At 36.0% G+C, this 142,699-nt stretch overlaps 13 protein-coding genes across 45 annotated transcripts; 7 read left to right on the top strand and 6 right to left on the bottom strand.

Annotated features, from left to right (window-relative positions):
• Nucleotides 1–5,769: 5,769 nt before the first annotated feature.
• Nucleotides 5,770–7,983, top strand: LOC140838484 (uncharacterized). The gene is made up of 2 exons (XM_073204835.1): nucleotides 5,770–6,019; nucleotides 6,701–7,983. Exon 2 carries the CDS (start codon nucleotides 6,703–6,705, stop codon nucleotides 7,534–7,536), a length of 834 nt encoding a protein of 277 aa, XP_073060936.1. The 5' UTR covers nucleotides 5,770–6,019; nucleotides 6,701–6,702; the 3' UTR covers nucleotides 7,537–7,983.
• A 2,088-nt stretch (nucleotides 7,984–10,071) lies between these two features.
• LOC140838483 (UBP1-associated protein 2C-like) lies at nucleotides 10,072–27,898 on the top strand. 16 transcript variants are annotated; one of them, XR_012119597.1, is made up of 6 exons: nucleotides 10,072–11,626; nucleotides 25,314–25,452; nucleotides 25,532–25,678; nucleotides 25,897–26,137; nucleotides 26,912–27,172; nucleotides 27,265–27,898. XR_012119597.1 is itself a non-coding variant. In XM_073204832.1 (2 exons), the coding sequence occupies exon 1, from the start codon at nucleotides 10,189–10,191 to the stop codon at nucleotides 11,623–11,625; it is 1,437 nt and encodes a 478-aa protein (XP_073060933.1). In that variant the 5' UTR covers nucleotides 10,072–10,188; the 3' UTR covers nucleotide 11,626; nucleotides 22,529–22,951. The 16 variants fall into 16 exon arrangements, 4 of the variants coding, with proteins under 4 accessions (XP_073060933.1, XP_073060932.1, XP_073060934.1 ...); XR_012119596.1 differs by having other exon boundaries at nucleotides 25,825–26,137; XR_012119595.1 differs by having other exon boundaries at nucleotides 25,809–26,137.
• LOC140838482 (transcription factor GTE4-like) lies at nucleotides 27,519–32,145 on the bottom strand. 5 transcript variants are annotated; one of them, XM_073204828.1, is made up of 5 exons: nucleotides 29,451–32,145; nucleotides 29,289–29,334; nucleotides 29,072–29,179; nucleotides 28,542–28,619; nucleotides 27,519–28,064 (listed from the first exon to the last, which is right to left on the bottom strand). In XM_073204828.1, the coding sequence occupies exons 1-4, from the start codon at nucleotides 31,662–31,664 to the stop codon at nucleotides 28,558–28,560; spliced, it is 2,430 nt and encodes an 809-aa protein (XP_073060929.1). In that variant the 5' UTR covers nucleotides 31,665–32,145; the 3' UTR covers nucleotides 27,519–28,064; nucleotides 28,542–28,557. The 5 variants fall into 5 exon arrangements, 3 of the variants coding, with proteins under 3 accessions (XP_073060929.1, XP_073060927.1, XP_073060928.1); XM_073204826.1 differs by having other exon boundaries at nucleotides 29,072–29,185; nucleotides 29,451–32,144; XM_073204827.1 differs by having other exon boundaries at nucleotides 27,519–28,046; nucleotides 29,072–29,185; nucleotides 29,451–32,144.
• A 3,811-nt stretch (nucleotides 32,146–35,956) lies between these two features.
• On the bottom strand, nucleotides 35,957–38,652 carry LOC140838481 (putative late blight resistance protein homolog R1A-3). The gene has a single exon (XM_073204825.1). The coding sequence runs from the start codon at nucleotides 38,624–38,626 to the stop codon at nucleotides 36,038–36,040; it is 2,589 nt and encodes an 862-aa protein (XP_073060926.1). The 5' UTR covers nucleotides 38,627–38,652; the 3' UTR covers nucleotides 35,957–36,037.
• Nucleotides 38,653–53,079: 14,427 nt separating this feature from the next.
• Nucleotides 53,080–55,586, top strand: LOC140838480 (transcription factor TCP4-like). Its single transcript, XM_073204824.1, has 2 exons — nucleotides 53,080–55,161; nucleotides 55,263–55,586. Exon 1 carries the CDS (start codon nucleotides 53,827–53,829, stop codon nucleotides 55,114–55,116), a length of 1,290 nt encoding a protein of 429 aa, XP_073060925.1. The 5' UTR covers nucleotides 53,080–53,826; the 3' UTR covers nucleotides 55,117–55,161; nucleotides 55,263–55,586.
• Nucleotides 55,587–56,728: 1,142 nt separating this feature from the next.
• LOC140837699 (sodium/calcium exchanger NCL2-like) lies at nucleotides 56,729–69,968 on the bottom strand. The gene is made up of 9 exons (XM_073203811.1): nucleotides 69,551–69,968; nucleotides 59,266–59,478; nucleotides 58,986–59,170; nucleotides 58,665–58,810; nucleotides 58,241–58,505; nucleotides 58,012–58,157; nucleotides 57,660–57,915; nucleotides 57,303–57,590; nucleotides 56,729–57,183 (listed from the first exon to the last, which is right to left on the bottom strand). Exons 1-9 carry the CDS (start codon nucleotides 69,939–69,941, stop codon nucleotides 56,926–56,928), a joined length of 2,148 nt encoding a protein of 715 aa, XP_073059912.1. The 5' UTR covers nucleotides 69,942–69,968; the 3' UTR covers nucleotides 56,729–56,925.
• An 8,141-nt stretch (nucleotides 69,969–78,109) lies between these two features.
• LOC140838479 (ras-related protein Rab11B-like) lies at nucleotides 78,110–80,016 on the top strand. The gene is made up of 2 exons (XM_073204823.1): nucleotides 78,110–78,471; nucleotides 79,275–80,016. The coding sequence occupies exons 1-2, from the start codon at nucleotides 78,248–78,250 to the stop codon at nucleotides 79,705–79,707; spliced, it is 657 nt and encodes a 218-aa protein (XP_073060924.1). The 5' UTR covers nucleotides 78,110–78,247; the 3' UTR covers nucleotides 79,708–80,016.
• Nucleotides 80,017–80,261: 245 nt separating this feature from the next.
• On the bottom strand, nucleotides 80,262–85,708 carry LOC140838477 (probable E3 ubiquitin-protein ligase ZFP1). 10 transcript variants are annotated; one of them, XM_073204816.1, is made up of 8 exons: nucleotides 85,455–85,708; nucleotides 85,261–85,328; nucleotides 83,271–83,460; nucleotides 82,237–83,106; nucleotides 81,737–82,131; nucleotides 81,431–81,535; nucleotides 81,177–81,344; nucleotides 80,262–80,635 (listed from the first exon to the last, which is right to left on the bottom strand). In XM_073204816.1, exons 4-8 carry the CDS (start codon nucleotides 83,090–83,092, stop codon nucleotides 80,489–80,491), a joined length of 1,671 nt encoding a protein of 556 aa, XP_073060917.1. In that variant the 5' UTR covers nucleotides 83,093–83,106; nucleotides 83,271–83,460; nucleotides 85,261–85,328; nucleotides 85,455–85,708; the 3' UTR covers nucleotides 80,262–80,488. The 10 variants fall into 10 exon arrangements, with proteins under 10 accessions (XP_073060917.1, XP_073060915.1, XP_073060916.1 ...); XM_073204814.1 differs by having other exon boundaries at nucleotides 85,296–85,328; XM_073204815.1 differs by having other exon boundaries at nucleotides 83,271–83,455; nucleotides 85,296–85,328.
• A 9,449-nt stretch (nucleotides 85,709–95,157) lies between these two features.
• LOC140838476 (transcription elongation factor 1 homolog) lies at nucleotides 95,158–97,163 on the top strand. 3 transcript variants are annotated; one of them, XM_073204809.1, is made up of 5 exons: nucleotides 95,158–95,296; nucleotides 95,927–96,066; nucleotides 96,458–96,528; nucleotides 96,810–96,831; nucleotides 96,916–97,163. In XM_073204809.1, the coding sequence occupies exons 2-5, from the start codon at nucleotides 95,954–95,956 to the stop codon at nucleotides 97,004–97,006; spliced, it is 297 nt and encodes a 98-aa protein (XP_073060910.1). In that variant the 5' UTR covers nucleotides 95,158–95,296; nucleotides 95,927–95,953; the 3' UTR covers nucleotides 97,007–97,163. The 3 variants fall into 3 exon arrangements, with proteins under 3 accessions (XP_073060910.1, XP_073060911.1, XP_073060912.1); XM_073204810.1 differs by lacking the exon at nucleotides 95,158–95,296 and adding an exon at nucleotides 95,316–95,541 and having other exon boundaries at nucleotides 95,921–96,066; XM_073204811.1 differs by lacking the exons at nucleotides 95,158–95,296; nucleotides 96,810–96,831 and having other exon boundaries at nucleotides 95,568–96,066; nucleotides 96,894–97,163.
• A 431-nt stretch (nucleotides 97,164–97,594) lies between these two features.
• LOC140838475 (protein SAWADEE HOMEODOMAIN HOMOLOG 2) lies at nucleotides 97,595–101,707 on the top strand. 2 transcript variants are annotated; one of them, XM_073204808.1, is made up of 10 exons: nucleotides 97,595–97,796; nucleotides 98,616–98,701; nucleotides 98,777–98,822; nucleotides 98,897–99,053; nucleotides 99,164–99,214; nucleotides 99,723–99,798; nucleotides 99,933–99,984; nucleotides 100,555–100,698; nucleotides 100,817–100,936; nucleotides 101,159–101,707. In XM_073204808.1, exons 1-10 carry the CDS (start codon nucleotides 97,743–97,745, stop codon nucleotides 101,519–101,521), a joined length of 1,149 nt encoding a protein of 382 aa, XP_073060909.1. In that variant the 5' UTR covers nucleotides 97,595–97,742; the 3' UTR covers nucleotides 101,522–101,707. The 2 variants fall into 2 exon arrangements, with proteins under 2 accessions (XP_073060909.1, XP_073060908.1); XM_073204807.1 differs by having other exon boundaries at nucleotides 99,720–99,798.
• Nucleotides 101,708–107,903: 6,196 nt separating this feature from the next.
• Nucleotides 107,904–109,814, bottom strand: LOC140838474 (xyloglucan endotransglucosylase protein 6-like). Its single transcript, XM_073204805.1, has 4 exons — nucleotides 109,564–109,814; nucleotides 109,268–109,368; nucleotides 108,624–108,817; nucleotides 107,904–108,426 (listed from the first exon to the last, which is right to left on the bottom strand). Exons 1-4 carry the CDS (start codon nucleotides 109,718–109,720, stop codon nucleotides 108,006–108,008), a joined length of 873 nt encoding a protein of 290 aa, XP_073060906.1. The 5' UTR covers nucleotides 109,721–109,814; the 3' UTR covers nucleotides 107,904–108,005.
• Nucleotides 109,815–113,640: 3,826 nt separating this feature from the next.
• On the bottom strand, nucleotides 113,641–117,128 carry LOC140838473 (BTB/POZ domain-containing protein At3g22104-like). Of its 2 annotated transcripts, none has more exons than XM_073204803.1 (3): nucleotides 116,660–117,128; nucleotides 114,571–115,680; nucleotides 113,641–114,345 (listed from the first exon to the last, which is right to left on the bottom strand). In XM_073204803.1, exons 1-3 carry the CDS (start codon nucleotides 116,720–116,722, stop codon nucleotides 113,878–113,880), a joined length of 1,641 nt encoding a protein of 546 aa, XP_073060904.1. In that variant the 5' UTR covers nucleotides 116,723–117,128; the 3' UTR covers nucleotides 113,641–113,877. The 2 variants fall into 2 exon arrangements, with proteins under 2 accessions (XP_073060904.1, XP_073060905.1); XM_073204804.1 differs by having other exon boundaries at nucleotides 116,766–117,127.
• A 10,830-nt stretch (nucleotides 117,129–127,958) lies between these two features.
• On the top strand, nucleotides 127,959–141,929 carry LOC140838472 (histone-lysine N-methyltransferase ATXR3-like). Its single transcript, XM_073204802.1, is given in 25 exon segments — nucleotides 127,959–128,224; nucleotides 128,397–130,721; nucleotides 131,019–131,075; nucleotides 131,673–132,091; nucleotides 132,093–132,208; nucleotides 132,210–132,814; nucleotides 133,139–133,289; nucleotides 133,291–133,501; nucleotides 133,645–134,157; nucleotides 134,268–134,368; nucleotides 134,668–134,989; nucleotides 134,991–135,725; nucleotides 135,835–135,906; nucleotides 137,235–137,345; nucleotides 138,499–138,599; nucleotides 139,229–139,328; nucleotides 139,400–139,495; nucleotides 139,691–139,858; nucleotides 139,940–140,065; nucleotides 140,145–140,198; nucleotides 140,359–140,606; nucleotides 140,683–140,791; nucleotides 140,887–141,186; nucleotides 141,365–141,385; nucleotides 141,387–141,929. Coding segments are annotated over 24 exon segments (7,089 nt in total). The 5' UTR covers nucleotides 127,959–128,224; nucleotides 128,397–128,524; the 3' UTR covers nucleotides 141,543–141,929.
• The last annotated feature ends 770 nt before the right edge of the window (nucleotides 141,930–142,699 follow it).

Below are 142,699 nucleotides of genomic sequence, written 5' to 3'. Positions count from 1 at the left end.
TAATTCTTCCTCTTTCGTAATTTTTATTCATGCGTGTCTATATTTTTTTATACTACATAGTTATTGGATATATTTATAAAATAAATGGTTTATTAAATAATACGATAGTATGATCCCTTGGCATGATATAATAACTATTTAGGCTAGGCATAGTTTGGTACATATGATAAGATAAGCATGTGATATATAATATAAGGATAAGTTAAGGATAAATAAGATGTAGGATATTATATTTAATGTTTGGTATGATTTTAATAAGAATGATTAAATTTATATATTAGATTATAATGACAAAATTAACCTTATCATAATAAATTTTGTAATTTCAAAGTTGTTGTTTGAATTCATATTTTTTATTTGTTCATACGCCGAAAGTGCTTGCATGATTTATTTATTTTTACCTAATTTTTATATATTATATAATATGATAATTGAGCCCTTGATTTGTGAGTCAAGTCAAATATCAATTTTTAATGTTAATCGGGTGATACTAATAATTTTATTAAGATTTATAAAAATTATTTATATAATTATCTCGAATTCATTTATATAATTATCATATTATATAATATATAAAAATAAATAAAAATATTTATTTGATTTTAATTCTACGTACTAGCATAAATTTATAAAAATCACTTATAAATTGACGGTAATTAAGTCATTTGTAGTGTATTTTATCCTTAAATAAAAATTATCACACCTAATAGAAAGGATATTTTATCCTTCTAAAAAATTATTTATCAAGGGCCCATGATATTATCATGAGCTTTTTAAAAATGTACCAAACATGTGATAAGGAGGATTATTTATCCATCCCTCCCTTATCCTATATATCAAAGTATGCCTTAGTTTATTGTAGAATTTCTTTTAATACGCCACATTAATAATTATATATATAAAAAAAATCAGTGATCCACAATAATAGTTTGCCAGGTTAACAAAATGTAGCACGTCAGATACATTTTTTTTTTTTTACCAAAAATGAGACAAACTCGATGATAATACATTTTTTCGGAGCAAACTCAAAATTTCATATGAGATCGTTATCAGATCGTCTCATGATTTAATTTTATCGACGGATCTCATGTTCGACCAAACTCATGAAAAATATCACTTTTCATTTTATATATGAAACGGATCGACTCATCTCACATGATACTCACGGGAAATCTAGGGTCCGATCCCAATGAGCGTCACTAGTTCAGACGTGGGCTTTAAGATGACCCTGAGCCTGAAATCAAGAAAAAGACCGTTAAGAGGGGGCCAGGAGGGTGTCCTGGCGTAGTCCCTCCGACGCTCAAGTCAGTGACTGAGGATATATGGGGGGAGCAGCTAAGGGTGCTGCTGAAAACAATATAATGAATCCCCCAACTGAACACTCAAACCTGTTATTTATAGGAGAATACCTGGGCCCTTGGTGGGCCTGTCTTCCATTTGGGCTAGGGCCCTTGGTGGGCCTGTCTTCCCCTTTGGGCTAGAGATGAGCCAGGGGTAGTGGGCTCATCCATGGGCTATCACCAGTCTCCCCCTCCCGAGTCGAACTGAATCGCAGGTTCGAAGTTCGATTAGTTGTGCTGTCCCCGAGTTACCGGGTGCGAGTTGTGCATGTTTTTCCAGCCGTTCGTCAGTCCCCAAAAATTTGGAAACAAATCGAGTCACTTTCTCGTTTTGAAGGGCTAAGTCTGTGTTGGGCTCCCCTGTCAATAGTCATTTATTCTCTACTTTATTCACATCCCTCCAACATAATATTATAAACACCCTTTACTCAGCACTTCGCCATCACTCGCGCCACCATCTCACTCCATCTCGCCTATCTGCCGCCTTGCCTAGCAGTGCGCCTGTCTCGCCACGCCAGACACCGTCTAGCTTCACCATCTCCCTGCACGAGTGCGAGCCCTCGCCCGCGCGCGTCATCGCCCAGCGTCGCCACCTCCCCGCGCCTAGGCACGCACACCCTCGCCCAACGCACTGCCATCGCCCCTCCTCACGCTCGCCTACCTCCCGGTCGCCCACAGCAGCTTCGTCTTGCCTCTCGCACGCCTCGCCTGTCCTGCTCTCGCCCATGCCCAGCCGTCTCGCCCCTTCGCCCGAGCACTCGCATCACCCTCGCCCCTTTCGCCTCTCACCCTTCTCGCCGAGCACAGCTCTCACCCGCCCCTGCCTTCTCCTCGCCTCGCCCCTTTCGCCCGCCCACAGCAGCCTCGCCCCTCCTGCTCTCGCCCATGCCCAGCCGTCTCGCCCCTTCGCCCGAGCACTCGCCTCTCACCCTTCTCGCCGAACACAGCTCTCGCCCGCCCCTGCCGACACTAACCCCTTCGCCTCTCAACCAAGGCCCATCTCCTTTATTTTTCTCGGCTGAGCCCCTAGCAGTCTCGCCCACTCCAATGCTCGCTCATCCGCTGCTCCCCCAACAACTTTCGTTATCGACTAACCAAAAAAAAATATTTTTCCTCCCAAACTCTGCTCCTCTGCTAGGCGATGCCTTAGCAGGAAAATTTAATTCTCCTCCTCCACTCTGCTCCTCTGCTAGGCGACGCCATAGCAGGAAAATAACAATTCACCACCTCCACCCTCTAACTCCTCTGCTAAGCCAGGCCTTAGCAGGAAAATAAAAACTCAACATCTCCACCCTCTAACACCTCTGCTAGGTGATGTCATAGCAGGAAGATAAAATTCAACGCGCCCACCTTCTAACTCCTCTGTCAAGCCGGGCCTTAGCAGGAAAATAAAATTCAACGCGCCCACCTTCTAACTCCTCTGCTAGGCGATGCCTTAGCAGGAAAATAAAATTCAACGCGCCCACCCTCTAACTCCTCTGCCAAGCCGGGCCTTAGCAGGAAAATAAAATTCAACGCGCCCACCTTCTAACTCCTCTGCTAGGCGATGCCTTAGCAGGAAAATAAAATTTTTCTTCTACACGCTGCTCCTCTACTAGGCGATGCCTTAGTAGGAAAATAAAATTTCTCCCAGCCCAACTTTGCTCCTCTACTAGGCACAGCCTAAGTAGGAAAATTAAATTTTTCTTCTACACGCTGCTCCTCTACTAGGCGATGCCTTAGTAGGAAAATAAAACTTCTCTCATCATCACAATACAACAACGTCCATGAACTTAATATAAGAACTTGGCTTTATTAAATATCAACTGATAATGTAAGACAAATTCAAGAACGAAATACATCAAAAATAAAGTCAAGTTTAATATTCTCTACGGTGGTAAGCATTCTCAGGCCTCTTTTAGAGCTTTACCCAGAGTTTCCATCAGTAGCACCCCCCGAGATCATATGAATCATTCCTCTCGTAGGGTGGTTATCTTCATCCATTCCCCTCCTCGGTTCGACGGGTCCCTGAGGAACATCTTGACCTCGACCTTCCCCTCTCTGCTCCCCGACCCTCTGATTTATCCATGGAGGGCCTTGACCACGTCTAGGGGACGAGCGAGACCTCTGTCGACTCCTGGATGAGGATCATTCTCGTCTATCCCGCGAAGGCAATCTAGCACTGCTCTTAGCCCTTCGCGACTTCTCCCACCTCTCCTCGGGCTCCCTCACCTCCGTCATCTCGTCACGACTCCTATCCAGAGGAACATGGATGAGAATTGTCTTCTGTCCCTAGCTTTAATCTCCTCTCTTTCCCCTGCGCCCCTCTTCCTTCCTCTTCTCTCCGCTCCCTCCACTCCACTCCTCCCAGGTCGCTGCTCCATTCTCTTATGCCGCTGGGCATCTTCAAGATTTATATATTTCTCAGCTCGAGCCAACAGATCATCATAGCTCGACGGAGGCTTCTTGACCAGCGACTTGAAAAACTCCCCTCCCCTCAGTCCTTGTGTGAAGGCACTTATCATGATGTCAGGGGTAGCCGCTGGTATTTCCAACGCTGCACTATTGAAAAGCTGGACAAATTCTCGCAAAGTCTCATTCTCTTGTTGTTTCATCACAAACAGGCTCAAATAATTTTTCTGGTATCTCTTGCTGCTAGCAAATCGGTGCAAGAAGGCAGCTGATAAATCCTCGAAAGAGCGTATGGAGTTGGGCGGCAAGGAATTAAACCATTGCTGGGCTGACCTCACCAAAGTGCCCAGAAACACCCTGCACTTGACTCCATCTGAATACTGATGCAACAGAGATGTGTTCTCAAACCTCCCCAAGTGTTCTTCGGGGTCCGTATGTCCATCATATTCTTCAACGTTTGACTGTCGGAAATTTGGAGGAAGCCCCTCTTCCAAAATGGCGAGGGAAAAAGGACTTCCCTTCTTGGGGGCTGCAGCCCTGTTTCCCAATTGCTGCCTCAGCGTCCGTATCTCCCTCCACATCTCTTCCATCTCCGGATTCTCCTCACTTGGGCGGGGTCGCGTCTCCTCCACCCTACTCTGACTTTCCTCCACATTCTCCTCTCGCTCCTGACGAGCGGCCTGATCTTCTGCAAACATAGACTCCTGATTCCTTTTCATGGCCTCATCCACTGTCCGAGTGATAAAGTGGCCCAACTGCTCCAGGGTCAAGTTCCCCACCTTTTCATTGGGACGGGGTTGCTCGACCCTTGTCTCGTGAAGGGGCTGCTCGGTTCTTGTCTCTTGACGAGGTTGCTCCTGTCTCGTCTCAAGATGCGGTTGTTCCTGTATTGTCTCAGCACGAGATGGTTCAGGTCCCCTCCGAGGACGTGATGATGCTGAGGTAGCTCTTCCACTCCCTCTCTTACCTACCATATCTACGTCTCAACTCAAGTTTCCCACAGACGGCGCCAAGTGATACTCACGGGAAATCTAGGGTCCGATCCCAACGAGCGTCACTAGTTCAGACGTGGGCTTTAAGATGACCCTGAGCCTGAAATCAAGAAAAAGACCGTTAAGAGGGGGCCAGGAGGGTGTCCTGCCGTAGTCCCTCCGACGCTCAAGTCAGTGACTGAGGATATATGGGGGGAGCAGCTAAGGGTGCTGCTGAAAACAATATAATGAATCCCCCAACTGAACACTCAAACCTGTTATTTATAGGAGAATACCTGGGCCCTTGGTGGGCCTGTCTTCCATTTGGGCTAGGGCCCTTGGTGGGCCTGTCTTCCCCTTTGGGCTAGAGATGAGCCAGGGGTAGTGGGCTCATCCATGGGCTATCATCACATATATAAATCCGCAAGATCGTCTCACAAGATACCTACTCATTTTTAAATGTTATTTTTAAAGTCGGGCCATACAAAATATTAGTCTATTTAATTATCGAGTTTAATTAAAATTTAATATAATATATACAGATTTTTTTGCTAAAATTAGTAATTTCACACCAAAAATTATATGTTATAAAAGAAAATACTTATCAATATTAATGTATTTACGTTAAAAATTAATTTCAAACCTTTTGAATTCTTATTAAAATTCAAATTGTAATCTGAGTATTTTTGAAAATATAGAATATATTTAAATAGACAAAAGCTTGTGTGAGACGGTCTCACGGGTCGTATTTTGTGATACAGAAATCTTATTGGGTCATCCATGAAAAAATATTACTTTTTATGCTAAGAGTTTTATTTATTATTGTGGATATCGTTAGAGTTGACTCGTCGTCTCACAAGAGACCTACTCATATAAATATTTACATCGATTTTGTTTAACGGATTTCTTTGGATTTGTAAATTGAATTTGTTTTTTAATTATATGTTTCATTCAATCAATTTATTTAATTTTTTTTTAGTAATGATTCAGATACTTATATTTATTAATTTTAATAATTAATTGCATAATAACGAGATGGTGAGATACTAACAAGAAAAAACAAAGTACAAATTAGGGGGAGGGAATGGTCCGAATGGAAGAGCGACGGTAGTATGGGGAAGAAGGAGAAGCAAGTTGGGCCGAATCGGGCCGTTTTCGACCCAATTTCAAGCCCGAAGGGCTGTTCAGGCCCATTCTCGACCAAGATCGGCCCGCCGCGAAGATCCAGCTCCCATCGACTAGGGTTTTAGTACCTCACCGATCACAAATTCAAGCATTCGCTAGGCATTCAACTCCAACAGACGGCAAAGGCTCCATGTGAGTACCTTTTTATATGTTTCAGTTTTAATCTTTTGAAAATGTGCTCAAAACATGGTGACATATTAATCGATGAATTTTGGAAGTGGAGTAGTTGGGTCCAGAAGGCCTGGTGATTTGTTGTAGCTTGATTTACGTTTTGTACCTTTTTATGTAAAAAAAAATTAGTATTGGTGTTATGATTATTTAACATTGTTCCCGTTTTGGTGATACTATTGTGAAATCTCGGAAGTTTTTGCAATTTTTCGGACAGAAAATTGATGATGAAGTGCAGCAAGTGTGCGGAGTTGAGGAAAAGGAGACATATATACCGTTTTTACTTTGTGGACTTTTGCTTTGTTCCCCCGGAATTTAGACCAACGCCGGCTCCACTTAAAACATTAAAACTTAATATTTTAGATTTGAAAAAATTTATCCCCGGCCCCCATTCAATTTGAAATTTACAGAGCTAAGGGAGTGATAGAGGATAGCTGAATATTGAACTTGGTGATTTATCTATCTGAGAAATTAACTTGTTCGCACAAAAAAAAAACTGATGATGAGTTTTTCATTCTGATACCTATCTGTTTTGAATTAGCATGTATTTAAATTCTTATGTGGTATTATTTCCAATTAGACTTTTATCAATCTTGCTCTGGATATAAATTTTAAATGTCAATTTCTTGGATGCTATGGCCGTAGAGATGGAAGTTGCAAACAGTGAAACTGATCTGGAGATCAACTATAATTCTGAAGCGAGCACGGGTGACAAACAAAAAAGAGAAGGAAAGTCAAGATCTAAAGTTTGGGAACATTTCACGAAGCTTATCAAGGAGGATGGGAGAAGTGATAAATGTCAGTGCAATCACTGTCAGAAGATATTTTCTTGTTCCAGCAGAAGCGGGACGACCCATCTCCTCCGGCACATAGCAGATGGAATATGCCCTGTCTTAAACAAAGAAAAGGGCAGAACATTACCGATAACTAGTTATCTAAGAGGTGGCATAGAGCAAAAAACAAGCCATTTACATTGGAAGTTTGATCAAGGACTTGGCCAATCCTCGATCCCACAATGCCTGGCTGTTGAAATTGAACCATTAGCAGGAAGGCTGTTTGGTCCCGAATATCAGTCTCTTAAAACGGTCGAAGATGATTATGATGGTCAAGAACCATTAACTTCACAAGTAAAACTTCCCCTTCAATCTGCATTAAAATCTCATCCTGATGGAGAGGCATGGATGAAGGAACTCCGAAGATGTGTTACTAAACTCGTCGAACTCATGAATGGAAGAATTCCTGTATCCCTTCAGGCATTGGCTGTTGCCACTCCGGATTACTCAATATCTACTGCCCTGAAGAGTTTGAATGAAATGGAAGATATCCCTCAGTCTAGTGAGATGTATTTGGATGCTATCGAGATTTTACAGGATTCCGAGGAAAGAGAGTGCTTTGTTTGTTTGCCCCCTGAACCACGCAGAAGATGGCTGCAAAGGATGTTGCATCGTCGGCATCCCTTGCGATATAATTCTAATAAATGATGGTGCTGTGACGAGCTCCGTACGGGGAATAGAGATGCAAAACAGGTTAAGTATGGGCTGTTGTTCAACTATGGACACCATTTTTCATACGTGTTGCAGGGAGGATGGCTTCACAGCTAGCACAGTGGCTGACCATCAATAAGAAAGACAGAATAAAGCTCGCAAACAGATTCATTAGGGCCACTTGTTGGTAATAACTCCTGGTCTTTTAAACTCAATTTGTTTAAAATGAAGCATGTAAACATCATGACAATTATTGACACTGATTATTTGTCGAAAATACTTTAAACTTCATCATGTGTTTTGTTTGGCCAAATCTTCCATCCCATGGTTGAGATTCGTAGGTTATACTTGATCTCTCTCTGCTATCTTTCCATGTTAAAATCAAGTTCGATTGGATCCCTTTCATTCTGTTAGAACCCACTAGAGAAATGAAGTGTTTGTGTTTTATGTCTGTCCTGAGAGTCTGAGAAAAGTGACCCAGGGCGCAGTTTGATGGGGGTTGTTTGCACATTCCTTGTGCTTCGTACAATTTGTAGGTAGCAGAATACATACATTGAAAGGTTTTTATCTATTAACGCAGCGTTTGGTTGGGCGGATTAAATGTGATAGATTATTTTATCACACCTAATCTTGTGTTTGGTACGATTTTTATTGAACCAGCTCAATCATTCCTATGAGTGATTAGGTGGTATTACGTGTGATAAAATAATATCTCTTTCTTCCATAAGATTATTATTCCCTCCTCTATCCCTACTCTCTTTCTAATTTTACCCTTTTTCCTTCTCCGCTATTGAACCACCTCGGCTGTCGGACCGCCGCCGGACATATGCCGGACTGCACCGCACAGCCGTCGCCGGACCTTCGTCGGAACGCCATCGCCTCCGTCGGACCGTCGACTCACCGCCGTCGTCGGACAGACGCCGTCGCCGCCACGTTGACTGCCGGATCCGCCGCGGGACCACTGTCGGACCGCCGCCGTCGGAGTGGTGGAAGAAAAAAAAAGAGGAAGGACAATTTTCATCAAAAATTTCAAAATTATCCTACACTTAAAAATCTTATCAAACATACTACCATATATTACATATCTACGACAATCAGTTTCTTTATCATTTACATACTAATCATTAGTTTAATTCCTAATCTTAGATTCATAATATTTAGAATTGAATAATTTTATTCTATTGTAATATGATAAATATGAAAGTATAATTATGAATTTTTTGTTATGATGAACACGATTTAATATATTTTAATTTATTATAATAATTTTTGTTGAAGTAATTTTGATAATTTATTAATTTTTAAACATTTTTTATCACATAATAACTAACAAAAAATCATTTAATTTGAAGCGGATTCAACTCAGATTGGATCTGTCAAATCTCGATACACAAAGAACAGGTCTGGGGTTAGACAAATCCGCTTCAAACGTACCTCGTTGTCATCCTCCATAGGAATACATAACGTGTATGTGCACTTCTTTTAATAAAATTTCATCTCATTGACAGTGAGCGATAACTACCATATATGCGTAAGATGTAAAAGTTCTCAGTTAATATATTAATTATTAATATAATAAAAATTTGTATGAGATTTTATCGGAATTAGGAATTGATCGTAATGTTAAAGAAATATTATTATTGGTGATGCATTTTCAAAATTATGTAGATGGTTAGAAATATACAAATACGAAAATTTTTGCTATTGCTACAATGCAATACCAATGACAAACTCTGGCTAAACATTATGTTTTGCGAGGCTACAAACTAATCTGGTGACACAGTCGCATGTATCGATGTATCTAATAATATTTTATAAATTTTTTTTGTTTTTTTTTTTTCTTTTGAGTTTAGATTTAAAAAAAATATATATATATCGAGCTTGAATGTGAACTCTATATTAAGTTTTTGAATGATTTATTATTGAATTTTTAAGTTTAGTCAAAATTTTAATTTAAGTATGAATCGAGTTAACACATCTCATAAGAAAAAGAGTTGGTCTATTGTGAGACGGTCTCACGAATCTTTATCTGTGAGACGTGTCAACCATACCGATATTCATAATAAAAAGTAATATTCTTAGTATAAAAAGTAATAATTTTTCATGAATGACTCAAATAAAAGATCTGTCTCATAAAAGACGATATATAAAACCGTATCACATAAATTTTTATCACATATTCTTCGTCATTATCCCCGAGTTTATATACTCCATCCTCTCAGCCAAAGATATTTTAATATACATGTAAAATTATTGACAATATAAAATGTATATAATATACAAAACATAACATTTCTTGTACATTATTTATTTATTGAATGTGTCTCATATGAGACCATCTCACAGATCTTAATCTGTGAGATGAGTCAACCCTACCCATATTCACAATAAAGAGTAATACTCTTAAGCATAAAAAGTAATATTTTTTCATGAATGACCCAAATAAAAAATTCGTCTCACACATACGACCGATGAAACTGTCTCACATAAATTTTTGCCATATTTATTTATTAAACATGGTGATAACATTGGACACCGATAAAAGTGAGCCCACAGAGGCAAAGCCTCAGTGAAACACAGCGGCGCAACCGTCTAAATATTCGGGCCACCGCTCAGCTTCACCAAAGATTAGGGTTTTCTTCGTGCGAAATGGACCCAATTAAGAAGCGCAAAATCGATGACAACGGTATCGTAGGGGCGGATGCCGACTCCTTCAGCCCTCTCATGCTTACCCTCGACGATGCCCGCAAAATGCTTGAGCCCTTCACACACGAGGTTTTGTTGGAAATTGTCCAAAAAGCCGTACTCCGCCACCCTGACGTTCTTGATGCCGTGCGATCCATCGCTGACCGCGACACCACCCAGCGCAAGCTCTTCATCCGCGGCCTCGGCTGGGAAACCACCACTGAAAAGCTCCGCTCCCTCTTCTCATCCTATGGAGAGTTGGATGAGGCTGTGGTTATCCTCGACAAGGTCACCGGTAAGTCAAAAGGATATGGTTTTGTCACTTTTAAACACATTGATGGAGCAATGATGGCTTTGAAGGAACCTAGTAAGAAAATAGATGGTAGGATGACTGTTACGCAGCTTGCGGCTGCTGGCAATCCCGCCAGCGGAGGTCCGGGAATGGCTGGCGGTGTTGGAGGAATGATTAGTCCAGCAGATGTCTCTACGAGGAAGATTTATGTGGCCAATGTGCCATATGACATGATGGCTGAGAGACTTCTTCAACATTTTTCCATGTACGGGGAGATTGAGGAGGGCCCTTTGGGCTACGATAAGCTGACAGGGAAGTCCAAGGGATTTGCTTTGTTTGTTTATAAAACTGCTGATGCTGCTAAGGCATCTTTGGTGGATCCGATAAAGAATATTGATGGGCATCAGTTAAATTGTAAACTGGCTATTGATGGGAAAAGAGGGAAGCCCTCTGGGGTTGGGGTTCCGGGGCCCATGGGAGTGCAGGGAGTTAATCAGGGGAATGGAAACGGAATTGGGGCCACTGTTCCGGGTGGCCAATACGGTGGAGCTGGTGGACAATATGGTGGTTTTTCAAGTGGGTTGAGCATAGGTGCAGTGGGTCCTGGTTCTTCGGCTGTTGGAGCTCAAGCTGCAGGGTCAAATTTGGGAGGGGGTGGTGGGTTTGTGTCTGGGCTTGGTGGGGCTTATCCTGGTGGCTCTCATTTTGGCGGACCTGCTGGAGCTGGGTATGGTGGATTGGAAGGTGCTGGTGCGGGGTTGGGTGGTACTGGTGCTGCATTAGTTGGGCCTGGAAGTGGATATGGTGGTTCTGGAGCCAGATTGGGTGGTGTAGGCTCTGGATTGGGTAGTGCCGGTGGCGGAAATGGTGGAGCTTCTGGTGGATTTGTTGGTGCAGGCGGAGCAATGGGTGGTGCGGGTCGAGGGTCATCCTTGTATGGTTTACCTCCTGGCTCTGGTGGGACGGGTTCTGGAGATTATCTGCAGAGTGCACATTACAGCTTGTCTTCCAGTGGATATCAAAGCCAACAGAATCAGCCAGCAGGAACATCTTCAGGACCTAGAGCTCCTCCTGGAGGAGTCTACCAGGGGATGCACCCTTACTATTGAGGTAATTGCCCTTTTTTATTTTTGTATGTTTTAGTTGATATAGTTTTTCCGACTCGTTTGCCTGAGCATGCTGCTACTATGTGATTCATAGACTTTCGGTTTGGCCGCTCTTCTTGATTTATTTACGTTTTGTTGCTTTTGGGCCTTTGCAGTTATACGATTGAAATGTTTTCTAACTGATTGTGTTAATCCTTGACGATTTTTTTGGTGTTCTGAAATTTTTTTTATTTGCATGTGGGTGCTACTCTTTTCTTTCAGACCTTTTATTTTCTGGATTCCCAATTGAAGTGTCGCTTTGTTTTACATTAAATGCTCTAGATATGATTTTGGCATCTATAATTGCCATGTATCTTGCTGTGTAGAGCTGTGAAAGGCATAAATATTAATTCTGGTTTTTTATTTGTGGTTGTGTTTCTTCAGAATTGCAATTTTATGTCTAAATGAAAATTTGAGTGCTTGCTTTTGTTTCTTGTTGCCTGCCTTTTCAACTTGCTGCATATCAATGCTATTTTTTCTGTGGTTTAATTCCTTTATCATTGCAATGTATCTGCTAGACCAACATTGTGCTAGAGCTGTTGATTCATTGTTTTCCTTGCTTCTGTCCTTCCAATTGTGTTATTTAGCTACATCTAATTTTTTCTAGGTGTTGCATTATTGAGATTAACATTTTCTTGTACATTTATGAATGAGTGGATGGAACCATAATTTTTTTTTATAAGAAACGATATTTTATTGATGATATGATAAGAGTTAATTACAGCAGTGGACTACTGGTCCACTATCAACAGAAAGTACATAATATCAATGTTTTATCAATGATACACATAAGCACGATCTCTCAATATATCTGAGATCGACACGTTCTTACATTCATCATGAGTACCGATCCACATAGTAACTTTGATTTTGATTTTATCCCAGTACTGTTTTGTATTGTCTTCTGTATCCTAAAAAATTCTTCGATTTCTTTCTAGACATACTGTCCAGCACATGCCTTGAACCACCACTTGCCAAAAAGTTCTTCCCCTCTTACCCATTAGTTGTCCTAAATCTATAGCATCGTTGATTTAGGCACCACCTAAACCAATTCCAGTTCTTTCAAAGCTCTAGCCCACAAGCCGCTCGTGAATGCACAATGAACTAGCATATGATCCCGTGTTTCCGATTCATTCCTACACAACACACATCAATTGGGGGCTCATAGCAATCAAGGGCTACTTTTTTTTCATCATCTCTGAGGTCGGCAGCTTACTTTAAATCGTAGTCAACGAGAATACTTGAATATTTGTTGGAACCCGAACCTTCAGATAACATGGAAATAAGGAAAAACAGGGAAACGACTTTGGGGAAAAAAAGACTAAAATAAAGATTTTATTGAGGAAAGACCAGAAGGATCTCCACTCCACACTCTATAGTCATCTACTCCTTCAACCAACCTAGTCCTATCTAACAAACCTAATAACTCAGTCAACTGTAAAAAGCTCCTCATCTCTCATGGCCCTTCTAAAATGCAAATCCCATGATTGGGTAGACGATGAATTGTGAAATTGAACAAAGTGTGATATAAGCAAATTGTGAACTACATAGAACTGAAATAAGGGTGGAAAAAGTTTTTTAAAGGAGAAACCCCCCAACCACCTATCTTACCAAAATCTAGCCTTGTTATGTCCTCTAATCTTAATCGTAACTAATTGTTGAAGTCGAGTATAGTCGGGAAATAAACTTCCATGGGCATCTCGAGAATACTATTAAGTAATTTGAAGTTTTATGACCTGATAAAAGTTAAGTATAAAACTTGGCCTTTAGATCTTTAAATTTTTTCCATGTATTTAATTATTATATATTGAAGAAACTCGTACCTTAGCACCTAATTTGATGTGTAGCCTCGTTGAGCAGTGGTAAAGCATTTTCCGTCTAGAGATGGGTGTTAAATACTGAATATTTTGTTAATTGAGATGTTTGTCTATAGAGTTGCTGCACTTTCTTTGTACCCATGGCATGTTCATTTCTTTTGATTGGTAGGCGCCTCTTGGTGTTGATCATATCTCTTTCTACATGCTGTCTCATAGAAGTACTATTGTCTGATTTTTGTTTGAAGAATGTGAAATAAGCACTCTTCTTATGGGAACTGTTTTAGCAATTGGCTAGTGTTTTTCAAATGTTAACTTTAAAAGAAGTTATCAAACTGCTGAGAGGTATGGTCTACTGTTCTATTCTTGGCAAATTTTTTTTGGATGTTATCATTAAACAAGGAGGATAGAACTAACAGGATGTGACACTTTTGAGCTATGTATGCATTTCTGTTATTTTCCCAGCGAATTTTTCATGATAAAGATTAGATGTTAGGCAGTTGTATCTATTTGTCTATTCTTTTCATCCTTGGCACATATGGGGCTTGCTGCATCGATACTGTTGTCCAATACTTGATTCTTTACCTGATTGAAAGTGAATGCCCTTATAAAGTATGAGATCATGGTTTTTAGGGCCGCAAGGTGCACCGGGGTGGCACAAGGGCCCTGGAGCCTAAGGTGCAAATTGCTTACTGAAGCAAAGCGCACATTTTTTTAAAATATATATATATATATATATATATATATATGTTAGAATAAATATATTAAAATTTGCATCCATGAAATATGAAAATTCACGATTCCATGTGCTTGGAATAAATTAATATGCAGAAAATAATACCTAAAAAATATCATACTTGGTTATTTTGAGCCTGCACTGCTTACTGTCTTCTGCTTCCTATTCGTTCCTGTTCAGAGCTCTCTTCCCGCTGTCATTTGCTTCTTATTTGTTCCTCTCTTCTTTTGATCATGCGTTGGGTTGCTAGGATTTGGGTTTGGGCTTGGGCTTTTTGTTTTAAAAAAAATTCACTCAGGCGCGCTCTAAGCATTCTTGGGTAAACTTGCGCGTTTGTGCTCGCCTTAGTGAATCGCTGTGCTTGGGATGACCTTAGGCGCAGGGGCCTCTCCTGGGTGAGAGGCACTCGCCTGTGACAAATTATGCGTCAGATATTCAAAATTGTGTTTGATACTCGATATGTTACTGATTTTTGTATTTGGAATAGTTTCCTCTTCATTGGAAATGTCCAGTCATTACACACTGTTGATGTCATCCAAGTGATTATGGATGGACATCTGCATGTATTTTTACTTGCTGTATCCAATCATAAACTCGGTAGACCTTGTTTTATTAAAATTCTTGTAGTGGCAGAAAAAAATGCAAACAAGATATTACTACTTTGGACAGCTACTTAGCTGCAGTTTCCAAAACATAAAAAAATGGGCCATCATGTTATATCACCATCTTTCTGAAAAAGCAAACAAGATGTTACTAATATGGACAGCTACTTGGCTGCAGTTTCCAAAACATAAAAAGAATGTTACATAATTTTATATCACTATCTTTCTTATTTCAGACGTGCTCATATCAGCTAGAGAATCTTGTTCCTTTTATCTGGTGACTTGGACCTTTATTTCACAATTTCCTAGAGAACAACTAAATCATGCCAATTATTAAACAACAATATAGTCTCAGCCTCTCAGGTGTTTATTTCCAGGCCTGAAACAATTATTGTTTACCTTTCGTCCATTTTTTGGCTTGCTTTTTCCTTTTGGTACATTTCTATATAGTTTTTTTGTAAAATTCTTGTGCAAATCTAATTTTGAAAATGATGAAACAAGCCATTTTTCTCTATTTTTGGTTTGGAAGTGATTTGGCTATTTATTGTTTTACTTGTTCTCTTTGTTAGCCTGAAATCTATTTTACCTTGTAAAATGTGGAATGATTTTCTGTTGTGATGGATGTTTGATTCAGGTTAATGACCAGCTTGTTGGCGCAGTTGCCTTAATGGTTCTGGTGATTTCATGCGGACAATGTGAACTCTGGCTTGATGATTTTGATTTGCTGTGTATTTGGTGTCTTCTTCACTTCATCTACGCTTTTGATGTGGTTCTTTCTGATTTCTCCTAGTTATTTTAAATTAGTGTACTTGTCTGGAAATTTAATAGCCCAAAAAAAGGAGAAAGGACAAAAAGATAGTGTGCGGTGTCTCTCTTTAAGAGGAGCCCACAATACATTAGCATTTTCATGTATTAAAATAACATCCTCTTTGTTCGTCTTTTTCTTTGTTGTTTTCTCTTCTGCTTCTCTCTCATGGTTATTTACAGTTGTCTATGCTTTTAATATGATGCAGTTAATCATAAATTTTTTGTTTAATATTTATAACTTGAAAGGCAAAAGTCAATCTTCCAAAACCAAGAGTTTTGAGGTCTTTGGTGTAACTTCCACTTAAAGGTTTTGGGATTTAGGGGTTTTAGTTATTTGTGAATTTTGCACCTGATTAGCAAACCCAACGGTGTTACAATTAGGTTTTATAATTCTTGTATACTTGCACTTGGCACTTCTATTGATTCAATTGAAAAAAAGTAGTATGATATGTATTCTCTTTGCACATTTTATAGTGTCTCTCTGTACATGAAACAGAGCCATATTGTTTTAACTCTTCGCTGATTTATTTTTTTCCCCTTAGTATACACCTGTTTTCCGCCCTTTTCGGGGTGAGGAGCGCTTTAGACTGGCAGGATCTCGGAATGGAAAATGATTCTGATACCAAGATTTGGCTTTAGTTAGAATGTCCTTCTGCTATCATCTTCAATTTTTTTCAGTTGGTTCCAACAAATTGTTCGGAAGTTATATTGATTCAATTGAAATAAAGCAGTATGATGTGTATTCTCTTTGCATCATTTTATAGTCTCTCTGTACATGCAACACAGCCATATTGTTCTAACTCTTTTAGGAGCGCTTTAGGTTGGCAGGCTCTTAATATGGAAAATGATTATGGTACCAAAATTTGGCTTTTAGTTAGAATGTCATTCCGCTATCATCTTCAATTTCTTTAGTGTCGGTTCCAACTTCCAAGTGTTCGGAAATTCGTGCATGTAGAGCAGAATACACTTCAGAACAATGTGCATACCAGTTGAATCTCATACGATTGGTGAGACTAACGTTGGTTTTTCAATCAAAAGAAAAAATTGATGCCATGTGGTTGTGCTTTCAAAAATAATTTATTCAAAATTTTGAAATGGTTAATGAAAGTGGTTTTCGCAATTATGTTCGGTAAAAAGATCATGGGAAGATGTGATGTTTGGTATTTGAAAGTGATCTTGGAAGTCGGTAAGATAAATAGCCTAAGATTGACACGTGGAGATCATTGTACTCAATTGCTTGCAGCTTAGATTCCTTGGATTGGTGGTTATAGGCTAGGGGGTGAAATATTTTTGCTCGGATTTTTGAGTAAGGGCTGAATTTTTGTTTTTGGTTTATCAATGTAATTTTGTTGTATATATGATATTTGCTTCTTTCAAGCTTTTATTATAAATAGTTGTGATATTTATCAAGTATTGAACTTTTAACTCCTTGATTAGGGTCAAAAGTGGTCCTTGATTAAATATTAATAAAACGGAGCCTATTTACTAGAAAATGGTTGTATCATATAATTATATGCCAGAATTCTCTTGATAAGTTTGATACCTTAGATTTATTATTATTATTTCCTTGACAATCTTGCAGCTGTAGCTGTGTGTTTATTACTGAATTTTTATGTATGGATCATGTTGCTTTCCGCATTTTATATTTTAATTGCAACGTGGAATTTTTTTGCTGTGTTGTGTTTGAGTTTTTATTCCGTTTTTATTAGTTCTCATTTGTGGTGAGGAGATGAGGTGATGCAATGCTTGATAACTTTTGTACTTTTGTAATGTGTTTTCGTCTCTATTTGGAACTTTATGATAATTCCTAGTGTAAAAGCTATACTTGTTACTAGCCATAAATTATATTAAATGCTTATCTATTAAAGCACAAGGTATACTAAGGCACACCGGTCTCCTAAGCTCCGTGTAAGGTGAGGCATACACGGGTAAAATATAGGCATATAAAGGTTTTAGACATGATAAGCTAGAAGTTTGATATTTGATGGAAATTTTGTTTGATGTTATAATTATGTAGTATGTGATATACAAACTATTAAACAACAAACAAATGTTATTTAGTTTATAAGCCAAAACGAACTACTATTTGATCTTAACGTTCACGATCACCATGAATGTGCCTGAAGAATGTCTTGAGCTTCTCAGGAAGACCAAGGCACATGCACCGCGATGTTGAAACAGGCACGAGCTTTCAATTAACATGGTTTCATGCTCTTGCAACAACCATTAATCATTAGAAAAAGCCTTTGCCTTCGCTATTCTAAATAACAAGTAGGCGTCATACTTACTGTTAAAATAATTGCGAAGATATATAATAACAAGAATTGTGTTTTTTCAAGAAGCACAAGTTCTTAATTTAATAATAATACGTAATGATGTCGAGTGGTAATTGGTGCTAACACAGACAGTGTTTCCAAAAATGCAGCAATGAAGTTAAATAATATTTTCGTACCTGCAACTTTCACCATTGAAATAACTGATGAGGAATCTCATGTATGGATACTTGTTCAATTAGGTTCATGTACCATAGCCTTACTCTAATTTAAAGGGCATTCATCATTTGAGACTTTTGGATTGATAATATACAATATGAGGTCTAATTTGTATTATTTTTTGCCCTCATTTTAAGTGACAGTTGACTGTTTACTTCAATTTCCAGTATATTGGCTCCTGGTTATAATGTTTTATCGCCTGTCTTTTGCTGTTCAAGAAGGAAAAACTTGAATTTTGTTATTTACATTGGGAGGGGTTCTCAAAAGTCTCGACGGTAATGGAAAATGGTGTTTTGACGTATAAAATTTGGCTTGGCACATATTACAATCGTCTCTCTGATAGGTCCTTGAATTATGTGGAGTGTAAAGTGTCAATATTCTTGAATTTTAGAGTGGATATCTTGGTACTTGGTTGTATTCAGATAGCTTGTCCAATTACTTGCTGATGAGTGTGGATATTTTATGTTATGGTAAATTTGGTGGGAGTGTTGTAATCGATATAAAACTCGGATTATAATTCTGGTCTATTTTTGTTCCGAATCTCACACCCAGAAGTGGTTCGGTGATTGATCGAATATGTTGCCTAGTTTCATGATGATACCACCATCTAAGCTATATTTACCAGCTTTTGGCTTTTTGATTGTCGTTTAAGAGAGAGTTCATCAAAATTTGTGGAAGGCTTATTTTGAAGGAGAAGTCCAACATGCTACATGCCTAGTCGGTCATCAGATGGGAATGATTGTGATTACTGGATAGAACGGTTGTGTTGCTATGTCACCCCTGAAAGTTACCTTGTGGTTTTGTTAGGTTGTTTACGGAGTGATAAACCATAGTTCTCGAGATGTAGCATTTGTGTGGTGTAATGGCTGGTGGTCATAGCTGTAGCAACACTCAGTTTAACGCACGTTTGGAATTCCTCGAAACGGGTTTAGAACTTTAGTTATAGTTTGAGGTGTTGTGTTTGGCAAGGATTGCTTCCCCAAATCTTGAAAGTTTCTTGTCACCTTTTTGGGGATTAAAGCACTGATTCATGAAAGGTCGTAGTTACAATGTAAACATGTCACTTGAGTTCTAAGATTTGATATGATTGGTTACAACTTTGGAGTAATGGCGTTCCATCAGTACTGATTGTGATGGGCAATAAATTCAGCATGGATAGTGTAATTGTGCTCTTTGGTTTCGTGTAGACGCTGCACTTAAAAGATTAGATTTGAATTTTAGAATCACTTAATTTAGCTGTTTTGAAAGATTGGAATTTGATAGTATGTATCATGGTGACTGATACTACAAGTTTTTATCATAGGCTGGTAAATTGTCATCTCTAACCTTTGGCCTATTATTTATTATTCGTTAGGTTGATAAAAAGACCTTCCCTTGTAAAATCTTGGAAGGTTCAATTGATTGTAGGCTTTTTTGTTATTGTTTTATATAGACATACTCCACATTACCAGATTTTGGAACAAGAAATTATATTATAGTAATAATTCTCCCTGGTGCAACTCGCTTTCAGCTTTTTGAAAACGTGACGTAGTGATTTGGTTGACATGAAAATTAACTCATGCGGTGCTCTTACAACTGGAATATTTTACCTTACTTTATGGAGCACTGTCTTATGAGAAGATTAAAGGTCTAAATTTAACCACATATATACGTGGTCCACCAATTCGTATGCGGGGTCCACCAAATTTTTTAAAATCAACGGTCTAGATCTTGTGGGGCACTGCCCCACAGGTCGCATCGACCGAACCCTTACAACTTAACCGTGATTAAATATCGCATACTTTTCATTTAAGATGGAAAATCGCCTTCCAACATTTTGATTATTTGAAAATGATCATATGGGTTTCGAGTAAAGAAATTTTTCGAACCAAAGTTAAAGTCGTGCAACGCATATGTTATTATACACGTGCCTAGTGGATTAACGTGAAATGGTAATAATTTCCGATGGCATCTATGATTTTGCATTAAATATGTGAATCAGATAATAAAAAATATAGCAATTAAATTGAATAGTAATGAAAATAATGGAATAAATCTGTTTTTTTTTTCTTTTCAAATTAATATGTGAAGTAATACCATTAAACTACAATGATTTTTACATCATATTTTTTCCTAAGAGGTAACATTCTGTAATATATATTTTTCGAAACTTTTGAAAGAATGTCAAAAGGGTGATTTTATTACACATTCAGTTACAATAATATGGAAGAATCTGAATGTTACAGATACCTTCTATTTTCTTTGAAATGCATATAATATTATACGGTATGTCAAATTTAAACCTTTATTAATCGTTAACTTTGATGAAATAAATTACGTTTGTTTGTATTTTACTAATTTGAAATTTGAGAAGGTGACCATGTGATAATGAGTATGCGTAAGAGAGGATTTTTTTTATTAATATAGTCATCTCTATATTTTATGTATAATATTGAGTCAGATCAAATATTGTCTTTAGAATCTCCAAAATATCTCTATTTTTTTGGACTCGTTGTTTATTTTATTTTTATTTAGAAAGTCTAAAAAACTTAATAAAAATCATAAAATTTTAATATTTGAATTATAATTTCAAATGTTTTTAAACAAATGTACTTATTTAAAAAAATCGATTGAACATGCATGTAATTCATGCACATCGGGCTAGTGAAAATTCATATGTGGAATAATAATAATCGGCGAGTTCATTTTTCCTTGTCAAATGGAATCAAAGAGGCGCCTGTGGTGTGGTGCACTAGCTTTCTTACGATATTTTTCATGTGGGTTTTTTAGTATCTTGCATCATTTGACTTGGTACAGTCATTTCTATCAAGACGTCTACCGCGAGATAACATCATCTGATTCTTATGAATTTTTCTTACATTTGATGGCTTGACTCACGTGTCAACGTCGCATTGATGATTGTTTTGCCGATATCCATCAAAATATAGATTTGATTAAAAAAAATATCTTAGATTTAATTGATTATCATTTATTGGATGTTGCTATATTTGGGGAGTATGATGATAGTAGCGAAACTAAAAGTTTCCTGCTTTCTGTTCAGATGGTTGCTCCGGGTTGTTATTCATGTTCTGTCGTCTTGTTGTTATTATTTTTAACATGTCTTTTCCTATGGATTTGAAGCATAAAAGGTAAATCCCGGGTTGGGTACATATGCCACCAGTTTGAATCCATTAGCCAGGAGATTGATGCACAAGGTGTTGCCTTCATTTTCTTTTTCTCTCAAGGCATTGAGCTTCTGCTTGAGTAATGTGAGAGTGATAGTAAAAGAATATGTGAATTTGGGCAGCAACGCCTACTTAACCATGAAGGGTTTCGGTTGCATAAGATAGATGATGGTTATTTTTTGTGTGGAGGGCATAAATCGTTAATCACTGAAATAGAAGATCCTTGAATTGCTATTTTGACCTTTTCACATAGTATCTATGCCAACTTAAGTTTGAATTTACTGATTGTCTCTTCAAGTACTTACAAGAAGTCAAAACTAGAGGTCTTATTTGCATTTGATTATGTGATGACATTCATTGTGAGAGTAGATTCTGTTTTACAGCTCTGAAATGCTGAAAGGCAGCATTTGAAAAAACAAAAAACAAAAAAAAATTGGGGGATAGAGAGAAGAAACAGATGCCTCGACTTTGAAACATTGAAACAGTGCTCTATCTTTGTGCACAATAGTCCTGTAAAAGGATTGCATACAAACTTTCATTACATGTATTAGGAACCCCAGGTAGCACCAGTGAATGCAATCAGCAAAGTTCTTTGGATCAGATCTCTGTTCTCTGGTCAAGAGTTTCCCTTTCCTTTCGCAAAAAACGGTAGTATGTCAACCTTTCTAAATTCTGACAACTGTGTATTGTTTAACACTCGTACTTTTAACATTTAGCTGACTTATAAAATCTTGTAATGTTCACATAATGTCAAGACTTGATCCCGTTCCCCGGTATGATCTTTCTGTGGGATGTGTCTCGTTGAAGCAGTTTACGTCTGTTCCAGGCTTCTATTCCCATCTCCTGCGCATGAATTTAATTTGTAACATTTTTTTGTTTGATGTAATTTAATGTTTATAATTGCCATTCTGCCGTTATGTTACTGTACTTAATCGCCAAAAATTATACGATGGAGAAAAACTTACCACAAATGTGTCAGAGACATTGTCTCAAAGAAGATCTTCTGAGTTACAGGATTAATATTGGTTTCGATCCAATTTGCCCATTTTTCCAGTGCCAATCTGTATGCGGTGGTAAAGTTGAATTCATGGAGCTTGTCAGTTGATCCATACCTGTAAAACAAGTGCTAAATCATGGAGAACCATCTTGAGGCAGTATCAAGACTGTATATATCGTTTTCAATCCCAGATATTTGCAGGTCATGAAACAGTGAAATGTAAGAGCTGAAATTCTTATGTTGCGATGATCACAGGTTTGTACATCCACCAAACGTAACTCTCGAAGATCAAAATGTCAACTCCACTCCACTCTTTGCTATGCTTAGCCACTGAATCCAGCTTCACCACAATCGTTTCGATACAGTGTGATTTGTTGCATGGTCTGATATGGATTCTATTATGAAGGGTGCCCAGTAGTACTCAATGGATGCATTGAAATGTTGAAATTTGGTTTGCAGTTTGAAATAAGAGTGTACTTCAAACTAAAGTGAATCTCCGAGACACATGCACTGACACAAGCATGTAAACGACAGCCATGCATTTAGGGTGGAGTGAGATTAGGGTTCAATTGAAACTAGCGGCTCGCTTCGGCTTGTTCTGAAAAACTTAGATGTATTTATGAAATGATTGATTTCTGATTTTTATTAAATTACTCTTCCTAGCAAGATTTATAATCTTCCTCGCAAGATTTAGAAAAAATAATCAGTTTCGACGACTTATTAAAGACTTGAGATGTGCACTTTCGTCACTTCAGTCTGTTTTGCTGGAACTTCAGCAACCCATGCATTTGAGTTGAGTCCACGCATGTGACTAACCATGCAACCGACTAACACAACTTTTTACAGTACACAACTCGAGCTCGACTCCACTTCTTATAGTATGTGGGGTGGGAGTAAAAACGTCTGGTAATTATATGTACTTTGGATGTTTGACTAGAAAAGATTTGGGAAGACAAATGAGTACCTCGACTTCGAAAACTTTCCTTGAAGGTACCCTTTGTAGAGATCTCTTTCCATCAGAAGGAATTGCAGATTTGTACCAAACCAACCATGGACTCGAACATCCCTCGTTATATTGCATCTCCCACAAACACAAGTCTTTTGTCCCTCAACATCTCCATTAACTTCAAGCCATCAAATCTGGTCATATTGTCGAACAAAATCTCATTTAATAGTTGTATAAAGTCACCAATAATCTGATATTTCGTGCACTCGTGTTTGTAAGTTTCCCTTGGCAAATTGCAGGCATTTGGCTGCCACCTCCGATTCTGATACAAAGACTCGGGCCTTCCATTTTTTACACAAGTAGTTTGTTTTACCAGAAAGGGGCATTTCTCTTCTCCATAAAGAGGATAACTTGCATTGTCCTAGACCCACCTACCTTCAAATACGTTGCATCCATCTTCAATCATTTCTTCATCAGAAACTTCAATGGGAATTCTAGCTGTTTTATAATCTCTTCACCCAAGATTGTTCCTTAAACCATCCAAGACAACTCAGACCGCCCCTAGTGTGAGGACTGGCACCAATGCTAGCCGGAAGATGGGTTGGAGCCGCCTGTCTCATCATGGTCAGAGTTCCAGTGGAGGAGGGCAGTGTAAATGATGGTGGTTTTGGGATGTTAATGTTTCTCTAGTATTAAATTTATGTTACCTTGGCTTTCAAGCTTCCATATTGTACATAACTTGCAACTACTGGTTGGTGAGTGCAAAAGGTTTGGTGCATGTAAGTTTTAACAAAATTGATCCAAAGTTCATTCTTTTCCCTTTGCTTGTAAAAATATTGAATTCGATAACGATAGATTCATGTCTTTTTGAAATATTTCCTTAATTTAACTTCATTCATTATTAATCGAAAAAGTCATAACCAAAACCAAATTATTTATAATTATTTGATCATATATATTATTATTATGATTAAGTCTCTTGTGAGTCTCACGATTTTTATCTGTGAGACGAGTCAACTTTATCAATATTCACAATAAAAGTAATTATCTTAGTATAAAAAGTAATATTTTTTTTGTAGATGACCTAAATAAAATATTTGATTCATGAAATTGATTCGTGAGATAATATCACAAAAGTTTTTGAGTATTATTATTATTATTATTATTATGTGATGTAAATATAAATCGATCAGCCGTATTCCACGACGAATAACCGTTTCCCCCATGACATAATATAAATCAATCAACTGGGATTTCTCCGGAGGAATTCCAGCTCCATATCAGGTACTTCTCTCTACCTATCGCGGCGCGCTTCCATTGAAGGGAGCCACCGGCGGGAAGCGGGATTGACCAGCCGCTTCAGTACTCATGGAGTTGAATCTTCCCCAGGCGTCGTAGCTGACACCAGATCGAAGGTCTCACGCGCTTTCTTTGTTTTTCATTTTTATAACTTTTTCCCTATTTCGGTGTTGAATTCTTTTTATTTCAATAATTTACGTGATTGTTTGGTGTTTAACTAGGGTTTTGACGTTTTTATTCGTGTTTGTATCTCTAGTTCGATTCGATGGTTTTGGATTTATGTTTTATGATTTTAGTTTTATCTGAAAATGAGGCTGTCGTCCCCTCAATTAGTTTATGTGCAGTGTCCTTTGTTTTTTTAAATTTCGTGTTAGGGTAGGTAAACCATATCTAGACTTGCAAATACTCATTTTTATGTATTAATCATCGATCGCAGACTTGTAGTTGAAGCATAATAAGGCCAAAAGATGTTTTGTGGAAGCCTGAAGCCTCTCCCATTATTTTTAATTCAAATTTCGTGCATGTTACCTCTGATCAATGTTGTATCTGGAAACTGTGAGAGAAAATTCAGCATCTGCTAGAATTTCAATATCAGTTGTATCTTTCATATAGTTTAGTCTTTCTTGCTTCTCAAGTTCTTAGTCAATTGGTAATCACGTGTTTCATGCAATTGAGCTATGTTAGGTATTGTTTTTAGTTTTTCTGTATGTATGTTTGATTTCACCAAAACTCCTACAAAACCTTTCACATAAGACATTCATTTGAGTTGTGGGTGTGAATTTTACATATTGGTAGTTGGCCATGCTTCATAAGAGCAGCTAGGCAGGCTCCGGAGGGTTATCGCAGATGCATAATTACGGCTGGTGTACCCCAAAAGCCTAGCATGACTGGTGCTGGCCTCTTAGGTTAACGCTGGAATTGACATTGCCCCAAAGTAATTCCTGACATTTTTTGCTGTGGATTTTCTTTTCTTCTGAAAGTTCATAAAATAACGAGTGTGTCAACATAATCAGGAACCCTGTGAACTTCACAGTCCCACTTGCTGTTGAGGTGTTCAAGAGCAAAGGAATATATGATGAGAAGAAACTGGTCGGTGTGACCACTCTAGACATGGTCGGGGCTTGATGTGTTGTGGGGGCAAGCTAAAGTCAGTGTGGCAGGTGTGGAAAAACTGTTTGTGCTCTCATTTGATTGTGATTAAGCGTTTTTCAGATTTGTTTTTTCCCTGCACTTGTTTTCTTTTTGGAAGATGTAAATGTACCTGTAGATGGTGATCATGCTTTCCACTAGATTTTTCCCATTTCAGAACACATCCAGATATGGGCATCTAATAGTGCAGATCTGATGAAAGTAAAAATTACATGTGTTTTGACAATAGAAAACACCGAGAGCAAATTTATCAGATAAAGACATCAAAGCCCTAACGAAAGGAAAGCAAGATGGTGGGACAGTAGTTGTTGTAACCAAGGCTGGAAATGGTTCATCTACACTTTATATGGTGCAAGTCCAAGAGAAAATTTATCATATGGAAGCATGAAAGCTCTAACAAAACGAACACAAGATGGTGTGACACAAGTTGTTGAAGCCAAGGCTGGAAAGGGTTCAGCCACACTTCAATGGTGTGAGTTTTTCTTTTACAATTGCGGTTAGACTTTTGCTATCTTGATGCATGAGGTTGAAGTCTTTAATTGACGTATGTTGGCTTGGGCTTCAAAATCTCATTTATAATCTGACACCAACTAAAAGCAGTCGAATATAGGAATCTCTGCCTCTTATTTTACAAATACTTGTTCCATTTGAGCTCTTATTACTCGGTGCAATTCCAGAAAATATTTTGGTTGTCATTGTTTTATATTGCTAAATACTGCCATCTATGGTCTTTTGAAGACGATAAATTGATTGGAAGAAGGTGTTTACGACAATTCTATCATTTGTGAATAGCTACAGAGAGAATATGCAACACCAGGTGAATTTCGGGCATTCATTGGTGTGGGGACCCCCACACAAATATGTCTAGGTGATTTTCACTAGGTGCAGCAAAGAATCCATCCAGAGGTCACACTGACTGATGCTTGAAAAGGTGGCTACCGGAGTACTGGATGTGGAATTTTCGTTCGTACAATCGACCATGGTTGAGCTACCTTTCTTTGTACCCAACATGAGTTGGGCCAAAAAACAATTTTACTCCTCTGTTAACGAGAATGTTTTTAGTTAGTATGCCGTTGCTATTGGTTTATATGCATGGAAACAATCAATTCAATTCACATATGAGGATATAAACAAATCTCATAATGGAACGAAACCGTTCCACACACATGCACAACGGATAGTCTGTATGCTATCGAGAACTGGTTCAGAATACATGGATATTAATTTCATGATTTTGCATACAGGTGAAACTGGGAATTCAGGTCGGGGAGGAGGTCCGTGGTTTATACTTGAGCAACAAGTACTGTAATCTCCAAAATTGGTGTTAAAATGTTTGCTTGATAAGGGTGTCGAGTTTAGTAGCTAAATTGCGAAGGTGTCAGTTTTCACTGAAGCTCTTGAAGCTGGAGCCGATGGGCGAACTCTTATCTATCACCTTTTGCTTCAGAAGAGGTTAAGACCTTCAATTGGTTAAACTCAAAATGCTTGACATTGAATGATGCCAGGTGCACAATCTGGTTGAATACCAGAAAATGCGTTTTTTTATTTTAAATTTAAATACGAGTCTTGACTTGAGAAAATGTTTGTTAACGCCTAGGAGCAGGCTGAAAATCCAATTGAAAGGTGGTGGCAAACTCGACATCACTTCAACGGCCTCCTATGTTATTCAGAGCCTACTTCTAGCTTACAAACCAATCCAAACTGATGGCAATGCTAGTTTTTGAAGTATGATTGATTAGCTACGCTACCTAACCACTTAAACTCAGCTGGGTTGAGTAGCCAACCGTAAATTCAAATTCAAATTCAAGTTCAACCCGTGTGTATTTTGACAAGATTAAAAATAAGCATACGTGCTCTCCTAGTTGACTCTTCTGTCCAGCCATAATTTCCATTCCTCGATTCCAAATTCAACCGCAAAGAAATACTAGTGACATGGCACGGATTAGAAGCTCTGTACACGCTACAATCCTGACATCAGGTAGAGTATGCTACAATGCCTACTTCAACAAAGGATACAACTTTCTAACACCTACCCAGTTAATTGGCACGTTCAACAATTAGGTCTTGGCTCCAACGACATGAAAGCCTTCTGCAAACGACGATAAATATCCTACCACAAGATTTTGAACATCTAGAATTGGTGTCGATTACAGCAGAACTCACATCCACGACCTTCTCCGTGTACCGACCATTGTCACCGATCAAAATTACACACAAGATAAAAAGAAAGCTCCTTCGTAATGGACCTGTGACTGGTAAGAAAAAGATCCAAGCCGTCAGCCTAAAGCATCAAATTTAAAGGTACACTTGCGTCTAAGCCAGGCAGCATCTTGCACTGTCCTGAAGCCACTGATTGCACACAGATGCGCTGCTGATGCACTGCAATAATATGACGTGCTGTGAAACAATGAATTGTGTTGATCATATTAGCGAGACCAAGCCAATACAAGATTTAAACAAAAACCATTAGAAGCTACCAACTAAAAGTTTTGAAACTGGAGCACAGCACATCTTTCGAAGTGATGCCATGACGTGTTTCAGATTTTCTTAACAAATAAGTGAATTCCTTAAATAGAAACTAAAAGGCAGGGCGATATTCCTAAACAAGAAAACAAATTCTCATATAATAAAGTGGCAGAAACAACACCAACTGCGAACATGGAAACATTGTGAATAATATTCATTGATGTTCAGCTAAACGCAGAATTAACACAGCTACAAACACAAAATTGGTCATAAATATTCAAATAAAAGAGAGAAAGTAACAAAACTGTACAATGGATCGGCCAAAACTGATACCATACAAGATTATTTCAAAAACAAAAAAGGAGGCATGTGAAAGTTCGATTAACAGTGGAAAAATCTGTCCAATACCTTTGATCAAATCCATTCATGTCTTAGGTAAATTGCCTTCATCAGATCCATCTGAAGAGGAGCTATCGCTATCAGAATCTGTGTTAAATTCAAAGGTAAGGTAAGACAAAACCAGAACTATTAGGATAAAACACAGTTAAAATTGCAACACAGGGAAGCGCTATTTTCAAAATAGGCGTGAGAATTTTTCAATAGCTTTGGGGCGGTAAAGTCAATTCAATAATATATATATCAAGATAAAGTGCACTTTTGACTCGTGGAACCCAAGCGCACCCATATTTTTATCCGGATAGGTACAAACTCAATAACATGAATTTGCTAAAGAACAGCATACGACAACAAAGATACCTTTAAATACATTCAACATCTAAAAGATAGCCGAACAAGTTTTTATTCTCTGCACAACCACATACTAGATATACTCGGAACCTCAGCCAAATTTTTAATCTCTGCACGACAGTACACTAACTATAGTTGGAACCTTGGAGAAAGATTAAATGGTCTGAAGCAATGTATAGTGTAATAATTACCGCTTGAAGATGATCCAGAATCACTGCTGGAACTACTCGAACTGCTGGACCTACTAGCACTATTTTCCTTGGTTTCACCTTCAGCAGCCAGAGGTGCTGAACTCTTATCTAAAACTTTAGAAAACAGAATCCATAAGTCAGATCACAGTGCCGAGTACAACCCAGTTCGCATAAAAAAAGCAATAAGGAACATAGAATCCAAGAATACAATTTATACCTGCTCCATTTCCAATTTGAACATCTGCTGATGCTGGTGCAGTGTTCTGTAACATGGTGAAAAAATTCATTACATTATGGATCTTGATAAGTATTACGGAAATGGCACTGAATTCCAAAGACCTGATAACCAAAAAAAGTACAAGACAGTCCCAGCTCCTACCGTCAGTGCAAGTCTTTGCCGAGCTAGTTCAGCTTTTCTTTTGTATTTGCTCAAGCTCTTTTTGTAATTAGTCACAAACCTATCAAGTTCCCATAGTGTTTCGGTATCAACTCGGTCAATGTCGACCTCAATCTCATCATCTTTTTGAGAAAGAGCAGTGCTCCTCCTCTTAATGATCTGAACAATGGCATCAAGCTTTTCAGCAGGCAAGCTTTGAAGATTTGTACTTAGTTTTTGCTTCTCATCATAAGTCATGTCCCTTTTATCGGGATCTTTAGCTTTAGGTTTCTTTGGAGCAGGGGTTCTGCCAATAAACGGTCTCTGAATTATGGGATCAACAGCCATAGGTGTTGCGATCAAATCTGGTTCATCCAAAGTTCTCACGTGTCCATCAGGAGCATATGGAGTAGGAGTAGCAACAGGTGCTGGGGCGTAGGAAGGAACCAGTGCAGGAAAAGGAGCAGCAGCAGAGCCCAGGGCTGAAGCTGGGGCAAAGTGAGACTGTGGGGCGACCTTTCGAAACGTGGGGGTGGGCAACCCTGCATCCAGATACATCTGATATTTCCAATAAGGATTATACTCGGTTTCTAAAATCTGCCACCGCTCTTCAAAAATCTGAGACAATTGCTCAGCCATAAAGTGGACATCCTGCCCCTTGGGATTATATGTCATGGCATTGCGAAAAACAAGTCTCACATCCTCTGCGAACTCCCTAGGAGACTTGTACCATTTTTGTGACAGTCTAGTTTTGATTGTGCCCAAATCCATTGGATGCTTAATGACATCATGGTAATCATGCAAACCCAGCGCCTTGGCATTCACGGGTTCGTTAAAAACCCAACCATGATTGTGCTTCATCAATCGTTGAAGTAGGCTGCTACAGCTCTTGATCGCTCTCTTATCAAAGCCAAATCCAAAGCCAAATGCATATTCTGATTCTCCTCTGTGTTTCCTCCCTTTATTTGTCTTCAACCTTCTATTACTTTCGGGAGGCAGTCTGTCCTTTGCCAAAAGAAACTCTGATTTTCTGTAGAACTGATTAGCCTTTGGAGTTCTTTTCTCCTTCTCAACAAATTCACCAGGCCTCTGATTGTTTTCCATCACTGCAACACTGAGCTGCCTACTATAAGGCCTCACTTCTAAATTCCGCGCTGCACCCACTTCAGAACTCATTCGTGCTAATCCTGCAGGTCTAGTTTCCAAATTTGCGATTGAACCTAAATTTGAATTGACTCTCAACAACACCCTCCTGTCGACCAAATTGTTCCGGGCATGCTGAGATTGGAAATTACCAAACCCACCAACACTACCAACCTCAGAACTATCATAATTATTAATATTTCTAATATTAGTATTACAGATCGGAGTATTAAAAGAAGAAACCTGAATCTCCTTGGTTTCAAGCTCTTTAATTAGTGTCCTAACCTGATCAAGCTCACACTCAAGCCTCTTCCTAAGCTCCTCAATTTCATTCTTTGGAGTTGCTTTAGATAAATTAAATCTGATCCTATCCTCAACGGTGGATATCACCAATGATTTAACATTTCCATTGCCATCCGCAGTCCAATTGCCACTCGGAACTTGAATTGGGACTGGCACTAACCCTCCATCGCCCTGCAGATCATTCCTGACAGGAAGCTCGGAGGTCTCAACTTCTCTGGCATTCGATATATCATTCTCACTTGACAATGGTGAAGCTACCCTCAAGTTCAGAGCTCCATTCCCATTTGTCTTGAGCAGCTCATCTGTACTGTGGATGGGAGATGGCTTTTTAGAATTCTGGGTACCGTCGCTTGAAGGAAGTGGGGAAGCTACAAGCTTCTGAAGCTCAGTATCTTGACGTGCACCACCTTCTTGCACTCTTTGCTGTGATGGATTCACATCCTCAGCTGTCACTAGGGTTTCAACTGGCACTGGCACATCATCACAGGATGGATTCTCAATGGGAACAGATGATGAATCTGGAATGCCAGGTTCGGTTTGGCAGGGGGAGGCAGAGACGGGGTTAGTGAGATCCGCAGATGGGTCTGGGGAAACCTCGTTCCCTGTGGCAGCGGGCACAGAGGTTGTTGCGGCAGAACCACTATTGTCAACAGTTTCCTGGACTTTCTTGCGGATTCTTCGAGTATAGACTTTACTATGTGGCGCCCATTGAATCCTCCCTCTCGAATTCAAATCATCAATAGAATCATCCCCAATACCCCCCGAAGCCATACATATAATTTAACTAGTTTAACTATAATCAACCTTAAGAACTGAAAAACCCTAATTTAACTATTATCAACCTTAAGAACTGAAAAAAAACCGATTTGGAAGAACCTAGGGTTTAAAAACCCTAGAAACAGACGAAAAGCACCCAAAAGAAGGCGTATCAACACATATAATTCAGAAAGACAAAAAAAACCCACCTCAATACACGAATTCGAACAGACGAACACAAATTCGATTTTCACAATACAAAACGAAAATCCACTCCAGGAAAAAAGACGAACATGAGATCCGAAGAGGTTATATTGATACTAGTAAATAATTAAGGTAAAATTGCAAAGAAACACAGAGGAATATATGAATCGAGAATTTAGGGTTTGAGGATCCGAAAGAAGAAGAAGAGGCGGGGGGCGTTTTCTGTTCTTCGATCCGAAAACACTACGAACTTTCTCTCTCTAGAAAAAACATTAGCTTCTCTCTCTAAATGCCAGGTATTTTTATACTTGGTGCCTTTAATCTCACGCGCTGGTGGACTCATGGAACCAAAGGCGGCGAGGGGCTGCCACGTCATCAACAAGTGACGTATTTGCTGACGAGCCCAACGGGAATCTGTTTGGTTCGCGTGCTAACTCACGCGCTATGCCGCGTAGTGGGATCTGGTACCACGTGTGGGTTCATTTTCATTTTTTGGTACAGAATATTTCTTTACAGCAAAACTCTGTTTATGGACGTATATTTAGCAATTAAATAAATACATAATTTCATGTTAAAAAATATTGTGGAAATAGTTTTTTGTTTTGGTAATGACCCAAATAAATGAGTTGTTTTAGGTTCGATTGCCGTTCTTGTTTATTTATAAGTTTCTAGTCGTTGGATAACTCAAGTCGCTCATCGATTTATCAGAACTTCTAGCTACAGACATTATAATTCTATCACTTTTGTTTGTTTATAATCAAACCAATTTATTTAAGAAAGAGTTCAGAGTCAGATCGTCGAAACTTTAACTGGAATCCAATCGATCAGACATTAGCATATCAAGATAGATACCATAATCTCAAGTTATTCAATATTATCATATAAAATGTGTCATGCACAATATCTTGTCAATTCTCGATTTACACAAATATTTTTTAAAATGTGAAGAGTCAATTTTCAAAAACTAAAAGAACCAAAGTCGTAAAAAGTAAAGAATTCTTAAAATGAGAATGTAATGCAGTGTACAATGAAGGGAAGTTGACAATGTCATTCTGTCAAAAAATAGCACAAATGATCGTTAAAAAATTTTATGATCGTGGAAAGACAATAAGTATAGATATACAGATTCAAAACTTTAAATATAACAAGATTCAATTATTTATGATTTGTAATATATAATATCTCAAGTACACTTATTCTTTCAAATATCAAATTGTTCTTAATTATTTATATCAGAACACGGAATATCAACTTGTGTTACTTTACCAATTATAGCATATCAAATTGTTGCTTATGGTGAACCGATGATTATTTGATAACCAGAGTTTGTTGTGTTGAGTTATCACTAAGAGTCTCGATTTAGGTAGTGATAAGTTATATTCGAATTGGATTTGTACAAGAAATATACCAATCAAAGTCTTTTAGTACATTACTTAAGTAAAAAATTGAGTGACGTAGGAATTGTTATATCTGAAAATTCATAAAATCTTATCTCTTTTACTTAGTCATTTATTTTAGTATCTCAATTTATTTTATCCATACATTGTGCTAATCAATGTTTGCATGGGATACATATAATATATCACTAGTTTAGTCGAATTGTTTTCAGGCACAATCTTTTTTTGTCCAATTAAATCTAGCCGTTCAAGAAAGATTTATAACAGCTAAAAACGGTTAAATTCAGCCCAAATTTAAAAAAATTATTTAATAGAATTTATTTATCTTCTCTAAACTCTTTGTTTCGATGCGAGCACAAATTCTAAAAAATCATGTGCCGTGCATGTTTTGATCTTAGTTCTTAGCACTACAGTACGCGATTTATGTAATAACAGTGGGATATGAAATTTTATACTTCATAGAGATATTAAGTAAATAATATATTAATATATTTATTTAAAAGTACTTTTCGATTCTTTAAACAAAAATTAATTACATAAAAATCATTGTGTTCTTTTTTTAGGCGCAAAAAATATTGTGTTTTGATAATATTGTATCATATTTCATAATATCCATTGAATTGATTAATCAAATAAAAATCTTTATATAATATGAGTACAAGTATATCTAATCCAATCATAAGAAAGGAAGCAATCCTGATACTTCTGTATGCCAGGATAAAAGTTAGGGATGAAATTCAATGAGATTTAAGCTTCAAGAAATAATAATAAAAAACAATAAAGCCATATTTTTGCTAAAGTATTCGAGTTATGTTATTAATTTTAGAGAATAATTAATTTAATATATTGATAGGACCACGTATTTATATTTAAAAAAATAGAATTTTTTTTCTTATTAACTTTTGACATTAAGAGACAATGAATTAATATAGAAAATTGGTCCAAATTGTGATTGGAAAAAGAGTTGATCTCTTGTGAAACGGTCTCACGAATCTTTACCTGTGAGACGAGTCAACCCTACCGATATTCAAAACAAAAAGTAATACTCTTAGCATAAAAAATAATATTTTTTCATGGATGACCCAAATAAGAGATCCGTCTCACAAAATACGATCCGTAAGACCGTTTCACACAAGTTTTTGTCTTGGAAAAATATCATTTTAGATATTATTAATCGCCATATGTTTTACTATATTATTATAGATAAGTAATTACTATAACGCTAAATAAATTAAAATTTTAAGCATCATAATCTAAGTTCACAAAAAATCCTATGATACCGTCTTATGAGTAAATTTTGTGAGACGGTTCTACGATCAAATGCGATTCATGAAAAATATTATTTTTATGATTAATATATTACATTTCATTTTAAAATAGATCGGATTGACTGATCGCACAAAACATTGGATAAAATCTTATGCGCTGTTACAACTACTCCTCCAAACGTTAAGGTCGTGAACTTTATATTGTTGTGGGATATATATAAATTTAGTTTGTGCTTTTAAGGGTATGAGATATTAGGAAATTAATAAAAACAAAGAAATAAAACTGTTTATTTATGTTATGTAATTACCCGCTATGTGATATGGTTTTTTCTCTGGTGGTTAAACTTAAAATTTTTGCTATAATTTGTAAAAAAATTTAATATACTCTAAAAATTATAGTAGAAGTTGAAAACCACGAAACATATCAGAAATGTCTAAATCAAACGCAGAAATTTTCGATACAACAAGTGCGATTTTTCATGTGCCATCATAATTATGGTTTAGTTCAAAGAGTATGATACTTATTTGTCATAATATTTGTTTAAATAAATTAATCAACAAAATAACATCGAAATAAAAAAATGTTATAATTGGATTTAAAATAATTTAAATTAATGGTAAAATTGATTTTTTAGCCGGATCATATATTAATAAAGTCATTTACAATATTTCATGTATCATTTTGCTATTTTTCAATAGTTTGTGTATCAAAATGATTTTTACTTTTAAAAAATGTGAAAATTATTCTCTTAAAATACATTATCGAAAATTTTAAACATCTGAGTTAAAGAAAAGCAATTGCATGTAAAGAACAAAATTTTCAGTTTGGTTCATTAACATTCAGGTCTATGCAGAACAATAATTCATTTTCCGTTAATGAATGGAATTGCTAATAATTTCAGTTTTTTAAATATTTTTTATATGCTATCATTGGCTTTTATTGTTGTGAGATGATACGAAATTTGATTTATACAATATTTTTTTATTAATAAAATGATATCTTTTACAATATTTTGAGTGTTAAAAAAAAGAAAATAAACATGGTTTGTAGGATAGAACTTGGTTCTTTTTTTTCCTTAACGAAAATGATATTCCATTAAATAGGTAAAAATATATTTACAGTACAACTACATTGGATATCCACAGGAATTGAACAACAAGCATAATGTAGTAATTAAAATCATAAATCCATACAATAAAGTGCATCACTAAAAAGCAATGAAAAATATGTATCATGATCTTTCTAATCGTCTGACCCAAATCTGATATCTCATTCTCAAATAGTACTCGGTTTTTTAATCTCCATGCCTGGTATATCGTAGCAGCAAATGCAATGCATCTCAAAGAGTGCTCGGTTTCTTTAAGTTTACCCAGAGCACATAAAAAAAATAACGATGGTGAATCCTAATTTTTTTTAGAAAAGCGTTGAATCTCATAGTTAGTACCAAACCATCATTCTTTCAATTTCTTTTCTCAACTGCAACCACAATAATTGTTCAAACAAAAAAGTTTTATTATTCTAACGAATAACAAGAACTTCAAAAGAATCATTTCCATTTTCACGTTGCTGCTCCTCGATTTTCTTTGCCGAATTCACTAAGGATTCTTGACAATACCGTAACTCAATGAGCTGAAGTGAATCTATTTCTCCTATGCCACTAGGAATCTCATCAATCGACTGTGCATGACAGAAAATCAAGCTTTCAAGGCATGGGAAGTGCTCTTTTTCAACTTCCCACTTCACCAAGTCATCAAATGTAGATTGAAAATGCTTGAGGCTAAGAAATTGGCCTTCCATTGGCGTCCACTCGGAATCGTCGGTGAGTAAAATACCCATCATCTCAAGCATTTGAAGATTTGGGAGTGATCCAATTATGGCCATATTTTCCCAAGGAAAGTTAACCAACACTAGACTCAACTTTTTTAGACTGATCGGAAAAGCATAAGTCCAAATCCTTAAGTAAGGCACGCTCTGCATTGTGACTCTTAGTACTTCAAGGTTTTGTAGACGGAAAAGATTGTTAAGATTCAAATAATCCCAACGACCATCATAGACAGCAAAAAAAACTTTCAAACTTTTTAAATTCACAAGTTTTTCAATAACTTCTTCAGTAAATCTAAAATTGATCACCGTGCCAAGTGTTTGTATACCAGTCTTGTGAACTACTCCTATGTCAGAGGGGTATGATAAGTGAAATCGATCGTTCATGGTCAAATGCCTTAACTTTGGCATCTCCCAAATTTCGTAGGGTACTTGCAATCGTCCCAAGGAAGATACAAAAGCAATTATAGTCTCGAGATAGGGGAGTTTGGATATTGAGGCCGGAAATCCATGGGGGCAGGATATATCATTTAGAGCAAAAGCAATGTACCTTAAATTGATAAATGTTGAGATTACATCTGAGAAATTCGGCCAAGTTATGTTGGATGCATCCAAGATACTTAGTTGCCTGCAACTTAGAGATAATCTTGATTCTGAATTTTTCTTGGAGAAAAGTAGAACTGAACGTATGCTTGAATCTTGTATTTGCCATTCATGAAAATCCTGTGTGCAATGAATACTTATCCGACGATTTGGATTCTCTGCTACATCTTTCCAGGCATTCTTTTTGGATGAGATGTGGTGAAAAAAACCCTCTTCTTCAGCTTTTGTTATACAAATCTCCCTCAACAGATCATGCATTCCAACAGATTCAGGTTTCCCATCCCTCCCTTTTTTGACTAAGATCAGATTTTTATTCACAAGATCCTCCAAGTATCGTTCTCCCACGTCTTCCAAGTAGCTAAAGCGATCACTTGGTTTAAGAAATCCCTCTGCAACCCACAAATTGATAAGCTCGGAAACATTGACTTTCGAGTCTTCTGGGAAAGCTGTGATATAGAGAAAACATGGCTTTAGCCAAAGAGGTAAACGATCATAACTCAAACATATTACCTTTGAGCATTGCAACTCAACTGTCGGTTCCATTGAACTTATATTTTTCGAAATATTTTCCCACACTTCTTCTCTCATGTTGCCTATAGAAATGAGCCCTGCAACCACTACAATCGTGAGCGGAAGTCCCCCACAATTTATAGCAATCTTCTTTCCGATTTCCTCCAGATGGAGAGGACAAGATTCTTGTCCAAAAATCATTTCTTGAAGTAGTTTCCAACTTTGATCCTTGTTCAAAAAATCCATTTGGTGGAGTAGATCACTAGAACATCCTGCGTAAATAGCAACATCTGATAGCCTAGTGGTTAATAAGATTCGACTTCCACTACCATCGTCCGGAAATATCACCCTCAAATCATCCCAAACCTTGGTACTCCATATATCATCAATCACAACGAGATATCGCCTACCCATAAGATGTTGGTACACCAGCGTTTTCAATTTCTCATCACTTTGACCAGATAGCTCCTTTTCGGATTTCTGAAGTAACACTGAAAGCATCTCTCTTCTTTTATACTCTGCAGACACTGTAATCCATGAACAAAAGTCGAAGTGTTGAGTACGAAGCAAATCTTCATAAGCTCTTCTAGCTAGAGTCGTCTTCCCGATTCCTCCCATCCCAACAATTGGGATAATTCGGAGCGTAGCTGAAGATTCGTACAACCGTTCTTTGATTTTGTTCAAGTCATCATCAAGTCCTACAATAATGTTTCTGGTAGTGGTTTTGAGTGTAGATGGATGGTCAACAAGAGAAGAACAAGTTCTGGATCGGACATCTTCTGCCGTGCCGTTGTTCATCTTTATCGACTCTTCCAAGATAAAATTGATTCTTTCAAGCGCCATGTTTAGGTCTCGATCCAAGTTCATGACTTTGTCGCAATTAGCCTCTGATGAACTCGAATGAGTACTGTTGTTTTTTGGTATGGAACACATATACGAATCCATGAAATCTTGCGCTTCAAATGAAGCTTTTCTGATTCCATTTCCCACAAGATCAAGTGTTCCGTCACAGCACTTGTCTGAATAATCTTCGAGGAAATTGATGATAAAATTAACATTTTCATGGAGGGAAACAATTCTTTCTTTGTGAAGAGGATCGATATACTGTTCAAGATCCAAAATCTGGCGCAACGATCGAGCAAGGGAAAGAAGCGCGGCATAAACAGCGGCCATGGGAGACAAAGATGGATTGAATGAATCTTGTGTTATGTAATAGTTTACCAACTCTTTATTTAACTAATCATAGTTAGTCAACTATCACAGCTGTCAAGCTAATATCAATGTTATCCATTTCTGATTATTTGTCTCCAGCCGTGATTTTATATATCAAATAAAATATAGTATAAATATCAATTTTTTCAGTATTATTTATTTATATATTATTGTCAAATTTTTAATTAACTAATTATTCAGCGCATGACATTGTCACTACCTTTTGACAACAGCCACAAATTTGAAAATTTATTTGACAGCTATATTTTGTTTAGGATATTTTCAGGATTTCACTAATAACTAACGAATGATTAATGTTTTTTTATTGCGTGTATTATATTTCAACGATCGGTCTTACAAATGGTATCAAAACTAAAGTCACGCGTTTAATTTTTATTGATTACAAGTAATGCAGTGTAATTATTGGGAAATATTATTAAAGTGTAATAATTTCATCTTCTTGATAGAGAAGTCAAACGTTTCATGCACCATAATCGAACCAAGAAAAGTACAAAAACATCATCCAATACAATAAGTCACAAAATTATAAAGATATAACTTCAATAATCACTCAAACAAAGCATAGTTGCTACCATTCAATTTTGGGGGAGTCTGTTTCATCGATTTCCTTGAATCAGTTTGACTAGGATTTGTGGGACTCGAGATGAAAGGGGATCCAAAATTTTTTGTGGGGTTGTTTGGGGAAATAATTTTTGTTGAATTTTATTAGAGCTATAACTTTAATGATGTGGATTTTTGTAGGTTTAATTTTAATATTTTATGTGCAGTTGGAATTTAGGGTTGAGCCATTTAAGTTATTCTTCCTTCCAAAAACCATGATCCCCAATTTTAAATTTAACGTATCCTATTAACAACTGGACATTTTTTGGTGGTCGAGTAGGGTTTCGGTCGTAAAAAAACTTAATTCGAAAAAACTTGCAAGTTATTGCGTAAAGACTTAAAATTTCGAGATAACAAAACTAAAAATGAAAAATATAAAATTGCAGTCCTAAAAGAGTTGAACCGAGTTACACTTGAGACAACTAGAAATACAAAAATCCTCAGAGATTCGAGAGATTTTAAAGATATATAAAGAGAATCTTTGACTGAACTTCTAAACTTTTTAACATAATTTATAAAATGTCTGACAATTTATAACCTCAAAAAAAATATTTGCTAAAAAAAGTTTTAGGGAAACTTACATATAATTAAATAAAAAAAGTTTGAGATAACTTTGTGTCAGCGTTTTTTTTAATATTACATTAAATAAAATAAGAGTATCTGATAGTAATAAAATTGTATACCGTAACATTCAAATTGGTTTAATATAGATTAAATGCTTAATGCTGAATAATAATAATAATAATAATAATTTTTTTTAGAAAAAAAGCACTAAGTGTGTTAAAATTGGAACTTGGACCTAACTCAACCCCAAAAGCTAGTTCAAGGGGGGAAGATTGTCCAAGCCAATATATGCCACTCAAAGTGTATTTATCCAACCGATGTGGGACAATTAACACACCCCTATCACGCCCAGGAATGAATATCTGGAGCGTGGAGTTTACAAATGACCCAATTATGGGCAGAACGGGTGGCCTAATTATAGGCAGTTCAACACATAACAGTGGAACCCGGGCTCTGATACCATGTTAAGATTGGAACTTGAACCTAACTCAACTCCAAAAGCTAGCTCAAGGGGGGAAGATTGTCCAAGCCAATATATGTCAATTGAAACTTGGACCTAACTCAACCCCAAAAGCTAGCTCAATGGGGGAGGATTGTCCAAGCCAATATATGACACTCAAAGGTTATTTATCCAACTGATGTGGGACAATTAACACACTCCTCTCACGCCCAGGAATGAACATCTGGAACGTGGAGTTTACAAATAACCCAATTATGGGTAGAACGGGTGACCTAATTATAGGCAGTCCAACACATAACGGTGGAACCCGGGCTCTGATACCATGTTAAAATTGGAACTTGGACCTAACTCAACCCCAAAAGCTAGCTCAAAGGGAGAGGATTGTCCAAACCATTATATGCCACTCAAAGGTTATTTATCCAACCGATGTGGGACAATTAACAAAGTGTTAAGTCAGTACTTAACGTACCTGAGTGAATAAAAATAAATTGAGCGAAATGCGACCAATTTTGTGATGTTGCCATTTCTCTTGAAATATTAAGTTTTGAGTTGCAGGGAATTTGATAGTTTTGGACCTTTATTCTTTGTCCCGTGCTGGGAAAAGAACATTTTTTTATGTTCGATATTTATAATTTCTTTTTCAAAAGGAGTCTTTTTTTTTAGAGTTAGTCCTCTCACTAACCCCGGATTCCGAGAAGAGTTGATTTATGGAGCACCGAGCTAGATCGCAAAGAGAAGTTGAATCATAGGAGTGAGATGACAAAATAGATTGTACCGGACATGTACTAAGATTAGACTCTACTTTCAAAAAATTAATCGACTTTAGAGGTCATGTCGTCAGGTGTTACTCCTAGGACACGACATAAGGGAATGACGTTCTCGGAAAAAAGAAGATATCCAATAACATGGAAATTCTCTCTCCAAAGAGATCTAAATTTAAAAAGAGTTGTTTTTACTAAACATACTACGAAAGAAGTATCGATGGAGTTCCCCCAACTGAAATGCCTTCGGAATAACCAAGCCCCATTTCAATTCAAGGGGCGAGATAATCGTGCGAGGAAGCAATCCTCGCACGACGGTGCAGGTGGCCTCTCGCGGATTCTCTCCACTCGATGAAGTCTGCTACACGTTTATTTTATTTCTTTAAAATATTTAAATAATTCAAATATTTAATAAAAATTAAAACTAATACCAAAAATTAAAAAAGAAAAGGAGTTTTTGGGATTTTCCGTAATTTTTTTTCGAGTGAGTCTCATTTGATGCCGTCTCACGGGTCATAATCCGTGAGACGGGTCAATCCTACCCATATTCACAATAAAAAGTAATACTCTTAGCATAAAAAGTAATATTTTTTCATGGGTGTCCCAAATAAGAGATCCGTCTCACACAAGTTTTTGCCTTTTTTTTCATCTATCTTTTCTACACACTTTTTACATTCTGAGTGGGTCTCATGTGAGACCGTCTCACGGATCTTAATTTGTGAGACTGGTCAATCTTACCGATATTCACAATAAAAAGTGATCTTAGCATAATTAAAAAGTAATACTTTTTCATGGATGACTCAAATAATAGATCTGTCTTACAAATACGACCCGTGAAATCGTCTCAGACAAGTTTTTGCCTTACATTTTAATTATATGTACTTTTAATTTATTTTTTTAATTACGTGGATTTTCATTTGTTCTTAATTAATTTTTTTAATAGAATAAAAAATTAATATTTCAAAATAAAAATTAATATTTTAACACTATCTAACTCTCGCAAAACCATGAGATGAATTCATAGACATTGACTTTGCCATGAAGTTCATCTCACCGACCTCTTTTAACCATTGAACATGTTCTAAACGCAAAGTCAACACCAAAGGCAATTCACTTGCAATGATTCTAAAATATTCCTTCTCTAGCCATTTTTAAACATTCTTGTGTCACCAATACATCACAATAAGTACTTAATTTTACCAGAAAGAGTGCAAATAAAGGGAAAATTTTCATACGTTTAATATATTCAACATTTTAAAAAAAAAATAATAATAACTATAGAAAACTTCCCAGAAGGATCACTTTATCTCTCGAAACCCATTCGAAACCTGTTTTGCTCCAAGAAAGACGTTGCTAATGATGTTTCGGATCAGGTCCACCGGGAGTAACCCTATTTGCCTTGAACCAATTTTCCGATGTATGCCGTCTCCTCGTTAGCCTTTCGTCGATAATTTCGTTTGCAGTATTAAGCCATGCCTGCCTCGTAAGATATAATATCGATCGATGAACGGAACGTGATTCAGAAACCGGGAGAGAAAATGCGATCAAGATTAAGCAGACCCACACATTCAAGCTAGCCATATACTGATATACGTACTAATACTCATACAATTACAAGTGAAGGCTGCGAAGAGGTTAAAGCTAGCTAGAATTTGTACTGTGCAGGGAACTGTGTGCATATATAGAGTTTTAATGGTGGCAAAACAAAAGCTTGATTATTTTATTTCAAGAGGTCAAATAATACATTATTATGGAACAATTCCACTCAAACTCTTATCTAAACAAAAGGGGAAATTTTATTTCATTTTCCTGGGAACATGTATTTCCCACGACATCTATCTTTCAATATACATTGGATAAACCTTTGGGCTAACTCTTGCATACCACATTGATGTTGGTATAAATAATCGAACTTGTGATCATTTGATCTCATGTTCACCTACTCAACCGACTCGAATATTTTAAATTGAGTTACACAATTTTTTTTTTATGAATAGAGAGAATGTGAGTTATAACATATGTTTGATTTGATTTATCGTATTTGCAGTCTAGTTTGAAAAAGGTTTTTTCCATGTGTTGACTTCAAATCATGTCCTACGCCATTTTAAATATTTTATTGTTTTAAAATTGTTTTTCCATACTATCGCATCATTATCTAATCAGATGACATAATGTCACGTAAGATCTCCACACATATAATCGATTAGCACTTAATTTTGCGTTATCACTTTAGCACTATCGTATAAAAATTAACTAAAATTGTCAAAAATTAAAAAATATAGAAGTAAAACTAAATATTGACAACATAAAAACTAAAATCATAACGAGATAAACCATCAAAATTGCAATTTGCAATCAATTTTTGCATAAAAATAAACAAACCTTCAATTAAAGGATAGAGATTGGATATCAAATATATATACAAAGTGAATCATTTGCGTACTTCTCTCTTTCTTTAGTGGATTATATAATTCTTTTTGCTCTTTCGGAGAAGAACCTAACCTAGACTAAGTTTGTTAAAATTAGGTTTTTGAGTAATTAATTAACATTATCCAAAGGCCACTTCTTGTACATATTCTAATGTTTTCATATTATTTATATGCTATTGGCCAATACCCTCCAATTTCAGCTCTTGTAATTAATTAATTAATTAATTACTTAGCACAAAGAAATTAGTGCTTAATTGTACAATTAGATTTTATGGATACTTGAAAAAAAAAACCAATGCTTAGCGAGCACTATGCAAATCTTTTGTTGTATTCCAAGAAAACAACAAATTAGATAAACAAAAACCTACCTTATTGAATTTTTTTCCAAAGAATATATATAATACGAGTAGATATCACGGATTAACCCTACCGATATTCACAATAAAAAGTAATACTCTTAGCATAAAAAGTAATACATTTTCATTGATACAAATAAGAAATCCGTCTCACAAAATACGACCCGTGAGAACGTCTCATAATACAAGTTTTTGTCATATAATATATACGCACGCCAGAGGCTATTGTTTTGCGAAAAGAATTAATCCAAATAATTTTGCGATCCAACGAATTCGTTGCGCAAAGTCAATAGTAATTTTTCAAATATTGGTTTCATAGGGAAATCTAGGGCATCCTCGATTTATGTAATTCGATATAATATCAAGCGTCTTCCGTTCTATCAAAAACAATAGCTTGGTCTGTCGTCAATTTATCTAATTCGATGTAGGATCAAATATTTGACGTTTTACCAAAAACTATACTTAGTGATAACAATATAACTCTAATATATTTTCTACCTGTTTTTTTTTTCATGTTAAACTTATTAAAAAGAATGTTCATTTTTTTAGAATGTCCAAGAGTTTCAGCATACCTTTGGGGTACTTCTCCAAATGTTCATCTAAAAGTGAACGATTATCAATACATATGAGACTCGTTGATTTTCAGTGAGCCTTACTTGTTTTGATAAATGTTAGCTCAATTTATTTTTATTATATACCATTAATTATTTTTAGACAAAAATTTAAGTAGAGTAGTAGAAATTAAATGAGATGAAAATCTTGATTTTTATTATAAATAAAATAAGATTAAGCTTCTTCTTTTTTCCCTTGTACGTAATTTTTAAGAGTATATTTGAGAAAAAATCATTTTCATATTTACTCCCGGATTATTATATCGATTTTTTTTATGAATTTCCAACCAATAATATTGGGCTTTGTTGAGGCTAGTGATCGCATCCAATGCCTATTGGGCATCTTTTCTCGATCCTCGATTCTCATAATGCACCTAGCTTAAGTGAGTCCAAAATGAATTAATTTATATATATATATATATATATATATATATATATATATTGTTCAATCAATTTAAATTTTAGCATATAGTGAACAATTTAAGTAAGTTCATTTATAAGTTAGAATAGAATGAACGTTTTTTTCTTAAAAAACTAAAACTAAAACTATAATTTATAAATTAGTTGTTATATACCGGTACAAATATATGATATTACTGAAATCTTTTAAATAATCACTTAGATTATAATATTCTTATTTTGTTTTGGGAATAACAATATTAACTATACTCGCATATTCAAGTTGTTCAATGATATCATTATTATTTTGATCATATATATTGTCATTTTACGATTTTGGTTCACTATGTTGAAAATTTTCAGATTTAGTCATGTGTATTTGATGTTTATTTTTTTGTAATTTCAATGCTAACTTGGTATTAAATATGTCAACGTCAAGTCGGAATCATATTAGCATCATGTGGAAAATGACTAAAATTTTAAAAAAAATATATAAACGACTAAAACTAAAATATGATAACATACTAAAATCTAAAAACGCAGACATACATGATGAAAAATCATATCTTTCCATTATTATTATTGTTGTTATTATTCGCAATTTATAATATATCCAATCCATTTCATCTTTCTTACAAAATAGTTGATTGGAGATAGTTGTCATCAGGTTCAAGTAAGTGAAACTTATATTTGTCTGTATTGATATTGATGCGAAGACTAATTAAATATGATTATATGTACTAGTGGATTCTGGTGCATTGTGTTTTCGTAGAAAATTCAAAAAATGAAATTGTTTTTTTTAAATAAAAGTTATTAGTTTTTGAAATTGAAATAGCAGAAAATAAAATAAAATGTAAAGAAAAATGTAGTTGAGAATTATAAAAGGTTTCACCACCACACCAAATTTAATTAGTAAAACATGTGTACTTATATATATAGTTTTGATATGATGTTTACCTGACACCTCACCGACATCTCTTCACACACTGTTGCATTAAACACTTTGATGACGTTCTCTCGAACATCTTGCTATGTATGCTTTTTTTTTACATCGAGACAATCAATGTGACGTTCCATGAGATGTTCTCATGAACATTTTGTCGTGCCAATAGAGTCATGTTCATCAATGGAAATTTATCAAAATTATATATACGTATGTATACAGAGAGATGTGTAAATTATCTTAATTGGCACGGTCCTTGAATTGTATAACACCTCCACTCTATGTTTAGGAGCTCGATTTGTTTTTCCAGACAAAATAGACATACGACGCAGGTGACATCAAGTGTCGCTATTACGAATAACTGGAGCCACGTGAAATGTAAGCTGTTAAATTATTTCCTGTCAAAAAACTTGCTCCTATAATAAATGATCCGGAGTTCAAAAAATAAGGGCGTAGTAAATAATCGCATAGCAACAAAATTTTCATTTGAGGAGGATAAACCTAGAATTTTAATAGAAAATGAATTTTTAAGTTTTAAACAACTTACACATAATTTAATTTAATTTTTCCCAGTAGACCATAAGTAGAAATATTTAACCCGATGATGAAGGGAGAAAAGGGACACGATGTCTGTAGAAATGTTTTAATTCTTACATAATTTTCATATAAAATATAATATGGAAGTTTAAAAAAATATTAAGTTTTGTATGCGTATTCATTTACGACACTACAAGAAAAACCTCAAATGACAACACACTTTTAAAAACGGTTTTTGCGAAAACCGTTGTTAAAAGTGTGTTTTTTAAGAAAAAGACAACGGTTTTTATAAAACCGTTGTCTTTTGGCAGCAAACCACAACGGTTTTATAAAAACCGTTGTCTTTTGCGGGCAAAAGACAACGGTTTTTAGGGTCAAAGACAACGGTTTTATAAAACGTTGTCTTTGAGCGTTTTTAGGGTCAAAGAAAACGGTTTACAGAACTGTTGTCTATTAGCACTTTTTTTGGTACATTCGACAACGGTTTTATGTAAAACAGTTTTTTGTGGCATATTTTAATGTTCGCGACGGTATTAAAAAACCGTCGAAATATTATACATCGGCGACGGTTGAGTCTAAACCGTCGCTACATTTAGCGACGGTTAAGAAAAACTGTCGCATGTTTAAAATCAGCGACGGTTACTTTAAACCCGTCGCAAAATTTGGCGACAGTTTTATATAAACGTCGCCCAATCTAGCGACAAATAAAATTAAACAGTCGCCGATTTAAAATTTGACGACGGTATAAGTTAAACCCGTCGCTATTTTCAAAAAATTCGTTCCCCCCGATACTTCCCTCCACTTTTTTCATCACTCTCTATAAATACATGCTAATTTCATTCAATTTCTTCCACTTCACTTTACAACAATTAAAATTTTTTCTCACTTACACGATTTTACAACTTCACAACACTTAAATTTTTTATCTCTTACATGATTTTACCACTTCACAACATTTAAAATTTTTATCTCTTACACGATTTTTTTAACACATCAAAACAATTAAAATTTTTATCTTTTACACGATTTTATTATTTCACGACACTTAAATATTTTATCTTTTAAAAGATTGTACCAATTTACGACACATATTTATAAAATTCTTAAATTTTTTTTTATTTTACCTAAAGTATTAGCGACGGACAAACAAACCGTCGCTTTATAGCGACGGTTTTTCTACATGAAAATTGTCGCTACATTGAGCGACGGTTTATAAAGCCTTCCGTTGCAACCATAATTTGCGACGGTTGTTAAAACCGTCGCAAAAAGCAGGTACGACGACAGTTTTCGATTTGCGACGGTTTTTAAAACCGTCGCAAATTGTAGCTACGACAACAGTTTTTTTCCGTTGTCTTTGAGCGAACATTTAACAACACTGACTTCAACAACAGTTTTAATAGGGCCACAACAACGGATTTTATCCGTTGTCGTATAGGATTTTTCTTGTAGTGCGAATTTAATAATCTACGAAGTTTCAGTTTGTACTATGCAATCTTATTGCAATTTTAATATTTTTTTGATGTGACGTTTATGTGACACTGATATTACGTTGATATATATATATATATATATATATATATATATATATATATATATATATATATGCAGTATCACGTTATCATTAGTGAGGAAACAAACTAAAATTGTCAAAATCGAAAGATATATGACAAAAATATATCCAACTATATATTTCGAAATATTCAAATTTTTTATCATACGAAAATGACACAAAAAAACCCTAACTAATTACCTATAGAAAATGTGTGAAACTTGGTCGAATTACATAAATTGGAGTGGGCACGAGGTTGAATCAAATTTGTAGGAAGAAATTGCATGGAACATAGGGCATGCAATTAAAGGTAGCGTCGAAAAAGACAACTCAAAAGCCCATTTTAATGCAAGCACTCATCGCATCGCATAAAGCTACACTTATTGCATGCATGCTTTAGGACTACTCATTCTCACCACCAACATCCACATTTACCTTGTAATAGCCAACCCCACTTGCAAACCCATACATCTAATTAATTAACAAGAAGCACAGCAATTGTCTCTTGAATTTCTTTTTCTTTCTTTTTTTGGACCAATAATGAAAATTGTTGGGTAGAAAAATATTGAATGATTCTCATCTACCAAACATATGTCAGGATAATTGGGTCAATATAAAATATTTTTATGATGTATATATCTAAAACAATCGAAACACAGAGCTTTAGTTGTTGTACGATTTAAAATTGGTTTTCTTTAAATGATTTGATTTGCAACATTACCAAAAGCTATAAGTTTGGTCATATAATTGGTATCAGAGTCAAAGTCACAAATTTGATTCTTATTTATTTCAAATAGTGCAATTATCAAGAGAGAGACTGTTAGATTTACAAACGAAAAACATGACGTTTGAGTTGTGCGGTTTAAATGATTTGAGTTACTTAATTATCATCAACTATAGCTTGTGATAAAACGAGAAACATTGAGTGTTATAATTATTTTGTCAATGCATACAATATAAATATTATTAAGGTTGGATTATAAGAATTAAAATTTGATGTCTATACTGTAACCCGATGTATGATACCCATCGCTTTCGTACGACAGTTCTTTTCTCTTCTATTCATCCAACATCGGTAGAGAGACAAGCCAAAAAATAATTACTCCGATATTTTTCGCTTCATTCAAGATTTATGAATTTTTAATTTATTGATTTTTTTTAAAAATACGTTATATTTCAAAAATATTTTAAAAGCAGTTGTTTTATAATAATTTTTTTCTATACTTTAAAACATCGACCACCTTATAATTTCATCTGTATACAGTCATTTCATATAATTAGAAGCATCGTTTATTGTTTATATATTCAAAATTAATATTAGACCATGAGTTGTTTATATATGTGTTCGACCGAGCGACAAACCAAATTCTATAATGTTTGGTAGCGTTATAACTCAAATATTTTAAATGATATGATACCCCATAGATGAATCGTTAGGGTTAGGTCCGAACCAGATCTGGGACACTTGACCCATCTCCAACCAAGGTGGGAGGTCCATCACGAGCTCAAGTATTTTCCTATAAATATCAGGTTTTGGTTACTGATTTATGGATTCAATATATTGTTTTTCAGCAGCATCTTTAGCTGATCTCCTCTTATATTCTCAGTCTCTGACTTGAGCGTCGGAGGGGTACAGCGAAACACCCTCTCGGTTCCTTTCTAACGGTCTTTTTCATGATTTCAAACTTAGAGCTCATTCGAAGATTGTACTGGACTAACGTCGTCTGTTAGAATCAGATCCTAAATTTTTAGTAATTATCTTGATATAATAACGCTCATTTGATATGGTATCTACACAACGAAGGGTTTACATATCAACACGTAGTGCTCAATTAATTTGTCTGGATGGGCTAAATGGACTATTAGAATTAATATTTTGTGTACGACTGTTTCCCAATTTCGAAATTTAATGTAACCTTGCTATATTATAAACGAATACAAAACGGTGGACACGTGCTTATTGGGAAATGTTTGTAGAATTCAACTTCTTGCTAATTTAAGTGGGTCACATTTACCAATATCTGACCGAATATGGATGCATTTACACCATATCGAGCCCAAATTCATCGACACATTTTTGGGAAGAAAGATCCAAAAATTATATAAGATTACAACTTGAATGGAAGGATTTGTGACCGTAGTTTCATCATTAGTCGAGTCAATCTCATGTGAGACCGTCTCACATATCTTAATCTGTGAGACATGTCAACCCTACCCATATTCACAATAAAAAAGTAATACTATTAGCATTCAAAAATAATATTTTTTCATTGATGACCAAAATAAGAGATTCGTCTCACAACTACGACCCGTGAGACCGTCTCACACAAGTTTTTCCCTTCATTATCAGATCAAATTCATTCATCTAAATCATTTCATTCCAACTAAGTATAACCTAAAAAATCCGATAACTTTAGTTGTGTCGGAGAAATCCCATTCGGGGTTTTTGGTTCAATATGATATTCGATCAAAAAAATTTAGGCAAAAACTTGTGTGAGACGGTCTCACGGGTCGTATTGTGAGACGGATCTCTTATTTGGGTCATCCATGAAAAATTATTATTTTTTATGCTAAGAGTATTACTTTTTATTGTGAATATGGGTAGGGTTGATCCGTCTCATAGATTAGGATCCGTGAGACGGTCTCATATGAGACTCACTCACAAATTTATATGGAGTACGACAAATATCTTTACTTGTCTCGTGTCATGTCTCAAGTGGGCGAACAACGGCGATTAAAAACATAGCCAAATGAAAATAAAATTAAGTACCATAATTAATAATTTTTAATATAAAGATAATTTCGGCCCGAAATACCATAAATAGTTGGATCAGTCTTTATTTATCACTGCCACCCTAACTATCGCACCGGGATAGATAGTCTGTCGTGGCTTTAATACTGGAATCAACTCCCCCATATTTATTGCATTTACCCAATTTCAAGTGCATTTCATTGTTTATTTTCAAAACGAAAACCAGAACAATAAATGCAATGAAATTGATTTTTAAATGACGAGAAAATCATGCACACTATTATTTAAGTGTGCATTAGGTAAACCTGAATATGTGTAGTAACCTGCAAAATATGTTGCAGGTAAACCTAGAGAATACCGCAAGAATGCTAAAACAGAGAATACTTTTTTTGGATTCAAACTTGAGACTTTGACGTCAAGCTTTAGATATTCAATCAACTCAGTTATCCGTCAAGGAATGAAATTGATTTTTGACAAAAGGAAAAGTCCCGAATTTGATCGATTTTCCGGAAGTGAAAATCACTTTAAAAACTATTATGATTAGATCCTATTTGATGACAAGGTAAAAACCCCGTCGAAATCATAATTCCTTGTATAACTTCAGTCATATTTTAAATTTTTTTTTATCAACATAAGAATTAACAAAAAAAAGCAATATATTAAATTATTGTATGATTAAATTTGTTGAACTCGTAAGCCTGCACTATTCAGCATCATGACAATTTGAATACTCATAAAAAAGTTTGGTCGTGTTGATTTGTACACGAGAGAAATGATGGGAGGACCATCAAAATTAGTAATGAAACATGCAAAAATTAAAGATTACTTGTTAGAGGTTATTTTGAAGAAGTGGGAGAGTGTGCATTTTGGGTGAAGCAATAAGACAGATAAGGAAATTTAAAAAGCCGCCTAGTCGAAAATAAAATATAGAAACCAAAAGGGCCGGAACAGATCACTTTCAAGAATTGATGAGTTCGGTGGCATCCTGGAGGAATGAGTTACCCCTCCCACCCACACTTGTTAACTCAGCTAGATCGATCGTCATGATCCATATTTGAAGTGAAAAGTAATATTTTTGACATAAAAAAATAATATTTTTCATTGATTGGTTGTGGTCGGAAATACGTTTCACAAAATTGATCAGTGAGAAAGTATCGTAAGAGTTTTTGTGTAGATCTAAATTGATGTGTGAAGATAGGATGAGGGGGATCGATAAACGAACATTCCCTTCCAAAAGGTTTGATTGGATATACTTTAGGTAGGGATGCTCTATCATGGGAATGTTTTATTCCCAATATTATTTGAATATATATTCCCCCTTGGGTTTTACTTACTGTATTCCATCACTTTTATCTATTTTCATTTTTTGATGAGAATAATTTGAACAATATTTAATTTTTACAAATTATCTTAGTTTAAACCTTAACCTATCGTGTTCTTCTTCATGAAGTTATGATAATTAATAACAAGTGACATTCATATTAAGATATTAATAGTGTCATAATATGAGACAACAACAATAAAAAAAATCATAATAATTGAATAATATTGTTATTTTATTTTATTTTGCTAAAGAGACACAGTCATTAAATAAAATTTCTTAATTTAATTTCATTCGTAAAATTTATTTTAAATTTAAACCATAATATTCAAGTAATAAATAAGAAAAACTTATCATTATGTTCCTAAGTTGTTCCATCATACTTTATCAATATTAGCTGAGTATTCTAAGGTAAATGGAATTATCCATACCGTCGAGGTCGATCTTTACAATTGTTCAAGAGTAATTTTGTAGAATCTAGTTGAATTATCTTAAAATGTTTTTTAAAATAATAATTTTTTAAACTAATGTATCATAAAATAAGATTTAAAGTTTTAGTTGTACAAAACTTTAGAAATGATAAAAAGATTAAATCAATCACTAAATTGGAGAATTTTCACGTGGAACATAGCCAAAAATATAGAAAGGGGTAAAAGATATGATGATTTATAACTCATTTGACGTCATAAGACGATGTTTCAGATGGGATACTTGCAAACATCTCACAATATTATATATATAAAAAAAAGTAGTAGATATCTTGTGAAACGGTCTTACGAATTTTTATCTGTGAGACGGTTCAAATCTACCGATATTCACAATAAAAATGAATACTCTTACCATAAAAGATAATATTTTTTCATGGATGACTCAAATAAGAGATCTGTTTCACAAAATACGACCCGTGAAACCGTCTCACATCAATTTTTTATTCACAATAAAAAAGAATACTCTTAGCATAAAAAATAATATTTTTTCATGGATGACTCAAATAAGAGATCTGTCTCACAAAATACGACCCGTGAAACTGTCTCACGTCCTTTTTATTCACAATAAAAAGGGAAAAGGGAAAAAGAATGGACCGAAAGTCCAACGGTAAATGAATGGGAAGGAAATCAACATTTGCACTTAGCATATCCGATTATAGTTCAATCCACACCAATATAAACTTGAGATGAGATCTCAACTCAACCTTACTAAAAAGAAAAAACAAGGACTGAAGGTCCAGTGGTTAATGAATGGAAAGGAAAACAGCAGAAGCACTTAGCAGGTCCCATTGATGATTCCTCAGTAATCTTTTATCTCCATTCTGCCCCAAACACTGCCACCCTCATCACTGTGATGAATTCCACTTATACTATAGAGAGAGGCAAACCCAAACAAAGGGGGTTGAGCTGTTAACCAAAAATGATGCCTTTATTTCTTTATTCCATTTCAATCAGGAGATTTAGTGCGAGGTTCTTGATTAACCCTGCTGCTGAAGTTTAGGGTGTAAGCTAGCAAGTTCTTTCTCTCTTTATGTTATAGTGTAGATTACACCATATTCCCGTCTTCAAAAGCAGTGAGGAGAGAAGATGGGTTAGCCAGCAGCAAAAATGGTGGGTGTAATGTGATGGAAGTGCGAAGTAGGATTTACATACACTTTTTGAAGAACGAGAAGAGGCAGATTGTCGAGAAATGGAGTGAAGAGCGGTGAGAATTAAGTGTTCCGATCAGGAAAAAAAAACTGGAACAGGAAAATAATAATACTGCTGTCAAGGGACTGAGTCTGGATCAGTTACCAGCGCCGTCTCACCCGCCAAAGAAACGCTCTTTACCGGTGGAGCTCTCCGCCGAACATGCAAGATTGCAGGAGAAAATGGGAGAGAGAAGCCATCACCACCAATCATCATCATCAAGATTAGGCCTGCGAAACAATGGAAGCGAGATTGTAGAGGTACAAGTAGGCCGCATTCTGAAGTCTATTGGCAGAAAAGACCGCCACAGTAAAGTGTGTACCGCGAAAGGTCCCAGAGACCGCCGTGTGCGGCTGGCGGCGCATACGGCCATCCAATTTTATGATGTGCAGGACCGCCTTGGGTACGACCGTCCCAGCAAGGCTGTGGATTGGCTCATCAAGAAGGCTCAAAGCGCCATTGATGAACTCGAGGAGCTTCCTGCCTGGAATCCCGCCACGTGTTCTGAGCCTAATGCTAGTTTTGAGCAAGAAGCATCCCAGGAAAAGATTGGAGAAGAGCAACACCATGAGCTCCATCAGGCTAATTTGGTTATTAGTAATGTTTCTGGTCCTTCAAGTAAAAGGGTGATGACGGTGCTGGGAAGGGAAGATGAGCAGCAGGACTTGCATCAGAGAGGCAACATGAATAATCAGAATGAACAAAATCTGACCTTTTTGTCGACATCTTTGGACACCGGTTCCTTTGCCGATTCCATCACTTCCTTTCCCATGGGTGCTTCTGCTCCATCTAGTTCGTTATCTGTGGAGTTTCAGAGCTTCCCAATTCCTAATTTTCTGCCTAGAAACAGTAGCCAGAACCAAGATTTGAGGCTTTCTTTGCAGTCGTTTCAAGATCCAGTTTTACTCCACCACCATAACCAGCAGCGGCATCAGGATCCCAACAACCACGCAGAACAAGCACAAGTTTTATTGAGTGGAATTCCATTGGGATTTGATGGAACCACCGATTGGCCAGAACACCAGCAACAGCTGGCAGAACTCATTCGCCTCCAGAGGCTTTCGGCTTGGAACACCGGTGGAGATCCCAGGAGTACAAGTGGTGGAGCAGCGGTTGCTACTCGATCCTTCTTCAACTCGCCACCAGCGCCTCAGCCGTTGCTGCAACAGCTGCTGGGCCTAAGTCAAAATTTTTCACCGAGGGGACCCCTTCAGTCCAGTAACACACCTTCGATTCGTGCATGGATGGACCCATCAGCTATTTCAATGGCACCTGCTGAACACATTCAGCAGCATCACCATTATCCAGCAGTTGTGCCTATGTATCCATCATCTATACCGGGCATTGGATTTACCTCCGGAGTAGGTGGCTTCTCTGGGTTTGGTATACCCGCACGAATTCGGGGTGACTTAGAGGAGCATGATGGCTGTTCGGACAAGCCATCCTCTGCTCATTCTGATTCTCACCGCTAGGTACTAATAATGGAAGTGATAATATCTTCGTTCTTCCATTAACAGGTCATATTCTCAAATCCATTTGTGTTTTATTAAATTCACAAGTTATGCATTGCTTTTTTCCTTGATGCCAATTTGTCTATTCAATTGAACTTGCTTTGCAGGTTTGCTACTTATTGTTACAAGAAATCAAGAATGTGTAACAGTTTCCATGTTTCAGCTTGTGGTGATGCGGAAAGAACATTATGAAGTTCTAGTAGGTTTTACTCGATATAACCTGCCGTGAGGTGAAGAATCAAAAGTTTAGTTTCTGTTTTTCTGGTTACGATTAGTCACTTTATGTTAGTTTGCTGATGTTTCCAGCTTTGGTTTTGTTGTTCTTGAATGAATGGCAAGTGGACTCAACTTGGTTTCAAGTTAATTGAATTCCTGTGCTGCTTCTATCTCATAAATTTCCTGGCTTTAATAAAATAATTAGTTTCAACTTTTGTCACTTCGTTTAGAAAAATCTTCGATGAAAAAGATAACTCATCGTGGTTTCTTGGTTGTTCGCTTTACTGCCTTCTGATTCATATCTCCTCGGCCCCGCTTGAATTGACTCGTCCTGTATATCTCCATCGCTGCCTGGTTTCGGGGGAACATAAGGAGAGGGGTCGTTTTCCAGTCGTAATGAGATGACTCAAAGATAAGGATATGGAACGATACCTTCTGAAGGGTTCACCGTGATGTACAATGCTAGTAAGTTGCTGTTACTGGGAGGTGAATCTTGGTTTCAATGGCAAACCGAATTGGCCTTTTTTTAGAATTGTTAGTTTTTTATGATATATGGAGCTCGAGTTTTAGCCAGTGGATGCATGGATATTAGTTTTAAAAAATCACTCGACCCTGTTTGGCATCAAATACACAGTAAAATGCACAACCTCGAACTGATAGCTAAGCTTGCCTTCGTTATCTCGAGGGGTATTTATAGTTCAACCTTTAACTTGCTTGTGATTTTGGGGAAATCTGCAGGTCAATATATGGTTTACTTGATATCTAGAAAAGAAAATTTTAATATCTGAATGAAAAACCAAGGTAAAGAAAACATATAATCTTGGATACAACAAAAAAATTATTCTTGGGCTTTATTAATTCACGGTACCCTACCCGGCAAGTCTCTGTCTCTCGGAAAATCCCAAAGTCTAGTTGAAATTTATATCTATATCAAAAGAAGAAACGGAGGAACAATTGGCTTATATTGAGATGGCGACAGTTGTTTGATGGTTGTTGGTACTTCTTTATGATTGATGAGTACCATGCGAAAATCGAGGCAGAATACACTTTTGGGATTTTAGAATACTTTGATTTGATTTCCACGGCTTGGATGAAAAAATTTACCGTGCAATCTAATCCCAAGATTTTCCTATGTAATTTATTGCATAATATATAAATAAAATATGCTCTTAAGAATTATGTTACCTTTAAGTGTTTTAAGTGTTTCTCAGATTGGGTTTCTTGAATCACTCCAATTTCACAACCTATTTTGCACTTAAATTGAAATATTTTTATTTTAGGAATTATTGGCATGTAACCGAGACAAATAGCCTGGTAGTAATGGTGAATGAAGTCAAGAATAAATATTCATAGAAAATTAAAATTCTTTAACTAAATTTTCCCGCTTCTATTCACAAGAATAAATGAATAACTCGAACAAATGGGAGCGGAAAAGATTGCCCAAAGTTGATAAGCAGGATCTGAGATTGGTCTATCAAACAGGAACAATGGATGCATGATTGTTCATGCGCCAAAATTGAGTACACGGTTTCTGGAGATTTTTTTGTGAATTGTTTAATAGATCAACGAAAACAAATCAAAATCACCCTGACTATAGACGATGACCAACGACAGCGGGTAAAGCAGATAAGCGAAGAGTGATGTCCACACCGGGAAAATAGTGCTGAAACTAGCTAGACCTCCAACTATGACAGATACAAATAGAACCATCGAAGATTCAGCAGAAAAATTCCATGCCAAGCCTCGAAAATAGATCAGGGCTAGAAGAACTGCTAATCCCAGAATGTTGTTCATGAACACCGTACCATATATCTGCATTATTTAGATAAGTGGATGGATTAATTTCAAGAAATGACACCTTTTATCTTATATAAAGTAAACATGAGTCTTTGATTAGTTCTATTTTAGTTGTTGAAGGGAAGAAAAGGAACCTCGGACAATGTCAAAGATATAGTGTGCAGTTTCTTCCTTCGGGCTTCACTGATAGCAGATACAGCTAATCTAGCATTGGTGGCAATTGGCACGAGCACAAATGCAACATAAAATGAAGGCAAATTGGTAGCTTTAGAGATATCCCGAACACTGTGTATAAGAGGCTCGGCTAGAACCCCAAGCATCACAATCCCCAGTGCCAAAAGAAATATAGCTTTCATCCATGCTATTGGCGATTTGTCAACGAACTTGTCATCAATGAGTTTATCTGTCTGTTCCCATGTTTTCTGCACAATTGTTTTGTCAGACAAAATCCAACAATACAGTCGTAAATTAGAAGACTTATTGAGACGTACTTGATAATTATCCTCTTCGTTCTTTTCTGAGTTGGGATTTTGGCTATAAGTTAGATTCAGCCATTTGGATAATCCTATAACAAATTCTTCCTCGGTAATTAACTGATCTCCATTTATATCAAGTTCTTCCATCATTTTGGCTGCGGCAATATCAGCATTGCCAAGAAACATTCCGACCTGGATATTGGTCACTAGCTTTTTCAATTCCGAGTAAGATATGCTGTTGCTTTGGTCAAGATCGACATCCTTGAACAACCTGAAATTTATGAAAAACTACATAAATGAAAACTGGAATTTAATTCAGAATGCGCTAACACTAGAATAAATAAATTGGACTTTTTTTGAAATATACCGTTTTATAGCAGGGATGTTTGGTGACCCATCTTCTTCTAAAAGGCTTCCATACACAGAGCTTTGGAGATGCTCCAATATATCTGGAACCAAATGTTTCATCATTTCACGCTCTTCCCTTTTCTTTTGAACCCAAGGCTTAAGAACCTGAAGGCCATATAATCAAACAAATAAGGTATGCCTCCACTTAACACAAAATGAAGATTCAAATAACATAGAGAACTATTTACCGCGTACAAGTCCTTCAGTGATTTGACAGAGTGATATCTTTTATTCATTGTATCCTTCGTATCATCAAGCCATTTCGTCATCCCCTTGACAAATTCATCCATAGTTATTTGCTGATCATTGTCAATATCGAATTCCTGCATTATCTCTGCAGTTGTATCATCCTTGTTTGACTCAAGTCTTCGGAACTTGATTTCTTGCAGAAATTCGTTTAGCTCGGAGAAAGAGATAACCTTGTCTCCATCTTGATCTCTTTCCTCAAATAGCCTGCAAAAATCGGAGTGTAATGGAGAGGTATCATCCACAAGTCGACCTCAACCAAAAAATACGACAAAGACTAGTCCGATGTCGCTAAGACGATTACGGTATCTATTAATTAAATGAAAAAAAGCACTCAAATCTATTAATTTATTTTGTCGAAGGTACCTTCTTATGGTCGACACATTTGGCGAACCATCGTCAGTCAGGAGTTTTCCCATCGTCTGGTTCTGCATATATTTTAGGATGTCTACCACTAAATGCTCGTGTTTTATATATAGTAAGCGCCTCCTTTGAATCCAAGGCTGAAAGAACTGCTCAAATTGTGAAACAAACAGTATAGTTAGATGATCTTGGAACAATTCTATCCGTCAATCAAACTCCAGATGCCTCACATTCCAATTTTCTTATATTCAAGCATTTTTAGAACATCCCAATAGACACAAAGATTGAGCATGGAATTAAAAATGTCAAGATCAGAAGACCAACCTGATAAAAGAAGTAGGAAATCAGGAACATGATGGAAACAACAAGAGTAATAATCACAAACACTTGTTGCCCATAGAAAGGCAGATGAAAAACTGTTGGAATCAGAATGATCGCTAATGGTATCACAGAGAGAAGCATGATCCTGGCAGTGAAACTCGTGCCCAAATCTGTGATCACGCCATAACCTAGAATACAACGAGAGAACTTCACCGATCAAAAAACAAGCTATTGGCTCAATGTTGTGACTAGTTAAACATCAAATAAAGAAATTGAAATCAACCTGGCCATTTGGAAATCAACAATCTCTCAAAAGGGTTGTAAGATTTACTATCATTAGGATGAGATTGCAAGGGCTTGCGAAAATATTGACTGCTGAGTAGAATGCAGGTTCCCCAGATGAGAGTGAGGAGCAAGGTGGTGGATCCGGCCAGTAATCCCACTCCAGTTAACACGAACTCCCCAGCAAGTTCTTCACTGCTGGACAACCCAGAGGCTGAAAATATAAAACAAACAAAACGACGACTTAATTTAATTGTAATGTTCTTTTATATTTAACTTAATTTATAAAATAATTCTATACTTCGTCGAAATTTGAGATTTTGATATAGAAAAATTTTGTATGCGACAGTATCATGGGTCGTATTTTGTGATATAAATATCTTATTTGGGTCATCTATGAAAAAGTATTACTTTTTATATTAACAGTATTATTTTTTTTTGTGAATATCGATAGGGTTACCCGTCTTACAGAGAAAGATTCGTGAAACTTTCTCATAGGGATGACAATGGGTAGGGTATGGGTCGGATTTCATACATCCATCCCATACCCATTTATTAAATTCATCCTCATACTCATCCCCATACCCATCGGGTATTGAATTTCATCAGCATCCTCATATCCATCGGATTATCAGATACACATACCCTACTCAAATAACCTATTATCATATACAATTGATTTTTTTCAAATTTAAATTGTTTCAATGAAATTATGAATATTTAAAAAATTATTTAAATGAAGAATATGAAAAATTATTAATAATAAAAATTTGCAAAATAAACTTTATAGAAAAAATAACAAAATATTAAAATAGTTTATATTAATTGAATAAAAATACGTAATTCAACAAAAATCAAATATTTTTCCATTTTTTAAGTCAAATATGCAATAAACTTACCAATGGAGAAGATGAAAAATTGAATCAAAAATAAAAGAACGGTAAAACCTTGAAACGTAAAAGTGAAAGCGAAAGAGAAGAGAAAAGAAAAAGTATGGATTTACTTGAACTTGAGAATATGAATCTTTAATATAAATAAATATAATTACTATATGTATGATTTACTTGGATTTGAGAAGATGAATCTTTAATATAAATAAATATAATTATTATATATTTATATTTAATTTAAACGGGTATTCGAGTCGGGTGTGAGTTAGATTATATCAAACCCGTCTCCATACCCAAACCCGAAAATCCCCATACCCGATTACTCAATTATTTAATCGGGTCTAAAAATCCCTCCATACCTTCTTCTATTCGTGTTGGGTATCAGATTCTCCAACGGATTCAGAGAAAATTACCATCTCTACCGTCTCATAATAGACTTATTCTTTTCACATTAGATAAACAATAACTCGCACACATATTTATAACAAAATTAATCATTGGATAAGGCAATTTTCTCTCAAGAGGTGGCTGAATTCAAGCTGTGTCTTTCGAATTATATTTCAATAATTTTTCAGTAATGTTACATTTTCTAAGAATGATTTTATCTTAAAAGAATAGATAAAATTGTTGTACGGAAATGAAAAAATGAAAAACGTGTTTAAAAAATTAGTGAAAAAAGACAATTGATGAGTTGTTTTCGGCATCACGTATATGATAAAATAATTATAAGATTGATTAATAATTGAAATGTAGATTATTAATATTATATATGTTATAAAATATAGGTTATTTGGTTTGACTATATATAATATTAATGATAAAAATACGTGTATTTCACGTATTGACCATAATATTTGTGAATATTTTATTATAAATTTAAGGAGAAATTGCTCATAAATCCCTAAACCCAAACTTAACTTGTCCCTAGCTCCCTAGCCATCAAAAACTCTCTTTTAACTCCCTAAACCTATAAAATTGACAAAACTACCCTTATTCTCTATTTTCTTTTAATTGATCCTCCGCGCTTCAAAATGGTATCAGAGCATGGTTAATTTATTTCAAACACGAAAATTTTATTATTACTAGTAACTAAATGTATGAGAAGGAGAATTTCGAAAAAATTATGAATCCGAACTTTAGTTCGAGGAGAATAATTTACAAGAACTATTCCAATATTTTGGAATATACACAAGTTTATCTAACTATCGTTAGATATCAGAAACAGGAGAACAGAGGTATGTCCCAATGGTGACCACCAAGTTATGGTACAGATCTGATGGAAACATCAGACAAATGACGGTATATGTCATGTATCAAGAAATGAAAGGATTTAGGAATCCCCGAAATCATTTCAATCTCTATTCCAGAAACATTAGTTTCCGAATAGAGCTATTCAGATGTTCTATAAAGCATCTGAAACAACTCATTGAATCAGGAAATTTATCTCCTGATGAAATACAGCAGTGTTTGCAAAACCTTGCATACACAAAAGGTAGACTCTTACAGGCCGAAAAGACCAGATCTTCAATGATCTGTTAAATATGCCAGGGACTACCATCCAGTTCGAAATTGAACTTATTTCCCTGGAAATAAATCAATTAGAACAAGAATTACAGCGAAGTATATGCTTCACTGAACTCAGAACAAAAGGTATGCGTTTACAAGGTTTAAAGAACCGTAAAAACATACTTCAAAATCTACTCAGAAGAAATTCTTCAGAGAACAATGGATCTGTATAGACAGAAGATCTACGAAGGGAAGCAACAGCACCCTCAGGTAAAAATTTATGATTCAGAATAATAAATTTCTGGAGATAGTACCAGACTCCTCTAAGCTCTCTCTGGATCTTAGAGAAATACAGAAAACGGTACAAAATTATGGCAATATGCTATATTATGTACCTCAAAGGATTGAAAAGGTCCTAGAAAAACAAGAAGAAATTCTTGAAATCTTAAAGGATATTCAAACAAGAATACAGAAACTAGAACAACAACCAAGTTCTAGTAGAAGAACTTCAGGAGGCTGGTTACCACCATCCTTTGGTACCGAACCTTTGTTACATCAACAAGGGAAGGCCAGAGTGGTGTCAAAACCTTTAACTGAAGAAGAAAAGATGATCAATCTAATCAAGTCTGTCTCATAAAAGAAATTGATCTGATGACAACTTTAGAAAGGATTGGTTTGGAGGATCTACAAGAGCTTGCGGAATCTTTCGCAAATCTCAAAGTAGTAGATCTAAAGATGAATACAGCAGTAGGTGAAACACCACCTGCAATAACCTGGTCATCTTCTCAGGAACCACCAAGGGAAAGTATGAGATCTCATAATGTAAATATGAGAGAATCTCAGACTGATTTCCATACCGGTGGAGGATCACACCCAGCGGGAACAAGGGCAAGGAGAACTCAAATTCCTTTGCACCAAACACCCTATGGGAAAACTGTTTTAGATCCTATACATCCTTACGGGGTTATGCTTAACCTTGATGTATTGGACTTCAAAAACAGAGAAGATCTCATAGACGATTGGACATCTGCTATGAGAATTGCAGCAGGAACACTTGATCTCAACAAAGAAGGATTCATTAAACTTTTGGAAATGAGTCTTATGGGATCAGTAAAAATTGCTTGGGACATGACTTCAGCAGACATGAAAGAGTCAGTCCTAGTTGGGGAATCTCTTAGTGAGATCGCTGGAAAGATGGCTACCCTATTCAAAGCACACTTTATAGGGGTAGACTATTTCAACAGTCAAGATACAGAGAAGAAGAAAAAATATACTCAAGCTCTGTATAGTCTTGAATTACATGATATATGTTTGGTAGATGAATACATTATGTTATTCACCAAATATAGATGGAACTCAGGAGTCGAAGAAGATATAGCTATGCAGCTTTTCTTCGCAAAAATGCCAAGCCCTTGGAGAGAAATGCTCATAAGGGAATACGTACCTGGTAATCCAGATACATTGGCAAGAAGAGCCTCTTTCCTTAAAGGGAAATTAGCAGAATGGTGTCACATGGCAGCATTACAAAAGAATTACAAACGACTAAGGGGTATCAACAAAAGAACTCATTTGTGTTGTAAGGAAAATGATCTTCCAACAATTATTGGAAGTAAACCACAGAAGCATAAAAGGAAAAGTTTTAGGACTCATCCTTATGCACGAAGTGGAAGAAGTTCTTGGAAACCAAGAACCGTATGGTCTAGACAGAAAGCCAGATCTTATAAATCTGGACAAAGAAGCGGACCATCAAGAAGTAGGATATCATCCCAAGCATCGAGCTCATCTCGAAGCACGGGAAGAACACCTACAAAGAAAAATTTCAGAAGAGCTCATACTAGAGCCAATGAAAGTTTCAAGGATTGTAATTGCTGGACATGTGGAGCAAGAGGTCATATCTCGACCAATTGTCCAGAAAATGAGAAAAGAGGTATTAAACGTTTTGATCCTACTCCGGATATTGAAGAAGCAGTTTATTACCAAGATCTTATTCAAGTATACCGATTTGAGGATATCGCCTCAGATGAAAGTATATATGAAGAAGAAGAAGTCGTCTTAAGTCAAGAAGAATCTGATGGAACAGAATCGGAATCTGACTGAAGACGAGGTGTTTCGACACGAAACACATGAAGATTTGTCTGGGTTTTTTAGCCAGACAACAATATCTCATAACATGGTTCAAAGAATCATGAGAGAAAATCCGAGTTTACAGAGATACCAAGGTTTCTCTGCAGGACAGGTAGAAAAGTTCTTAGGAAGTCTTGGCCTAAGAAACAGAAAGCATCATCTAATCTATAAAGTTTCTAGAAGGGAAATGGCAATCCCAATGGAACTTACAGGAAATAGAATGGAGATGCAGTTAATTCCTTCCGAAGAAATAAAGGAGGAATTACAAAAACTCAAGATAGAAGTAGCAAGGACTATGTCCTGGATTCACATAGGAGCAATCCAGATTATGATAAAGGCTACTTTCAAAGAAGGGATAGATTCACCAATTGATATCGCCATATGCGATAAAAGAATGGGGAATCTACAAGATTCAGTACTGGGAACAATCTCAGGAAACCTCTGTGCATGAAAAATTGTAGGAGTAATCTATCCAAGGATAGCCTACAACCTGGCAGATCGAGATTTCAGCCGAGCCTTGACATTACATCAGAATTTTAAGGAAAAAAGTTTGATGAAAGAAGGCAATAGACCATATTCTATTACTTATCAAATTTCATATGCTCTATCTAATACACATCATTCTGAGTTGTTTATTAGAAACGAATTTATTGAAATCCCTGAGATATTTGGAAAAGTTGCGCAGGCAATTTATCCAGAAAGAATTGAGTTTTCTTTAATACAGGAAACAGATATCCAGATCCAAGACAAACCGATTCTACAGAGGAATCAAAGTCTTAGATTGGAACCAAGAAGACTATCTTTTCAAGGAGATATAATTACAAGTTACAGATGGGATAAAAAGCCTGTCATAGAAACCCAACAGGAGCTGAAAAGTTTTTCTACAATAGGAAAACTCAGAGGCCCAGAAGGTTGGAAGGAAGTAGAAATAGTATTTGATATTACAAAACAAAGGAATCAATTTCCTTGTAATTCAATATACCATTTGGAACAACCGATGATAGGAACTTACCAAGCACTGATTAATATCGGAGAATTGGAGGTTCATATTCAAGGAATTCCAGGAAAAGAGTCAGAACGATTGATTCTTGGGCTAGAGTTTCTCGAGGAACATAAACCTTGGAAACGTCTAGAGTATGGAATGGAGTTTATGGCAGAAGATAAAATGTGGAAAATCCAATGACCACAAGTCCATTCTCCATATACATTCCAGTAGGAATGTTGTATGAACAATATAAGGCAGAATACTTTGCTGCATATATTGATTCAGGTGCTGGAATATGTACAGCAAAACGAGGAGTTTTTCCAAATAATTTGGAAGAAGAGTTACCCAAGATTGCTGGAAGAGATTTTTCCAGAAGAATCTTAATCTTATGTAAAGGGATTAAGATGACTGAAATCATGATTGGCGGTGCTGGACAAACACCTTGGTACAAGGTAAAGACACCACCAATTTATTTTCATGATACAGGAGCTGACATATTGTTAGGAAATAATTTCCTACAAATGTTCAAATCCTATACACAGGAAAATGAGACTAGAAGATTAGTATTCACAACACCATGTGCTCACAAAATCATAGTCCAGAGACTTCGGGAGGCATTTTACAGAAAATTGTCAATCCAGTTTCGCAACAAGCGTGGTGATTCAGGAAAACTTCTGAACCCAAAAATGAAGGATTCAAGACGGTTTGGAGAAACAATGCTCCAGTTAAGAGCAGATAAGGAACTCCAACCAGAAGATATAGAATGCCTTAAGATAACTCTACACACAAATGAAGTAGAGTTTGAATCTAAGGTATCACTGGAAGATGTCAAGAAGAGGATCAAAGAAAATTATAACGAAGATCCCTTGGCATGGTGGGACAGAAATCAACTCAGGGCTTGCCTTAAGATCAAGGAAGGCAAAGAGTATGAATTTGTCCGTTGTAAACCCATCCCAATGAACATCATTGATCAGAGGGATATGCAGATTATAATCAAGGAACATTTGGACCTTGGATTAATCAAAGCAGGTATGTCACCATATAGCAGTCCAGGTTTTCTGGTAAGAAACCATGGTGAAATTAAACGAGGAAAACCCAGATTGGTTATTAATTATCAAGAAATTAATAAGATTCTGGAATTTGATGGGTATTTTATACCTAGTAGAGAACACTTGATTAGTTGCATTCGCAATGCCAAGATATTCTCTAAATTTGATTGCAAGTCTGGATTCTATCAGATTCGGATGCAGGAAGAAAGCAAGAAATTCACAGCTTTCTCCACACCTCAAGGACATTATATTTGGGAAGTATTACCAATGGGATTGGCTAACTCACCCCAAATATTTCAAAGAAAGATGGATAATCTTTTCAAAGATTATTTACATCGACGATGTTTTAATAGCATCCAAAGATATGAATGAACATGTTAAACATTTGGAGATTTTCTCTAATGTTTGCAAGAAAGAAGGACTGGTTTTATCTGAAAAGAAAGCAGTCATTGCTACAAGAAAGATTGAATTCCTCGGAATTGAAATCGATGAGTCAGGAATAATTCTGCAAGAACACATAGTAAAAAAGGTGCAGAATTTTCCAGACAATCTCAAAGACAAGAAGCAACTTCAAAGTTTTTTAGGGGTTGTTAATTTTGCTGGGATGTTTATCAAAAACCTAGCAAAACACAGGAAAGTGTTCAGTCCATTATTGAAAAAAGATGCTAGATTTATATGGACAGACGAACACACAAAAGGACTTATCCATTTAAAGAAGGTTTGCAAAAATCTTCCAAAGATGGCTATTCCTCAAGACGAGGATGATCTGGTATTGTATACCGATGCCAGTGATCATTGGTGGGCTGCAGTATTAACCAAGCTCACACCGGATGGAGAACAACCATGCAGATATTGTAGTGGGTTATTCTCAGATGCAGAAGCCATAAGATGGCATATCAACGAAAAGGAATTCTATGCAGTAAAAAGGGCTTTTGAAAAATGGCCGTTATTTTTACTTGCAAAGAAATTCACTTTGAAAGTTGATAATACTCAAGTTAAAGCCTTTTTGAGGAATAGAATTGAGTCTAAACCGGAGAAGGCTAGATTATTACGATGGCAAGCTTTATGTCAGAATTATATTTTTGATATTATGATAATAAAATCTCATGAAAATATTCTTGCAGATTTTTTAACAAGAGATGGACAGCATTGACATTGATGCTATTATCAAGATGCAGAGGCATTTGAGGGAACACCTTGAAATGTTTCAAACCGAGTTCAACAAGTTAGCTGTGAACGCAGAAGTTGCGAGAAGGCTACAACAAGCTGATAAGAGAATGGTCTCTGATCGAATTACAGGATGTTTACAGGCATATAATCAGTTATGGTCTGTAACGCAAAGGCCTATCCTCCAGGGCATTGAGAGACCACTGGTTTCTCAAATGGAGAGATTTCGAGTACAGGACTCTATACCTGTAGCGGGGGATTCAAATACCCCTTGCACAAGTGTTAAGTCGGGATCATCATCAGATGAGTCGGCCAAAACAAAAATTGAGACTCCTGATCCTTATCTTGAGTCTTCAAGTCAACCCTTCACCTCGGGGATTGAAGAGGGAGAGATTAACCTTAGGCCTCGTATTGACAAAGGCAAAACTAAGGTTGATACTAATGAAAGAATAATTTCTCCATTTCAGGTTTACCAGCAGAATTGGGAGAAATTAAAAACACGAATTGGCATTAACCCAGCTACAAGCAGGGTTGACGTTTCAGGAAAATATCCAAGGGTATGGATGAAACAAAATTCATATCCAAAGGAAGTTAAAGCATGGTATGAATTTGGGGCTCTTGCCTCAGTTTATACTACATCACCCAGCTTTCCAGAAATTTCAGGTCTACCAAAATGGATCCAGGAAGCTGTTCACGAGACTTGGGCAAACAATGATTATTTGTCCAGGGGAGATGTTCTGGAGCTATACTTCTTTAGTACAGCACCAGAACCAGCAGGAAAAGGTTCTCATGAGGCCTTCCATTTCATCAAGCTAAGGAGGCCAGATTTGTATGTCCAGAAATTTATCAAGGACCCTCCGACAGAAGAAACACCCCTGGTGTCTTCAATAACTGAAGATGACATTTCTACCAGAAGAGCTTGGGGTATTTGGGTCTGTCTCACTGAGATGGACAAAGTCAAGTTTCCGTTCAAATTCTACAATCACTCAGTGAACGGATCATTCCTGTTAAATACCATGACAGGAAAAACAACAAGTTTTGCAGAAGATTTATTTGAAAAGAAAAGAAATCTTTTGTGGAATAGCAAGCTGCCGGCAAGTAAAGAAACTCGTCGGAAATTCTGTAATATGGCACATGTAGGAAGATGGTCTGAAAACATCTGTCCAGAATGCCAAAACCAGAAGGAACCGGAATTTGGTAAAGGATTCAAGCCGAGATCTGATCGGAAACACTTTACCGATACAAGTGGGGATAGACCACATTCACGATTTCCTCGAGGAAGCCGAAAGTCGAAGATTCCTCGACAAAATTAAAAGGGACATGTGACCCTCCATTACAAAAGCAGGTTCACTACCATGTGAGTGGTAGAAACAAGACAACCACTAATTAGTGGTAAAGGACAAATAGACCACCAATAACAAATGGTGGATGACTCAGCAAGCATTGGATACCAATCTAAAAGGAATCCAACGAATAAAAGTAAATTAACTGGTCCCGAAAATTCATCCATAAATAAGGACAGAAAGGAAACCAGTTAACACACCAGAATCAAAACTTAAAAATGTATCGTGTATATTTGAAAGTTTTGAAAAGAAGAATAACATACAAGAGGAAAGAGGCAGAAGCACTGAAATGGTTAGTAAATCATTTCAAAGAGTATAAAAAAGATGAAATTACTGCCGATATCCTAGAAACTCATCGTCAATGGTATCTAAAAGAGATAAAGGAGGATGAGAAATTGATGTCAAGATTAATAATCTAGACAGGGACCCCTCAACCACCAAATGGTCCCCAATGCAAGCTGTAAAGGCTTATGAAGATTTGAAATCCGAAGTTCAAATCCGAAGGAGCCTTCTATAAATAAGGCAGGAAGAAGGAAGTGAAGATCATCAAATATTTTCTCCATTTCTTTCATACAAGGTTGTAATATTTTCTTTCAAGTTTTATGTGTGTTAAGAGTTCAGCTACGATAAGTAGCTAAAACAAGTTTCTCCTCCTCTACAGGAGGTTACTATGTAATAAATAAATGTTTGTGTTTGAATAAAAGAGATCTTTGCTCTTAGCCCCTATCATGTATTATTTTCAAAAAAAAAAAAAAAAAAAAATTTGATCTTTTGCTGTACGCTCTAAGGTAGGAAACGAATTAGAGCTGTGCTAAGTATTGCTGAAGGAATCTGCTTAGTAACCATCGGTTGCGATCGTGTGGTTGGACTGTGAGGAGCAGTTCGTAAAAAATGGTGGATACAACCCGGTGGTACTCTAGTCAAAAAGGTAAAAGATTCAATTTATTTTAAGGAAGCATGATGGGCCTTTTACTACAAAAAAGAAATCAATTATTTAAAATAAAGATATAAGGGCAAACTTGGAAATTTGAGAGATATGGGGAGTTGAAACAAAGTTTTAATGGGGTAGGGAGTAAAGAGGAAGTTGAGAATGGAAATAGGGAGTTTTTGACAAAATCCCCTAAATTTAATTCTTCTACTACATGAAAGTCTTTATATATCATTTTAGTTCTCCGATCGTACGGACGATGAAAAAATAGTGTGTGTAATATAATGGGGTTACCGAGAAGAATCAATGCTTCGGGGAGTGACCCAATGATCTGAAAGACACAAGCACCAAACACACCAGGTCCTAGAATCTTGAAAATCCTCTCCCCACCCGATCCCACGTAAGATTCAGCCGCAAACAGCAAGTATTCGAACACCAGAATCAAGAACAAATGCCCCCAAACAGTGGTCGAACATGGCAGAAACCCATACATCTGCTCGCACTTTTCATCATTTGCATGCATTATTTTCATCTGTATCACATGAGAAGTATTTCTCTTAAATTCATCTATCCCATCTGAGATAAGAAGCTCTGATGGAATCGGTCTCGAGATCCCGCTGGTGCAGAATAGCGTCGATAGCGCGACGAATAAAAGAATGAAACGTGAAAGAATCTGTGTTTTCATGGTGAATTTGAGCTTTGGAAGGGGTCAGTTGTGCTTAGTTGTGATTATATTTGAAATGGGATTTGGTATTTATACATGCAAACTTCGGTTGACTTGTAATATTATATTTATTTGGAGCAGTTGGGCTTAGCAGCCCTGGAACTTTCATGCATGTTTCTCGCGGCAGCTAGCGAGGTAGGATAACAATCAGTACTGTTTCAAATTTTATTTTACACACATGCCTAAATTCATGTTCTTAGTTTCGTCAAATAGTACAGATACCCGACGCGAAATCATCCGGTTTAAGACAATTTTGATCGAATAAAAGCGGTACAAGAATCCATTTTTCTATATGAATGGACGGTTTTTTCCAAAAACAAAAAAAGGATTACAAGAACTTGAATATTAATTTTTATTATAAATATAAGTATGGTTGATTCGTTCACGAATAAAAATCTATGAAAGTATCATACAAAAGATTTAATCTTCACAAGAGACCTAAAATAAGAATCCAGAACCGCATGAAATCATGACCAAGATCCTGTAATAATTAATTTTAAGCCAATTTTTATTTATTTCGAATAAAAAATATTGAATATTCGTACTCTTTTATAATATAACAATTAAATATTTTATTCAATTACCAAACGAGTTGTACGTTATTTTTTTTCCAACATTTAAAATTAAAGAAGTAATTTTCACTTTATATAGGTTTAAACTCATTCTAACCATCAGAATTCGGAACTAAAACCTTATTTAAACGTTTTCAAGTTCCACTTTTAACTGAAATCGAATAGTTGAAATCCAATACTACCCGGGCTAATTTTTTTTTTTTTTACAAAATACAAAATAATGCATGCTAATTAACTTCATAACATTTTTCAGAAATGTAATTCTAATTTTACTAGGTTGTGTCTTTCTTTTTCAACTGTGGCTATCTGGGCTAAATACAAAAGTTTTAATTTCTCGATCTTCTGTCTTTATTTTTCTATTTGAACCACAAGAACTAAATACAAGTTTGAACCAAAATTTCAAAAATAGGTCTATTGTGAGATGATCTCACAAACTTTTATATGTGAGACGAGTCAACCCTACCGATATTCACAATAAAAAATAATATTTTTAGCATAAAAAATAATACTTTTTCATGGATTATCCAAATAAGAGATCTGTCTCACAAAATACGACCCATGAAACCTTCTCACAAAATACGATCCGTGAGACCGTCTCACACAATTTTTTTTCAAATCTCTCAATATAAAAAATTAACTCGGGTGTGCACGAAGTCGACTTCGCCCTTGATAATGTGATGTTTTTATTTTTTCCTTAAAAAAGACATAGTCTTGCAAGACCTAGTTTAGGTAGCCATAATAGAATAATTAACCACATGGTGGATTTCGTATTCAATGGCCATTAAAATATATGTATACTCTCAAAATCTCACAAATCAAATATTAAATGAGATTTGAATATTTTCAAGTTGGTAAACAGATTTGACGTTATAATAACTGAAATATAAAATAGATATATCTAAAAATGGAGATTAAGAGTTTTCACATTAGAGAACGAATTTCGAATCCATAGAAAAAAAAATAATTTTAAAAAATATTCTGAAATTTGTGGTATTTTTTAATTTACTTTCATACACAAAAAATGACATAACAATTTGGCAAAAACTTGTGTGAGACGGTCCCACGGGTCTTATTCGTGAGACGAATCTCTTATTTGGATCATCCACGAAAAAGCATTACTTTTTATGCTAAGAGTATTACTTTTTATTGTGAATATGTATGGGTAGGATTGACCCGTCTCACAGATTAAGATCCGTAAGATGGTCTCACATGAGACTCACTCTAACAATTTATTTCACTTTATCATCAGACTTAATTCATTAATTACAAAAACTCTTGTGAGACGGTTTTATAGATCAAATGTTTTATACGAATTTTCTATTTAGATCACTATTTTCTGATATTTTTTTTTGTTAATTTGGAGTTAGGAGGTAATTAAGAAGTTTCGAATCTGAGTCAAACATAAGCGATCGAGTTTATTAATTTTTACTTTGAATGAGAATAATATCTTATCTTATCGATATATTACATGACACCGCGAGGATTTCATATTTATACAAATATTTCATTAATATTATTTATTGTTTCGTGGAAGATCGCGTATAATTAATAAGTATTAATTACAACAACTATTTCTCATCGCTAAGTATTAATTATGGAAGGAATGAGCATTAACAAGCTCAGGTCATATTCTCAAATTACAGTTTTTATTAGATTTACAACTTATGCAATGTTTTTTTTTATGACGTTGGAAACTACGGTCGGTACTTTTTGGTACGTACCTAATAAAATTATACTTGGTACGTACCTAATAAAATTCTAGTTAGCATATTAACATGTAACTCCTTTTTTTTTAACTCACTCACACTTAATAATATAATACAGATGTTAATCAGTTAAACTGTATTAGACAAATCATTTATGACAAACTCGCCTAGAAAATGTTATCATGGGAAATTGAGCTCGTTGGTTAAACGCTTACCTACTTCACCAACTCAAGGAGTTCATGCATTTCTTTTTCTTGATGCCAATTATTTGTATGATGAATCCAATTTATTTTGCAGGTTATCAACTAATCGTTACAATAAATCACATAATTAATAATATTCTACCCTGGTTTTTTGGTTACAAGAAAAATGAGTTTTCCAGCTTCGGACTCGTCGTTCATGACTTGGAAGTTGAGTGAATTCCTGTGATGAAATCATGAAATGAATGTCAACTTTTGTCACGTCATTTACAAAATATGTGATGAAATGAGAACTCGTTTTCCGGCGCCGGCGGAAAGCAGCGGTGTCCTTGGCTTGTCGGGAAAAACCCAATTTCAATTTGAAAAAAAAATTGGGATTTGATTTATTGAGGAGGAAAAAAAATAAAAAATTTTTTTAAAATAGCCAACTGTTTGTCACGTTGGTCGGTCGGCGCTCATAATCTATACTATATTATTAAGTGTGAGACAGTTAGAATAACTATCATAACACCAAAATATTTAATTTCATAAGTACACTTCTTACCCTACTAAAAACTTTTTCAATTCGCTCCATAGTTTACATAGAAAATATCTAAACAAAATTTCCTTTTTAAATCAAACAACTCTTCTAAATTGAAAATAATTTTGTGTTAAATGTTTAGTATTATTTAATCAAATTAAAAATAATAATAATACATACGACGCTTGTATATTTTTCACAAATATATATATATATATATATATATATATATATATATATATATATATATATATTATGGCTTAGTATGAGCCGAGGGAAGCATTAGGATAAGGTTGCTTTCCGTTCGTGACTAGATAACTCAAAGATAAGGTTGTGGAATGATACGTATTCACCATGTTGTACAAAATTTTTAATACACTTAAATCTCCGACTCCGAGTCCAGCTGGAATTTATCTATGGCAAAAATTTGTGTGAGACGGTCTCACGGATCGTATTTGTGAGACGGATTTCTTATTTGGATCATCCATGAAAAAGTATTACTTTCTATGCTAAGAGTATTACTTTTTATTGTGAATATGTGTAGGGTTGACCCGTCTCACGGACTAAGATCCGTGAGACGGTCGCATATGAGACTCACTCTTTATCTATATGTTTAAACAAGAAACGGGAGAACAACGAGGATTGTGCGGGATATCATATAATACTTGAGGTAACATTGAACATCACAAATAATATCGACGATTAAATAAGATAAACATTAATATCTAGAGTATGTTTATTATGATACGATCTCACGAATCTTTTTCTGTGAGACGAATCAACTCTATCGATATTCACAATTAAAAGTAATACTCTTATTATAAAAAGTAATATTTTTTTATGAATGACTCAAATAAGAGATCTGTCTCACAAAATATGATTTGTGAGACCGTCTCACATAAGTTTTTGCATAATATTTACAGTGTTTCGTCCCAAAATTGTGTTACATTAACTCTAAACCTTTCAATGATTTTTTTATTAATAACAAAATAAGCAAAAAAATTGAAAATACAAAGTATTTCACTTTCATTTCTACACTCACTTTCTCTCCACTAATTATATTTCTTCTAAGGATAAACACACTCTAAGAAATCTCACACTAAAATCATTTTTTTTCACTTCTACACTTGTGATTGTAGATGTGAGAATTTTATGGTTTTTATGTGCTTTTGAAATGAAGAATTAATAAATATTTATATGTGAAGTTTAAAGAAGAAAACAAAAAATAAAACATTGCTTACCCAATCAAAGAAATCATTTTTTCCTAACTCAAAGCATGTGTTAATTATTTATCAAAGTGTGTTGTTAAATTGTTTACTAAGAGTGTGTTTGGTTGAGTGGATTAAATAAGGTTAGATTAATAGTCAAATATTTATCGTTAAAATTTTAAGATGTTTTAATAATCATTTTGACTCGGTTTAAGATCTAATTTTATTTATCAAATAGTTATCCATAAAATTGGATCTTAAACCGGGTCAAAATGATTATTAAAACAACTTAAAATTTTAACGATAAATATTTGACTATTAATCTATCGATAAATATTTGACTATTAATCTATCCTTATTTAATCCACTCAACCAAACACACCCTTAAATAGATTGTCCGACGTAAATACCCTGACGTTCCATTTCCTTGCTAAGAGTTTCAATAAACTAAAACACTTGACTGGTAATAAAACCGACTTACCTTATATGAGCCTAATTATGGCCCTTGTAAGAGATTCAAATAAATTATTACTTAAACATAAAACCTGATTTTAGTATGCTAAATAACCAAATTAAACCATAACACGTCGTGTTCCATTTGCCATTTCGAATCCATGGCAAGCAATGTAGACTGTAGTCGTCTCAGTCTAAAATACTATTTTCCCCCCAATTTAGGGTATTTTTATCGGGCTTGGAAACATATGCCAAGTTGTGATATTTTTTACCAAGAAAATGCTTTTGTTCTCGAAGCAATCCAACTCTGATACCCTATGAGTAGGCATCTCAAGATCAGGTCTAAGCTCTCCGGCCCATCTCTACTCCAGGTGGAATGTCTGTGATATGCCCATATATTCTACTATAAATTACATGTTTGAGTGTCTAATTCAGCATTCATTATATATTGTTTTTCAGCAGCACCCTTAACTGCTCCTCATATTATATACTCAGTCTCTGACTTGAGCGTCGGAAGAGCTACGTCAGAACACCCTCTCGGCCGCCTCCTTCTAACGATCTTCTTTGTGATTTAAAGCTTAGGGCAAATTCCAAACATGCGTTTGGACTATTGATACTTGCTGGAATTGAACCTTAAATTTTCACTTAGTATCAAACTCGAAAAGCTATTTGCGATTTAATATTATTTTTCTTGAACTAAAGTTTGATTTCTTAGATGAGGTTGGTTTAATAATCCAATCCAAGGTAATCCAATTTCATCCATGGATTAATAAAATAATTAATTATAGATTTCACATTAATCAAATAATTAAACACAAATTACCATATTGTATTTCAGATTTACTTTTATTAATAATTAGCTTCTTCCTTTTTCTATTTAAGTGTGAATAAATATTTATATCAACAATCGTTAATTTACATTTTCACCCTTAATTGCCACAAAACACCACATAGCTTACGCCTTTTCAATCACTCCGCCAAGCTGCTTCTGTTCTTACGCCTGTTCAATCAATCTGCCAACTTCTGTTTCTCTGCACGTAGCTTCTGTTTAAATCACAGATCTTGTGCAAAATCACTCGGTCGTCTTGTGCACAAAATTCTGGAAAGCCTACGCTAATTCTCCGCTCATTTTTTGAAATCAAATATATACTGTTTATGTTGCGGCGCATCAAGTGAAGGTAGATTTTTCTCCTGATTTAGTTGAATGTTTTTTTTTCTATTTCTCTGTTGTGTTATTGCTTAAATCTTCTGGAAAGCCTACGCGATTTCATTTCTCCGCTCCTATTTTGAAATCAAATATATAATGTTTCTGTTGTTGTTTTTTCTCATGACTTGGTTGAATGTTTTTATTTTTCTATTTCTCCTTGCGATATTGCTTGTTTTAATTGGCTCATAAATGTGAATGCATCCATTTGAGAGGTTTTTTTTTTTTTGGACTAACCATTTGAGAGGTTTTAAACAACAGTGCGATTTTCGATATTTTTCTATTTTAATGTTCAAGTTTCTATCTGTGGAGTGGATTGAACCTTGATAATTAATATTTTATTTTCTTCTAAATGTAACTGATTTGTTTGAATTTCTTTGGCAACTCCAATTTCCTCAAATCCAAGGATCACAAAATCAGTGTTGAAAAACCATTTATATTCTAAGATATCTCGGGTCATGGATAGTGCCCGGGATGTCCCGGGCCATAGAGCCATGCCATGGATATCGTCGAGGTCAGGAGGATGGACTATTCTCGGGTCAACGAGACGATAATCTGAATAGAAATCCAGATCTCAAACTACCCGGGACGTTGAGGGTGTGACTTGACAGGAAGAATATATTAATAGGCCAGTCAAAAGGCCGGGCCATTGAAATACTCGAGGACATAATCTCCCCGGGCCATTGGATGCACGGGTTCTCATATAAGTTCCCGAGAGGTTCTCCCCAGACCGTTTCGATACAAGTGTCGTATTTAATTACACCGACAAAATAGAGTGTAAGTGGCCGACCTATCTCTGACACTAATACAAATGGTTGACAAAATCAGGTGATTTTAATATTCAATTTCTCTCTACTAAATATATTTCTTCAAAAGATAATCACACTATAAGAAATCTCACACTAAATCATTTTTTACTTATACAATTGTAATTGTAGATGAGAGGATTTTGTGGATTTTGTGTCATTTTGAAATGAAAAATGAATAAGTATTTATATGTGAAGTTGAAGGAAGAAAACAAAAAATAAAACAATATTGCTTACATAATCATATCAATCATTTTTTACAAACTCAAAACATGTGATAATTATTCATCAAAGTGTGTTATTAAATTCTATACCAAGTAAATTATTGACGTAAATACTAACGTTCAATTTCCTAGTTGCTTGCTAAAAGTTTCAATAAACTAAAGCATTTGAGTGATAATAAAACCGACTTACCTTATATGAGCTTAAATATGGCCCTTACAAGAGTCAAAAAAAGTACAAATTGGTGTCCAAATATTTAAACGAACACGTCCTCTTAATATTAAGTTAATTTTATAAGACATATATTATATTTAGGTTGTCTATGAAAAATAATATTTTTTATGTCAAAAATATTATTTATTATTGTAAATACGAGCATAATTGACACGTTTCGCGGATAAAGATTTATGAGACTGTCTCATAAGAGATCTACTTAGACATCTACTAATATTTCTTTTATAAAAAATCTTTGATGATGGCTAACATTTATATGGTTATCATCTTCTCTAAATATTTTGTTAGCAGAGAATCTTTATTTAATAATACCATTAATTTAAAATAATTACACAAGATAATGGTGAGATAATCTAAAAACTTATGAACAATATTCAATAGGAAGGTAAATATACAATTTAAAACTAAAATATTGGTGTTTTGAAAAAAAAAAGTTTATGCAATTTATTATTACAGATTTTTAAGTAATTATTTTATTAAAATAATTTTTTTTGTTTATACTTAAAAAAATAGAGTGAGTCTCATGTGAGACCGTCTCACGGATCTTAATCTGTTAAACGGGTCAATCTTACCCATATTTACAATAAAAAGTAATACTTTTAGCATAAAAAATAATATTTTTTCATGGATAACCCAAATAAGATATATGTCTCACAAATACGACTCGTGAGATCGTCTCACACAACTTTTTCTCAAAAATGACAATATGAAACTATCCTTTTATATATAAAATAGATCAAAGAGGCCGTGAAGGTGACCACGATAAAACATGTATCGTTGATAAGGACTAAATGTAAATTAACTCCAAATATGTATCGACACCGACTATGATACTTGATTTTTTTAAAAATGTCGAAGGGGTAAATAAATATTAATTAACCAAAAAAGTTTTAGAATATTAATTTTTGAAAGTAGAAAAAAAGAAGAGGGCATGTTTGGTGAAAAAGCGGTTTTTTGACATATTAATTTTTATTTTATGTTTTGATAAAAGGAGCAATTAATTTCTCACCGTGACAATCATTTCATTCCAGCTAGCGTCACCCAACCTCCCAACCCCGCATATATTATGATATCTTAACGTAAAAGTTCTCTATTCTGCGCCAAGATTTACGTGCTTGAGGAGTTCGATCGACTGGTTTAAGATGGCGGGGGGATATAGGGCTGAAGATGACTACGATTACCTCTTCAAGCTGGTCTTGATCGGCGATTCCGGTGTCGGAAAATCGAATTTGTTGTCGAGGTTTACCAGGAATGAATTCAGCTTGGAGTCAAAATCAACTATTGGAGTGGAATTCGCCACGCGCAGCATTCGTGTTGACGATAAGGTGGTCAAGGCCCAGATTTGGGACACCGCTGGCCAAGAAAGGTACATTGGATTTTTTTTAACTGTCGGTAATTATTGTTTTATATATAGTTCCTGCCATCTTCATTTTTTTTATTTCGAAAGTCACTGATGTTTCTATATTGAACTTAGTGAGGGGGCAGCTAGGGTTTGTTAGAAGTGTTTGGAAAATGGTGAGTTTATTTATTTTTTATTCATCTTTTGGGTGTTAAACTAGCTCTAGCACTTCCAAAAAATGGGGTTGTATCTGTGTTTGGTGGGGGTTCGAAGCAAAATGTGATTGGATTTTGAGGATGGAGACTGAATAGAAAATTAAATTTCAAAATGCAGTTAAATCTGCCGCATTTACATGTACATACAGTTTTTAATCAAATGGAACATGTATTTATTTTGGGGTGAAATAAGGAGATGGTTTCTATTGCGGTGACCGAGATCTAGTTGACAATAATGGCCGCGCTTTCGTGGGATAGGATGCTGAGCTCTATTGACACGGACTGTTTTGTAAGATCAAGTCAGCAACTTAGTATCAATTCGCTGGTCAAGTATGAAATAGCTTTCTATTCAAATGTGTAGACATGTACCTTGCATATCATTGAAAATGCCCTTTTTTGTGCCTTCTTGTTATTGTCTAGGATCTCAGGAATTTGTGCTTAGAACTGGGTTTTGATTCTCGTGCAAGTGTGGCCATACTACTGAAATTTGCCTTGTCACCATCAAACAGTGGGAACTTGTATGGTGTTGGTTGAACTAACATTTATTCTCTCAGTTTTGCTGCTTATTTGTTGCATATATGCACAAAAGGCTTATGATTATTTTTCTGCCATCAGATACCGCGCAATTACAAGTGCCTATTACAGAGGAGCTGTTGGCGCATTAATTGTTTTTGATGTCACCAGACATGTCACATTTGAGAATGTTGAGAGATGGTTAAAAGAGCTTCGAGACCACACGGACCAGAACATTGTAATCATGCTTGTGGGCAACAAGGCAGATTTACGTCACCTACGTGCTGTTTCCACCGAGGATGGCAAAGCTTTTGCTGAGAGGGAGAAAACCTATTTTATGGAGACATCTGCGCTTGAGTCGATGAATGTTGAGAATGCTTTCACTGAAGTACTCACCCAAATATACCATGTGGTTAGTCGTAAAGCACTTGATATTGGAGATGATCCTGCAGCCTTGCCCAAAGGGCAAACTATAAATGTCGGGAACAAGGATGATGTTTCTGCTGTGAAAAGGATGGGCTGCTGTTCCGTATGATCACCAACTTGTTGTTAACTTGGCGTTGGATTGTCCTTATAATCCAGGAATGAGACGTCGATGGTTTCATTTGTGCTCGCTACTCTCTCAACACTCAGGTTCTTGAGAGGCTGGTTTCTTTCAATTTTGGAGCTAGAAATGCAGACATTAGCTTTACCCATCTGTATCGTATTGCTCATCGACTCTTGAGAGCTTGTGTTGTATTATTTTCCATTTAGTCTCATCCTTCTGATACTCTAGCTTTGTTACTTTTCGACACCATGCATGTCTGTACACCATTCAGACTTTAATGATTTTAAATCCCGTCGATGATTTGAATGTAATCTAGGTTTTGCACATGGACATGAATTGATTGATTTTAAAAATTATATTTAATTCGTTATTAATTATTAATTTAGATAACTATGTATACATGGTTTTATGTTGGATGCCAAATTCAATACTTGGGAAAGCTTATATTCTTGTAAAAACCGTATTTATCTAGACGGGAATCACCAAAGTAAAGAAGACTAACACCTTATAGAATCTCCACGTTCAAAGTTCAGTACTCGTGCTAAAAAATCATTAGTGTATCTCATATGTAATCTGTAATTTAACTTAACGTTGATGCAGCATTCATGCAATTCAACAAACAATGAGAGCTTGTACAGTTTAAAGGCAGAGACACAAGGCCAGAAATGTTTGGAGGCCCGTCGTGTCTCCGAAAGTATATACATAAATACAACACATGTAGTCCCAATTCAAACACAAGTAGTCCCAATTCAAAGACGGTGGTCCTCTACTATGAACCTTTTGGCTTGCAGCTTAAGGCTGTAGATTTGCATACGGGACAAGTGTTCTTCACGGGCAACCACTTCTCTATGCATCCACTGTGGTATTCATGTCCACAGTCGAGAGTTCCAATGGTTTCTCCGTTCTTGAAATCGGTCTGCAAAAATTACTCAGTTACTTCACTAGTAATAAGTAACAGATTTCATTGGCAACAGGACAATAAAGCATTATCGAAAAAACAAGGAGAGGAGCCCAGGGCTGGTAATAGACTTCAAATTTTTTCACCGAAAATGTAATCCAAGCTCAAACAACATATCTTGTTTGGAACAACATGGCACAAATCCTCTTCTTCCCATGTTATGTCAGCTTGTACATGATAATAATTTGTTCTAACAAAACGCACAAATTTTTGTATCGCAGAGAGGGAAAGAAACAGGAAATCTCCGAGTTCTGTATCATCCGATCCTGCTTTCTATTTGTCCATATTTTGTGGTGAAGAAATGTCCTTATTTGGGGACGCATGCATGCCTAACATGGAGTGATAATAACTAGTAAATAACCTGACACATAACTTATAGTTTTTCATACGGTAGATTTTAATCGCAACCTTGGTTTATTGACAGAAAAATTGATAAGAAGTTCTTGTCACTTGTTGGATAGTTTGATCTAACATCCGGTAAATAGTTTCATAAAAATACCTGGCATACAACGCAGAAATTGATTTGCTCGTCCAGGGAAGCTGCCTCTTCAAGGTTGATACAAGATGCTGAGCATGTAAAAGTTCTCGTTTTCAAATTGTTTCGAATAAATTCTTTGGGCAATCCGGTCCCAACACTCCCTATTTGTTCTCCAAGTGCAAGGAGCTCCTATTATATTAGAAAACGGTGTCATTTCATCACATGTTTGCCTAAGCAAGAAAAAAACAAACATCCATGAACTGCTTCCTGATTACCTCATAAGACATGTGATCTATATCCAAGCGCATATCTATATGCTGATCAACGGAGCCTCCTGCTTCATCTTCATGGTATCCGGGAATGTCGAGTACTGCAACTTCCTGAAAATTGGCAGTCCACGGCAATAATGTTGTTAAATACGGAGGAAGAAAGATAAAGGTGAACCTTAGGACTTTATTAGTGTGTGTGTCTTGTGGTTTGGGGATGGAGGGGTGGGAGGCGCAAACAACAAAATAAAAAATGTTAACTGGTAGAAACCACTAATCCACGCCCACCACCTCCCTCAGGTGTCAAAAACTTACATCTTCTGGCAGAACTCTCAAGTGTGGAAGGTTGTGGTGTCTTGCGTTGGAGTCGAGCGTGATATCCCTCTGATGAGGCTGGTATAGCTGAAAACCTGTTGGTAGACCAGGAACTAGAAATGCAGGCCCAGCATCTATGACACCTTGATAAGGATTGATGGAAGAATTTGAAGCCCTAATTGTCGAGATTCTACGAGAAGAGGTAGCCACTAGTGATGGGAAGTTAACATTGTAACCTCTCACAGCTTGCAAAGGAGGGGTTGGGTGATAGGGATTTGGATGGCCTTGAGGAATGGGAGGATTTAAAAAACCATTTGAAATTATGTTACTGCCCGCCACTTGATAACCTTGTATGCCTATATTCCCTGTATCAACACAAGCCCCATTTACACCAGCTGACATGCCAAGAAATGGAAACAAATGATCCTCATTAGATAGATGACATATTAAATTCAAAATAGCCAGAGAAACGAATTATAAATCCAAAGATAGATTTTTACCACGCACATAAGGTGAATCGGGAGCTTGTGTCCATGGAAAGGTGCCAATATCACTATTGTTTGCACCAAACTGCATGTCCAGCCAAGGATTGCCATGAATCTGGACAGGCGACGCAACATAATTTCTTAACAAATGACCAGTATTATGTGCAAGGGCAGAGTCAGGTCGAATCAAACCAGGTCTGTTCCTCACAATTCGATGAGATCTATTTTCGACCACGGACGCCGGCTCACTCCCACCATATTCTGGTGCCAGAAAAGAAGCAGCATCCATTGAAGTAACATCAGATTCAGCTGGTTGAGCAGATGGAGCGGCAATAGAAGAACTGGGGCCCGCTGAAGCATCGTGATATTGGTGATTTGTCGGAACCCCATCCACAATGTTTCTCTTAAATGATGCTCTGACACCATCCACATATGGTATGTTTCTAAAATAGCCATCTGCAGGAACACCAGCGTCTCTCTGAGAGCTTGAAAGGGACAACTGATCATATGCCCCATGATTCACTGGAACAGGGAACTCCCTAATACCAGAGGGAGGTACCAAGTAAGGATTAAAGTGGCTGGATGGTGCAGTAATGGCTAAATCAAGATTAGAAGTTGAATGCTGAGGCCGGACACTATTGTAGTGAGGCATCCCATAAAATAAAGCACTGTCATGATGTTCAGGGATGAGATGAAAATTTAAATTACGACGATTTTCCAGAGTAGAAGCCACTGAGTGGATACTGGGTTGAGGATAGTTTGCTACACTCCCATAAAAGATGCAAGGTTCAGAATGTAAATGGCTATAGCCTTGAGGATCTGACACCGAGTCATTAACATGACCATTGAATTGAGTGTTCCAGTGCCCCATATCGAATGAGTTTCCTGCATCACTCGCACACTCTTAAATTAGAAATCAGTAATTGAATCAGAATACTCATTTCATTGTAAATATTAAACTCGGCAAACAAAAAAGTGGGTCAATTCACCAGGGATCAACCAACAAATATTGGGCATATAGCAAAGCATACTAAATTCACAAACTCTACCTTAAGAAGATGCCATGGCCCATGGGTTCAACATTGATGTTGGCAGTTGGCACAAATAATAACGAAAACAACTTGCTTTCCCACTGATTCACACTAATAATCACGCACTCCTACACCCCCACACTCAAGACAATAGTACACCCGAAAATGATGTTCGGATTAGGGGACAGAGGAATAAAGTCAATCTACACTGCAAAGGAACACAATTCCAATTAACAGCGAGAAAACAAAGAGCATGACAGTCATGGAAATGAGACGCTGCATCTTGTGGTAGTCAAATAAATATAAAAATGTAAATTTGATGGGGGCACCATAAGATCCAAAAGATCTCTTAGGATGAAAGATAAAAAAAATACGAATATGATATAGAAAGAGTTTCTGTACAATAGAAGTCACAACAGAAAATATCATTTCTCCAGTGTCCAATACAAAACATTCTTCAAATGCTCCTAAGACAAGTTCTAATCCTCTCTCTTCCCCCTTTTATGAAATCCCTCTTATTCTAGCATTTTGACATCAAAATGATTTGTTTTGTTACATTGCAATCACAATTAATTCATTCAACCACGCACATGGTTAAGCGAAGTTGTAAATGCCGACTATTGAGTTTAAAACACGTCTTATTAGCAGATGAAAATGGTCGATAGTGGAAAAAATTCAGTTTCCCCACAAGATAGTTTAAGTTACAAAATTAGGAACTGCCCTTAATAATTTCGGCACATCATATTACATGCTTGTTCTCCAAAGTTTTTATTTGAATCTTGACCCTAAATAGCTTCATGATGATAATGGCAATTCACATTTGAGCAGGAAACAGATTAATGCACAAGCCTAGAGCAAATTTTTAAAACAAAACTGGTAAATTTGTCAAATGAAAGCATTAAGTAATTAAGCTGCATTTGTACATCAAATAAGATATGTTCCATTGAAGATAGAAAATACTTACCACATAAATATCAGTGGCAAATTCAGTTTATGGAGTTATAATTGACAAACCACTACAATAAAATCCCCAACAAACTTGAGACTTCAAACGAAGAGCTACTATTCACAGACGGACAGACACGTGACAGTATGGAAGGGCAGCAGACTTGAAAATCAAGTCAAAGTTTCCAAAATATCATTTGCAGATGAAGAATATAAAATTTGCGACTTTTCATCAAATGTGTGTGACAAGTGAATATCCAACAGAATGTCAACTCTAAACATTTAACTTCTCTATGAAAACAGATACATAAAAAATTGGTACACTGGGAAGGAAAAGAGCTATAAAAGTCCCAAAAAAATTATTATAACAGCGAGAGAGAGAAAAACATAACAGGAATTTGGTCACTATCCAAATGCTCCTCGTATTTAATAAGTAACAATAATCTAATAACAGTAGAATCGCATTGAATAGATGACCAATCCATTCTTCATATGTCTAAAAATAGAACATGGAATTGGGAAGCGGTGGAAAGTCCATTGCCCATGATTAATGGAAACGACTAAGCTTACGTGTTCGTGATTAACTATTTCCACCAACTGTTGTATCATTTAACTATACCGTTACAGCGAATCCCATGAAAACAAAATATAATAAATTTGAGCTAAGTGATAACAGCATAACAAAGCTTTACACACATCAAACAAATACCTCATAATCAAAGACCACGTACTTTGGTAAGAAGAATATAAATGCATCTCCAAAGATTCCAGACATAAAAGTTACATCATATATAATTTCAACTTTGATTATGCTAAATACAGTCATTTATGGAAAAAATTTCTTCGTTTAATTTCATCAAAGTTTCTCTCTTCTTTGATAACCCGACAAACAAGCAAACACATGAATCACAACCAGCATACCCCCTCTCCCTACCTTCAAAAAAATGGTTGCATTATTGACTACCGAAAATGATCAAGAAGTCCCGGTCAATCATGTCATTGAAAACTTATGAGGCGGAACATGAAAAACAATAATTTTTTAAAAAAATCATCTTTGAATCACCAAAAAGTTCCAAGCTTTAGCATGTGTCCACCCACCTTTAATAGATTCCACAATCTAACTTGGAACTCCTGCAAACAAAATAACTGGATGAACATATATAAAATTACCAAAAAAATTGGTGAAAAACCCTAACTTTGAGATACGCTCAAAAAGTCGTCAATGATCATTAAAAATCAAATCAAAGAAAAACCCACCAACAAATTCCCCTAAAAAGACAAATGTATGCATTGCATGTAAAGGAAATTCTGGGCAAACAACAGAGTCAGAAAATTGAAAATTCAGGGGAAAAAGATTATTTTAGATTTTTTAAATATCTGACAATTGATTATATCATCCAAGCGCTAACCAGGTAGAAGGATAATCAAAAAGAGAAAAATTGAGAGATCTGAATAAAAAGAAGAGAGAAGTTGCTTGCAATTTGGAGAGCGACAGAGGAGTTCCAATGGGAAATCACCTGTTGATATTCTTTCAGGAACTCTAATATTTCTTACTTATTATTATTATTAGGCACAATTTTCACTACGTGGCTATTTTATTCGAGGGGGCTTTTCGTGTGTGTGAGCCTTGGAGGCTCCTCCTTGGATAATAATACAAAAATCTTATATGCAAAAAATAAAACTAGATTTTTGTGAGATGATCTTTATTTGTGAGATTGATCAATCATTTTCATATTTCTGATAATAAATAATATTTTCTCATTGATAATTCAAATTGAAGATATGTATCATAAAACTAACTCACGAGATCGTCTCACAAATATTTTTGTGCTGAAAGATAGTGGTTACCTCGTATACTACTTGTTACGTAAAATATAAAAACAAATAAAATTGATATTTTGTGTTAAGGAACATCAGAAACCGACCACACAAGAAGCCATATACTCACACATGCAGAAGATCACAACTCCATCATCTAGAAGCCCCTAGATTTATCTTCCGTTGTAACTAACTTGTTATTCTTTTTTACTCTTTTATCCTTGGTAATTGTAAATATATAACTCTTGTTTTTGATCTAACTGAAATAGAAAAGAGGACTACAATTTACAGAGCCATTTTCTCGTTCTTTTATTTCTCTATCTTGGTATCAGAGCATTAATGGCGGAAGCCACCTTACATGGAGAATCAAGCTCAGTCACAGCATCCAATCTCAACACTAACCTCATGATCTTAAATCCCTCCAACCAAATCAATCCCACCAAACTCACCGATGATAATTTTCTCCTCTGGCAGCTCCAAGTGCTGGCCGAAATTCGAGGACTGGGTCTTGATATGTATCTCGATCCTCAATCACCCATCCCACCCAGCTTCATACCCGGTGAAAATGGCACTGATATTCCGAATCCTCTTCACCTTGCTTGGTCCAGGCAGGATCAACTTCTTTTTTCATTCCTTCGGTCATTCCTTCTGGCCTCCATGACTGAAGGAATTCAGAGTCAGATGATTGGGTGTTCCTCGTCTGCTCAAGTCTGGATTCGAATTTCTACCCTGTTTGCTACTCGCTCAAAAGCGAGAATGATGCAATACAAACTCCAACTACAGACCCTCAAGAAAGGCAGCCTTAGCATGAAGGATTATCTTGGCAAAATGAAAAATTATGTTGACTCACTTGCTGCGTGCGGGCATCATATATCAGATGATGATCAGGTTCTCTACATTTTGGGTGGTGTTGGAATGGAATACGACTCGGTCGTTGTTCATGTCACCTCTCGAGTCGAACAAATTTCCCCTTCAGAGGCTAGTGCTCTTCTTTTATCTCATGAAGGGCGTATTGAGTCATACACTATCAATATGGATGGCACCACACCTACAGCCAACCTCTCTACTTTCACTCCTGGCAAAGGTCGTCCATCATCATCATCTTATAGCTCTCCCTCTCGTGGCAGAGGTCGTGGACGATTTGTGCGGGGTGGTCGACGAAGCTGGTCTAATAGCAACAATCGTCCTATTTGTCAGATTTGTGGATACTCTGGCCACATTGCAGAGAAATGCTATTATCGTTTTGACAAGAAAAAATTCATTTCACAGCCACGAAATTCAGGAAATCACTACACACATCCTTCTTCTAATAAGTCTGAAACACCACTAACTGCTGCAGTGGCTGTGGCGAACTCAGAGAATCTCAATGATGACTGGTGGTTCCCGGATTCTGGAGCTTCTCACCATGTAACTAATGATCTCGCTAACCTGGCTCTCAGTTCTGAATACACCGGCGGAGGTAAAGTTCTCATGGGGAATGGAACAGGTTTGCCTATCACTCATATTGGTTCTTCATCCTTTTTGACTCATGATTCGAACCACACATTATTCTCGAATCATCTTCTTCGAGTCCCTCATATATCAAAAAACTTGCTTAGCGTTAGCAAATTTGCTCAAGACAATGATGTCTATTTTGAGTTTCATCCCTCTTTTTGTGTTGTGAAGGACCTAGTGACGGGAACCACCCTCCTCAAAGGCACCTTACATGAAGGCCTTTATAAGTTCCCCTTGGGCAAACCAGCTAGCTCATCTACTCACTCTTCTACCAACGTGCATACCCCTCCTTTCCCAGCGGTCTATTTCTTCAATCAAGTGAACAAGTTTCACCAACTAACTGAAGTGGCACCCTCAACACTTAATCAATGGAATTATAGATTAGGCCATCCAATGCTTTCCACTGTAAAGCACATTTTATCCAATTGTAATATCTCTTTCTCAAGAAATGAAAAATTTGCTTTCTGCCCATCTTGTGAATTAGGCAAAAGTCATCGCCTTCCATTTCCTTCGTCCTTAACCTGTTACAACAAGCCACTTCAGTTAATATATTCTGATGTATGGGGTCCTGCTTACACCACTTCAACTAATTGCTTTAAATATTACGTCAGTTTTGTGGATGCCTATAGTCGATACACCTGGATATACTTTCTCAAAGCTAAATCTGAGGTGTTCCAAATTTTCCAACAATTTAAGACCCATGCTGAACTACAATATGATACCAAAATCAAAATTCTTCAAACTGATTGGGGTGGTGAATATAGACCGTTAACTCCCTTCTTCCAAAAATATGGGATTCATCATCGTCTCTCTTGTCCACACACTTCACAACAAAATGGTGTTGTCGAAAGAAAGCACCGTCACATAGTTGATGTTGGTCTTTCTCTCCTTGCTCATGCTCACATGCCTATAAAATTTTGGGACGATGCTTTTTCCACCGCCGTTTTTCTCATTAATCGTCTTCCTAATTCTGCCATTCAAGGAGCTGCTACTCTCAAGAAATTATCTAATCTTGACCCAGATTATTCCCTTCTTCGTGTTTTTGGGTGCTTGTGTTTTCCCTATCTTCGAGTCTACAATGCCCATAAACTTGAGTTTAAGTCTAAACCATGCACCTTTGTTGGCCATAGCAACAAACATAAAGGGTATAAATGCCTCAGTCAAGATGGTTGTATCTACATTTCTCGCCATGTTAAGTTTGACGAGTCTTCTTTTCCTTTTCTCGTTACTCATTCTGAAAAATCTCTTCATACAGAGACTTCCAATCTTCCTTTACCAATTCTTCCTGTCACCTCTTCGTTCCACTCTCCATTTCACTCACCCTCCCCAACTCCTGCCCCTCCCAACAACACCTCCGAGATTTCCTTTTCACCTCCAGCACACAATTCAAACTCATCACCTTCCCTCCCTATTTCTTCCCCTGATGAGCAATATGTTCCTCCCTCTACGAATGTGCACTCCATGGTCACTCGGTCCAAAGCAGGTATTTTCAAACCAAAGGTGTACACTTCTCAACTTACATCTATACATGAACCAGCCACTACACATGATGCCTTAGCACATCCAGCTTGGTGTCATGCTATGAAAGCTGAATACAACGCTTTAATCCAAAATAAAACTCGGGTTCTAGTTCCAGCACCAACCAACACACCAATCATTGGATGCAAGTGGGTTTTTAAAATCAAAACACATCCCGATGGAACTGTGGCCCGGTACAAAGCTCGCCTTGTTGCTAAGGGATATTCGCAAACTGCTGGACTCGATTACACTGAGACATTCAGTCCAGTTATAAAGACTACCACAATTCGTGTTGTTCTCACCATTGCTCTTTCTTACGGATGGTCTATTCAACAACTTGATGTTGATAATGCTTTTCTCAATGGTACTCTTAATGAGCTTATCTATATGCAGCAGCCTCCTGGCTTCGAACAACATTGTCATGGTAAACAACTTGTGTGTCAACTGCACAAAGCGATCTATGGGCTCAAACAAGCCCCTCGTGCTTGGTTTGACAAGCTGAGATTTGCCCTGATACACTTGGATTCATCCAATCAAAGGCCGATGCATCTCTCTTTGTTAAACATGCAAAATGTTTGATTATCTATATCTTGGTTTATGTCGATGACATTATAATCACAGGTAACAAGGCTGCTCCAATCCAGGATCTTATATGTCAATTAAATTCGAAATTCTCCTTGAAACATTTGGGCAATCTCTCGTATTTTCTAGGCATTGAAGTCTCAAGGCCCTCTTCTACCGGCTTATTCTTGTCTCAAACTAAATACATACATGATCTACTGAAAAAAAAACGAATATGGACAAAGCAAAATCATTACCCACTCCTATGGTATCTGGGTTAAAACTTTCTTCCAAAGATGCATAATATTTTTCTGATGCAACACTGTATCTTAGCATTGTGGGTGCTCTTCAATATCTCACCATAACACGACCAGATATCGCATACAGTGTGAATAAAGCTTGTCAGTACATGCAAAGTCCTTGTCTTTCTCATTGGAAGGCTGTTAAGCACATCCTTCGTTATCTTAATGGAACCTCAACTCATGGACTTCATCTTACTGCTGCCTCTAAGCTCTCTCTTCATGGTTTTTGTGATGCGGATTGGGCCAATGATCCTGATGACAGGCGTTCAACATCTGGATTTTGCTGGTTTCTCGGCAACTCACCTATCACCTGGTGCTCAAAGAAACAATCGGTTGTTTCCCGTTCAAGTACTGAAGCAGAATATCGTAGCCTTGCAAATGCCACTTCAGAATTACTATGGCTTCAGTCTCTGCTCACTGAACTTCATATTAACAGCCGTGTTTCACCCATCCTATGGTGTGACAATATTAGTACAATATCGTTGACTGCAAATCATGTACTACATTCTAAATCTAAACATTTTGAGTTAGATCTCTTCTTTGTTTGTGAAAAAGTTCTGGCTAAGCAACTCAATGTTCAGTTTGTTCCCTCCTCTGATCAAATTGCAGATGTCTTCACAAAACCATTAGCCTATCACAATTTTCATCGATTTCGATCCAAGCTCAGCATTTTGGACAAACCAACGCTGACCTTGCGGGGGAATGTTAAGGAACATCAGAAACCGACCACACAAGAAGCCATATACTCACACATGCAGAAGATCACAACTCCATCATCTAGAAGCCCCTAGATTTATCTTCCGTTGTAACTAACTTGTTATTCTTTTTTACTCTTTTATCCTTGGTAATTGTAAATATATAACTCCTGTTTTTGATCTAACTGAAATAGAAAAGAGGACTACAATTTACAGAGCCATTTTCCCGTTCTTTTATTTCTCTATCTTTTTGCATGGATGTTATTGTTACTATTGTAAAACATAACATAGAGGTTAAGAGAATTTGGAGATTAATTTAGCTTATCAACCAATCATTTAATTTAAATATCCTTTATTTTGGCAAATATTGAACATAAAAGTTTACAAATTAGTTTATATCCACCTTTGTTGTTTTATAATAGAGCATGGATAATAGATAGAGATTTAGAAGCACACGAAGGAGAGGATGTAAAACCAATTGGTTTTAAAGCAAGTATTAATATAAATTATATTTACTGACAATTAAGGGTGTTTATCGTTCGCTTTGATTCGGTTTTACAATTGTTCATAAAATTTTAGCATGTATGTTGCATGCAATCAAGATCATTGCATCCATCATCATGTTTGGTTTTATGATTGTTCATTAAAAAATTAGTGTTTATAAGGGTTTGTTTTGGATGAAAATTATTTATTATTTTTCTCAAAAAAAATATAATCTCTTTATATTCAATCAAAATAAACAATTTTTTTATATTTTTATTGACCTTCACTGTGACACTCGAGTATGTAATAACTAATTGCTATTAAAACACAGCTATCATAATAATAATCACATGACAATGAATTGTTCAGCGAGTAACACTCACTATATCATAAGTGATTAAACATATCAAAATTGTACATTATTACATCAATAATGAGCACGTAAATGAACATCGTACATGTCAAAACTGTATTTATTATTCTAGATCCACGATAAATAAACATTATTTAAATTGTACTGAGAAAAGTAATAGCAAGATGATTATATAACATGATAGCACTAATAATACCTATCTTTTTACAACTTGTTAAGTTTGCTTTGACTCAAAGGCTCGGATAATTACAATAAAAGGGGCCGCAAACTTTAATTAATTATTGTTAAATTAAATATATAATAATTATATTTTGAAATAATATAATATAGATACCGAGGGATTTAAATAGATGCCAAAGGGATAATCAAGTGGGCCCGGGCCCGTTCACTGATGGCCGATGGCTACTCAATTCTCATTTGCAAAGCTAAGCAGAATATTCTATTATAATAAAAATTTGTGTGAGACGATCTCTACGAGTTTTATTTGTGAGACGAATCTTTTATTTGAGTCATTCATGAAAAATTATTACTTTTTATGCTAAGCGTATTACTTTTTATTGTGAATAAGACTCACTCAGTAATATTAAAAGCACCACACTACACATATATCATATATCGATAGTTATAACGATTATATCATAAGTTTTTTTTTTATTATTCCATAAGATTTTAGATGGAATTTTTAATGTGATTTTGATAAATTGAATTTTGTATCGATTTTTTTTAATATAATATTTATTTTACAAATTTCGTTATGCATATAGCATGATTCATAATTCTAATAATCTAAGTTTTGAGCTGGCAGACCAACAACATAAATTCAGTTGTTATAGATGGACTAAAATTAAATTGTATATTTATTCAAAAACAACAAATCAATTGTATTTTTTAAAAATGTGGATTTAAATATCCTTGTATTTAATTTATGGCTAAAATAATATCATATGATGCTGATATTCATTTGGATTTATTCGAAATCGAAGTTATCGTTCAATTTAGGGATGTATTATTTTCCTTTACTTGCTTGAATTAAATACAAATTTTATGTGGTAAAATATTTGAAACTCTTTCAATGTCTTGACTCGTGGGGTTTTTATTAAAAATAATTTAAATTTTAAATTTTTTTTCAAAAATATTTTTTTAAAAAAAATATGTTTCAAAACTACCTCAATCCGCTGATGAGAAGAGCGGACGCTGCCTACGTGTAGGAGCGTCCATGCTTTGTAAGCGCGGACGCTGCTCCACGTAGGAGTAAGCGCGGACGCTGCACCACGTAGGAGTGTCCGCGCTTGTCATCAGCGGACGCTCCAACGTGGAGCAGCGTCCGCGCTTGGTACCAAACGCGGACGTTGTATTATATTTTTTTTTGTTTTCACTTTTATCGATTTTTCTGCACCAATCGTTTCGTCTTGACCCATTCTTATGTCTTTATTATGTACGAACAAACATAATGTACGAACGATTCCTGAACAATTCACGTGAAAGTTGAGAAAACAAGACTCTGAAAATTTCACGTGAAGACCAATAATAGAGAAACGAGTCCTATATAATTGAAAAATTTTCGATTGAATCAGTTAACAATTCTCATAAATTTTCCCTCACTTCTCTTTGAATTTTTCTCCAATCTCAGTGAAAAATGTCTAACATCGACGTACTCTTATATTTTGGTGATCATGTAGTTAGCAATAATGAATCGATTGAATATAGCATTCCATTTGTTAGACCGATACGAGTATCACGATCCATTAATTTGATGGATTTAGTTGAAGTTGTGCATAAAATGTTAGCAATCGATCCAGCGAATTTTGTTTTGAAGATGTCAACCAAGTATTCATTCATGGAGAGAGCATCTTGGCATGAAATTCAAGTCAATCTCGTTGATGACGATGTTTTACAGTTTATAATGTAATGTGACAATATGCATGTTTTTCATCTGTACGTGGAAGCAAATTCAATTGAGAATAATGTTGTATTTGATGATCCTGAATCGTACGTTCCACATGCATCCGATTCAGGTTTTTGTAACCAACCCGGTACGTCTACATATGGTGGTTTCCAGGAGCAAGAATCTTATGTTCCACAGGTTACTGAAGGACTCGGTAATATGAGTTTCGATGATGTAAGTGGGCCTTGGGATCAAATTTTAAATGTTTCGTCGGAACAAAATAATGTTCCATATTGGCCGAATCCAACATTACATACGAGTGCTCGTTGTCCGGATGAGGCCAATAATGATTATATTTGGAGGACTGATTCTGAACCCGATATATCATACAACGAGTCTGAAGAAGACGATGCGAATGTTGATGATGAAGTGAATATTTTTACGAATCCTGATGAGGGGACATCATCTCGACAACCACCACGTGACACATTGCAGAGGCAGACCGTACCATTTCTGTCAAACACTTCTGAAATACCATCATTTTTCAATAAATTTTTTGGGGAAGAGCATCCTGATTCTGTCGATGTTCCTTGTGGAGAGCAATCAAGCTATTACAATCCGGATAGAGGTGAATTACGCGTCAACATGTTATTTAAAGATAAGAATGATCTTATTGCATATGTGAAGGATTATTCTGTCAGAGTTGTCAGGCGTGAGTACCGTGTCGAGGATAGCACACGCAGTTTGTTGAAGTTACGTTGTAAAAATAATTCTTCTACGGTCATTTGTCGATGGGGACTGCGCGCTTCATTGAAGGCCAAGACAGGTTATTGGAAAATAACAAAATATGGCAGGCCTCACACATGTATATCTACGTCTGTTGGTATAGACCATAAGAACTTGAGCAGTGAGATGGTGGCACATACGCTATTGGGAGTTGTTCGTTGTGATCCTTCGTACGAGATTAAGTACATCATTGAAAATGTGAAAGATAAATATGGATTTCTATTATCTGCCATTTTTGAAAAATGCTGTAGATCTTCTCAACTTCTTCAAAAAATATTGTGCGTAGGAAATGAAATGATAAACGAGAGCACGACAGAGGAAGATAAATGGAGGAAAAAAGAGGATGAGGAAGAAGATAAGAATCGACAATCATAATGCTTGGACCAATCAATAAGGGCCACGTGGCATGAGAGAAGAGGGGACGCTCCACGTTGGAGCGTCCGCGCATGACAAGCGCGGACGCTCCTACGTGGAGCAGCGTCCGCGCTTTGTCACGTAGGCAGCGTCCGCTCTTCTCATCAGTGGATTGAGGTAGTTTTGAAACATATTTTTTTTAAAAGTATTTTTGAAAAAAAATTTAAAATTTAAATTATTTTTAATAAAAACCCTGACTCGTGAGACGAGAATAAACTAATTTTTTTTAAAAAAATTATTTTTATTTAAAATGATATTTTCAATTTTTACGACATGAGATCATATACATGTATACTCAAAAATAATTCATAACATCATATTTCAAATATTTGATACTCAAATATCATATATTAATATCATATTTTTTAATGGCTTCTATCGATTTTTATCCAAAAAAAAATGAGTCATTGATAGCATTATTTGATATACATATTTGGGTATTAAAAAACATATATTATATTTAGTATTCAAATATTATATATTAATATCATATTTACGTTGTTTTATATTAATTTTGATCCGAGAAACGAAGTGAGGAAGAATTGCATAAACATCTTTTTGGTAAATCAGAGAATATAAACACTTGCTTTTCTTACTATAAATCATCTTCCCGTTTATTTATTTCTGTTTAAGTACGGAGTATTATATTTTAAATTTAATGAAATTATATAGCAAAATAGTGTTTTAAGTCAACGCACGCTGAGTTTATCAGCTCGTGAAAATCTTGCCTCCAGCTGCGATCGAGAAATTCGAAGATATTTCTCTTCCTTGTACTGCTCAAATTATTTTACATGAAGTTTTTAGCAATTTTCCATCCGTTTCTTCTTAATATCTTGATTTATCATGGTGCTCGTTGGATATTTTTTTTTAATTATTATTTGGGAAATATTTAGTTCCGATCGTCGTTCTGAATTAGTTTTGTTTGTATGATTTCTTTTACTTGGAAATTCTGATAATCGAGCGTATTGAGTATCAGCGACTCACTTTTTGCCGTGGATTTGGATAATGATTTTAGATTATCAAATTTGCTTTTTATTTTGGATTGAACGATTTTATGGTTTTCTATTGGGAGATTTTCTGCTGTTTAAGTTTCTGGATTAGAATTATAGGATGAAAGTTGGACTCTTTTTTTGGATAAAAAAATTATGAACGAACCTTATGCTGGTATTTTTAATTGTTTTAATTTAATTTAATGAATTATCTCGATCAATTTGAAATTGTAGAGATTAGATCTAGTGAGATTCAATTTCCGCGGGTAATTATGCATATGGGTAACTTCTGCGGCTTACACACCCTTTGGGTGCTAACTTTTTTAGTCTATATTTCCAGGAATTAGTTGTATAGTTGGTGTATCTTGTTTGATACTAAATATCGAATTTTGACTATATCCTTTGTTCCAGAGGAATATACAGAAATTTAACTTAAGCATGGGTAAGAGGAAGTCGAGGGCGAAGCCACCCCCGAAAAAGAGAATGGACAAACTTGACACTGTTTTCAGCTGTCCGTTCTGCAGCCATGGCACCAGTGTTGAGTGCCGCATGTAAGTGGTTTACTAGCTATTTCCAGCTGCATTTGATGGTTATAAAGTCTAGTTGCAAAGAACGGAGATTTTTGGTTCATTTATGGTTAAGCAAAGAACCGCGGCACTAGTCGGCATATAGTTTGATTGCTATATCATGCTTTTTGGAACACAAACCATGCATTAGTTTGCAAATTCAATCCACTCTTTTATTTGATCCCGTTATTCAAGGTGGTAGATTTCTTCAAAAAGGTTGAAAATCGGTTGAAAAGTTTATTGCATTTATGGAATATGTATGCCTGACTGGTGGAAGTTATTAATTGGTCCCTTGCACTAGTTTGTTCTTGCTTGTATTTTCATGAAATTTTTTACCTTTTACCTGTGTGATGAAACATCATTGTTTTCTATCCAGTGATATGAAGAACTTGATCGGAGAAGCTTCATGCCGGATTTGCGAAGAGAGCTTTAGCACCACCATAACAGGTCTGTGCCGTTGCGCAACTCGTAACTGAAAAATTAAATTATTTTACTCTGACACTGTTAGTGTTTAAACCACTTGTGGAACTATGTTATAAAAATACACGAACTTTTATATTTGCATTCTAAAAGATGCTGTGTGTATGTATGGTGACACATTCGGTTAAATCCACACTCACTGTCTTCAATCCCTGCTCCTCCCATTCTCCACTTTATTACTTTTACTTATTGCTTTAGCAAGTGTATTCTGGGATGTGAACTAACAGTTTGTTTCAAATTGTTTGCAGCATTGACAGAAGCAATTGACATGTAAGTAAAATAGATAAAACATCTTCTTGAAGTTTTACAAGTCGTTAGTTTTCATACTAAAGCCATAGAATTATCTCGCAACAGATATAGCGAATGGATCGACGAGTGTGAACGCGTCAATAACCTAGAGGATGAAGAGGGCTCGCAGACGGACTCTGAAGTTCTTCCACCGTAAAATGGCGTTTCAGTTCAGCCCAAGAACCCAATGATTCCGTGTAATAAGACATACATAATCCTGTATATATCGTGTTCAAGTGTTGTGGTGTGAGTCATTGATACTAAACATGCTACTGTTTGAGTAATTTTAAAGAATTATTGAATGCTTTTATTTATACGGATTTTAAATTTGGGCATTTATAAAATATATTTTTACGATGTTTTTTTATCAAATAATAATTTTATAACCTCAAAGGGTTATTTTTTGTACCTAAAAAAAATTACTTTAAAAAAAAATCACAAATAAATAGATCATGATATAAATTTATTGGAAAAAATTATAAGACAAAATACAAATAAAATAAAAAAGAGTGTGTCTCTTGTGAGATGGTCTCACGAATTTTTATTTGTGAGATATGTCAACACTACCGATATTCACAATAAAAAGTAATAATTATAGCATAAAAAGTAATATTTTTTTATGGATTACCCAAATAACTAATCTGTCTCACAAAATAAACTTGTGATATATCTCAAATTTTTGTCAATTAAATATTGTCCTCTTTAATATCTTTCATTTATATTAAAAATATAACAATATCAATTTTTCTAAGAAATGACAATATAAATTCAAAATCAATTCTATGTGAATAAATTAATTTGGGAAGACAGGTGGGTTTTTAAACGAAATCCGATTTACTGGTTCCGCTGGTATTTATTTGAATTCCTTTGAGGAGAGTCGACGGTGGACGCCTATGGGTCGGCCGCCCAGCAACGGAGGCCCCTCCTTCCGCTTCAATGGTGCCGAGGTGATTCACGAAACCCTAGTTTGCTCATCTCATCTCTGGTTCACGCACTAATGGAGCCACATCTTGTTGATTCTGCGCTAGTTTTTTTTTTTCCTTTATAATGGGAAGAACTTTTGCCAAACTATAATTTTTCTCATGCTGTGTTGTGAGTTCCTTGATTTTATTCTCGTTTTTGAAGTATTACTTGGCCTGGTCGATTGAATTTGTGGAATCTAGCTCTATTTTTCGCAAATTTTTTCTATGGGGTTTGTGAATGATTTTTTGTTTGTGTGTTTATGAAACTTTATTGCTTATTTACTTTTCGGTGCACACGATGCTATTTCCGTTGTTTCAGAATCCATCCAGACTTTATAATCTTCAATTAGGGACTGACATGCCACGACGCCTATCTCCATTATAAAAATTTGAAAATTTTTATTTTGCTAAATTTCAAATTTGGGCCCTACCACGCATTGATCCACAAATTGAATGAATTTTGGAATCCAATTCAGGCTACACTATTGTTACATTTTTAACATGTCTGCATCAAGAAGATTTTACCCTCTGTAAGGTTGTGAATCCGTACCTTCTGTTTCATATGCTATGAAGAACAGTGTATGTGAGTATGTTATGTTTTTCACATTTTGGTTATCTCATGAATGGCATGAAATTCATTGCACGTTAAACTGAATTCTGTATCTTCGATGCGACATCTCTGTATTTGTCTCCATTTGTATACCATTACTGAAGATAAAATTCAGCATATATCCCGGTATCTGAATTGGTGAGATTTTTCGGAATTACAATTTGTTGTCTCAACTCATTTTTTTTAATTCAAAGGTTGTGGAGATGGATTCAATTTTGCAAGCACATGGTTATACCGTGCCTTCACGCGAAATACTTGAAGCTATTGCTCAAAGGTTCAGGTGGGAATTCAGTGCTTCTTGCTTAAATTTTTAAATTTTCGAAATGTAATAGTTGTGTTCTTTGTGTTGATATAGTAATACAGCTGAGAGATCTGGGAAGGTGGAAGTTTCAGCTAAACAAGTAATTGACCTGTACCTTGTTTAAGTTTTTCTAATATCTGTAAACTTCTCTATGATATTAATCAAATGGGACAGGTCTGGAACTGGTTTCAGAACAGGCGATATGCCCTTCGAGCTAAAGCAACTAAAGCTCCAGTTCCTGAGCAGGTATATGTACCTTCTATTCCAAAAGACGATCAAGCTGTCACCAGAAATTTGCCCCCGACTCCTCAACCCCAGCCTGTCCACTCAAGTATTGCCACGTCCCTCTCATATTCCAGAATTTTTGTCATTTTCTGTCTTGAATCAGCGTCCTTAAATATATAATTGGTTGATGATTACTTGTATTGTAATTTCATTCAGCTACTGTGAAAAGTGTGCCTCAAGTCACTCATTCTGTGCCTGCTCCATCAGGTAGTGACGTTCAAATGATGGTATTATTTTCTCTTTCTTGTTCTTCTCGGTCTCAATGTTTTAACATGGAATTGTTCTCATTGCCTTTGATCTAACTTTTCATCTTTCTCTTCCCATGTATTTTTATATTTTTTTATGCTAGTCTTGCATTTGAGTTTTCAATGGTGAGTTTCCATTAGGGGCGAATTCAGCTGCAAAAGGGGTAGAAACAAGTCGCAAAATTCAAATATATTTTCTAAGCATATAAGTTTGGCCTTGAAAAGCACTTTTTCGTTTTTCCCAACTAAGATTTTCGGTTGAGACCTGGCATCCATATTCTGTTTCATTTCAATTGTTTTTCTTTCTTTGAAGATACAGGAGTTGTGATGATATATCTCATCTTCCTTTTTCCTCATATAATATGTTTGATCTCGTTTAATTTCATCTTAGTTAAACCTTTCCTTTTGTTATTTCTTCGAGATTGATGTTTACATCCTATTGGATTGATTAAATAGTTATCTTTTAGCAGTACAAAATGCAAACAGGAATGCTTCGGATAATTCTCAGATGGAGTTTGAAGCTAAATCTGCGAGAGATGGAGCATGGTTAGTTTGTTTTGACTTATCCTATTTTTAAAATTAAATAAAATTTTGAGATATTTCATTGGATGATCCAAGGTAACTATCATTTCCTATTTGTGAAGTATGCCAATGCTGAGTGAACGTATTCCTCTTGTCAGGTATGATGTTGCCTCATTTTTATCGCACAGATCCTTAGAGACTGCTGATCCGGTAATGTTTGAAGCTTATACCTTTTCTTTTTTTTTTACTTATAACGAGTGTAAAAATAATTTATTTCTATTGAACATAAAAGATGTATTACAGAGTTTATATAATACGAATATGTAACAACCTGATAAATACAAAATTAAAGAAATAACAACCTGATAAATACAAGATAAAAAGAATATTATCATATAGGGAAATTATCTAGAATTTAGAAAAGTTATCTATCCTTTTACTATGAGGAAAGTTTTTGGCTATTGTAGTATTGTACTACAGTGAATCTTCATGGCTGTAGTCAATTCTTTGTACGTGAACCTTGTGGCTTTCTCATTTCTCTGCATGTCAGCAGGTTCTTGTTTGTAATCATTAGCTGGTCTTCTTTTCTCCATTAAGCAGTCTGTCACTTTATAGGTGATTACTTTTCACGATTCTTTTATCCTTAGAGAATCTGAGTTTTGTTTTTTTCTTTTTCTCGATGAAATATGTTAGGATTCATTGTGCCGCTTCTCCTTGTACTTCCTAAACAGAGTAATTGTACATTAATTCATAATGATGGAATCTAGTTGACAACCTCAGGAAGTTCTTGTTCGTTTTGCGGGATTCGGTCCAGAAGAGGATGAATGGGTCAATATCAACAGGCATGTGAGACAACGATCTCTCCCGTGTGAATCTTCAGAGTGCGTAGCTGTCCTTCCGGGAGATCTGACTCTATGCTTCCAGGTGCACCTTTAGCAGTAGTGCAAACTGATGAGAAAACATCTTGCAGACAATACTTTAATAAAAAGTTGTTCTTGTCAAGATATTCGATGTTGTCCTTAAAGATCTTTCTGTTTTCTAGGAAGGGAAAGAGCAGGCCCTATACTTCGACGCACATGTTCTTGATGCTCAAAGACGAAGACATGATGTACGAGGCTGTCGTTGTAGATTTCTAGTCCGATACGATCACGACCAAGCTGAGGTGTCTAATCGTATCCAACTATTATATATAAGTCGTGCAATCCATTACGATCTCATATTTTTACTGCAACCAATCAGAATAGCACAATGATAAATCTGTTGTTGTTTTGCTCTTGGATCCTGAATCGTATCGAGTGGATGAGTGATTTTTATTTTCCCTAGAAAAAATATCGGAAGGCAAGAATCCATACTGAGTGGTACTTCTTCTCCCGCCCCTTTGTAGGAAATAGTCCCTCTCAGAAAGGTTTGTCGTCGACCTGAGACGGATTACAGGTTGCAGCAACTTCATGCTGGTTCTGCAAATGTGAATCCACAGAAAATCGGTTTCGATCTTCATGTTGCGAATTCTACAAAAATCAGCGTCCCAGATGGAACCCAAAAGCAGCCAAAAACTGAGGAGCACGTAGATGGAGGACGAGTCGTTGCTTCTCCTGTTACTCCTCCTCATGCTCCTGCAACAGTTGAATCGACATTGGTTCCTTCAAGTACTACAGAGACTAGAACTGAAACTGCTGTTGTGAACTCAAATCCTTCAGATGCTGCTACTGTCCCTTGTGGCTCCAATTTAAGCCTAGAGCAGGGGTAGATTAGCCTGCCCTTTGCCGTTTGAACCGTAACTTCACTTTGTTTATCTTCTAGGTTATGGAATGATTTATTTTCTATTTGACATATATATGACCAACGAAGGCACGTGTTCATATAAGCATAACTTAGTGCATTTGTGTAAACTATCAAATAGAATACGATTATGAAATATAACTTCTTGATTGCACGTATGCTTATATGGGCATATTCTACCATACATATGCTGAAACATTAGTCCCAACAAATTTGTACACATGATTATAAATTAAAGGAACTTCTCAAAAAATATAACTACTCGATTGTATGCACTCTACTATACATACACATATATTGAAACATTAAACCCAACAAGTTTGTGAACATGACCACTACTTCCCCCACTGTGCTCTGCATGCCTACGTATCCTTAAACCACTGCTCTCTATACACAGAATGGTAAAAAATTAAAGATAATACACCAAAAACACCCCCCTTCACTAATTAACTAAGTCAGAGTTTGAATATTATGCTTTCTTCTGGTGACTCTAATATAGCAGTAAACGGCAGCGAAAATGGCGGTGACTAGCCCCCCGATAATGACACCCCCACCCGCCACAGATCTATCCGAAGAGTGATGCTGCCCCATTTTCCTGCTCTCTGGAGCTTCCGCTGTCGCACTCGTTTTTGTCTCGTGATCATCCGCTTCGTCCTCCGATAAAGGTAGTCTCTTTTCTTGCGTTGGTGGATCCGCTATACTGCCCTTGGTAACCGGGTTTTGGAGCAGATTTCGGGCACCGCGGAGTGATTTGTCGGGCTTCGAATTTGCTGGAGATGAGTCTGCCAGTTGATACAGCATCACAAATACCACTGAAAAGGTGATCAGAACGAGTAAGAATTTGGCCATTACTTGTTTGATGAATTGCCGATCATATATAGAAACAAAAATCAGCCCTTTTATTTTGGACGAAAGGTGTTTGGTTGGCTCTTGTTTACTGTAACGGGCAGGCGGGTGGTGTGAAAAATCTGTCAGCAAAGAACTTTGCTGTGGGAATCTGAGGCGTGTTAGTGTATTTATAGAGAAATTGAGTGGAGTGGTCTAAAGAATGTGCTAGCTGGGTGCTGCTGGTTCAATGAAAACAAGGTACTTTCCTAACACATTGCTATGACCAGTGGTCAGCCTTTACTGTGTGTATCTGTCTCTTTTTCGACAAAACGCGTAGTTATTTCTATCAGTTCTATCGTAGTTACTTGTATTTTTTGGGTAAAATTGTGTGGACGGACCGCCCCGTTATCTTTGTGAACAATTCTATTTTAGATATCCACGAAAAATTTACTTTTATGTGTATTTTTTATATTTCGAGGAATGACTGTCTGATAAAAAATTCGTGAGATCCTCTCCATATTTTTTATATAAAATTTATTAACGGTAAAAACTTTAATGTACATCATATTATTAATTCAAGAGGTAAAATTTTAATGTCTTTTGTAAAAATATAGTATTACTTTAATTAAGTCACTATGTTAAATATTCTTTGTTTTTGTATAAATTGTCGGTTCAATTCTGTCTATTTATCTTTTTCTATTTATTTATTTTAAAAATATAACAAAATATAATATCACTATTCTCATGATTACATTGATCATAAAAAAAAATTAATCTCGTGCAGAAGTTTATATAATGTCTGAAATAATACTTAGAATGGATCAAGTTGTAATTGCACATTATTTAGATGGCCCCTATCTTTACCAATATATAGTTAGAAAGGAGTCGGTTGCTTCATTAAATCTTGAATATGATGCAGTTGGGGAGAATCTGTTTGCTGGGACAAAAAAGAGTGTAATATATCCATCGGAAAATTTCTCCCCGACACTCCTTAAGATTGATGGTTAATCGGACGGGTTTTTTGTTAATAAACCGTCTCGGTTTGGACTTGGTTTTTTTATCATGAGCCACCCCTAGTTTCATGCTAATCGACCCGGTCTAAAATCGAGCTTCGTCGTTAATAGCATGCATTTATTTTTTATTTTCTCTATTACATGATTGCCGATTTCATTGGAAATTTATTATTGGAATATTGAACGTCAAGAATAAATGGAATATCAAATTTATACCTGTATCTCTAAAGAACTGTACATTTATATATTTCCCTCAATTAAATTAAATTAAAGTATACAGCTTATTATATTCCGACTTGCAAAACAAAAATTAATGAATGATAGAGAGAAGTGATTAATGGACAAAAGAGTCGCTCGTGAGTAGTCGAACGTTGCAGCTGTCATCTTGCCTAGGTTGTGACCCCATCTAATTAATTGCCTTTGGGTCGGTTGTAATATATCACATAAATGTATCGAATTATTAGCTTTGTATACATGCAGAGAGAGACAACGAAAATAGTTTGGGGATGGTGAGATTATATAGGGATTTGTATGTGATGACGGAGTATATGATGACCGTCCGTCCAAAAAGAAATGGGACCTAGACCCGATTTGTCCCACTACAAAATCACAAGGTGCAATTTGGTTAAGACCCGCAAACCAAGACAATGTGGAGGTTTTTACGTATTAGTATTCACTTTATCTGTTTACCGATTTCATTAATAGTAATAAGGTGGTGAGGTTGAGTGTAGTTTCAAAATACGTAAAAGTCAATGCATTATAGTCAGAGATTCACCGCTCGCGCTACGGTGTGAAGATATCATATGTGATCTGATTAGTTAATAGTGCAAGGAGTCTCTGGTCAGAGAAAGACATGTGTTTTAGATAAATGTGTTTTCCTAGTTGCACATATGGTGTCACTATTATTACTCAAAGATACATCACGTCGTTATCGAATTCGTTTGCAATTATCGATGTATCAATGGTTGTGGATTCGATCGAATATATGAGTTGGATAGATCGTACTGTACGCTAACCATAATTTCTTGGTTATTGCAGGCACTATCCGTGATACCAATTGGACTATATGGTGATGCTACTAGAAGCTTTTACCATGATCTGATAGGTGGAATCAGACTTGAGTTATGACATTTTGATTAAGAGGTTAATGAAAATAATGAGGATAATTAGGTTAGGCTCGAATAAGAACAAATATTGTTCCGCACCACAAGAAGTTGTGAAACTACGGCTAGTTATATGACTCAATCATTGTCACACAAATATTGGATTTTATGTTCTCGTTGAAATAGTTGAATTCAATGAGGTGAATTATTTGGCGAACATAGTGTGATTAAAATAAAAAAAAATTGCTTGTAAAATAGTTTATGAGTAGATTCCATTATTAAAAGTTGTGAACGTTAGCTTAACTGCTAATTAAATGAGGATAGTGAAAGTGTCTGTTTTAGTGAAAGAATTCACAATCTTGACAGCGGTTGAAAATGGATCAGTGAAAAAACCGTATTCAATCGTAGAATTCGGAGAATTGAAGAATGTGTTTGATCAAGTTGATTCTTAATATGAAAATACAAGAAAGAATATATCCACTTAAAATCTGGTACAAAGGTAAAATACTCTAAACATCCTATAATAATTATGATTTGAATAATACTACATCTAAAAACGTTTTGAACTTCAAAACAAAAATTTTAATACTTTCACCTCGCTTGGATGCAAGAAAACATTATTACAACCGTAATAACTACAAAACCACGACAAAGTTCAAAAATTACATTTAGCAATTTACATCTCATCCATAACATTTTAATAATAAATTAGCAACAAAAAAAATTATTACATGCCACAAACTATCAATTTATATCATGCATAGAAAGAAACTAACTGGAGCCGAATAAGAACCATGGTATCCTTTTTAAGTTCATAATGATGTCAAAATCTACATGTGTATATTTACCCTTACGTAACTTTAAATGTGTTCATATTTTTTGTATTTCGTTTATTTAATATTTACTTCTATTACATTATATTATTTTTATTTTTGGTTTGTGAGGGAGATAAAGAAGAAATATATTAAAAATAATATAATATATTTTATCTAATGGATAAAACGACGAAAGCAAAGTGGTAGGACGAATGTTACTTTCATCAATTTCCAAGTGCATGCATGCATGGCTGGCCAGCATCTGATCTTACTCATATCTGCCTCTAATTATTTGTGGAGCCAGAAATATAATTTTGTATGGATTAGAATTTTAAATTTTAAAATATTTTAATATTTTAAATTATATATCTGAACTAATATTATATTATTTCAAAATTATACAAATTTTTAGATATAATTTTTTTAAAAAAAATTAGACCAACCTAGTAAACATTTAGTCATATATATCATATATCAATCATAATAAATGCGTGCTGATCTATCAAAAATATATATATGGTGGTTGAATTTTCTAATTTTAAAGGTGATCTAATTTATAATATTGAAATTTATATGTGTAATGCTAACATTTTTCTAAATTATCAAGCTATGTTTACTCTTTTTAAAAAGTAAATGAACGCTATTATCAATTTTTTGATTTTTTTTAAAATTTAGTTTTGATGAATTTAACGAATAAATATTAATTTATCATTGGTCTCGTGAGTTAGTAGTTCTGCTCAACTACTCAGAAATGGATATCTTTTTTTTCATCATGATCAAATCTTCACATGATTTGATGCCAATGATTTAGACTATTAATTAAGTAGTGGATTTTTTTAATATAGTGCACACGCCCCATAATAAATTGTGATTGTGAATACATGCATGCATACATAAATGGAAGACCCACCCCCTTGTCTCCACTTTATACTGAAAGAACCAAATCAAATTTGATACTCACAACAAATTTAGAGTTTTGTTCCAGTAAATGACACTAATCTAGACACATGTTTCGAATTTACCCTAAACCTGAAATCATGAAAGAGAACATTAGAAAGGAGTCGAGAAGGTGTCCTAACGTAAGCCCTCCGACGGTCAAGTCAGATACTGAGAATATAAGAGAAGCAACTAAGGGTGCTACTGAAAAATAATATAGTGAATGAATCAGTTATACATCCGAACTTGATATTTATAGGAGAAAACCTAAACTCGTGCTGAGTCTATCTTTCATTTGGGCTAAGCCCATCCATGGAGTTTTAAAATTTTTTTTAAAAAAAGCTTTTAATTCTTCTAATCAACTTGAATTATATATATTCCAATTGGATTCTAATCTCAAATGGTTTAATTTTTTGCTCGAATTAGAACTTAAATTTTTGAGTTTAGCTCGAAAGCTTCGAGCATATTGCTGATTTATTGACTGAAAATAAATACTCAAAATTTTTGTTATATTTATTGAATGTATAATTGTATTATATTATCAATATAATATTAAAACTCGAGAACCTGTGAGTTCCAAATGTTATTAGGGTTGGAGCTAGGTCAACGTCAGATGACATGAATTTGAACAGTAACAGTTGGAAACTAATCATTCCATGCCCTACATTTGTTAATTAATTTGCATGCAATTTCAAACATTAATTTATGGAGAGAGCTCTTTATTAAATAATACGAACAAATAAATAAAATTGGGTAAGGTGTGAATATTTGATGGATTCAACTGGAAAAAAATATGGTCCTTTCATACAAACATGTACATATTAATTAATCAACATGTGCGAAGACAAGCAAATGTGGCGGCTCACATACTGGCACGAGCGGCAATATCCTTAGCAAATACTTATATTACGTATCATCCTCCTGATATTATTTGTAATGCCATAAACCACGATTGTGGGATTCACTTTTGATTAAATGGAACTTTCTTTTCAAAAAAAAAATGTACATATTAATCAAAATAATAATTTCAAAAGTAAGTGACCTATAAATATGATTTATTTAGTATTGGCCTTACAAACTGAAGGGGAAAAAGGGTAATTAAACTAACCATAGAGAAGCCTATTTAATTATATAAAATTTTAAAATATAAAACAATCAACAAAAAAATAATCTCGTGAGAAGGTCAATTTTGAGATAAGGATATCCGATCGACATAACTTGTGAAAAAATATTATTTTATATACTAAAAGTATGTCTTATTGTTATATAACATGAGACCGTTTTATAAAAAACTTCAATAAAATTTGAACGTGTATAAAGTAATACATTTAGTATGATATAAAAAAACAAAATCGGGTCGTTGATATTTACATCAGAATCACTTTCCTTTAGACTTTTGCGAATTTTGACTACATTGTAAGGAAAAACACATGATGAATCAGATTCCACTAAGCTTTAAAAGTGGACGGCATTAATGTAAAAACATGACAGAGTCAAAACAAAAGCCCAGACTCTACAAACCGCGGATGACTGTATGAACGTAAAATGCCCTGCTTGGTCTCTGCAGTTACGATTTATGAGGCGTGGAACGTGAAAAATATAACCATATTCGAAAAATATAATAGTCAAACCATATGAAATGGTTATTAACGCAATATCTACATAGCCAAAAGGTTTACATATGATCAGTAAACATGGAGTTTATGTCCAATTACTTCCCACTTTACAGACATTCTTCATGCTAATACTACAAGATCTTAATGGTGGTGGTGTTCGCACTCCACTGGGGTAGACGGGAACCGAGCTTTGTCCGAGCAATAGTCGTAGACCATATGGTTAGCCCTCACCCATATGAGCTGGTGGGATTGATGTAGATTAAGCTCAGACATGGTCGGCTCGTCCCACCAATACTGTTTATCGCCACCACTGCTGCACTTTTTTATGTTCTCCGTCACCGAGGCACCCTCGAGACATTGGCATCCATTGATTTCAAATCCTTTGTAGGAGGCTACAAAGGGTGCGTGTGCCCAATCTGTTTTGACTCTCCCACCTTGTGTAGCCCAATCATCAGCATTCCATATTGAACTGTATACCCCCATTGGTTGGTCTTTGGGAAACGGTATGCCTTTGTGCTCTAAGTTAGAGTGTACACGCACTGGAGTTTCATCCACTGAGAATCTGCAAAAAATTTAAATTTTGTGAGCAAACCATGCATATATCTGCACAAAAGATAAAGTTTCTTTTTTATCAAGCTAACACTTGTCAGAACACAAGATTCCTACTGCAATATGATCATCAGGCATATATTGGCGCATTACACATACACGTACGCACACGTGTGTGTGTGTCACGGAAGAGAGAGATAGAGGTCTCACAAAACTTGGCGCTGGGTCCATGAGATAGAGTAGGAGTGAAAATCCTCAGAGGGATCAAACCAAAGTTGGAGTCTCTGTTCTCTGTTGCCAACTCCATTCACATAAACATTGGTTTGAACCAGGTAAGGTTCACCACTAGTGTTGCCTAAGAACTCAAAATCGAATTCATTGTGATAAGCTCCATCTGATGACATCTGCCCCACACACACGCACACAGAACGTTATTTAATGATTCTATATGGCTAAAAAACAAAAGAAAGATCATTTCTATTTTTTTTTTCCTGAAAAATAAGCTGAGACAAGTCAAAATTGAAAACGAGGATCCTTGCCAGCACTAGTTGCGAGTTCTTGCATAAAAAAGGCACTCGTACATGAAGGGGGACATGGCAAATCATACACTTCCTGATGACTTAGAGAGGAAGCCAGCTGTGATTTATACAGAATTCATGTACGTATATCATGTCTATATTAAATTTTTATCAACCACTGACAAAGTGAAATGAAAGCAGTAAATGAAGAGGCCCCGATCAATTCCGAAACACGCTTTTTTTTTCCTTCCTTGCTTGTTTGAATATTGATGAATGATTTAACAAATAAACTGAGACCGTAAACAAGAAAGTAAAGAAAAAATTTCATAAACATACATAGAAGGCAGTAACAGTCCCAGCGGAGTCTCCCTCCACGAGCTTAATCTGAACTGTAACTTTCCCGTACAAATACTTGCTCTTTGATGAAAATCCAGCGCCTATATCATTCCAAGATTCAGTAAAACCCAGAAAACAATATACAGCTCAAGAATAAATTCTGAAATAAACGCAAGATCTCGAAATACTGTTAATGGCCTCTTATTTAACTCAGAATAAACAAAATGACATGTAAATTGTAACTTAGCAACATCCCAAAACTTAAAATAACAAAAATCAATGAATGTACGTAGTACCAGAGTAGTTGTCGAGTTTCATTTTAAGAAGCTCCCCTTCATAGCTGAAATGATCCAGAGCCCAACTTGGCTGAAAAAGATCACCAAATCTTGACGACCCAACAACAGAACCCACCAACGCAAACGCAAGAAAAACACCCAAGAAGTCTTTCAACATTTTGCCAGACGGTGAATATGATAATCTCTTATCTTTTTACCTCTGCGAATGAAATGCTTGGCAAGTGCAGTGGACGATATGGGGATGGTGGGGCTGGTCGTTTATATAGGGGAAGGAATTATTGATTATTGGGCATTTGGCTTCACTCGAAAGCCACTCGGCCACGTCAGCCGCATTCGCCGTACATGTCACACTTCATCTCAGAGTCTCGTTTTTCGATGCCCCATTTACAAATCAAAGGCTGGTGAAGCCGTTGTTCTTTGGCCCGTGTTTCGTTCTATGCCGAGGAGATGTTATCTATATTTTCATTGTGAGAAATACACAAGAATGAAGAAACTTATAACCATATTGATATCAAGTGATTACTTATATTTAGTTTATGTTATATAATAATGATAGTAATTTTTTTCATGACGTACAACTCGCTATAATTCGGTATTTATTAGGTAAACATTTGTACTAACACGATTCTGCAAAACATGTTAATAAGATAAATCATATTAAGGAAGTTTTGTATGACAAGATCACTCGAGAAAATATTAATAAAAAGAATCGAACTTCTAATAATTGTTTAATTGCTCATCTTTTCCGAAAATGTAATATTTATGAGAAATAAAAATGACATACTTAATAATATTCATTCTAAGAATTATATTATATTGTATTTGAACAAAAATATTTGATTATCTCAAAATTATTTGAATAATAATTTTGAATAATAACTACGTACTTTGAGTATAATTCAAATCATCATCTTTATTATTGAAAATATTTAACTTGATATGACGTTGGATTTAAAGTACATTTGAATTTAATCCATTCTAATAAGCGGATAGATTGAAATCGTAGATTTGGAATTCATCATTTTATGATATAATAATAACAGAATATGTATTTTGTAAGACGATCTCATATATTTATTTTAATAAAAAAATTCAACTCAGTTTATTTTAAAATGAAAAGTAGTATTTTCAGAATCAAAATAATTATTCTAGCAAAAAAAATTATTTTTTTATGAATCGAATTGAGACGAAGATGCAGTTAACAAAAGAAGCTTATGAAGCAACGTCCGAATTGAAAATGCAAACATCCCCGTCGAGTATTTGTTGGAAGTGTGGTGCTTTTTGTCTGTGGGGATTTGGGGCACACATTCTAAGGACCAGTCGCTGTAGGGTGAAAATGAGGGCAGATCGCAGCCAATAGGATCTTCACACGTGGAACACCCCAGCTGGACACTACTTTGTACAGCCAATAGGATTTTAATTTTTATAATATAAATTTTGTTATCATCAAATGAGTCATTTAAAAGAACATCAATATCAAATAATCAATTTATTTATTGTGGATTTAATTATTTTGAGCGAAAAAATGGCAAAACTAAAAAATGATCAAATCATTGGATATAAACCAAACAATGATAGTTAAATAAAGAAAACATAAAATATGTCGATTTACGTGAATAAAATTACAAATTTCACTTAATTTAGAGTTTTTACTCGTTCATCAAAATAAAATATGAATTTTTCTTCATTATTCGGAACAAACTTCATTCTTTTCAGTCTTTACACAAATTTATATGTCGTGCCTTATGTCAAATTTTAAAATTTTGTATCATTTTGTACAGATATATTATATTTGCACGTCAAAATTCAAAATGGGAAGGGGCAGCTGTGATTACTTTCCCAAAATGGTATAGTGATTGGTGTTGGTTGTGATGCTAGAGTGCACGCCTCTACACGTCTTCTTGGAATTAATTTTTTACCCTTTCCAATCTTCATTTCCTCTTTTCCCAAATACACACATTTATATTTATATATTATTAAATTAATATTAATAATTCATTAATTATTTATTTAGAATGAGAAAAAATTTGTAACCTTTTATTTCGTATATATTTTTTTTATGATTTTTTGTTCATATGTTATTGAATTTTGTCCATCATCTTTGTATTTTTTGAAAAGTTTAGTTTTTTTTTTCTGCTACAACGCTCACGTAACGTCGACATGGAGTTCCATGTTTAGTTTCACATTATCACTTTCGTTGGAGAAAGAGACGAGACGAAATTTTAATGACATACACAAGACCAAAATTACAATTTACACCTAAAATAAGTATTTAAAAAGTTAATAAATCAAATCAATTCTTCCGATAATTTACTTTTAAAATATTGACAAAAATTTGTGTGAGACAATCTCAAAGATCAGTATTTTGTGAGACATATCTCTTATTCGGATCATCCAGAAAAATTATTATTTTTTATGCTAATAGTATTACTTTTTATCGTGAATATCAGTAGGGTTTACCCGTCTCATAAATAAAGATTCGTGAGACCGTCTCACAAGAAGCCTACTTCTAAAATATTTATGTGGGTGTATTTGTTTAAAAAAATAAACAAATTGAATAAATCAAACTTGATATATACGAGATTTAAAATTTGGCTAGTTATTTCTTTCATTCTTTACCAAAAATACAAATTTTTAACTGTTTTTTATATGTACATACTGAATTATGTTTCTTGAACAACAGCATTTTTATAAATTTATTTTTATCGTATGTACGTACATATCTAGCCGATCATAATAAGTAAAGATTTACCCAATCATTATCTAAAGTAATAATCACATGAAACACGACTTATAGTATTAATATCTTTCATCTCTGCGGACATCAATTCACGTCTTTGTCCACAGTACTCTAAAGTTGCTACTTCGATGGGTGTGCATGATGCCAACTTTATAATAGTAAATTTTAATTTAATTTATTGAAAATATATTTTTTTATGTGAATTTTTCTCAGCTCTCTCAGCAATCATTGGCCACCTGCTTCGCCAAAATCAGACAAGGGTCCTTTATGTACATGTCCTGAATCCACCGTATCAAATGTCTGATCTCTAATGTCAGACGGTATTTAAAATTGAGTATAATTATTTATTAAAATTGAGATTTGCATTTAAAAAAAATCAAAAATTAGTTCAAAATTAAGAATTGTTGAAATCTATATATAATTTTCAATGATTTAATTGAGTCGATGTGAGATATCTAATATTGTTAATTAAAACTTTTAATTGAGAGGGGATGAATTCAGTATCATGATAAATTCAATACAAAATCATATGAGATAATTGTTTTAAATATCAATATACAATATATTTGTTAAAATTACCCTATCAACTAAATTGATATGTGGTTCTTGGGTAGTCCGTTATTAGATAAATTGAAGTGAATTTATTTAGTTGAAGTGAAAATTACCCGATCCACGATTGAGTTGGGCCCGACAATGAGCCCATTGAAGTGAATTTATTTCGTTGCAATTATTTGGGGTCCTCGAAACTTTGTTCGATGAAAATGTAAAACTTATTATACGATCATCTCACTGATCAATTTTCTGAAATAGGTCTTTTATCATATTTAATTTATGAAAAATATTATTTTTCATTTTTTTTATGAATCAGGTCTACCTGTCACAAACATAGATTTGTGATATCGTCACACAAAAAATTTTCTCTGATGAAATTACTTTGTGTGATCAATTTGATTTAAAAATTGACCCTCAAGTATAAAATCCCAATCAAATGAAATACAAAAAATTAAAGCTTGATTTATAAAAAAAAGAGTGATATTTAACCAAGGACCCCCCCTTGTTTACATTCCTGGTGCAGAATGTCGAGCCACGTAACTGATGCAGACCCTTCATCATACTTTGCCCGAACCTGACAGTAACCTGAGGAGGGACCTGTCCCCACTGCTAATTACTTATATAAACTTATCAACATTTTTTAAAGAAATCTACGGCCTTTTCTCGTCACTTTTGTCCACTACCCGATGTTTAATTTCTTTTTTTTTTCTTTTTTAATTTATAAGTGTTAGCTATAAAAGGCAAGAAGTGTGGTTACTCGAATTGGAAATCCAAGTAGGACAGGATTGTTTCATCATATCCTAAAATAAATATGAATTATTGGATATATCACAAAGGATCCTTGGACTACAATTGTTATGATATAATTGCTAACTGAGTGAGTTTGGATTCAGAATCACTTGATTTCGATTTGATTCGTATCATCGTATGCACATTCCTAGTATAGGTTCTGATATTTACTATGATAACAAAAATACAAGGTTTTCAAAATATCTACACAGTTCTGTAGAGCATAGTAAATTTCAATAATATGGACAAAGTTTAGGTGCAGATTTAGCTTTAGCTCTAGCGTGGCTTGGAAATCTTGATTTCACCATCTGTTCCATCTGAATTTGCATATTTCTGCAGTCTTTTTCGAGTTCCATCACCCTCCAGTGCATACCTTGTAAATGTGCTTTTATCTTCTTGTTTTCATCTGAACTATCGAGTTTCTTAGCATAGAGCACAATCTGCTGATCAGCGCACTCATCTTTCACTCCCTTTCGTGATGTTTCGAAAGAAGTACAAGGGGAATCTGTGAAGGTGGCAGGGCTCGGATCTTGAAGCAATCCCTTTAGCTTGCACTGCTGTGAAAACAGGGCGTGGATAGCAGATTTTGATGGAAATTTGGTGTTTTGAGAGAGGTGGTTGAATGCTTCTGGTGAGAGCTTCTCGTAGTTTAGCCCAAAACAGACTTCCATCTTCTGTTCCTCGGACAAACCCGAGTGAACCTGCATCAGTGAGAGCTTTTAGGCATTCGACATAACAACAAACAAGTGAATGGACTTTGCTAGCAACTGCTTTGTATTCTTATTTTACAAAAGATTAATCCAATCATTAGAAAAATCCCTTTCTCTTGACTTCTAGGATCCTCTGTTAAATTTTGACAATTTGACGTGGGATGGTATGGAAAATCCATACGTCGTCTTCACAATCTAAGAGTATTTAGAGTGTACCTCAAAATACAAATTCAAAGCATTGTAAATTTCGTCGCAAGAATCTCGAGCATAGTCTGGTATGGCATTGATTAGAGCCAAGAACTTCAAAGGCTTCAAGTATGGATCTGGGGCAACTTCGAGTAGATATAGATCCATCAAACTTGCAACTTTTTTCAGTCTACTCAATGGCACGCAACACACTCCTTTTCCAAGAAAATATTTCAAAAAATTGAGAACAAGATTCACATCATAAAAGTGGTTTCTCTGGATTGGAGATCGAAGAAGCAAATTATCTAATGTAGCCTCATCCAATCGTGAGCCGATCATGCTCTCTAATTTATTCCTGCAGCATTGGCTTACGTCCATTTTCACAGAAACTGGAAGAATCCCAAATAAACTCTTGTATGACACGGACTGTGTACCTAAAGAATAAAGCATCTCAACCACCATCTCGATGATTTTGATTTTGTCATCCACCGAAGCAGAAGGAAATCTTGATTTTTGATAGAACAAGAGAAACCTACAAATGTTTCCATTGTCGAAATTCCTGGAGACCAACGACTTTACGATCATTTCAATCAAATGGGTGTCTAATGCCACAAGATCTTCAAACCACCATGAATCCCGGGAAAAATTGTTCTTTAGGCCATCAGTGCTTCTTGTATCACAGGAAAATCTGAACCCAAAACTATCTGGTGAAGAAGTGGATGGACAAGAGCTCGTTTCGCAAGATGATGTAACCCTTTTAACTAGACAATCCAAGCACTTAGCAAGTGTACCGAACGAACAAATTTCAGGAAGTAGTCCCTGACACTGTTTTAAAGACACAAGAAGCTCCGACCAAGTCCAGTACTTGATCTCTTCAAGTGAGTTCTCCACTTGCTCGCAAAGATTTTCGGCTCCGGTGACAGATTTGTTCATTTCCATGAAGTATGCAGCAAATGTGAGTATAGAAAGATTGAAAGGATTTATGTTCACTTTTCCATTGTTGTAGCAGAACCGAGTGATGAGCTCGAAATTAGCTGCTCCTCCGGGAAAGTCGTGGAATATCACCTTCCGTTGGTAGCCCAAGCCTTTGGATTTGCCAAAAAGCTTTTTTATTCTTCCTGAATACGAAGTTACAACTCTCTACAAGATTTTTTGCACAACAAAAACAACATTAGATGCAAAATCATGCATAGTTGGTGAAACTAATACAAGATGAACCGATTAAGGGCTAGCCAAAAACATACACATGAACCGACATTAAGAAGGAACACCACAAAAGTAAGAGAACGAAGTTCAAAACCACTCCAATATCTCTTAGAAAGAGCACATAATCAACATCAAATGGAGATAAAGGAAGTCAGTTCCCAACTGATCATTGAGTAAAGACGAAACAAATCAAATCTGTCAATGAAACTAAAAGCCAAACCCAGAGATCTAGCAAGAGTCGAGCAAAGCCTTTAAAAAAGACCATGTCTAATATATGATTTCTGTAAAAACGTGAGCTTTGTAACCAAAAATTTACTTAAGTCCCACGTCTCAGACTAAATTATTGTATCAGCCAAAGGGCAGTCGACACAATTTGCTGATAGGGCAGTCGACACAATTTGCTGATACGACACATGTGAAGTCGTTATGCAGCAATAAATGCGAGAAAGAAATAAGGCGAAGAGGCTACAGCCTTGCGGAAAAGGGAAAGAACAGTATCAATCTAAAATGACATCAGTTCTGTAGTCTTTTGAAATATGTGAATGACGCAAAAGTGAAGGTGGAGACATTGAGTGCCCATATAAGATAGGTGATAAAACGAATACAATAATTGGCTTAAATTTTACTCGATAACTCAATGGAACTCAGGGCTACAAACCAGAACTTTTAGCTGCGCATTTCAAGAAGGTGCCATAAATACAGAACAACGTTAATGGCAAACAATAACTGTGAATTGATACATCGCATTAACTAAGTATCCCAATCATTCTGCCTTAATATATAGATGAACTGACAATGATTCCAGATATATCTCCCGCTACAAAATTAAATACCTTCCAAAATCTTAAGAAAAAAAGAAGGGAAACTATGCAAGAAAGACAATGATGAGCAGTAAATGAAAAGAATTTTGTACCGCATCCACAATGAAAATCTCTTCTCCATTAACATCCACTTGGAGTACAAAATATTTATCCATACCCACATCCCCAAAGAACTACAAAGAGAAAAGAGAGACCCACCTCAGATCAAGAAACTGTTTTGGCACTCATCAAAGAAATAGCAAAAGCACAGAATTTCAAAGAGCCCAGTTGGAATAATATAGAAATGGCGAACGCAATATTCCGAGTAGGTGAATAAAGACGAGCAGAAAAGGCTCGTCCTCGGTTTTGCAAAAATGGTGGGTCAGTTAGTGCAGAAGCGGCGGTTTCTAGGCTGAAACGACAGGAGTGTATGCGAAGCAACAAAAATGTGGGAACGCCCAGAAATTGACATTATCGAGTTTACGACGATAAATAAATGGAGATCAGAGGTGTGACAAAAAGAGTAAGACTTAGCAGAACCAATAACATATTTCTGACATTCTTGCAAACTGTACTGTTTTAGTGTGGAATTTTTTTTAAGGTTTTCCATGATAAACTCCAACAAAGAGATAAATCGACATGAATCTTATAGAAAAAACAACAAATACTGACCAGAGCACACAATAATTGATCATGCGACGTCGGTGAATATCAATCCCCATTATCCAAAATTTTACCTGCTAGCATGGAGCAAGCGTGAATTCTTAATTCTTCTTACGGGATGGGAGGTCGCTTAACGGTCCATCTATTATTTTACTTCAAAATATTTTTGGATATGGAAATTTAAATGAGTTGGAATTTTCTCAACCCAATCCACTTAATTTGGTTGATGGGTTAGAGCCAATCTGACATATCCAACCCATATTGACGTCTCTACTTTCACTAGTTTAATCCTCACTTGTGTACCGAATGTGGCTGTAAGTGAAAAATGAAAATTTTATGGAAGGATCGAACTATCATATACATGTTATGGAAATGGCTGGATCGCCGACCACTATTACAAAAACTGTGGACTAGGCAATATGAATTGAAGCAGGATTGAGACGAGGTAGACAACCACATGCTCCATTGATACCTTGTGGTGGTTCATATTTTTTAGCAAGTGTACAGTCATTTCCACCTCAGCGGTCAGACAACAGTAGAAGCATAAACAATCTAAACTGAACGAAAAATAATTGGAAAATAAATATCAGTCTAGCTCATCTAGTTCTAATGGTTCACAGAGTGTAACATGTGGGTAGTACCCCCGTGATTTTCTGTGATCGATGTGAGGCAGACATCCTACTGTACAGTATGGTGGAGTACATGGATCATGTCACAGTTGTGGTCAGCCAGGGTATTATGTCAGTGCTTGTCCGAACCGTGTACAGGGACAGATGTAGCCACAACATTTTCCTTATGCCAGAGGTAGTTTTCCAGTTTGCTAATATCAATGACCATTTTGTGTCTGCAACATCATACCAGTAGTCTAGTTACCCACATGTAAGGGGTAATGTGCCACAGTCTTTTCAGGATCCCCACCAAGACAGAGTATATGCTTTGACTAAGGATCAGGCTAAGGAGGCTACAGACGGGGTTATCGCAAGTATTTTTCTTATTTACGAACATACTGCATGAGTTTTATTTGATACCGGAGCATCTCAATCATTCATGTGTCCAATTATGTTGATGAATATGAATTTCGTACTACACAATTTCATGAAACTGTATCTGTATCTATGCGAGCTGGTCGATTTATTCCATCTGAGTACATAATGTTAGATTGTGTGTTGCATTTCGATGATAACATTATGATAACAGATTTTATTATATTGCTGATGCTTGATTTTTATTGTATGATTGGTATGGACACAAGTCAAATTATCAAGCCATTATAGATTGTTTTCACGATATAGTACGATTTATGTCACGCCCCGAGACCGGGATTAGTCGACACCGACGTTGTTTATCAATCACACAATTAAAAACAACCAGCCTCGTAGCACAGTATAAACCGAAAACCTGTTTATTTCATAATTTCTCAAAAACTTATGTCTTTACAACTGAAATAACTAATGCGGAAGCGTCTAACATAAAATTGAAAGTACTAAAATTAAAAAAAAAAAGAATAACATGACTAAACTAAATCGCAAAATTCATCATCCCCAAAATTGTTCAGATTCTTCTTCTTCGACCTGTTCTTCGGATTTATCTGGGGAAGGGTGTAAGGGGGTGAGTATTTTGGGAAATACTCAGCAAGTAGGGGAATTTGAATACAACATAACATTTTATAACAATTTCGAATCATAACATAGCATGCTTTTCATAATCGTAACATCATATTCATAACAACACTGCGATTTTTCACCTTTCATGGTTTACTGATATCAGTCCCTAAGCTTTAATCCTCTAAGGGGGCGAGGCCATAAAACAGTTCTATCCCACTGTTAGGGGCCATATGTTGGAATTCCACCCATTTTCAGGGAATCCTCACAGTGCCGATCCAAAAACGTACCAACTTTCGTAAAAACGTATAGACAAAACGACGGTACTCGACCGCATTTTTAAACCAAAACCGAAAATTCATATACATAAAACCGAAATTTAAAACAACCCACTTACCTTAAATTCTTGAGAAAAACTAGGGTTCTTCGAAATTCCTACTTCCCTGGCTGGACGGTGGCAGCGCTTCGCTGTGCTTGAAAACTCCTAAGGGGACTAGGGGGAGATTCTCGAAATTTAGGTGTGATTTTTGAGCTTATAGGGTCCTCATATTTATATGGGTTGGTTGCTATCGGGATCGAGTGATATCGCGTTGAAATCTGACTTAAATCTTTTATCTCGAATCGTGATATATCTATCCGTGATTTGTTCGAAATTTAAATCTTTTATCTCATGCGAATTTCCGAAATTTGCATATATATCTACTGATTAATTTCGAATTCTAGGGATTTTATCATCTTTTGCCTGATTTTTATCCCGGTATCTCTATATCAACTCAAATCTTAGATAATATCCAAGATTACTCTACCCAAGCATACTCAAATTATTCCTATGATATTAATCTGATATGATCCCGATTGTACAAAATCCCGGGTTTTACAATTTAGGCCATACTATGGTAGCAAATGAAATTTTTATAGTCTAGGATCGTAGAATAAGATATCGTCAGCCTCAGTAATGGAAATGTTTAGGTTATTATCCTTAATAAATGAGATATATGATTTTATGCTGTGGATGCTACAAAGAAAAAGCCGAAATTGTCTGATATCTAGTAGTGAAAGAATTCCTTGATGTCTTTCCTGAGGAGATTCCTGGTTTTTCACCACAAAGAGAAATTGATTTCAACATCGAATTGATGTCGGGTACTGTGCCGATCTCTAGAGTACAGTACAAGACGGCTCTTGCAGTACTGAAAGAATTGAAAGAGCATTTACATGACTTACTCAAAAATGATTATATACGTCCTAGTATGTCGCCATGAAGAGCACCTTTACAGTTCGTAAAGAAGAAATATGGTTTTGTGAGAATGTGCATTGCTTATAGGTAGTTCAATCGACTCACTGTTAAAAATAAATATCTTCTGCCTAGATTGATGACTTGTTTGATCAACTTCAAGGAAATTCTGTTTATTCGAAGAATGATCTTCGATCTGAGTAGCATAAACTTCTAGTTAAAGAAGAAGATAATCATTATACAACAATTAAAACCATATAATGGCATTATGAATTTCTTGAAATACCATTTGTGTAGTAGCCCGAATTCCAAATTGGGTAATTAACGGATTAATGGTGATTAAGAAGGTTTAAGGTGTAATTTTGACCGAGTCATGATCGGACGGACCGAAGATGGTTCGGAAGCACCGAAGAGTTCGGAAGGTCCGAAGTGAGTTCGTTGGATCCGATCATTAGGTGTCAAGAGTTGATCGACACGTGGGAGTTCGGACGTTCCGAAGTGTAGGTTCGGTGGATCCGATCATGAGGTGTCAAGAGCAGCTGGACACGTGCATGTTCGGACGGTCCGAAGTGTATGATCGGAGGATCCGATCATGAGCTGTCAAGAGCCGATGGACACGTAAGAGTTCGGACGTTCCGAAGAGGGTTCGGACGATCCGAACATGGCCTATAAATAGTGGTCGGATTTCCTCATTTTTGACTCGCCAATTCAGAGAATTCCATAGCATTTCAGTCGTTTCTGACAGGTTTTAGTCTTGTTCCGAGATTTGGGCACTAGCGGGGAGCTGCTGGTCTTGTAGCAGAGCTGTGCTCTAGTTGGGAGCTAGCGGCATCAGCGGGCTAGCGACGGACGAAGGTTTGGAATTTTATCAGTATTTTATCTCAGGATTATCTAGTTAAGTCTGGTAGATAAGTTTAGTGATGGTTTTCACTTGATGAATAGGCTTGGATTAGACCTGTTGTCTGGTGGTTCCAGTGGATTAGGATTGCTGTGATAGAGGTACGAAAGTACTATCCGAGATATCCTGGTTGAGTATACATTCTTATATGTGTTGCATGATTATGTGGTGCATTGTTATATGTCATTTGATGCATGCTATTATGTCACGTTTATTACTGCACGTTGCATTTCATGTTGAGCCGTATTCTCCTTTGAGATAGCCTTTACTGTTGAGCTGTATCTCTTTCGAGATAAGCTATATCTTGGGGCCGCTCAGCCCTGTCTTGTGGACGCATGGACACCGAGAGTACACAGTGGCCGACGGGTCGGGAGGGCTTCGGTGGTCCGGGACATTTTAGGTCCACGTCTGTCTTGTAGTGGATGCAGTGACCCAGAGGTTGGACCGCGCGGCACTATCCACTTGGCGCCTCTAGACTGAGCATTTTGAGATCCTTTGTGATTCCTGTTTCTTGACTACCCTGGTATCATGATCATAGCATGTGCATTTCATATAGGTCTGTATACTCATACTTTTGTACTGGGCGTTCTTATCGCTCACGTCCTCGGTTTTGTTTATTCTTGGACACCCCATTTCCACGGGGCAGGCCTCAGGTTGGACAGCTCAGGAGGAGCAGGAGGAGGACGTGAGTATCTGGTTGGTTTAGTTTATCTGTATGGTTGTATTGGGTATTTTTATTTTGAGTTATTCTAGACTTCGATTGGGTTGTATAATTATAGTTTGTTGACTATTTCCGCTGTTATCTCTGATTACTGTTATTAAGTAAAGTGCATGCTTAAGTTCTTGCTTAGTAGGTGATCCTGGAACGGGTCACTACATTTATGGTATCAGAGCATGCGTACGTTTTTGGGATATAGATTTCTGTTTTGGGATTTCCGTTGACCAATTTACTAGTTCCTCATTCTATGTTGTAGCGATGGCTGACCACTTTGGTGATGAGAGTAGTCAGGGGAGTGTAGGTCGTTGGGGCGACCAGGACGATCGTAGGCGGCATCGTGAGCATCGTCATCGTCGGGATGGTCCTAGGCGTTTCGATATGCATCGTTTCATGCAGATGGGGCCTAAGCCTTTAGTTGGTGGTGAGACTCCCGATGATGCTGAGGATTGGTTAGAGCGTATGGAGAGTTGTTTCGTTTTGTTCATCCTCTAAGCTTGATTTCGAGGACGAAATCTTTTTAAGGGGGGGAGAATGTAGTAGCCCGAATTCCAAATTGGGTAATTAACGGATTAATGGTGATTAAGAAGGTTTAAGGTGTAATTTTGACCGAGTCATGATCGGACGGACCGAAGATGGTTCGGAAGCACCGAAGAGTTCGGAAGGTCCGAAGTGAGTTCGTTGGATCCGATCATTAGGTGTCAAGAGTTGATCGACACGTGGGAGTTCGGACGTTCCGAAGTGTAGGTTCGGTGGATCCGATCATGAGGTGTCAAGAGCAGCTGGACACGTGCATGTTCGGACGGTCCGAAGTGTATGATCGGAGGATCCGATCATGAGCTGTCAAGAGCCGATGGACACGTAAGAGTTCGGACGTTCCGAAGAGGGTTCGGACGATCCGAACATGGCCTATAAATAGTGGTCGGATTTCCTCATTTTTGACTCGCCAATTCAGAGAATTCCATAGCATTTCAGTCGTTTCTGACAGGTTTTAGTCTTGTTCCGAGATTTGGGCACTAGCGGGGAGCTGCTGGTCTTGTAGCAGAGCTGTGCTCTAGTTGGGAGCTAGCGGCATCAGCGGGCTAGCGACGGACGAAGGTTTGGAATTTTATCAGTATTTTATCTCAGGATTATCTAGTTAAGTCTGGTAGATAAGTTTAGTGATGGTTTTCACTTGATGAATAGGCTTGGATTAGACCTGTTGTCTGGTGGTTCCAGTGGATTAGGATTGCTGTGATAGAGGTACGAAAGTACTATCCGAGATATCCTGGTTGAGTATACATTCTTATATGTGTTGCATGATTATGTGGTGCATTGTTATATGTCATTTGATGCATGCTATTATGTCACGTTTATTACTGCACGTTGCATTTCATGTTGAGCCGTATTCTCCTTTGAGATAGCCTTTACTGTTGAGCTGTATCTCTTTCGAGATAAGCTATATCTTGGGGCCGCTCAGCCCTGTCTTGTGGACGCATGGACACCGAGAGTACACAGTGGCCGACGGGTCGGGAGGGCTTCGGTGGTCCGGGACATTTTAGGTCCACGTCTGTCTTGTAGTGGATGCAGTGACCCAGAGGTTGGACCGCGCGGCACTATCCACTTGGCGCCTCTAGACTGAGCATTTTGAGATCCTTTGTGATTCCTGTTTCTTGACTACCCTGGTATCATGATCATAGCATGTGCATTTCATATAGGTCTGTATACTCATACTTTTGTACTGGGCGTTCTTATCGCTCACGTCCTCGGTTTTGTTTATTCTTGGACACCCCATTTCCACGGGGCAGGCCTCAGGTTGGACAGCTCAGGAGGAGCAGGAGGAGGACGTGAGTATCTGGTTGGTTTAGTTTATCTGTATGGTTGTATTGGGTATTTTTATTTTGAGTTATTCTAGACTTCGATTGGGTTGTATAATTATAGTTTGTTGACTATTTCCGCTGTTATCTCTGATTACTGTTATTAAGTAAAGTGCATGCTTAAGTTCTTGCTTAGTAGGTGATCCTGGAACGGGTCACTACAATTTGGTTTGACAAATACACCAACAGTGTTATGGATTTGAAGAATAGATTATTCATAATTTTTGTGAATAAGTTTGTGATTGTCTGTATTGATGTTATAATGGTTTATTCGATATCAAAGCTGGAACATAACGAGAATTTATGATTGGTTCTTCAAATACTTCGAGATTCTCAATTGTATGATAAATTGTCGAAGTGTGAATTACGGATGGATAACGTGATATTTTTGGGTCACATGATATAAACCCAAAGAATATTTGTAGATACAAGTAAAGTTGAAGTAATCATGAATTGAGTTGGACCAACCAATGTAACAGAGATTCGAAATTTTATAGGAGTGGCTGAGTATTAGAGACAATTCATTGAAAGATTTCGCAGACTGCCCGACCTATTATCCAATTGACCAAGAAAAATGCAAGATCCATTTGGTCAGATGAATGCGAAAAAGAGTTTTCTTAGATTGAAAGAGAAGTTGACAACAACTCTAGTGTTGACGTTGCCATTTGGATCAGGTGGATTTGTGGTTTGTACTGATGTTTCATCAAGAGGTTTGGGATGTATTTTAATGCAGCATGAAAAAGTTACAGTCTACGCTTCAAGGCAATTAAAAATATATGAACCCGGATATCATGTTCATGATCTTAAACTAACATCCATTGTTTTTTCTTTAAAAATTTGGCGACGTTATTTATATGGTGAGCAATTTATTATTTACTCAGATAATAAAAGTTTGAAATATTTGCTTACCCAATTAAAACGAAATATGAAGCAGAGACAATTATTATATTTACTGAAGGTTTTTTTATTGTGAAACACAATATCAACCAGGAAATATGAATCAGGTTACATATGAATTAATCCGGAAGTATCAGGATGTATGATATATAGCATTTATCCATGTCTGATAGAATTATGTACTTCTGAATGGACTTTTCAATCGAAAGACAATCATTTTATTGCTTTGCCTTATAATTTGAGCCGAATATTATTTCGAAGATCGAGATAGCTCAAAAGACCGATCCAGAAGTTCAGAAATCAAAAGACCTGGTTTTTTCTGGTGACTCTGATAAATATAAAATATCATTAGATTGTTGTTTGCAAATGAATAATAGGTTAGTGGTACAAATGTCACGTGATTGAGAGAAGCATTACTTTAAGAGGTTCAAGAGGCACATTGCAGCCATCATAATATTCATCCTGATAGTCTTAGAATGTATCACATACTGAAGCAATATTTCTAGTGGAATGCGATGAATAGAGATATTTATGAATTTGTAGCAAAATGTGACATACCAACATGTTAAAGTCGAGAGAATGAAATCCAGGGGTATGTTACAGAGATTAGACATATCACAATAATATTGATTTTTCGTACTTTTATCACGACCCTATCAAAACCGCCGCAACTTCGCCGCCTTCCACCGCTCAAACTCAAAATTGATTGAAGGGTTTTGTTCTCTGTGTCGTAAGCTTTGTTTTGATATCAAAATTTTGCAGAAAACTCGCGACTCGGTCAGCCTGTTTTTTTGTGTGATTTCGGTCGTCTTTTATCAAAATTATGTCATATATCGTGGTTTTTCGTTACCTCGTCGTAGGGTTTCTAACCCTCGAGTGGGAAGGGGGTTGTCATGTTCATGTTTTTTGTGTATGAACATGACATATGGTACATGTGGTTCGACCTTATGTGCTCGAGATGATGCATAAGGAAATACCATAGCTCCTTGAGAGTGAGCTCAATTGTATTTAGGTACTGCGTAGTATTGTCGTCTTCCAGATACTATATGTGTATATTTAGAGAAGTTTAGTACGTTATCATCGAGCCTTGACAGCTCTATGATATTTTTGTTTGTATATGTCATGATTATGCCAGACCAACACATGTTTATGTTAGTCGTGCCTTCACCTTTTGAGCTTTTCTTAGCTTGCTTTCCTCAAATTATGCCATGCATGAAGCCCTGATCTTAATTCTTTTGAAAGTATTTGTAATTATTTTGTGATCCTAATCATGTCAGAATTTTACATTGATTTGCTTCATTTATATCTTTTGTGTATTTTATAATATTGTTAATCCTTGTATATTAAATGGTATTATGTCAAATGACTGCATTGTCAGTTGGTGGATGCTGAAAGCTTTTGGAAGTTATTACTGAAATAAATTTATCTAGCAACGGTAGAAGTTCATTCTCTGGCAGGTATGAATGAATTCTTGCTCTTCATATTTATCCTAGCTTGAGGCAGCTAGATGGTAGAAAATTATATCATTTGAATTTGAAAATATACTATTCTGATTGATTATTCTCCATATGCATGATTCTTTTGTCTTTTTATGTTGTGATTTAAATTTTGGATTGATTTGGTTCTCTATAGATTAATGTATCTCATCCTCTTAAAATGTTTTTTTTGACTTGCATCTTTTTTATGTTTATACCAGGAGATTGTAACAAACCAATGGCATACTTATTACTCTGATGAATTTTCTTGAAAGCTTTAGACAACAGCAACGACGGACAGAATTAACAACACGAAGCTCCGATGCGAAACAAGGGAAATATCGGTTTTCTTGAAATTTTGGCACCAAAACGTAGCCCTACTCATGGGCTATCCACAACTATGCTCCATTTGAAATTTCGACGACCAACGTGGAGATATTGCTCGTCAAATTTTCGAAAATGATAAGAAAGAAAAAATGGGATATTCAAGAATTCAAATGACGGCCGAGTAAAAATGTGGGAAATAGAGAAAATGTTTTGCTAAATATAGTACGCATGTGTGTCATCTTTCTATTATTTTGGGTTAAAACTTGACATTAAATTCTGAAATGTAATTTAGTATCATTTATAAATGTGATATTTTATAATTTATAATTTTAAACGCACAAAATAATTATTTGAATGACTTATTTTAATTTACCAACTTTAAAATAATGAATCTCAATAAAATGCCAAATAAAAGATAATTAACACCGAGTCATTACAATGATATACAAGGGGTGATATTATTCAAAGAAGTAGGTCGAGCCGAGGAGTGTAGTGTAGTTTGACGCCAACATAAGTCAAGGAGACGCTCGATCAAGAATGCATAATGTTAAATGTTAATCATCATGCACCGTTTAGCTCCAAATCTAGACGTCCGCTAGACAATGGATTGACTACTAGGAACAAAATAAAGGAGCAGCGGGGAAGAAGGATTTGGGGGATGAGGCAGCTTCTTCCGGGAAAATGGTTGATAAGGGGAAAAGTATTGTGGTAGCTGAAGTTGTTGAAGCTGAAATTCTGATAGAGCAGCCGATATATGATCGAGGAGGTGGTTGATGATGATAAGTTTATGGTTGTCTCAAAAAAAGAAGCAGAAGCGCTCATGGAAAAAAAATCAAGAACAAAGTGATGAGTTCTTTGGATGGGTGGTGGAGAATAATAGTTTTTATGATATGTAATATATGTTGAATACTACCAATCCGATGAAAAGACCAATTTTTATTAAATGAAGCAATGAGACAGCATCCCAAAATTAGCTCGATCGATTGCTCAATGAGACTTGCATGTCGGAATATTAGAGGCTTTCACCTGCTTCTAAAACAAAAGATCAGTACTCCTGCTTTTCAGGCTACTCACAAAGTAGATGTGTGTGACGTTTTGGGACAAAATTGGATGGGAAAGCCTTAATTGGGACTTTGATGCGGACTCTGTCCACTGGGCGAAGGAGGCAATTTATTTTATAAGGGTTATGACACGCTATTTTGAGGATGAAATACCAAGACATCGTCGAAAAAAGTTAAGATTTTTAGCTTGCTTTATATTTCTAGTCATATATATGTTGAAGCATTTGTTCTTATTTGATATTGACACTTGAGTGTGGATATTTTAGTGTGTTTGTCGGAATACCAGGTCTGTCCCGGAGTTTTTTTAACTGTAAATCCGAGGTTGGTCTCGTGTATGCTCATCTAGAAGTTTTATTTGTTCTTGAGATAAACATTCACATTTGTATTCACCGTCATCCTTTGTTTGATGATTTTGAAGATTTTAGTGAATTAATTATCTTTTGGAACTCCAAATATATTTGGATTCTCTTTCATTTTAATATAAATTATTTTGATTAAAAAAAAGAATTATTGGCGCAATGCAAAAATGGCGAGAGAGGGGAGATAGTCAAACCCAACTCTCATTAAAAAAATTGCATACATAATAATAATTTATTTTTATTACTTATTTTACAAAATTTCATACGCTGAGCTACATATATTATAAATAACGGATATAATTATAATTATAATTATATAGAAAAGGAAGTTAAAAAGAAAAAACAGAAATAAGGACTGATTTACAGAGATTCGTCTCCTGCTATTCTTTCTCCCATCGATCGATCCCGTGTCTGCTCTCTCCCTCTCTCTATTTCGCTCCGAGTTTTTACATTCTCTCTTCTGGTTCCGTTCTTGAATTGAATTGGACTTGTCTCTCGATCCTAGCGGCTCAGCTCTGCAGTTCGACTCGCGAGCCTTCAGATTCAAAACCCTAGCTCCGCCTCAGTTTTTCCAATCACTATTCGCATTTTAATTGTACGTGTGTTTGGATTTCGAGGTTTGGGTTATTTGGTTACAATCGTTGGGATTATTTTCTTACGCGTTGGAAAAACCCTACATTTTTGTGCTCTAATTTTGGAAGGTTGTTTTTTCCATTTGGATTACTTGGTCTTGTGGTTCTTGGATTGATTTTGTGGTTTTTGCGTAGGTTCTTGGCGTATTTGAAGGCTGTTCCGAGGAAAACCATACTATGAGCATAGATAGCCCGGGTGAAGAAGAGAATTAGCGTGTGGTTGCCGCGGGTTTATTGAAGAAAAGATTGCCTTGGAGCGTTCCATGGGCGATGGCGGCGTTGCATGCGTGGCTTCACAGCATGTTATGGAAAAATTTACGATTTGCGGTAGCAAGACTAACGGCAAGCCAAAGCCCAGTTCCTCTTCTAAGTCTTCAGTCAAGTTGGCGAAAGTGAAACAAAAAATGAAGCCGAAAAAGGACGGAGGTGAATTGAGTGTGAAAAATATTTGCAGCTCGAGGAAGGAAGGTGCCGAGAAGAATTGCATTGGCGAGGTTATTGATGACATTAATAAAGAGGAAGTGGAGGAAGGTGAATTGGGCACTTTGCCCATTGTGAACGGAGAGTTTTTGCCTGAAAGACCCGGCAGGAGGTATGATATAAAGAGTGAGATTGAGAAAGGTGAATTTCTTCCTGGTAGATGGCGAAAGAATGAAGGTGAACTGGAGAGAAACGAATTGAGATCATCCAAAGACGAATTGGAGAAAGGTGAGTTTGTTTCTGATAGATGGTGCAGAGGTGATGGTGGGAACAGGGGTGATGAATATGGCTACTCAAAGGCTCGAAGGTATGATGTCACGAAGGAAAAGGGTTGGAAATTTGACCGGGACTGGACATTACCATCTGCAAAGGAAAGGGGTTGGAAGTTTGATCGTGACAACGAGTGGAATCTACCTGTTAGAGAGAAAAGTTGGAAAGTTGATCGCGAGTGGTCACCGCCTTCTAGAGAGAAGGGTTGGAAGGGTGATCGGGAGCGTGAGTGGACGCCACCTTCCTCAAGTAAGTACACCAGTGAGAAAGAATTCAGCCGAAGTGGTGGCAGTGGTCAGCATTCAAGGAAGTTCTCTTCCAAAATGGAAACAGAGAAAACTCCAAAGACCTGCTCCAAAATAGTCGGAGAGGATGTTTCTTTGAAAAATGAGCATTTCCATGGTAAAAACCATGCCAAAAACTACTCTCTCAGTAACCGCACAAAACGACATGGAACTGATTCAGATACGAATGACAGAAAACATCGTGTTGACTATGATGACTACTCTAGTTCAAAAAGCCGGAAGCTTTCTGATGATGGCATCCGCTCTGCTATGTTGGGAGATCACTACTCAGGTAGGTTTGTTGACAAGCCTTACAAATATTCTACATCTTCTTCACGAAGCATTCCTTCCGAAAGGTTCTCTTCCAGGCATTTGGAGTCATCTAGAACAGTTAAGGATAGGCAAAATAGCAGTCCACATCATTCTGAGCGGTCCCCACGCGACTGGGCCCGTCACCATGATCACCGTGGTCGCAGCCCAGTTCTCCGTGGGAGGTCTCCTTATGAAAGGAATCATCAGTATGCTCGAAGTAGGTCTCCAAATGATCAGGGCAGTCATAATGATGGCAGATACCGAAGTCCTAGCTATGTGGACAGGTCTCCTCATGACCAAGGTCACAACCGGAACGGAAGGGATCTAACTCCAACTTTGTTGGACCTGTCACCATTTGGTCGAGGTAAGTTCCAGCGGGAAGCTAATCGAAAAGTGGGAGTCAACGAGAAACAATCAAGTCATTATGGAAGCAAAGGGAAAGAAGCTAGTAAGGGCCAAGAACCAAATAAGGATTCTGGTAAAACAGAATCTCAAAAAACAGCGAAAGAGTCATTTGACAAAGGAAATGCTAGTGGTGAGAATGGCTTTATTGATAAAAGTGACTGTCATCCACGTCTTGCTCAAATTCCTACATTTAAAAGCATAGAATTGTCTCAGGAAAATAGAGTTATGGAGGAGCCAACATCCATGGAAGAAGACATGGACATCTGCAACACTCCTCCACATGTCCCTGTAGTGGCTAATTCTGTTGCAGGAAATTGGTACTATTTGGATCTCTTTGGTGTGGAACGCGGGCCTTCGAAATTATCCGATCTGAAGACTCTTGTTGGGGAAGGTTATCTTGTATCAGATCATTTTATTAAGCATTCAGACAGTGACAGGTGGACAAGCATCGAAAATGCAGCTTCTCCATTGGTTACTGTGAACTTGTCTTCAGTTATTCCGGATACAGTTACTCAACTTGTGAATCCTCCTGAGGCTCCCGGTAATCTGTTGACAGATAATAGAAACGTGGTATCTGATTATCTTGGTGATGAGGAAGACATATCTCCTGCATCCCAGCATACAGATTATCTTTACATAGATGAAAGAGTTGGTGCACTCTTAGAGGGTTTCACATTAATCCCTGGAAAGGAGCTTGAGATAGTTGGGGGTACGCTGATAAATGATATAGATTTTATTTTCTTATTTCTTTAAGTATATCAAAACATTTTTTAATGTACTCTTATCACATGACAGGTGAATAAGACATGGTATGAAGTTGCATATACTTTTAACTAATTTCCCTTCCAATCTATTTTTATATGTTCATGAATCAAGGAAAAGAACATATTCTCTTATGGACAAAATTTAAAATTCTGTTCTTCTAACTGAAAATTTAAGTTTGGTCTGTCTATTGTGCATTTAAAGTAATTAGATTTTTCTGTCCTCATTAATTGTTGTCGTGCAGAAGTGTTGCAAATGGAAGGTGAGCACAGTGAGTGGATGAAATGGCGGAAAATGGAAGGTACTTTATTTCAATCATTGTTTTGTCCTGGGTAAACTTGCTTTCACGTGTTTGCCATTTTTATTTGAAAAGTGACATGCTTTTGAGAGTTTTGGAAATCTCAGTAGTTAAAATTTGTGTGAATGCTCTACTATTTTAATCAAACGCATGAGGTTGGACTCTACTACTTTCCATCTTACTCAAAGCTTTGGTGCATCTTCCATTCAAATGCATTAAGTTACTTTCTGGAACTTGATTACGCAGGAGCTGATTAACGACTGGGATGATTTTTTTGGTTGCTACACTAATTTCCATATTTGTGTAGTCACTAGTCAATGTTATTTTGATTTCTGCGTGACTGGATGTCATTTCGCAGAGAAATTGTTTCTTAATGTTTCTGTGATTATTAATTTAATTTTCCTGTAATGTTGATGCTCATTGTGTGGAACATCTGTTATTTGATTCAGTTATCAGATTATGTTTTGATAATTTATTTTAATGCATTTGCATATAATTTATTGTATTTACATCACTGCTTTAAGACACGTGTATTTTGTAATGAGCTGTGCTACAATCTTGTATGCTACGGTTTTGTAATTGTTTTTTGGGCTGTAACAGGTTTTAATGGGCAACAACTGCATATGGGTGAAACTTGTGAGGATGGAGGTTTCAATGGTTTCTCTACTGTTTCTGAAATTGCACCTAAAGACACTGCAGAATCAGAGCCCACCACACTTGTGTTTTCTGATAAGGATATTACTCTTGCTTCTAATGGATGCTTTTCTGGACAATGGTCATGCACGGGTGGTGATTGGAAGAGGAACGATGAAGCTATTCAGGATAGAACTTGGAGGAGGAAGCTTATCCTCAATGATGGTTATCCATTATGTCAGATGTCCAAGTCTGGCTGTGAAGACCCTCGGTGGCAGCAGAAAGATGAGTTGTACTGTCCTTCCCAGAGCACAAGGCTTGATCTGCCATATTGGGCTTTTACATCACCAGATGATTTGAATGACCCCAACAATCCAAGCAGATCATGGCCAGACTAAATCTGCCGTTGTCAAGGCGGTGAAAGGAACAACGCTTCCAGTGATCAGGATAAATGCATGTGTGGTGAAGGACAATGGTTCGTTCGTGCCTGAACCACGTGTAAAATAGAGGAAATGAAAGACATTCGTCAAGACCTTCAAGGTTATGTTCAACAACTGGTGATACCAAGAGATCATCAGAAGATGGTCACTTAAGAAACACTCATGAACAAGATTCTCGGAAGAGCTGTACAACCTTGATTATACCAAAGGACCGTCTTCGCAAAGTTGATGAGTTACAGTTGCATTTAGGTGATTGGTACTATCTTGATGGTGCTGGGCATGAACAAGGCCCCCTACCATTTTCAGAGTTGCAAGTATTGGTAGATCAAGGTGTTATCCAGAAGCATAGCAGCGTTTTTAGAAAAAACGATAAAATTTGGGTCCCAGTTACCTTTTTTTCGGAAGCCTCTGAGTCATCTGGGGTTACTGAGCATGCTACTCCTCCTGCAGGAGCAATAGGTGATCTACCTTGTAAAAACCAGCGAAATTCAAGTAGATTTCATGATTTGCATCCACAATTTATTGGATATAGTCGAGGCAAGCTTCACGAATTGGTGATGAAGTCCTACAGGAGTAGGGAGTTTACTGCTGCTATAAATGAAGCCCTCGATCCTTGGATCAATGCGAGGCAACCAAAGAAGGAGATTGAAAAACAGATTTATCATTCAGGTAAGAGTCTCTTGTTAAACTCTACATGCAATATGCTATTAATTTTTCTTTCATTTGAACTTGTTTGTTAAATTATGGATTAAACAAAGTAAATACAAAAATATTTATTGTTCCCCACTTTTACTATCTCAAGACTTCTTTGTAGTTCTGTAACGTTTTTGTGAGTTCTGCTACTCATGGAGGATTTGGAAGTTTAATATAAAATGATTCTAGTTACAGGGTGCATGTTTTTGGGTTTTCTAATACTGAATAGTCTGGGTTTTGGGAGTAGAAAAATTCTTAAGTTGTGCCTCTTGCGAGACACTTTATCAGCTAATGTTGCAGATCATGTTCGCGCTTGCAAAAGAGCTAGGATTGATGGGATTGAAGAGGAGTTTGAGATGGAAGAGGATCTGTTTGCTTTTAGGAAGGATGCATTTGCATTTGATGATTTATGTGCTGGTGCTACTTTTATGAAAGGAGATGAATCAGATTCTTGCTTTGATAGGCAGTTGGGCTCTCCTTGATGGTCATGTTCTAGCACGAGTGTTTCATTTTCTTAGATCCGATATTAAGTCGCTTATTTATGTTGCCTTGACATGTAAGCACTGGCGATCAGTGGTAAAGTTTTACAGAGATATCTCTAAGCAGGTTGACTTTTGGGCCATTGCCTCTAAATGCACCGACTCCATGGTCTTGAATATAATGGTAAGCTGGTCATTAAAAACTCTGTTTTCTAGTCTTATATTGTTAATTTCATTTTTAACTGTATTTAGTTGACGCTGGATAACATGTATGTTGGAAATTAGTTTTTACTTGATGTCACGAGTCTTAATAATTTTATTATGCAGAATGATTACAAGAAAGATAGGATAACTTCCTTACTTCTGCGTGGGTGTACTGGCATTAGTTCTGGGATGCTGGAGGAACTTCTTCGGTCATTTCCTTCTGTGTCAGCTATAGATATTCGAGGTTGCACCCAGTTAGAAGACTTGGTTTGCAAGTTTCCTAATATCAATTGGGCCAAGAATCAGGGTCGCCAATTGAAGACCAGAAGTCTTAGTCAGTTAGCTGATAAGGGTTCATCAACTTCGTATCAGGCGGATGATTCTTCTGGACTGAAAGAATATTTAGAAAGTTCGGATAAGAGGGACTCAGCAAATCAGTTGTTCAGGCATAGCTTGTATAAACGATCCAAACTCTTTGATGCTAGAAAATCTTCATCCATCCTCTCTAGGGATGCACAGTTGAGGCGTCTGGCGATGAAGACAGCTGGAAATGGGTATAAGAGGATGGAAGAATTTATTGCTACAAGCCTACGAGATATCATGAAAGATAACACCTTCGAGTTTTTTGATTCTAAGGTACTGGTGATACCTTATTCTTTTGTTATGTATCTACCTATACTCACCTCTTGGGCAATACGCCATAGATTTTTGAAGCTAATAAGACTTGCATTATCTTGGTTGATTAGGTTGCCGAGATTGAAGAAAAAATGAAAAATGGGCATTATGCCAACCGTGGCTTGAACTCCATCAAAGATGATATCGGCCGTATGTGTCGGGATGCAATCAAGTAAATAATTCCAACTATGTTTATCTTTACTTCATGGCTTATTCTCTTTTATTCTTTTAGTAATGAGCAAACCAGTTATTTGTTGGAAAGGCTGTTGGAGTTTCCTCCTCTCTAGTTGGAGTATCTCTCTTTTCCCATTTCCCCGTCTTTCCTTTGCTTACATGCTACATAATCTTGATTAATTTTGGATCTCATGTTTTCTGTAGCTTGCATCATTTTATGTCAAGGTGCTTTTTGTTTGCTAATTATCATCTGAGTTTTGGTATTTATTTAATTTTTTTAATATTTTGTGATCTCAGAAACAAAAGCCATGTTGATGCTAGAGACGTGAATCGCGTTGTTACATTATTTATTCAACTAGTTACAACTTTGGAAAAAGGTTCGAAGTCAGCTTATGAGCGTGAACGGATTATGAAGTCATGGAAAGATGATTCACATACTGGCATTTCATCTGCTTCCTCAAAATATAAGAAGAATCTGAATAAACTTTCGGAAAGAAAATACCCGAATAAGAGCAATGGGAGTGCATTTGTCAATGGAATTTCTGATTCTGGAGATTATGCATCTGATCGAGAACTCCGAAAGAGATTATCTAAACTGAACAAAAAATCTTTAGACTCAGGGTAGTGAAACATCCGATGACTCTGACAAATCTTCTCATGGGTTTATGACAGACAGTGAGAGTACAGCGTCGGACACAGAAAGTGACTTGGAGTTTCAGTCAGAAGGTGCAATTGGGGAGTCAAGGGGGGATGCATATGTTAATGCTGATGATGGGTTGGATTCATTGGCCGAAGACCGTGAATGGGGTGCTCGCATGACTAAATCAAGCCTTGTTCCCCCTGTTACCAGAAAGTATGAAGTTATTGATCACTATGTGATTGTTGCAGATGAGGAAGAAGTGCGAAGAAAAATGCAAGTTTCTTTGCCTGAGGATTATGCTGATAAGCTAAATTCACAAAGAAATGGTACCGAGGATTCGGACATGGAAATTCCTGAAGTGAAGGAATACAAACCCCGAAAATCCCTGGGAGATGAGGTGTTAGAACAAGAAGTTTATGGCATAGATCCCTACACTCATAATCTTCTTCTCGATTCCATGCCAGATGAACCAGATTGGTCTCTTCTTGATAAGCACTTATTCATCGAGGATGTGCTCCTTGTTATTCTCAATAAGCGAGTCAGAAGCTTCACTGGTTCTGGAAACACTCCTATGGTTTATCCTTTGAAACCTGTATTTGTAGAGATATTAGAAACTGCAGAGGCAAACCATGACACGAGAACCATTCGGCTCTGTGAGCTTATCTTGAAATCTATTGACAGTCGACCTGAAGATAATTATGTTGCGTATAGAAAGGTAACACATTTGTATCATAGCTCCTTTAGTAAAGGCTTCGACAATTTCTGTTTTTGAAAAACTTGTACTTGCTCTCATTCTAGAAGTTTACACCTGACTTTCTAATCAGGGGCTCGGTGTTGTATGCAACAAAGAAGGTGGTTTTGGTGAAGATGATTTTGTTGTTGAATTTCTTGGAGAGGTAATGACATGCCTTTTTTGAGACCGAAAGTTTTATTATATTCTTTAGTTCATACACGAGATTTAAATCTTTTCGTAATCTTACGATAAATTTTAATTGGTTGGTTTCAGCATGTACTTCTTCTTGCAACTACTGATTTCTCATTTGATTTGCATTCAACAGTAGTTTTTTTCCTGTTTTTATCAGTAATAAGATAAGATATTTAGAAACATGGATGTTGTTTTTGGGTGGAGGGGTGCTTAAAATTGTAATTTTGAAAGAGAAACAGCAGTAAGTAGTATAGATTGGGTTTAGTTTTCGCCTTTCCAAACTGAACCTCTGGTTCCTTTTGTGTCCACGTATGTTCTCCAGGAATGAGTAAATTATCATCACTATTATAGTTATTGTTGCATTTTGTATTGTATTACCTGTGTTGTAGTTTTATTGCTGTGCTAGATACATATTTAAAATGCAACATGGTAATTGTGTTAATGATGATTCCGTAATTTATGTGTTTGGTCAGCCAATATGGCATTTTAATTTCCCGCTTCCTAGGAAAATGAGAATATATTCATCATATAATGTGGAATCTCTAACTTAGCAGCAAAAGAACATGATAAACGGGAAAAGTGGGATTCTGACATGGGACCCCATTTAGTTTGTCTGGACGTCTCTGTAAGTTTAGAGAGGACAATAATCAATAACAGTATTACTATGGAGCGTATGGAAATGTGTTAAGCTGCAGAGAAACATTCGAGGGCGTGCCATGTAATTTCCCTTGGAGGCATTATAGTTTCGTAATTTCGTCCAGTACTTTTGAACCTTTTCTGTCTTTTCTCGGGGGATGTGGGGAGGGAAAAGAGGAGGAAGGCTGGAAGTAGCCTTGTTTTCCAAGGTCCCTAGGAGGCATCGTGGTTTCATTCAATTCTTTTTGACCTTTCTGGGGATGGGGGAGGGAAACAGGAGGAAGGCTGGCAGTTGCGTTGTGCGATACAGTTCCTTTCTATACCTCCATATGGGTTCTATCTCGATGTTGGCTTTAATAGTTTACTTGCGCTGTTCATTAACAACATTCCTTTCAACCTTCTGAATGATCATATTATCTGCTTTAAGCGGTAGGCACTGTTTTCTGCCTTCCAATAATGTGAATATTCTCCATTCGTGAAAAAGATGCAAATGTCTCACAGGTGATCGTTTACATGTGAATTGGGCTCTAAAGTTTGAACCCGAGCCTATGCTTTTGATAATCAGAAGTGTCATATGATCCCTATTATCTGAGGTGGCCATCTACCACTATGCTGCTGACAGCAATCTAATATGGCTGAACCCCTGTTTCTTCTGACATTCAGGTTTATCCCACTTGGAAATGGTACGAGAAACAAGATGGTATCCGCTCCTTGCAAAAGAAAAATAAAGATCCAGCACCAGAGTTCTACAACATATATCTTGAGAGGCCTAAGGTATCCTACTTTTGACTACTTATGCGAAATCAGTTCTCTTAAGTTTTAGAGATTGTTCATTACTTTCACTGATGCCGCACCATCTCATGTGAAAGGCTTGACAACCCGTTGACTGTTGTCACTAAAATACTTTCGTAATGATTTTTAATAATGTTTGGAAAGTTTGAAGACAAAAAAAATTGGTGATTTTGAAAGAAAACACAGGCTCCTAACTTGTGATTGTTGAGGTGCGAGATGTTACTTTGGCCACAGAATTAAAGGTCTCTGTAAGAGGAAACTGTAGGACATTTTTTTTTTTGAGAGGGGAAACTGTAGGCATTCTTTTCTTTTTTTTTTCCAGAGGGGAAACTATAAGCATTGACTGACTATATTGCTTGCAAAAATCTGCGTCAAACTGAATGCTGATGTCATCGGGCCCAGAGGACTGCCTAACATAATTTTAAAAGGACTGAAAGTAATACCAAATTTAGGACTTCTTAAATGTTTATTCATCACACCGTGGGAATAATTGCACCCACGGATTGCTGGAATTTTATTTGTTAATTTTTGTTGAAGTCTTGAACATCACGTGTATCTATGGTCAATATAGAAACATGAGTCCTACTCAAATTCAATACTCAAATTCAATTTAGAACTTTCAAAGCTTGCAGAAGACACTTCAAGTCACAGATCATTAAAAAATTGAATGAAAAGAAGAAGACACTTCAAGAAAAAAGAGGGCTGATGCTGCAGTTGTAGATTCCAATACTCCTAACTTGGCATAAGTACTGAGAACTGGTTAATTTAAATTTTTTAATTGATTTTAGAAAAAATGAATAGCAAATGTATAGATACACGTGATGTTAAAAAATTGAATGAAAAGAAGAAGACACTTCAAGAAAGAAGAGGGCCGATGCTGCAGTTGTAAATTCCAATGTTCCTAACTTGGCATAAATACCGAGAACTGGCTAATTTAATTTTTTTAATTGATTTTAGAAAAAAATGAATGGCAAATGTATATGCTTTGGAAATGGTGTTCCTACATTCCAAATCAGTTATAACTGTAGTTTGAGCCTTGGTAGTGTAAATATCGAGTCTTAACAGGTTGTTTCCCAGTGCCCATCTTTCTCTTCCATGATGTATCAAATGCGTTAATTTGAATCTTGAAATGCAGGGTGATGCTGACGGTTATGATTTAGTAGTTGTCGATGCGATGCACAAAGCAAACTATGCGAGTCGGATTTGTCATTCTTGTAAACCCAATTGTCAGGCCAAGTTAGTACCTTTTCAAATGGTTATTTAAGTGCTCCGCTCTACTCAAGTTTCTTGTTCTGACTTCTATTTAAAGTTTGGTTATTTTATTTTTTGTGGTATTGGAAAGCTGTCCATCTAAATATAAACTTTTAAATTTGATTGGGTAATTTTTGTGGACGTCAGTATGCCTCAAATTTGCTTTTATTATTGGTCCATAATCTTTTGTTTCATAGAGAGAATGATATAGTCAGAATGCCTACAGGATATCGTAAACAAAATTATGGATGCTGGTTCAACACAGCTGATGCCCTAATATTTCATTATGCTGCCCCTTATTACAAGTATTGTCAAGTTTTCCCTTTTTTCGGGGGCTGCGTGCCATTCATTGTTCAAGTTTTGAAGAACAATTGTAAGGTGTCTTGATTTGACTTGAACTTGTTTTTGTTCACTTGACTTCTCAAAATGATTTTTGTCAGCCTGGGGAATAAAATATAATGTGAAATTGGAGCTGTGGAATTTTTGACTGGGTTTAGTATGCATTTGTATCTCTCTGATCATAGTTATTGCTTTTTTGAGATGGATGGAAGCCACAACATGGAACAAGATTCAAGTCAGAGTCCACTAATTTATTTCTCCCATTGAATGGACAGGGTAACTGCTGTTGATGGTCAATACCAGATTGGAATATATTCTGTAAGACCAATCGCTTATGGTGAAGAGATAACCTTCGATTATAATTCTGTTACAGAGGTCAGTGCTATATGAAATCTAATCAATTATGAAATATGGTTGTATTGTTTGTAATTTTTGATTTTCTGCAGAGTAAGGAAGAGTATGAAGTCTCTGTCTGTTTGTGCGGCAACCAGGTTTGTCGTGGGAGTTATCTAAATTTAACAGGAGAAGGAGCTTTCCAGAAGGTAAAGAATTTCAATGAGTTTTTATCGAAGTGAATAGTGAGCTGTATTTGGTTTACATGTGTCATGTTTCTAGACGTTATGAAGTATGATTGCATAACTTTTAATTTGTATGCTTGAGTGCATCTGTTTTTCCTCTTGGTCGGAGTTTTTCTTTGCTCCACATACATACACTTAGATTTGATTTTTGTGGCTCAGGTACTAAAAGAGTACCATGGGTTACTCGATAGACACCGCTTGATGTTAGAAGCTTGTGAACTAAGTTCAGTATCTGAAGAAGACTATATTGACTTGGGTAAAGCTGGATTAGGAAGTTGTCTGCTTGGTGGGTTACCTGATTGGTTGATTGCATACTCGGCACGTCTTGTATGTCTTTCTTCCCTGTGTGGCTCTGGCTTCCGAATATGAGTTAAATAGTTTCTTATCTTATTGATATTTAATATTTAGGTAAGGTTCATTAATTTTGAGAGGACGAAACTTCCTCACGAGATTCTTAGACATAATATAGAGGAAAAAAAGAAATACTTTGCTGATATACGGATGGAGGTCGAGAAAAGCGATGCTGAAATTCAGGTAAGCATTCTCTCTGTTTGGCGGTTATAGATTGGAGCTATGGATAGAGATTTTATCACTTTTCCATTATCTGCTGCAGGCAGAAGGTGTATACAATCAGAGGCTTCAGAATTTGGCTCTTACTATTGATAAGGTAGTCAATTTTATCTTTTGCCAACATATTCCTTCCTTTCTTCTATCTCAGTCTTCCCAAAAAACCTTTAAATGTAAAATAACCTGAAAGTCAATAAAGAATGTGAAAGATGGAGGAATGAACAGAATAAGAATTACTAGTTTATTGACCATACGTGCAGGTGAGATATGTAATGAGATGTGTTTTCGGTGACCCAAAGAAGGCCCCGCCACCCCTGGAGAGGCTTAGCCCTGAATCAGCTATTTCTTATATCTGGAAAGGTGAGGGTTCATTTGTGGAGGAACTTATCCAGAGCATGTCTCCTCATTTGGATGATGTTTCATTGAGAGACATGAAGGCCAAGATTCGTGCCCACGATCCTTCTGGTTCTGACGACATCAGAATGGAGCTTAGGGAGTCTTTATTATGGTAATCTTCTACCGGAGCCGGAACATTTGAATGTTAAATACATGCTCTTAATTAAAATATTATCTGTCGTTTTTAGGTTGAGGGATGAAGTTCGGAACCTTGCTTGTACTTATAAAAGTCGGCATGATGCTGTTGCTGACTTGATCCACTTATATGCTAACACAAAATCACTTTTCAGAATAAAAGTGAGTATTTATTATACTGAGCTTGAAATATCAAGTTACTGTTTCTCTCGAGGCTTCAGCTACCTTCTTTTTATTCAATTGTTGTCTTTTTGCAGGAATACAAGACTGTAACTTCTCCACCTGTTTACATTACTCCACTCGACCTTGGTCCCAAGTATGCAGATAAGTTGGGGTCAGACATTCACAAATATTGCAAGACATATAGTGAAACATATTGTTTAGGACAACTGTTATTTTGGTACAACCAAGATGCTGAACCAGACGCTCTTCTAGCAAAATCTAGCAGGGGTTGTTTGTCTTTGCCTGATGTGGGTTCCTTCTATGCTAAAGCTCAGAAGCCATCACGCCAACGAGTTTATGGTCCAAGGACACTGAAATTTATGCTTACTCGGATGGTGAATTCTTCTGTTTTTTTCCCCACTTCTTTGTCGTTGCTGAAGAATACTAGGAGCATCATTTCATCATATAAATATAAGAACAAAATGGACAAACCAATGGCAATTTTTTCATCGTTAGATTCTGGTTCGAAGCGAACCATTTAGCCTCCTATTGATATCTTGTCTTCATTGGCAGGAGAAGCAGCCACAGAGAGCCCTGGCCGAAGGACAGAATATGGTCATTCAACACCCCTGTTAAAGTTTTCGGCAGTCCTATGTTGGATGCCGTTTTACACGATGCTCCATTGGACAAAGAGATGGTATATTGGTTGAAGCACAGACCTTCGATCTTCCAGGCCATGTGGGATCGATGAAATTTTGCAGGCACATTAGGGAGAAGCCACCGACTGGACTGTGACATTCCTTTGGATAGTCTCCGGGCTCAGTTTTAGTTAGGGAGAGACGCTGCCTCATCTGAGAACTCGTTTTCAAGAACACAGGCGTGCCCCGTTTTAGTTAGAGAGAGATGTTCCTCCAGCTGGGAACCGGTCATCAAAGTATAATGGGTTTGTGCTGGTTTATTCTACTGTTGATTCTTCTGTACAGTTGTCATATTGTCTTTTTCATTCTTTTTAGGCTTGTAATTTGTTTTCATTCTTAGCTGCTAGTGCATTGTTTGTTACACATATGTCTTGAAATCCCAAGTGTACTACTCCTTTTCAGTCAGTTAATGGAAAGTTGCGTGGTGACTGTTAGAATCATTTGTGCAGTTGTCTTGAAATCATAATTAATTTTACATTTGTATTATAGTGTTCCAATCTTTTGGATCTCTGGTCCAACAATTGTGTTTCATATGTAGTTCAACGTGTATGGGTGAATCATGCATGTGATGTGATTGTATACACACACCCCCCCTCTCTCTCTCTTTATACACACAGGCACGAGGGATGAAGCAACTGGTGCAATGGAAATTTTTCATTTTGTCGAAATTTTCTTAAGAAATATTAAGCGGGATTAGTTCAAGTAGATAATATATGGTGATCTAACCAAAAAGTGCTAAAAGTTCTTTTTTAGTTTCATAATTAAAGTAGTTTCATAATTAAAGTCTGACAAAAGTTAAATGATGCTTAGATTTTTTGGTGTATGGGATAAAGGAAACTATTATGATTATAATTTCGAAATTTTTACGTATTTTAGAATACAATATATATTCTATTTTAAGTTTTCCACGTTATTATTTGGGTTGATATATGGGTAAATTGTCCTAGCAAAAAACATATGTATGCACTTCAAAATCTAAAAAAAATGTTTATGCAATTTCTGAGTTAACTTCCCCTTCGAGGTGAAAAATAAGTACGAATAATTGAATATATAGTATAAATGCAAGAGTTTTCAGTATTAATAATTTTATATTTGGTATAGAACACCAAAAACAGGTATTCGAGGTATAAAAATCCGTAATTTATATATATTTTACATTTTTCTCTTTAAACTGAAAATATAAATAATGGTTTTGTACTAAATTTGAATC

Source organism: Primulina eburnea, chromosome 8 (genome assembly GCF_022965805.1).
Source record: "Primulina eburnea isolate SZY01 chromosome 8, ASM2296580v1, whole genome shotgun sequence".
Classification (NCBI taxonomy): Eukaryota; Viridiplantae; Streptophyta; class Magnoliopsida; order Lamiales; family Gesneriaceae; genus Primulina; species Primulina eburnea.
Note: the sequence above shows the minus strand (reverse complement) of the source record. Positions and strands in the feature narration are given on the sequence as shown.

Excerpts from the sequence above, each read along its gene's own strand:
- LOC140838484 (XM_073204835.1), top strand. The coding sequence starts at position 6,703 with ATGGAAGTTGCAAACAGTGAAACTGATCTGGAGATCAACTATAATTCT.
- LOC140838483 (XM_073204832.1), top strand. The coding sequence starts at position 10,189 with ATGGACCCAATTAAGAAGCGCAAAATCGATGACAACGGTATCGTAGGG.
- LOC140838482 (XM_073204826.1), bottom strand. The coding sequence starts at position 31,664 with ATGGCTTCGGGGGGTATTGGGGATGATTCTATTGATGATTTGAATTCG. Across the intron at positions 29,335-29,450 it reads GGCAAAGACTTGCACTGACG|AACACTGCACCAGCATCAGC; the intron begins GTAGGAGCTGGG and ends ACCATGTTACAG. Across the intron at positions 29,186-29,288 it reads TCAAATTGGAAATGGAGCAG|TTTTAGATAAGAGTTCAGCA; the intron begins GTATAAATTGTA and ends TGTTTTCTAAAG.
- LOC140838481 (XM_073204825.1), bottom strand. The coding sequence starts at position 38,626 with ATGGCCGCTGTTTATGCCGCGCTTCTTTCCCTTGCTCGATCGTTGCGC.
- LOC140838480 (XM_073204824.1), top strand. The coding sequence starts at position 53,827 with ATGGGAGAGAGAAGCCATCACCACCAATCATCATCATCAAGATTAGGC.
- LOC140837699 (XM_073203811.1), bottom strand. The coding sequence starts at position 69,941 with ATGAAAACACAGATTCTTTCACGTTTCATTCTTTTATTCGTCGCGCTA. Across the intron at positions 58,811-58,985 it reads TTTCCTACTTCTTTTATCAG|TTCTTTCAGCCTTGGATTCA; the intron begins GTTGGTCTTCTG and ends CAATTTGAGCAG. Across the intron at positions 57,591-57,659 it reads ACGAAGAGGATAATTATCAA|AAAACATGGGAACAGACAGA; the intron begins GTACGTCTCAAT and ends ACAATTGTGCAG.
- LOC140838479 (XM_073204823.1), top strand. The coding sequence starts at position 78,248 with ATGGCGGGGGGATATAGGGCTGAAGATGACTACGATTACCTCTTCAAG. Across the intron at positions 78,472-79,274 it reads GACACCGCTGGCCAAGAAAG|ATACCGCGCAATTACAAGTG; the intron begins GTACATTGGATT and ends TTCTGCCATCAG.
- LOC140838477 (XM_073204812.1), bottom strand. The coding sequence starts at position 83,092 with ATGGGGCACTGGAACACTCAATTCAATGGTCATGTTAATGACTCGGTG. Across the intron at positions 82,132-82,236 it reads CGATTCACCTTATGTGCGTG|CTGGTGTAAATGGGGCTTGT; the intron begins GTAAAAATCTAT and ends TTGGCATGTCAG. Across the intron at positions 80,636-81,176 it reads ATTTCTGCGTTGTATGCCAG|ACCGATTTCAAGAACGGAGA; the intron begins GTATTTTTATGA and ends TAATTTTTGCAG.
- LOC140838476 (XM_073204809.1), top strand. The coding sequence starts at position 95,954 with ATGGGTAAGAGGAAGTCGAGGGCGAAGCCACCCCCGAAAAAGAGAATG. Across the intron at positions 96,067-96,457 it reads ACCAGTGTTGAGTGCCGCAT|TGATATGAAGAACTTGATCG; the intron begins GTAAGTGGTTTA and ends TTTTCTATCCAG. Across the intron at positions 96,529-96,809 it reads CTTTAGCACCACCATAACAG|CATTGACAGAAGCAATTGAC; the intron begins GTCTGTGCCGTT and ends AATTGTTTGCAG.
- LOC140838475 (XM_073204807.1), top strand. The coding sequence starts at position 97,743 with ATGGGTCGGCCGCCCAGCAACGGAGGCCCCTCCTTCCGCTTCAATGGT. Across the intron at positions 97,797-98,615 it reads TCCGCTTCAATGGTGCCGAG|GTTGTGGAGATGGATTCAAT; the intron begins GTGATTCACGAA and ends TTTAATTCAAAG. Across the intron at positions 98,823-98,896 it reads TGGAAGTTTCAGCTAAACAA|GTCTGGAACTGGTTTCAGAA; the intron begins GTAATTGACCTG and ends CAAATGGGACAG.
- LOC140838474 (XM_073204805.1), bottom strand. The coding sequence starts at position 109,720 with ATGTTGAAAGACTTCTTGGGTGTTTTTCTTGCGTTTGCGTTGGTGGGT. Across the intron at positions 109,369-109,563 it reads GAAACTCGACAACTACTCTG|GCGCTGGATTTTCATCAAAG; the intron begins GTACTACGTACA and ends GGAATGATATAG. Across the intron at positions 108,818-109,267 it reads GGACTGTTACTGCCTTCTAT|ATGTCATCAGATGGAGCTTA; the intron begins GTATGTTTATGA and ends TGTGTGGGGCAG.
- LOC140838473 (XM_073204803.1), bottom strand. The coding sequence starts at position 116,722 with ATGGATAAATATTTTGTACTCCAAGTGGATGTTAATGGAGAAGAGATT. Across the intron at positions 115,681-116,659 it reads AGATTTTCATTGTGGATGCG|AGAGTTGTAACTTCGTATTC; the intron begins GTACAAAATTCT and ends AAAATCTTGTAG. Across the intron at positions 114,346-114,570 it reads CTTTGAATTTGTATTTTGAG|GTTCACTCGGGTTTGTCCGA; the intron begins GTACACTCTAAA and ends TCACTGATGCAG.